At 45.8% G+C, this 121,896-nt stretch overlaps 13 protein-coding genes and 2 long non-coding RNA genes across 21 annotated transcripts in view; 8 read left to right on the top strand and 7 right to left on the bottom strand.

The window, feature by feature from the left end:
* Nucleotides 1–2,325: 2,325 nt before the first annotated feature.
* insc (spindle orientation adaptor protein inscuteable) lies at nucleotides 2,326–17,179 on the bottom strand. Its single transcript, XM_001360942.4, has 4 exons — nucleotides 17,044–17,179; nucleotides 6,152–6,396; nucleotides 4,205–5,992; nucleotides 2,326–3,828 (listed from the first exon to the last, which is right to left on the bottom strand). Exons 2-4 carry the CDS (start codon nucleotides 6,392–6,394, stop codon nucleotides 3,187–3,189), a joined length of 2,673 nt encoding a protein of 890 aa, XP_001360979.3. The 5' UTR covers nucleotides 6,395–6,396; nucleotides 17,044–17,179; the 3' UTR covers nucleotides 2,326–3,186.
* sktl (skittles) lies at nucleotides 8,292–17,183 on the bottom strand. Of its 2 annotated transcripts, none has more exons than XM_015184441.2 (2): nucleotides 17,044–17,183; nucleotides 8,292–11,450 (listed from the first exon to the last, which is right to left on the bottom strand). In XM_015184441.2, the coding sequence occupies exon 2, from the start codon at nucleotides 11,417–11,419 to the stop codon at nucleotides 8,960–8,962; it is 2,460 nt and encodes an 819-aa protein (XP_015039927.1). In that variant the 5' UTR covers nucleotides 11,420–11,450; nucleotides 17,044–17,183; the 3' UTR covers nucleotides 8,292–8,959. The 2 variants fall into 2 exon arrangements, with proteins under 2 accessions (XP_015039927.1, XP_001360978.2); XM_001360941.4 differs by lacking the exon at nucleotides 17,044–17,183 and adding an exon at nucleotides 12,772–13,341.
* Nucleotides 13,388–14,670, top strand: LOC117183521 (uncharacterized). The gene is made up of 2 exons (XR_004468621.1): nucleotides 13,388–13,837; nucleotides 13,911–14,670. It is a non-coding gene; the product is annotated as an uncharacterized lncRNA (long non-coding RNA).
* Nucleotides 17,184–27,576: 10,393 nt separating the features above from the next.
* Nucleotides 27,577–29,498, bottom strand: LOC4804408 (luciferin 4-monooxygenase). Its single transcript, XM_001360940.4, has 4 exons — nucleotides 29,111–29,498; nucleotides 28,805–28,997; nucleotides 28,631–28,753; nucleotides 27,577–28,571 (listed from the first exon to the last, which is right to left on the bottom strand). Exons 1-4 carry the CDS (start codon nucleotides 29,454–29,456, stop codon nucleotides 27,596–27,598), a joined length of 1,638 nt encoding a protein of 545 aa, XP_001360977.2. The 5' UTR covers nucleotides 29,457–29,498; the 3' UTR covers nucleotides 27,577–27,595.
* Nucleotides 29,499–29,796: 298 nt separating this feature from the next.
* On the bottom strand, nucleotides 29,797–31,768 carry LOC4804407 (luciferin 4-monooxygenase). Its single transcript, XM_001360939.4, has 4 exons — nucleotides 31,333–31,768; nucleotides 31,063–31,261; nucleotides 30,879–30,998; nucleotides 29,797–30,817 (listed from the first exon to the last, which is right to left on the bottom strand). The coding sequence occupies exons 1-4, from the start codon at nucleotides 31,673–31,675 to the stop codon at nucleotides 29,842–29,844; spliced, it is 1,638 nt and encodes a 545-aa protein (XP_001360976.2). The 5' UTR covers nucleotides 31,676–31,768; the 3' UTR covers nucleotides 29,797–29,841.
* A 6,427-nt stretch (nucleotides 31,769–38,195) lies between these two features.
* Nucleotides 38,196–39,090, top strand: LOC26533737 (uncharacterized). The gene is made up of 3 exons (XR_001452209.2): nucleotides 38,196–38,423; nucleotides 38,585–38,814; nucleotides 38,889–39,090. It is a non-coding gene; the product is annotated as an uncharacterized lncRNA (long non-coding RNA).
* An 8,036-nt stretch (nucleotides 39,091–47,126) lies between these two features.
* CAH14 (Carbonic anhydrase 14) lies at nucleotides 47,127–48,283 on the top strand. The gene has a single exon (XM_001360936.4). It carries the CDS (start codon nucleotides 47,240–47,242, stop codon nucleotides 48,125–48,127), a length of 888 nt encoding a protein of 295 aa, XP_001360973.2. The 5' UTR covers nucleotides 47,127–47,239; the 3' UTR covers nucleotides 48,128–48,283.
* A 1,608-nt stretch (nucleotides 48,284–49,891) lies between these two features.
* Nucleotides 49,892–50,292, bottom strand: Dso1 (Daisho1). The gene is made up of 2 exons (XM_002138483.3): nucleotides 50,136–50,292; nucleotides 49,892–50,063 (listed from the first exon to the last, which is right to left on the bottom strand). The coding sequence occupies exons 1-2, from the start codon at nucleotides 50,209–50,211 to the stop codon at nucleotides 50,011–50,013; spliced, it is 129 nt and encodes a 42-aa protein (XP_002138519.1). The 5' UTR covers nucleotides 50,212–50,292; the 3' UTR covers nucleotides 49,892–50,010.
* Nucleotides 50,293–51,890: 1,598 nt separating this feature from the next.
* Nucleotides 51,891–52,246, top strand: Dso2 (Daisho2). The gene is made up of 2 exons (XM_015184440.2): nucleotides 51,891–52,049; nucleotides 52,118–52,246. The coding sequence occupies exons 1-2, from the start codon at nucleotides 51,983–51,985 to the stop codon at nucleotides 52,189–52,191; spliced, it is 141 nt and encodes a 46-aa protein (XP_015039926.2). The 5' UTR covers nucleotides 51,891–51,982; the 3' UTR covers nucleotides 52,192–52,246.
* Nucleotides 52,247–52,552: 306 nt separating this feature from the next.
* Nucleotides 52,553–60,916, top strand: Ipk1 (Inositol phosphate kinase 1). Of its 5 annotated transcripts, none has more exons than XM_033377625.1 (11): nucleotides 52,554–52,825; nucleotides 52,931–52,956; nucleotides 53,015–53,762; nucleotides 54,100–54,252; nucleotides 55,164–55,264; nucleotides 57,120–57,422; nucleotides 57,487–57,545; nucleotides 58,617–58,763; nucleotides 59,526–60,096; nucleotides 60,378–60,589; nucleotides 60,659–60,916. In XM_033377625.1, exons 3-11 carry the CDS (start codon nucleotides 53,408–53,410, stop codon nucleotides 60,828–60,830), a joined length of 2,073 nt encoding a protein of 690 aa, XP_033233516.1. In that variant the 5' UTR covers nucleotides 52,554–52,825; nucleotides 52,931–52,956; nucleotides 53,015–53,407; the 3' UTR covers nucleotides 60,831–60,916. The 5 variants fall into 5 exon arrangements, with proteins under 5 accessions (XP_033233517.1, XP_033233516.1, XP_033233515.1 ...); XM_033377624.1 differs by having other exon boundaries at nucleotides 52,554–52,831; XM_015184438.2 differs by having other exon boundaries at nucleotides 52,554–52,863.
* A 137-nt stretch (nucleotides 60,917–61,053) lies between these two features.
* Nucleotides 61,054–63,585, top strand: Cib2 (Calcium and integrin binding family member 2). Of its 2 annotated transcripts, XM_001360937.4 has the most exons (5): nucleotides 61,054–61,714; nucleotides 61,807–61,841; nucleotides 62,064–62,206; nucleotides 62,278–62,400; nucleotides 63,307–63,585. In XM_001360937.4, exons 1-5 carry the CDS (start codon nucleotides 61,664–61,666, stop codon nucleotides 63,522–63,524), a joined length of 570 nt encoding a protein of 189 aa, XP_001360974.2. In that variant the 5' UTR covers nucleotides 61,054–61,663; the 3' UTR covers nucleotides 63,525–63,585. The 2 variants fall into 2 exon arrangements, with proteins under 2 accessions (XP_001360974.2, XP_015039920.1); XM_015184434.2 differs by lacking the exon at nucleotides 61,807–61,841.
* Nucleotides 63,586–64,328: 743 nt separating this feature from the next.
* otp (orthopedia homeobox) lies at nucleotides 64,329–85,442 on the bottom strand. Its single transcript, XM_001360933.4, has 9 exons — nucleotides 84,629–85,442; nucleotides 83,764–84,051; nucleotides 77,751–78,016; nucleotides 77,047–77,202; nucleotides 66,939–67,143; nucleotides 66,712–66,837; nucleotides 65,878–66,044; nucleotides 65,752–65,813; nucleotides 64,329–65,631 (listed from the first exon to the last, which is right to left on the bottom strand). The coding sequence occupies exons 2-9, from the start codon at nucleotides 83,792–83,794 to the stop codon at nucleotides 65,397–65,399; spliced, it is 1,248 nt and encodes a 415-aa protein (XP_001360970.3). The 5' UTR covers nucleotides 83,795–84,051; nucleotides 84,629–85,442; the 3' UTR covers nucleotides 64,329–65,396.
* Nucleotides 85,443–93,899: 8,457 nt separating this feature from the next.
* LOC117183657 (uncharacterized) lies at nucleotides 93,900–95,641 on the bottom strand. The gene is made up of 2 exons (XM_033378287.1): nucleotides 94,231–95,641; nucleotides 93,900–94,153 (listed from the first exon to the last, which is right to left on the bottom strand). Exons 1-2 carry the CDS (start codon nucleotides 95,302–95,304, stop codon nucleotides 94,145–94,147), a joined length of 1,083 nt encoding a protein of 360 aa, XP_033234178.1. The 5' UTR covers nucleotides 95,305–95,641; the 3' UTR covers nucleotides 93,900–94,144.
* A 2,685-nt stretch (nucleotides 95,642–98,326) lies between these two features.
* CAH15 (Carbonic anhydrase 15) lies at nucleotides 98,327–99,691 on the top strand. The gene is made up of 2 exons (XM_001360935.4): nucleotides 98,327–99,450; nucleotides 99,510–99,691. Exon 1 carries the CDS (start codon nucleotides 98,413–98,415, stop codon nucleotides 99,448–99,450), a length of 1,038 nt encoding a protein of 345 aa, XP_001360972.2. The 5' UTR covers nucleotides 98,327–98,412; the 3' UTR covers nucleotides 99,510–99,691.
* A 6,147-nt stretch (nucleotides 99,692–105,838) lies between these two features.
* Rx (Retinal Homeobox) overlaps nucleotides 105,839–121,896 on the top strand; it is a 23,291-nt gene continuing 7,233 nt past the window's right edge. The window contains exons 1-4 of the mRNA XM_001360934.4: nucleotides 105,839–106,555; nucleotides 107,342–107,473; nucleotides 112,223–113,368; nucleotides 113,451–113,617. Coding sequence (XP_001360971.3) covers nucleotides 106,177–106,555; nucleotides 107,342–107,473; nucleotides 112,223–113,368; nucleotides 113,451–113,617 — 1,824 coding nt within the window. The 5' untranslated portion in view covers nucleotides 105,839–106,176. The remainder of the gene's footprint in view (nucleotides 106,556–107,341; nucleotides 107,474–112,222; nucleotides 113,369–113,450; nucleotides 113,618–121,896) is intronic.

Below are 121,896 nucleotides of genomic sequence, written 5' to 3'. Positions count from 1 at the left end.
GGACTTAGAAGACATTCCGACTGAATGATACCCGCTATTCCCACAGTAACAGCAGCAATATTTAGCCAAATAATCACTCCAAAGAGGAGTTGCATATTTTTAAGGTGAGGGAGAATATTTGCCTCTCTTGAGTTACCTCTTTTCGTAATGTTCCCAAAAGTATGCTCCTACATACAGATGCTCCGAACGAATCGAAAACTCTTTCTAATTCCAGTTACATGGATTTGGCCGAGCACATGATGCCCGTGCAGTCTGCGAATACCGGGGAATGGGAATAGAGCGGAGAAAGAACGAGCACATTTCAAAAACATAAACGCACAAAATGTGTCAACCGCAATATGCTCGGTGTGTAAACAGGGCCGGGGTGGAGACGGGGGTGGCTGCCACATGCGGAAATCACTAAAGGCATTTCCTGCACCAGCAACAAATGCTATAAAAATCATGAAGGCGGCGGCGCTTATGCCACAGCTACTCTCCAGCCACAACCCGTCACTCCTGCGGCCGCACACCTACACAAACCCGTACATAGATAAGCCAGCCAGGATAAACGAGCTTTAGACTGGAGCCGAGGTCAATGGGTTGTCCCGTCAGTGGGTGTCGATGTGGATGCCTTAAAAGCCATCGCCAGAGATGATCGCGTGATTTTCATGGAACAACTGACACTCGATGAGGTTCGTCCATTTTAATAACTATATTATCCTTTGACTTGCAAAGGGGGGGAAAATGTATGGTTCTCCAATTGCGCACCTCGAGATTTGGTTGATTTTCTTCTCCCCATTTTCTTTTTTTCGCCACAAATGTCATCCATACTTGTCATAATACAGGCACACACTCACACAGACGGAGGCACCCATCAAATGCCGCAACACTTTGGCTCAGAGGCTCGGGCATGGCATTCCGAATGCCTCAAACAAACCTGACAGCCACACACACACACAGCCTCAAGACTTTTCATGCTTATAGTCGTAGTCGTATGTGTGGAATATTTCCAAAGGAATCCCACCATCACCCCTCGGAAGGCAGAAAGGCTCCCCAGCACATTCGGGACTCAGCCATGCAAAATATGCCAGCATTATAGAACTTCAATCTACTCTAAAGAACTTGTTTATGCCTGCCTCGGATCTCGAATATAGACAGCTATGCTGGGGCTATGTTGGCTATGGAATGGCATGGATTGGAATGGTGGGGTCGGGTCGCCTTTTTGGCATCTGCTGTGGCACACATTTCAGGCTGACTCACTGCTGAATAGTTTCTTGCATCTGCTTAAATCGTTTGCTCGCCTCTCATCCGCCTCTCATCTCTCTCGCACACTAAGACGCAGACCACAAGCTAAGCTCAGATTTGCAGTGTCCGATAATGTTTGCCTGGGTGTATCTGTGGATTTGCATGACAAGATGGTGATCATTGCAGCACTCGTATTTATTTTGTACGAGTATCTTTTCACTTGGAGATTGGAGCTAAGTGCAAATCCCTTGAACCACTGCAGCCAGATGGACAGACAGACAGTATACTTTATATTCAACCAGCGGTAGCTTCTTATACCATTCAACATTTTAGTCAGTATCCTGCGAACCAAACGGTGAAAGTGTAAACTAAGGCAAACTTCAAGTAAACAGAGCACAACAATGGGCTTTTAGGGGACTCTGCAACCGCAAGCCAATCAGTAGAAACCACTTAATACAAGCCTGTAAGACAGTTACCCAAAGATCTACTCTCCCACAATCTTTGTAGGAGTACTGTGCGACTACAAACAATTTTAAAACAATTTCCAGCTTTAAACTTAAACTACAATATTTATAACCCATTCATTATTAAGTCTTTTTATTGCAGTGGGTGGAGGAGTTTCTCCCAACACTATAGCTGCCCAACACTCCACTTTTTTCTTTGAAAATTAAATTCAATTTCCATGTGTTATTACTATTAGTATGTAATCATTTTATTGCTACACTTTTTGTTGTTGGTACAATTAAAATATTAAAAAAAAAAACTACAATTAATTCGAATTTTTTAACTAATAGATAATAATAAAAACATAAATTTATCAGGCTTCCATCATTACTAGTAAATCATAAATATGAAAAATGGGCCACTCTGTAATTTAAAAAAGCATGATATGATACGAGTACTGTAATAAATTATATCAGATTTTACCATAGAGTTATATTTGAACCTCTTAAGGGCATCCTCTTTTCTTAATGAATTGATTAAGACTGGAGTCTCGATTTCATTCCCGGTCAAATCCCCCTGAATATTTATATGCAATTCAGCAAATTGCTTTTCCTGAGAAAAAGCCAGCCCAATTCCAAACGAAACGAAATGAAACGATTTAGTAGCCTTGCAACAATAGCAGTAGTTTCCACTTTAAACGTGTCAAAGGTTTATTCCGTTGATGAAATTACAAAGTAATCAAAGCGTAATAATAGACTTAAACAAAACGCCCCATGCCGGGGCGGTGGTGAGTACAATAATGCAATACAATATTCGTAGATATGTATGTATATCTGGTATTTAAGATACAAAGTTATGCAATAGAATTGCCTTAAGTACAAAACAAATGAATGGTTGGAATTTCTTGACTCATATTCCATAGTATTTGGCACAAAGAATATCTTAGAGTAAATACGTATATAACTAAGGAATTTTTTGGGTTTTTGGTTTTTTAGTTGCCAGCCGTATGGGAGGAGGTTGGTTGGTTGTTTGGGGTGGAGGGAGTGGCCTTAAGGAAATATTTACAATGAGAATTCAAAATGTCAAAGTTCGCATTTGCATTGAATAAAACATAAAACTAAAATCTAGGCATCCACAGAGACAGAGGAATGCACTTTAAGAGCATTTTTGCTTTAAGCTCACAAAAATACCAAAGTGTTGCTCCAGAAACAATTCGGAGAAGAAAAAAAACGAAAACTAAACAAAAATTGTATTTCTATTTATTCTGGCAATCCCCTCTCCCTCTCTCTCTTACTCTGTGCCTCTCCTTGGATCTGCTTGCTTGAGTGGAAATATAAAAATTACTTGGTTTACATCCACAAGTCCACATCCGCGGAGGAGCAAGAGTCCAGAGAGGGGGACCAAACGGGTCACGCAACTTCCTAGACAAAGTAATAACACTTGACGCACGTCTGAGTTTCCTGCTTCTGTCCGAAGGACGTGCCCGGGTCCGGGTACTTCCTCCTCAGGTGGTGAAAACTAGACGAAACTCTCCTGACGTGTTAAATTGAATTTGAGCAGCGACGACGACGACGACAACGACGCCTTCGTTCTGGCACTCGAAGCCGAATTGGAAGTAGAGTTTGCGCTGCAGTTGGAGCTGGAACTGGTCTGTGCCTCGGGCGTCTGATGGCCACTGCTGAAGGTTCCTGTGGCCGTGGCTGAGGTTGAGGCTGGGGCTGTGGCTGTGGCCCCGCTGACCAACAGCAGCTGCTCCTGCTGATGGGCCTTGAGCAAATGTCGCGCCAATTGCGATATATCCCCCGCGTAGCTGCCATCCAACTGACCAGCAGAAGCGGCGGCAGCAGCAGCAGCAGGGGAGGTGAAGGCGGAAGCAGAGGATTTGGGCAGGGCCAGAGATTGACGCAGCAAATCGGGCAGATGCCACTGCTCCAGGAGCTCAGCGCCCAGGGTGGGCGAATCGTGGGCCAGACGCGTCAGAGTGTGCAGAATGGTCTTGATGCTGCGGCGCTGGGCATCGCATTCGGCACGTGATCCGTAGGTCTTGTAGAATTCCGTTTGGTAAACGGACGTGATGAAATTTATGATGGTGCCGTTGGCCAAGTGGCTGTGGCACTTCTTGTTCAGCGACATGTTGTGCAGCATCCCAACGATTTGCTCCTGTGTATAACGATATAAAAAGAAGACGAGAGAGATGTTGATGAGCAAAAAGTAAGCAACTCAAACAGCAAGAAAGTACGGGGCATGGACTGTGAGAATGGGGTGGAGATGGAGATGGAGAGGAGGGCGGCGATGAAAAATCGTGGCCAAGATTGGGGAAAGAAATCGCTTTGCAAATGCACAAATAAATTTTACGAGCCGACTGCCCTCCTCCAGGAAGCTTTCAATAAAATTGCTCAAAAATCGGCAAGGGCTGCAGCAAATCGAACTCCCACTCAGGCTCCGACTCGGCCCACTTGTGGTCCCTCCCGACCCCTCCTCTCGAATGACAAATGGAAAATGGGAAATGGGAAATGGAAAATGTTTTGCTACTTACATAGAGGAACACACTAATGCCGCAACTCTGGTGCTCCAGCGTGGCTATCAGCCGGAAGATGGCCTCGTTGGACATGATGGAGTAGTGGGAGGTGACCTCCATGCGGCTCAGGTTGTTCAAGGCCGCAGCGCACAGGAGCAGGGTCTGGGCGCAGCAGTCGGGCTGGAGCAGGTCCGCCAGTCCGGCCACGAGGGACTCGGCGCAGTCCCTTAGCCCGGGCACCCGGTGCTCGGGTCCGTGCCAGGAGGCCGTGATTTGGGCCAGCAGAGAGACTGCTTCGCGGCGCTCGATGGCGCCACGCTCCCCAGCGGCCTCAACCTGCAAGATATCGCGCAGGATCTCGATGCCGCCGCAGCCGCCGAGTTGGTTGATGGCCTGGGGCGCACAGCAGAGAGTGGCCAATGCACGGAGGGCGAGGGCGCGCACAGAGCTCTGCCTATGGTCCAGCACGATGACGAGCAGGGTGCGCACGGCCTCGTTCTGGACGAAGGCGTCCGAGAGCGAGGCGAAGCCGTCGTAGTCGATGCCCATCAGGGTGGCCACCATGTTGATGTTGGCCCGCAGCAGGAGGTCGCAGCGGCTCTGCTCGATGCTCAGCACCAGGACACGCACCAGCCGCTCGAAGATCAGGCGCAGCGTGATCAGGGTGTGCCGCTTCAGCAGCTGTACATCCTCCAGCAGCGACTCCAGGCTGATGTAGTGCTGCCGCTCCAGCGAATACCTCGCGTCCCGGCTTACCGTGCGGATCTGCTCGAGATGCTGCTCGTAGCGCCGTCGCTCCACCCGCGTCTCGTTGAAGAAGATGGCCCGCCGCTCCAGGGTGCCAACGAAGTCGTCGAGGTGTCCCAACAGCTGTCCAGCTCCGGTCAGAGCCTCGGGCAGGGTGGTGGCCTGCAGGCCACCTAGCACTCGCTCGCTGCGCTCGAAGTGCGCCTGCAGGGCCAGCGATTGCTGCTGCAGCTGACGTACCAGCTTTGACACGGCACTGGTGGTGATGGTGAAGTTCTTGTACGCCTCCTGGGCGATGGACTTGTGCTGGAGGGTGCACATCACCTCCTGGTCCACGTTCCAGCGCTGACCGGCCATCCAGCTCTCCACTGGCGTGGTCTGAGCTCTGTGCCCCTTCTTCGGTTGCTTGCTTCTGGTCTTGGGCGTGCTCGTGCTGGCCGTGAAGCCCACTGAGGGGTGCACGCGCAGGGGGGAGAGCAGGCCAGGGAGCAGAGTCTCCTCCGGGTCGCCGCTGCCACCGAAGGTAACTGTCTCATTGTTGTACGGCGGCGGGGCCTCGCCCAGATACACGGTCTCGTTGTTGTACGGCGGCAGCGGTTCCTTTACATCCTCGTCCTCGCTGGCCGAGAGCTCTTCCGGCTCGGGCTTGGGCTTCCGAGCCAACCGCCTGCGGCGCCGAATGGCCGGACGTGGCGGCGTGCTCGACTCGGTGGCTGTGTGTTTCTCCTCCTCTGCATCGTCGTCCAGCTTCAGGCTGTCCAATTGATCAAACAGGCGACTGCGGCTGGCCTCCAGCTCCCCATCCACGTCGGCGTCCGCCTCTGTGGCCGCCTTGGGCGTCCTCTGTCCACTGGTGAACGAAATGCGGCGCGTAACGCTGATCAACGGCGAGTAGAAGGAGGAGTTTCCCACCCTCCGGACCACAGTGGGCGGCGTGGCCACGGAATGGACGGAGCCGGGCGAAGCCGTGGGCGTTTGCTGTTCATGTTGTGTCTCCTTTTGCAGTTGCTGTTGCAGCAGCAGCTGGTGGGACTCCTCATTGTCCGAGAATCCCGAATCCTGCGAATCCAATCGAATGAGAAAGGTTCCATATTAGCATGGGGAGTAATGGAGAAAGCATTGATATCGAAAGAAGTATCGCTAGAGGGCCGATAAATCGATTTTTATATATGTAACTCGATCGATGCCCTTCGGTTAAATTTCCTTCGAATCACTCACCTGACTGCGCAGACTGCCGGGACTGTCCTGTTTGTGCCACGACGATATCTTAGAGATGTTCTGCTCATCCTCCACCTCCTGGATGCAGGACAGGTTGCCCAGCAGGGACGAGGGCTGTCTGTTGCTATTGCTGGACTGCGAATAGAACCCGCCGCTGGTTAGAGACGAGAGCGATGGCAGCGAAGAGTGCTCCTGGCTGTCGGATCCCCACCAGACCTTGCTGTAGCTCCGCTGGAAGGACATGCCTGCCAAACGGCGAAGAGGAAAAAGAGAAGAGGAGAAATCAGTGATGTTCATCAATTAAATAAATTGGCCTCATTCATTTAATGGAATGGACTTAAATTCATTAAATTTAATGCAATCGCCGCCTCGATTCCTGCGTCGATTTCCAGACTTCACAACTCCAGGGGTCATTCGCCTCCTCCAACACGCAGACAGGACTCTCGCAGTGGGGCAGCGCGCAGGGGAGGGGGGGATGCACACACATGCCTGAGCATTGGCTTAATATCCGTTGCAAAAAAAAATTAAATTTCCGCCCCAAACGATACAAATCATTATTTTAATCAATGGAATGCTCTGCGACCCGAGCAACCCTGCTGCCATTCCAATTTAAATGTATGTATATTTAAGCAATGTTTAAGGCGAGAGCCAAGCCAAAAGTTGAGTCCACATTTTGGCCATCAAAATGACATTTGGCATATGGCCCAGGACGGTCCTCCAGGACTCTCTCGCCCCCCCGCCACCCCTCTGTATATATTATTGTGCAATAATTTCCAAATAATTGATGTGAATGCCCCAAATTGTGGGCATTTATGTAGATTTCGCAGAGCCCCTCCTTTCTCCTAAAATCTGTAAAGCGACACCTGGCGGCGGCTGGTCTCTGGGTAACAGTTGTAACGGTATATGTAAATGAAAATGATTTTTGGGCAGTACTGTACACACAAATATTCTGTTTGTCGGAAAGCGACTGGGAGCTGGGGCTGCCCTCCTCTCCTGCCCTCTCTATTATGCAAATGAAATAAACTAATTATCCTGGAAAACAATTTTCGTGTGACAACGCAGAAAGCAGAGTAGCGTCGAATTTCGAGTTCGGGATTCATTTGTTTATGCTGTTTTGTGCTGCCGTGGTTTTTGCACTTTGCAGCTTACATATTTATTAAAGTTTGTTTATGGCCATAATTACACAGTGCGGCGGGGTCGTCCGAAGCTCCTCCTCCGTGGAGTATTCAACTATTTGCGTTATGCATGAGTGGGCAAGTTGATTTTGCATACCGCTTGCCCCATGCCCTCTCCCACTGCCACCCCTTTCTCAATCTCTCTCTCTCTATTTTTCCTCATCTGATGGAATCGAGCAAATATTGACAAAGTGCTTGTTTCAAACAACAGAACGATACATTTTTTAAACTCTTTACTTTTTACACTCCCCCGACCTCGTCCCCCGTCCCCAGGGTGTGGTTACTGAATTCATTAAACAATTAATTAAAATTATATTCAATTAGTACACAAAATGCATTGAAACTGCAAGAAAAAAAACAGCAGGCAAATATTTGACGGCCAATTCGTTTCGTTTTGGTTGGTTTTAAATGAAATTTAAAAAATTTCTAACCAATTTTTTCAGTCATTTGTATTCCAGCAATTTGGATAATGAGAAGCTAGAGTCTATAGAGTCTATAGACTATCCGATACCATTTACTATATTTTCTCTGACAGAAGATCCTTTCTTCTCCGAAATCTTTTATTTATGACATTTTTCATAATTAACGCATAAAACTGATGGTAAACTCGTTTTGTGAAGAGAAAAAACTGATGCATATCCCTGCTTTTCCGCACATTGCGGGGTACATGAACTAAAAGCCGCGTCCCTGGACCATGGGCTAATTAATGAAGAGCTCTCTCAGCCCCATACCATGGTCAGAGTCCTGTCTGGGATAAATCCCCTCTGCTCGCGGCCAATAAATACTCCACAATTGCCGCTGGCCAAAAGAGGCTTAACAATGCTGCAAGGCGATAAAAATTAACGATACTTAATACCAATATTGAAAACCATTAAGTGATTTATGTCCGGGGCCGTAGTCGGACTCTGTCGCCGCTTTCAGAGCTGTCTCTATGCCGACGAGACGGCCCGGACACACGTTGCACATTCAGTTATGTAAAATATATAGATTTATTCTCGTTAATTATGTATATACACATGAGCATCTCTTAGAATACGTAAACGCACTTTATAATACAGAAACACAAACAGACGTACGCAAACATAGACAACAACTGAGTTTTGGCTACACTTTCCTGTTCCATTTCCTCCGTTTCCTTCGACCCCTTCCAATAATTTCCATTCTTTAAAATTAAACCCCACGCACAACAACAACAAAAAGTCATTGAAAAGATAGAATGGAAAAACGAATTACAAAATTGTCGCAGAAAAATAGAATGAAAGAAAATGCAATAATTATACATTTTAATGGGCAAAAACGGTGAACATTTGTTGTTGCCTCTTCCCCTCCATCTGTCTGTCTGTGTGTGGGCGTGTGGGTGTGGGTTTTGGTGGTGGCGTTACAGGAGGAGAGGGGGCGCGGAGGCAGCCAATTAGGAAGGGCGCCACATAAATTTTAATATCGAATATACGTATTCGTTTTCGTTTAATCAAGATAAACGAGCGCCGAAACACACAATTTTTGCAACAAAGTCAAAAGAGTGGAAGGCACGCGAGCACATCGGTTGCACACACAGATACACACACACACACACACACAAGCAACGGTTGCCTGGATCCCGTTCCCTGTTCGCCCTATAGAAGCCTTCCCGATTCTAGTGCGGCAAATCGTTGAGCACCAGCGTAGACGTGTAGCTGGGCGCCTGGATGAGGGCCGTCTTGGTGGTGGTGCTGGTGGTCATCGTGCCGACCTTGCCATTGGTGTCCGCATGCACTACCTGTCCGCCGGCGTTGGAGAGCTGCCGCTCCTCCACATAGCCCACCGTCGTCACCTGGACACTGGTCTTGGTGAGGCGGTGACTGGTGCGCTGCTGCTGCAACGGCGAGCGCGACCTGGAGACCGTGGACTCGTCGTCGCTATAGTCGCTGGTCATGGCGCTGCCGGTGCGCCCGGAGCTGTCGTACGAGTACTGGGTGTGGTAGGTGCTGCTCGGCTCTCCACCACCGCCACCGCCACTGCCGCCAGAGACGCGTCCCAACTCCGGCTGGTGCTCCTCCCCGTGGTTGTTGTTCGTCTGGCTGCGATTCTGGAGCGTTGTGCTGGAGGCGGCCGTGATGTCCTCCTCGGAGATGTCGTCAAAGGCTGGCGGGGGCGTGGACATGCCCGACATCATGGTGAGGACACCAGGCCGTCCCGATCCACCGGCGGGCGTGCTTTGCGCCGGCGTGCGCGTCTGGGGGGTGCGCAGGAGCTGGCTGGCCGAGGTCTTGCGCTTGGAGGGGGAATGTTTCAGTGGAAACGTGGGCGTCTTCTTGAACACCTGCTTGGCCATGGCGTCCTGGAAGCGCTTGGCGTAGAAGGAGGGCCGGCACACGGACACCGTGTCCCCGTTGTAGAGGATGCTCTTGAAGGTGTGCTCCAGCTTCTTCTCCAGGCGGTATGACTGCAGAATGTCGATTATGCCGATGTACAGGATGAGCCGCTCGTCGTTCTCGGATCGGGCGGGAATGCCGCCGGCCGGCACGTCCTCGTCCTCCTCCAATGTCACGTCCATGTCGGCCGTGATCGACTCCATGGCCGTGGAATGGGCCACCAGGCGCTGGCGGTTCATGCTGCGCGTCCGATTGAGGGCCGCTCCCGAGGTGCCCGGAATGGAGGCGTACGAGGCCACTGCATGCAGCTGGTTCTGGTCCGCCTCGGGGGCGTCGTCGTCCAGGTGGACGTTAGAAGAGGCGGTCTGGGCGGCGCTCTCCTTTCGCTGCAGCTTGGCACGTGCATTCCGAATGCGCTCCTCCCGCTTCTCCTTGGCTGCGATATCCAGGTTGTGGATGCCCACCAGGAGCGAGTAGTCCATGATCTGGAAGCTCTCCAGGACCATGCAGTCGCGCTGGATGGTGCGCATCAGAGCATTGTACTTATCCGTCTCGAGGAAGATGCCGTTCGGGTGGTGCTCGGCAAAGTCAAGGTCCTTGAACGTGGGACTGGCCTTCTGGCGCTCCGCCTTGGAGGCTTTGCGCCGGAACGAGGAGCCCTTCAGGTCGTACTTGCAGTGCATCTTGATGTCCGACGGCAGCAGGTTGTTCATGGCCACCAGGCGCACGTTCTTCGAGTTGTAGTGGAAGCAGTAGAGCCCAAAGAACTTGGGCAGCAGCGTGCGCGGATTCTGGGAGAGATTCATGTAGTAGCCGGGCAGAAGCTTTTGCAGAAACTCGCACTCTTTCTTCTGCACCGTCTTGATGATGAACTCATCGTCGTCCGTGAGGTAGAATATGGACCCGGAGGCTCCCGGGTTGGACAGCTCGACGAGCGGCGAGGCGCACATCGACATGAGGAAGTCGTCGGGCGCGATCCCGAAAAGGTCCCGGAAGTAGCGGAAGGCTATCGGGGCGTACACCTTGAACCGGAAGTCGCTATAGTGGTGCGCCGGCGTGATCGAGGAGCCGTCGGGCGGGAACGAAATGGTCTCCATCTCCCAGAAGTCGTTCATCAGCAGATCACGCTTCGGCTTGCTGGCCAGGCTGCCCACCGTGTGCTGGATTCCCAGCTGGATGGAGCCCATGATCTGCTTCGACTGGATCTTCTTGTAGGTTACCTCCCCGCCCTCGGCCACGCGCCGATGGCCGATCTTCTTCTTGTCCTGCTTCCCGCCCGTGGTCGACGGATTGCGCGACACGCTTGCGTCCAGCGTGGAACTGGCGCTCCGCAGCTTGTTCGCCGGCGTCTGGTTTCCCGCGATGCTCTGCAGCTCCTGCTGCAGCAGGGACGTCGACTCCAGGCCTCCGTGGGCCAAAGCCGCATCCCGGAACAGCTGTCTGGAGGTGCCGGGCAGCACATTTAACAGCGGTGGCGGCGGTGTCGATGTCGGCGTCGGAGTCCTTGGGCTGGCCTGCAGGTCATGGATGGAGTTTCCCAAACTGCTGGTCGCCAAGGCATGATTGGGGGTCAGCAAATGCTTCTGCTCTGCCTCTCCCTCTTCCAATTCCAGCTCCGCTTCTGCTTCGTATTCGGTTTCCATCTTGGGATCCGATTGTGACTCCTCAGGTTGCAGTTGCAGTTCCGGTTTCAGATTCTCGTCGCCTATCGGCCGGAGTTCGAGCTCCACACGGGTATCCATCGTTCTGTCTCTCTTTCTAGTCTCTCTCTTTCTGCATTGCGATTGGAAGCGATTGGGGGAGAGAAGCGGGGGAAGAAAAGAAGAAAAAGAAAAACGGATGTTGCAGTGCTTCTCAAACTGTACAAAAAGCAACAGCGCATTCAATCGCAGCTCTCTCTGTATCTTTCTGTATGATTGAGTGTATGCATGACTGGGAGTGAGTGAATGAAAGTGAGTGATTAAACCAGGCCAACAATAGTCACGTTCGCCCACATTGAACGTTGTTTTGTATAGTTCTGTGCAGCCTGCTCTCCCTCCTACTCCCACTCCCACTCGTTCGAGGAAGTGCAGGCACTTCCAGACGTTCAAGAATTTTTAGCTTATCTTTTGTTTACGCAATGAGCAACAAAAGCAACAGAAACATCAAGGCAAACATTTTCTTTTATCTTTAATTAAAAGCAATTAGCACACAAGGCTGCTAAAACTGTATAGAGTCGCTCCAAAACTGTGCAATACTGGAAATGCATTCCCATCACGGGGTCTTAATTTTTGCGGCCATTGCCAAAACAATAAAACCGATATGCAACTCATAATTTAGACTGTTTGCACATGGGAATTCCGGACACACCGCCCGGCAGACACGTACTAACACGTACAGGCATGGCATGCACACACACTCGGTCGAATAAACAAATCAATGGCAAACGTTTCCTAAAAACACAAACAATTAAGGCAAAAATAAATCCGAATTTTGTTTATTATAGAAAAGTCATTATATTTTCAGTTTGTTTCGGAAAAGTGGAAAATGAAACCATAATACGGCTAGGCAGGGTCGCGTGTTTCAGGGGGGTGGCTCGTGTGCGTTTATTTTTGGTAAATTGTCGCCAACACGGATACAACAGCACCTCCTATATATTTCTTTGCTTTTCATCTTTTTTTGTTCAATAACAACGGAAAGTTTCCCCTCTACATTTATTTAGTGAATGAATTAAAAATACATATCTATATCCTTAGCTATATCTGTATCTGCATGTGTAGGCGTACGCGTATATATATTTGAATGTATGTACATATATCTTTTGCCAAAGCCAGATAAGCCGTATAATTATTAATACCACCGCTGATTGTTGAATTAATAATCGAAAAGTAGCGAAAAACAGTGGCTGTAAACCCGACTGTAACTGAGACTGATCTGTTAACCTTAACAGAGCCTTGAAAGAGCTGTTAGATTTTTGTTGTTGTTTCTGTTGCTTTTTCTCTGATGTTTTTGCTTTTTCGCCTTGGGTCATAGTTTCTTTTGTTTATGAGCTTGCAATTAAAGCGCTTTGCTGTTTCCATTTCTTGCTTTTTCATAAATTAATTATCGTACTTACACAGCAACTGCGCGAGGAAGGGGAAGGGGGTGTGTTGGCAAAAGGTCAGACGAAATCCAGCAGTAAATTCAATTTTAGGCAATGTTTCTCTCTCTCGCTCTCTTTGTGTATCTGCTGATGATCAAGGCGCGTTCTGTTCTCCTCCTTCTCTTGTGTGTTTTGTTGTTGGGGTGGTGGTTCTTCCTGTCCCTCTTGTAGTTGTCTTTCTTGTTGATGTTCCCTTTTCCAGCCGACGTTCACAGACTGCTTTCATTATTTTTACAGCAAACTCAACGAGTTCCCTGTGCGTATGTGTGTGGAGATGAGACTTCTGATGACGTCACGTGCGGCAATCGACAAATTCCTGTTCAGAGCCGCAGCGGCCAGCGCATTTTGGCGTTTTCCACACATACACACACCCGCACCTCAAACACACACGAACGGACACTTCCACAATCGCCGAAAAAACCACGAAAATGGCCAAACACAACGAAAATCAATCAAAAACAAATCTTCACAAATTTCACTGGATCGATCACGATAACGAACTTAGCCCACCTAAGCCCCCTCTATTTAAACAGTTCAGTGGAAGTAGTTACCCGAGGTAAATGGCGGAAAAACTTAACGATTGTAAATTCTTCTTGTAGGTATATGCCATCTTTCCTCTGAACTTAAACAAAAACCACGATATCTTTCACCTGAACTGCGTTAAAATGACTCAAAAAATCCGAGTGGCCGACAATGGGTTAATGTCACTAAGTCTTTCGCGCACTGAGGGACAGTGTGACCGCGCTGTCTGACCATCAGAAATATACCGTCTAATTTTTTAAATATACCGTAAATATACCGATGAAAATCAGATGACTAATTTTTGATATAGTGTTATCAACTAAACATAAAATTTGATCCAATTGATGAATCAATTTTCTGCAAGAAAGTGGAACTAGAACTAGTCGTTCGCGCATTGTGAGTCAACAGCGGGTGTCAGAGCAGTGCAGCTAGATAAGTAGCAGTAGAGCAGGCAGCGCCCTCTAGCATTACACATCAGAACATGTCGAATGTACTGTAAAAAGACACTGGGACAAAGGTAATTTAATTTTGAAAAATTATTGCTCTACGACCAAACGAAACGCGAAAATCTAATTAGAGCCACCTCCTAGCCAGCGGCGGAATAATCCAATTATATTAGAGCCACCACAAAACTGAAGCCCGCTAAGGAACTGACCCTCCGACTGCTCCATGCCGAGTTCTGTTCGCTTTTTGGATTTCTGGATTGGACGCTGGACGCCTCATTAGCACGCCCCGTCCCTGATTAAAAACCGCCCCTTAATCGATATTTATGGCCACCAGCCATGAGTAATTCAAATAGACGACGCTCATTAGAGGCCAAGGCGAGGAGCCAATGGCATTAAAATTGTTTAGCCGGCAATCCGGTTCCAGGGAAAACGCTCATTACAACACGACTCCCAAATTGATTTTAATTGGACGTGTGTTTAATAGTGTAAAAATTGATGTACATTGAGAGCTTAACAGATCGAAGGTGCAGATTATTTCATTTTAAATTCCGTGCCCAAAAATCCATCAATGTGATTGCTTTTCATTAATTAAGAACAAAGAGACAAACAGAATTCATATGCAAATACATACCAAATGAAGATGTTAGCGAACAAGTTTTAGGCTAGGCGAATTTTAATTTTATTCTCCAATTAATATTTTAAGGAGACACGGGGCCAGAGAGAGAGAGAGAGAGAGAGAGGGATGGAACATAATCTATGCAATGCACAGAACAGCACAATGACAGAGACAACAACAGCAGAGACAGCAGACAATCACAATTAACGGAACTTTTCCCCACATGTGACATCTATTCAAATGTCCCCCCACAAAAAAGCGAAGTTAATTCCTCGATACGAAAAGAGGAATAACTCAGAAATCAACAAAGAATGTCCATCAAGAGGCCGAAACGTTGGATACCCTAACCAGATTGATAGTTTTTCTGGATGCCATATAACGAATAATTATGGTCAAACGAAAGTCTGATAAAAGAGTATTAGCCGACAAAAGAGTGTACAAGAGTGGAGAGAAAATCGAATGGAATAATAAACTTAAGCTCTGCCTCGTTGAAAATGTTGTAATCCCTTTCAATAGACCCCTCGTTGAAATATATTCGAAATTGTATCGTAAAGCTGCATTCAGCGAATGGAAAAGTAAACTGCCATTGTTAATAAGAATAATTAAGTTTATACATATGTATGCATATGCATACGAGTATATGAGGGGGAGGATGATTGAATTGCACACTTGTCTGAAGAGGCACTTGTTGGGAATGATGGGGAAGAAGACCTGTCCTTATTTATGGCCACGCGCTTAATTAACCGAAATTTAAAGCCAAACCAGATCGAAATTGAATGGAAAACCGAAGCCAAAGTGTTCATTGATTAATCCTCCATTGGCCTATAATCATTTTAATAGTTTTGACATTTAAATGACAAATTAAAATGAAATAAATGCAAAATAGGCGTAATAAATTTTAATTGCTGTACCAACCCCCCAATACCCGCAGATCAACCCCTTCGCGGTGGCAGCTGTTGCATTGATTATAGTAAAATTATTATTTATTTATTCGTGCATTTTTATTTTGTTATTGTTATTGTTATTGCATAATTAATTGGTGTCGTTCGAGTGGCAGACAATTAAATAATAAATCAGATTTTAAACATTCGTTTAATTATGTAAAAATAGCAGTAGCCGTGGGGTGGGGATGAGTCACAAAAGTGCACAAAAGAATCAGCAAAAAAAATGGATAATTATAGGGGCTACTCTAACCATAAAACAATTGACAAATGCCTGTTAAATAGAACTCTGCCTTTGTTGCACAATCGAGAGGCGAGAACAAAGCTCGGATTGCAATTGCAACAATATCACTCAATCCAAGCCCACCACAACACAACACAACACTCACCCCTCTTCCCTGCCGCCTCTCCACAGTCCACCTGAAAGTTCGCCCCCCGCTTACGGCGGTAGTGGCGGCATTTCGGCCTGACATTTCATTTCATTTCATTTCATTGCTTTTCAATGGAAAATCAATAAAGTAAGCCAAATTAAACATTAATCCCATTCAATTAGACAATCATCATTGCTTTGGCATTTCCCCATCTAACGGTAGCAAAAGCACAAATGCTGTCGACGACACCAATTGTCATTGATATCGATCTGAGTGGAGAGTGGATGAAGTGGATGGTCGTCAACAGGTGACTGACTTTAGACTGGTTTATAGCTGGAACCTCTCTGCGAGAGGGGCGTGTAGTCAGGCCTTAATAACACCTCGGTCTGTGCTTGTGCCTGCTGAATGGAGCAATGCGTGCCCTGGGGCCACTCTAATGTCCAGTATTTAACACTCTAATGGAGCCATCGGCGGCCGCTCAATTGAAACCGCGAAACGGTCGCAAAGTGGTCTCTAATCGAATGCCCGCCTGGTCAGTAAACTGAATTAGATTTAATATAAAGTTGGGAGATTGGATTCGAATAGATAGAGAGATGATTCGTAATTAATACACCTACTAAATGGGTCACTCCTGCTCTGATGTGGCCTGGGAAATGTCTTTGCTGTGAGTCTGACTTACAGCTGCCCCATATCTTTCAAACCCAGTGATATCCACACATATCCGATACCGTTCCCTTACATAACCCAATTAAACTTATCTAAAGCCTTTGCTTACTCACTTCACAGCCGCCCCCCATACACGACCGGAGATCAGTCACCTTCTACACCCCCTCCCCCTACCAATGACTATATCCAGAAATTGTATCCACTACAGGTATCCCACACCCCACAAAGCTCATTCATGACTCATCTGGGGATCTACGTTATGAAGAACATTCCGCGACACAACAAAAACAACGCCAAGATATAATGTGGCGGCTTGTTGGCGACGCTTGGACGCTCCTGAGTCATAAACTAATCCCAGCTCTGATCCGAAAGAACTCCTCTGAAATCTCACAGCAGTGCACAGCGTACAGGAGTCGCACTTAAGTTGTAATCACATTTAACAAACCCATCCTCAAGGCCACCCCAGAGAGCTTTCACTGTAGTTATTAAGGTTATGATGGGGCGTTGATGTATTTAATTACAAGGGGCGTATGCGAAATTGTATTTAATGTACATATGAGTTTATTGATAAGGGCCGATTGGGGTCACTGTGGGGATGGCCATAAACAGTTGTAAATTTTTATGCATGTGTTTTTCTCTGTTTCCGCACATTCCTTATTCGGTTTAATGGCGGTACGACTTACCGTTTCTTGTTATATTTTGATATTCGATAAACAATGTCGGTAATCCCCCGTTAACTCCTGCACCGTTGTTGTCGTCCGTATGCGAGATAGAGAGTAAATTTTATATTTCAAGCACGTGTCATTTGATTAGTTTTGGTCACCAAACACTCGCGTCGATAAGGGCAGGGGGAGTATGTCAGGTGGGGGTTGTCGCTGTCACCGTCACCCACAAGAAGCTTAAATAGTTATACACTGCACAAACGGTAAACAAATAACTTAAATACGAAAACGCGAACGAAAAAGAGAAGAAACGGACAACTCGCGACGATCTCCCAGGCGATCTGGGTTGTTTGAGTGTTCAGAGTCGAATGCGGCGTCTCGAATTCGAATACGGGCGGCTTCGCGCACTCGCAGTCGACATTACCTGGGTGCAGGGTATATTTCGAAAAGGTAAGGCAGTCCAGTTCGTTTCATCCCTATATAGATTGCCGGTATTCCCAAGCTATTGCAATAATACTATCTGCCTAATTATTAGAACATGTACAGCAAGTATACCTGGCGTTTCAATTTTTGTAATTCAAAGTATGGCATATTCCCAAAAAGCGATCGATCACTCCATAGAGCGTTCATACGAGTCCAAATAATGGGACCTCACCTTCTGCAAATACACTTTGGGGTGTACTCACACAATCAGCAGCTGCTGCTCTCTCACTCTCTCTCACCCCTGCTAGCTCTTGTTGTTTGTTTAATCATAACGCATACGTATGTACATACGTTTCGCATAATGCAGCGCATTGTTCGCTTTGTCGCCCCGCCGCTCCCGCTGCTGTTTCGTGTTGTTGTTGCAGTAGTTGGTGGTGGATTTATTTTTGTTTCTGTTTCGGTTTCTTATCACTCTCTCGCTCTTGCTGCCGCTCCCTCGCGACATACTCTCTGAATTTTAACACAGCTGTTTGTAACCGGTAGCATTTCGGAGGTGAGATCTCTCTCGCACTCTCTCACTCTGTCTTTGATTTCGATCTGTCTATCTCTGTTCTAGGCATGCGCAGCTGTCTGAGATTTGGTTCCTTGATTATCTCTTCTTTCTGTTCAGATTGAATGCAAATTTTTAGGGCTAGAGGACCCAGCTTCGAGAGGGTTGTTCTTGGGAGCCCCTTTCGTTGCAACATGGACAAATTACGCAAGCAGAGCGGCTCCGATTGTCCATTTTGGTCGCTGATAAGATTACCACGAATCGCCGAAGGGCCAGGTAAAAGTGTTGTAAGTATTATGGCGACTCATTCGTGATTGATCTGAATCGATAAAACTAATATATGGCCCAGGGCTTTCGTAACAGTCATTTTTTACACCCGCTTCCCCCTCACGAAACAGTTATCGACATCAATTAGGCAATTGAACAATTGGTGCAAATGTTTTTGGAGAAAAGTGGGAGATCGCCCACCTCTGGAAACAATGAAGAGCAGCCCACGTTTTCCGATACTCTAGAAGCGGGTACTACATATAACTTTTTTGAGGGGTTTGCCAGGCAGAAATTATAATATTTTTGAGAATGTAGAGATTGTTTGTGTGATCTGTATACCTTGCTTTTTAATCATGTCGTATACCATTAATATCGGTATGTAAGGGTATCTCCAGCTTCGCCCCAGTCTTCTTGTCTCGTCTTCTGTGTTACACATTGCTTTTAACAATTTCAAGCAATTTTCAAATGTCGAAATTAGTGAAAACAGTTGGGATGTGCCAGAGCGTGTGTCGTGTGGAGCAACTGTAAGCAAATTAAACCCAAAAAAAACTAAAGAGAAGAAGAAACGCTACAAAAAAGTTCAGAGTGCACACGAAAGGAATTTACCCCCATTCCTTGTAAACGTAATTTGTCAGTTCAAAGACCCCACCGACACGAGGACTAGTCCTGGCCGGGCTGCACGGAATCCTACGTGTAAGATGTTTACATGTTTGTCCTGTGACGGCGCTGCATTGACAAATGTGCCGAGTGTGCGGACGTGCGCCCAAAAATACGAGTACTCGTCCTTGCACCATATCCTAGCAGCAGATCCCGAGTCGAGTGCAAGTAACGAGAAATGTAATCAATGTATTTTTGTCACGTTAACCAAATCCACGGGTCTCGGGGCAGCACGAGCAGCCGATGCAGCTGCCTCGCAAACAGTTCCACTTCCTTCGCCAGGACACAGAAAACATAAATTCTGTTTGTCTGTTTGTCCCGTTCTGTAAATTTGCACGGCTACAACAGCAACTACAACTGGAGCTACAGCTGAAGGAGAAGAATGAGTCGAAATCCCAGACGGCACAAAGGATTGTTAGAGGCGCACGGAGAAATGTCACTTCGTTTGGCAGCAATTATCCCCGGAGCCCGAGCGAGTGGAATGAGCAGTGACTGGGACTCGAACCGATTTCTATGCAGCAGCTGCCAGGCCTTGGCGCGAGCTAGTCTGCGATTGCAGCACAGTGCTCACTCGCAAACTGCAGACAGATGCTAGCTGTGATTGGATTGGTGAAAGAGGTTTTTGTCGGCTGAAAGTACATTTTTTTTGAGCAATGCTGCGTAAGCCCCTTTCATTCACATAGCGACGGCCCACTGTACTAATTGCCGTGTGCGAGTTATCGTTCAATTGCTCAATCGCATGCCAGCTCTTTCTAGCGCTCTCCCTCCATCTCTCTTTGGCAGTGATGTGTGCCTTATGCCACGACTTCCTCCTCGCATTCACCCCCCTAAACAACAACAGTCGAAGAAAACTTAAGTGCATTTGTGCCCCTGTGTGTCGCGTCGTCTGCCAGCTGTCTGCACCCCCCGGTGGCTCTGTCTCTGTCCCGCTCCCACCCTCATACGTAATTAAGTCGGGCATTATCGCCGGAGCAAACATTTTCGATATGCAGCGTTGGTAAAATTTATGGGCAAATGCATTTGTTGGCTATTTATAGACCGCACTAATAGTGGGACGCAGAGTTCATAACCTAGCCCATGCATAACTCGCTTTTCCCATAACGGAATGCTATCAAACTTGCACAATGGATAGATTACGATATAGTAAGCAGGCACTGTACGTTTCGGTGTGTTGTGTTGACAAAACGGGCATGTTTGGGTTCTTTAAGTATTAAAATCTAAACCAAATATGTACTGGCTGGTATTGATGAGTAATAAGAGCAAATAAGAAGAACATTTAACTATTTGAGATATGGGGACTGACCCTATCCATATGTAACTCATCGACGGCTTTACATGTAGATAGTCACCAAATCAGCGGAACTGCTAGGTAATATCGCTATTAAAGCTCTATTGGTGGAAGATATATTTCAAGATTTATTTTATCGAAAAAGAGTATGCAAAGCTGATTGGACTTTCGGCCACATATTTGCAGCATGAATTCAAAGAGCTCTTTAAAGACTGTATCTCCCTGACATGAGTCACCCGCTTATTTGCAAGCTCTGAGTGTGCCAGCAGGGGAGAAAGAGAGATCGCACCGTGATTAACTGTCTCTCTGACAGCGCCGATTCACCTTTCGATTTGCCGAGCTGGCTGAAAAACCTAAGAGAGAGAATAAATGTGAAGCAGACATTCGAATCGAAGCGGAAATTCGACTCCTGGCAGGCGCCTCGAATTGCATTTTGCGCTTCCTCAGCTTTTTCTAGCTGCTAGCTGCTCCTCTCCTTATCGCAATCGGCGTCGCTGTCGCTGTCGGCGTCGCGACTGTGTCATCAGAAAGCGATATAAAGAGCATGCCAAAGCAGTAAAGAAAATAATTTAACGACACCCAATGAAATCACAAAAATAGCAAGAAAGAACGGTATCTCCGGGGGCCGAAGTTTTGATACCCTGTGGAATCAATTGTAGAGTAGAGTAAATCTGATAACTTATATCTATCTGTACATACATACATATATAAATTCAACTAACTATGTTATCGTATATTGCTGCGATTTTGTCGGTTGCAAATATAAATATCCTCCGTGGAGCAACTTTTCTGCGTTACCTTTGCGTTACCAACACCTGGTCAAACAAATCATGCCCTACGCAAGGGCATAGTCACAGTAGTAGCAGCAGCACAAGAAAGATAGCAAAACGACAGTGACGCCGGCAGAAGCAGAGGCAGAGTCAGTGGCAGAGCAACAAGTAAAGTTAGATGTTTACCTTGAGTCTGTTGTCCGGGCAGCGGAACCAGCGGCTGGCTGCTCTAAAGTTTCTGTATCTGCGCTGCGCTCTCTTATCAGCGGAGAGTGCATTGACATTGTTGCTGTCGCAGAGAGCTTTTGGAAGTGCAAGAAGCCAGGGCAATGCTGCTTGAGCTTGCTCTGCATTAGCTAATGCAAAACTGGGCAAAAAGAGAGGGAAACCAAAGAGATGAGACAAGACAAGACAAGAGATGAAGGATGTGTCAGTATGTGCTCTGTGTCTCATTCCATTTAATCAGGCTCTTGCCCGCCTGTTGTACTCCTTCGTGCCATCTTCATTTGGTAAGGTCTTCCTTCTTTTCTGCTATCTATCTGCCTTTGAACATATTTTTTTCTGGCTCTCCATCATGCCGTCTCCCTTTAACCAGCCTTGACCAGTGCTCTTTCTGTCTTTCTCTCCTTTTCAAGTGGGCTGGGCCTTAGCTGCTGCTTATTAAGTCATAGCCAAAGCTGAAGGCAAAGTTCAGAGGCACTTGGCGCCCACATAATGCAGCGCGTTTATGTTTGTCTCAAGGGTATGGATGCAGGCGGCCACCACCCCGCAGCTTTTGTTCTGTGCATTGTCATAATTTACTATTTTAGTAGCTTGCGCACACACACATGCGGAAGGAGTGGGGAGAGAGGGAAAGAGAGACAGCCACTCGAGCCCCATTGTTGACTTTTGTTTTAACGCCTTGCATACACACACGCGCACACATGCTCAACCACACGTCCCCACCACTACACGCTTCACTTGACGCACATTGTTGTTTAAACTTGCGCTTGGGAAAAATCATACAATTTATAAGTGTTGAACAACGACAACAATAACAACAGTGATGCTAGCCTATCTGCAAAGCGGCAAGAACAGCAACAAAAATGGCATTAACAACAATGAGGCAATGGCGCCTGCTTTATATTAACAAGCCAAAAAGAAAAGCGTGGAAAATAGAGTGAGACAGAGAGAGATGGTGAGGGGATAGCGGGGGAGAGTCAAAAGAAGAAAATAAAACTGTTGACAATGCCGCAAAACAAGCGAAAAAAACATTGCATAAACTTGGGCGTCCACCCGCACGCAATGGGTGGAAGAGAGATGCAGAGAGACTGGGAGGAAGGAGAAAAATGTGTTTTGGAGTGTGGATTGTGGCTGTGGAATGAGGAGGATTTATGCTGTGGGATATAATGCGACGACAGCTCGCGGAGTAGCGCTTTAAAGAAGGCCGTGCCGCCCAAAAGGAGAACAGAACTCTTTTCAAGGAGGCCGCCCAAGGAGGGGTAAAGATCGGGGAGGGCGCAATAACATATGTTTTGGAGGCATCGTGGATTATGTAACAACTCGCTGCATTTGAACAATGTTTCTTTCAGCCACCGCACCGCACCGACACACCCCACTCCCCCATTGTTGTCGCTTCTGCTGTTAAAGAAAAGAGACATCTAAAAGAGGGAGGGGGTAAGAGGGTGGGGTGTGGTGGTGTGGTGGTGTGCTGCTGCATGTGGCAAAGCCAAAATATTTGAACAATTTGCGCTGCTGCAGATTTCTTTGGTAGCCACAAAAGCGAAGCCAACAGCCTTTCCTTGCCTCTCCCTTTGTCGCATCCTTTGCCATTGCATTCCCTCTCTCTCCTTTTCTAACTCCCCCTTTCTCACTCTGTGTGGCATGGAGACTGCACTCGTTTAGCATCGTTAAGCTTTCCACTTTCCGCTTTTGTGTGCCGGGCCACATTTTTCGTGCTAATATCGTTAAAATGTTATTACAACGTAGTTTTTGCTTTAAACTCGCCCTCTCTCCATCTCCATCTCCATCTTTTTCTCTTTCTCTCTCTCTCTCTCTGGATCGTTCTCTTCCTCTGGGTTGGAAAATTATCGTTAGTTTTGTTGCATGCCCCGTACACAGGCCCTCCGTCCTCCGCAAAAGATATTCTTTCATGTTTCTGGACTGGCTGGGGTTGGGGCTGGATTTTCGCTACATCGTGTAAAATTAATTGAATGTAGCTGCAGACCAGGACCAGCACCAGGACCACGACCAGATGGCCTCTAACGGATGTCGGAGCCGTGTAAGCCAGGCTCTGGCCTGGGCCATATAATTTAGATGCTGCAAGACCGAGAGCTGCTTAAGTGTAGCAGTAGCCGGCAGAGCTTTTGGGCGAGTCCACAAACTGTTTTCTTATAGCCTGGTCCCTGGATTGGGCGTCATGTGGCGTCAATTAGTGCCTGACGATAATGATACCGATTCAACAAAGGAGTGCACGAGAGAAATCAATTTGCTCTGAGCTATTGTAATAAGAGTATTCCAGAAAGTAATTTGGATTTGTTTGAGAGCTCTGGACGATTAAGCGCCAGTAAAAACAGCCCTATATAGCCCTATACCCGCTCCATGGCCCAACTCCTTGAATGCATACATACATATCGCTTATCAGGCACAAGTCAAACTCCACCTGGGCCTATCTTATCGCCAGCCAGCCCCTCTCTGGCATTTTTATGCGATTAAGAACTGTGCCGAGAGACGGCCCCCATTCGTGGTGACAAATATTGATTTATGCTTTGGGCTTTCAACGTCTCTCCACTGTTCCACTGCATCGTGCCACGGGATGCCAACGGGATGGGGGCATATCAAATATTTGCTTAAATAAAGCAAAGGCAAGCTTATTTTTCTCCCAGCAAATGAACTAAGCTTCCCTCATTTGGAAGAGATGGTGTGCCAGTGCTGGGAGAGGGGGTTTGTTTTTCCCTCGTATTGCATAACAAACATGAATATTCTGTGTGAATTTCCTGCTTTTCAACAGCCTTGGACGGGGACAAGGACCAGAACGAGAACCAGGACGAGGATAAATGATTTTTCCATCTACTTGTGCTGCTTCCTCTGCTTCGCAGGCGAAATGTAATGATGGATTCCCTGGCAGACAGAGCCGGGCCTAATCGTGGGCGGTCGTGAGCGTTGGCGTGGGCGTGTGCCTCAGTTGCGTGTCTACAGAAATTATAACCCAGAGAGAGAGAGAGAGCGGGTGCCAAGAGGAGCCAGTCCAGGCTCCTTATTCACGAGACGAGTATAGTATGTATGTATTTCTTCTTATCTGCGATGAAAAGTGAACTATTATTCAGTGGGCCCTGACCGAGACGCGCTCAACTGCGACGACAGCGGCGAAAGCGGCGTGTGGCAAGCACCCTTACTCCTACTCCTACCCCTATCTCTATGCCCCGGCGTCTCTGCGTAGGTGCTGCGAAGCGTGGCCCAGAGGGACGGCTGGCAGGCGTTAGGACACGCGTCCTCTTTCTGGGCCAAGAAAGTTTTCCGGTGGTGGGCTTCCCAGGCTTCCTGTGGCAAGGAAATTACAGTGCTAGCAACAGCTGCGGATGTTCGCGGGGACAGCGCAATGGGATGTCCAAGGACTTTTCAGAGCTACATAGGAATGCGAGTGGCCCCACTGGAAGGAAGGGTATAAAACTCACTCGATTATAACTCACTATTCGACTGGCAATTGAATGGCCTATGGGCCTATAGGTTTATTTGACCACAATTTCTGCTCGGACAGGGCATACAGTGTTCGATTCCCTTTGGCCGTCTCTTGCATTCGATTTCCCTTGGCTTCTTTTGGCTTATCTACTCCCGGATGTAAGACCGCTTTAAATGCCTTTATACTCTTTCGAACCCGAGATGGAGATGCACCTTTTTCCCATTCAGACTCTTATCGAGCTTATCCCAGCCACCCACCCACCGCACACAGCTGGATTCTATTGTGTGGGATTATCTTTTTTGGGGGCCTGCAGCTTGTTCATATCGAATTCGATTCCAATTTTGTGTATTTTTGCCATTTTTTTAGATTTAAAAGCCCACAGTCCTTTGCCATCAATCAAAAGTGCGTGAAATCAAGAACTTATGCCTCATTGCCAGCCAGGACACGCTCGTGCGCATTGAGTAGATAAATCGCATAAAAATACTCAATAAATGCTCCGAGTACTCGGGTGTTAATGTATGCACAGTCCTCCAATGGGAGGTGTGTGGAAAAGGGTGGGGCAGGGACACAGCCACCGCAAGGTGAGAAAATAAAAAGGAACTGACAAACACAGCCATATCCCGGATATAAAGATGACCACTCTGCATAACTCTTTGGGGAGTTGGACAAGCGACGACCACACATCAGATGCACGTGCGGTTCTAGCCAGGCCCAATGCGGCGAGGTGGCAGTTTGAAATGTAAAGAAGGGGGCGGGGGCAGGTGGCATATAAATTGCATGAGCTTGAGGTTGATTTGAATGTGGCCCCAGTGCCAGTGGCAGGATATGTTTATGATGCTCTCATATAGGAAAGTAGATATACTTACTTCTGGACTATTGCGGTTTCTGTTTCAAATGCTAAAGCGTGTCGCAGGCAGCACAATTGTTGCGGTGCAAGTGGCCATCTCCACACTCCCCACCAAAAATAGGGGCAGAATTATGCGAAAGAGGTTCGAGCACTCAAAGAAAACCAGCATCTGTATATCTGTTTGTTCCACACTCTCGAAATTCCTCGACCAATCCCGATAGCAATAATGCTATCATCCAGGTGTGTGTGTGTGTGTCAGTGTGTTCACGTACACAGGGAGTGGGCACTGTTGAAAGTAACGGTCGCAGTAGTTTCCACCACTTTTCAACCCTCTGAGGGCTCTAGGACTCTGAGGGTCTGAGGCGAAATCAACGCACGGCAGATGTGCCACAGCGATCGAGGCAGGACACGCTCTGGGGCGCTGCGGCACAGGACATGCGCCGAGGCATATGCGGGACTATATCGCGCTCTCTCCCTGCCCAGATCCACCCTGAATACAGAAAATTCTTGTTTAATTATGGGCCACAAAAAAAAAAAATACAAAAAATACAAACAGGGCCATGTCCCGAATCGGGTTGGACTGGGCTGGGTTCCTCTCTCCACTCCCGTGGTACAGTTATGAGTATTGTGGAAGTTGCAGGCATTGTTGTCCTTGTTTACATATTATTGCATATGCTGCGGATATCCTTGATGAAACATTAAAGCGTTTGCATAAAGCGTGTCCTTTTTTTTATGAGCCCTGACTTCAGTTTGCGGAAATTCTGGTATTATTGAATAAGGCTTACATTCTGGTCAGCGATTTCAATTTGAATTTAATTTCTCTATAAAACAGCCAGCCAAACGATTTATTTTCACAAATTCCATTGATGCATTCTTCTGCTTCGTCAAATTTTAATTTTTATCCAAAAAGATGTATTCAAAATCCAACACAAAAAAGTATGGATGTAACAAGCGTACTGATGCAGCATCAGAGCCATTTATGCAGTCGATTTTCATTTAAAGTCGAATTTGTAAATGTGTCCCTTGGAATTGACGAATCATGGAGCGAATGCCCAAACTTCGGTTCATACAAAACACTCGAATGGGTATTCATATTCATTCCGTTCTGCATATGGATTAAAGACGGTGATAATAAGACTAGAATGAAGGAACAAAAGATTGGATGAGAGAGAGACAGAGAGAGCGAGGGACATTGACCTCCTTTGCCTTCATCCTGCAACCGGAAATTGTTAAGCAATTGTGTGCCGAGCCTTGAGCTCCTCTCCATTCATTCACTCACTCTGCAGCTCATTCATACTCGTACAGCTAGTCGTTGGTCATGCAAATCCGTGGCACACCAATTTACACCTAGGGTGCAGTTTGCAAAGCCCCTGGATAATCCGCATTAGATGCAAAATGCAGACGGACGGCCACAACCGAACCGATTTCAGACCGGAGCGGACTGGACCATGTGGCGGGGCTCTACTTTACGGCTTAGCCGCCTGTCACCTCCACCCCCGCAGGACGGACAGAACCGACAGGACAGTATGGATAGGTGCGGACGGGGTACAGACAGAGACAGTGGTTCTAACTGATGCTATTACTGCTGCTCCCATTCGAACGGGGATGGCAAAAGGGAAGAGGTTAAAGCAAATTGAATCGTGTTTTGTCGAGCATTTCATTTCGGCATTTGTCAAATGTCGAAAATGTTCCAACTGGAGCCGAAACGAAAGTCCGACCCGACCCAAAACAGCATCCAATAAAATATGTATGTTTTGCCCATCGCCCATTGCCCAATGCCCTCAGCATATTGAAATTTTAATTTTTCAATTCATTTTATGTAGAATATCTGTTCGACTTGCAGGAGGAGCCACAGGAGTGCCACAAATAACAAATTGCTTGTCATTGCGATGGCTCGGATACCGGGTGCACGGGGCAGAAGGGCTACGGTGTCCTCCAAGGGAATTGGCTGCTGCATTTGCAATTTGAATCTCTATTAAAATTCATTGAGTACGAGTACTCGGCATTAGTTAGCCATCAGCTAAGCTTCGGTACTCGCACAGTGGTTCCAAGCTGATTTACGAAGGCTTTCTTCCGCACAGAAAACACAGTGTCAACCGTCTAGGATCAAACTTTATTCAGCCTCGATTCCCAACTGCTGTATCAGACCCAGGACCTTGCGTCGCTGCAACTTATCGTTGGATGTCTTGGGCAGACTCTCGACAAAGAAGACGCCGCCCCTGATGTGATAGGCGCCGCTCAAGTGCCGCTCCACAATGCTCCTTATCTGATCCGCCTTCAGACACTGACCCTCCTTGCTGGCTGTTCGCACCACAGCACAGGCCGTGAGGTTGGTGGCCACCAAATCGGGCGCCCCGAACACACAGGCCTCGCTGACGCCGGGCAGGCGCAGTATGAACTCCTCGATCTGCTCGGGATAGATCTGGAAGTTGTTGTACTTGAAGACATCCGTGTCGCGGGTCTGGATGTACAGGTAACCCTCGCTGTCGAGGTAGCCAATGTCCCCCGTGCGGAACCACTGGCCATCGGGGCTGAGGGTCCGCGCGGTTGCCTCCGGATTGCGATAGTAGCCCTCCCAGTGATAGCGCAGGCGGGCGTATATGATCCCCACCTCGTTGATGCCCAGTGGCATCTTTAGTTTGTCCAGGACGCGCAGCTCCACATTCCGCATGACCTTGCCCTCGCAGCCGAGCGGACCGCCGACGTTCTTGCTCAGTCCTCCCATCTCTGAGAGGCCGTAGCCGATGATGAACCTCTGGTTGCCGATCAGCTCGTACATGCGCCGGGAGACGGCCTTGCAAACCTTCGATCCGGCACCTATCAGCACTCGAATGGACTCGAGCTGGGCTTTCAGCTTCTCAAAGTCGCTGTCGTGCTTGGAGAGCAGTGCGATCTGGTGGGAGGCCAGGAAGAGGAAGGTCACCCGATGTGTGGCCACCAGCTGGAGCAAGTAGTCCACACTATAGGGTCGATTGGTGATGATGCGCCGGCATCCATTCAGCAGCGAAGCCAGCAGGATAATCGTCCCGGATATCCAGTACAAAGGACTAAAGGACAGCAGAATGCTGTCCCTAGTGTAGGTATTGGGACTGAAAGGGCACCAAAGCGTAAGATTTGGGAATTATATGGGGTCAACCCGTCTGCTTACTTCTTGCAGTTGCAGAGCAAACTCCGATGTGAGCGCGTCACTCCCTTGGGCATGCCCGTCGTGCCGGAGGAGCACACAATGAAGGCCGTGTGATCGCCATGGAGCTTGGGACAGGGCACATATCTAGGGAATTCGGTTAAGAGATCAGTGTGAATATTGGATTGTACAACTCACGCTGCTGCTGTGATGGATTCATCCTCGTTGAGCAATTCGCTGACGTCTCGCACTCCCTCCAGCCGTCCATTCAACAGGTAGATGGTGGCAGGAGTGACCAATCTCTGATTGACCGCCTGGATTGTGGGATAGTTCTCCACATCGCAGAATATCAACTTGGGTTCCGTTATGTCATACATGTACTTGACCGTCTCTGAAGATAGAAATACAAGAAAGGGAACACCAATTTCATCATATTTCTTTCAAGTTACGATCATTTTTCACTTGTGAATTTGATTTCAGATCAGTTTCCACTCCCAAACGTACCTTCTGCGAACTCCGGATGCAGTGGATTTATCGGTATTCCTCGGAGCAGGGCCGCTATGACCACGCTGGTCAGATAGGTCGTGTTGTTCGCCGATATACCGATGACATCGCCCCGATACAGGCCCAGCCGCTTGAAGGCCTGGGCTATCCGTGCACTCTGCTGAGCCAGCTGGGCGCCGGTAAGCTCCTCGCCGGTGGGGTCGCAGTGCTGCATCACCTGGTCGGCGTTGATCTGGAGCACGCGCATGATGACCTCGCCCAGGGTCATCTCAGGGCCGTAGAAGTCCTTGCCACGCGGCCCGAACCAAGTGCGCGAGGCGGCGTCGTAGTGCACCTCACAGCTCATATTGCTAACTCGACGGCTAACGATCGTCGATCAACTAAGTGCTTTACTGCGCCTCATTTCGGTTTTATATGCCCCCTCCATGGAACACTAGGAAACAAAAGCCGATAGCTGCTAATTAGTTGGACACGCGGCGCCGTCCCCAAATGTCGTCCACAGATGTCGTTGTCGTGGTTGACACCGGTGTCGTCGCAATTAGATGCTGATTTAGCCGATGAAGCTAATTAAATCCCAGAGGCCAGACGGTCGGTCGGACTGAATGTCATGGAAACTTTTCAATGTCTCAAAACCCTTCTGGAGTGACTCATTTTGTTTACTGTTTCGAGTCCCATCAAAACCAGACTTTTCCTTAGCAGAACTTCAACATTTATTTGCAACAAAATATTCTCTACAGATGGGTGGTGATCTCATTAAGCTCGGCCAGGATTCTTCGGCGCTGTATCTTGAGGTTCTGGGTCTTGGGTAAGCCATCCACAAAGAAGACACCTCCACGTATGTGAAAGGCTTCGCTCAGATGCTGCTCCACAATACCAGTGATGTCCTTGGCAGTCAGTGCTCGACCCAGGTCGTTGTCATCTCGGACCACTGCGCAGGCTATGAGATTGGTGGAAATCTCGTCGGGTACGCCGAAGATTGCCACTTCATGGACCCCCGTCAAGTGGTGGATGACATCTTCGATCTGCTTGGGATAGATGGGGAAGTGGTTGTACTTGAAGACGTCCGTGTCGCGGGTCTGAAAGTGCAGGCATCCATCGTCATCGAAGTAGCCGTGATCTCCAGTCAGCAGCCACTGTCCGTCGGGGGTGACGGCCGCCTGCGTGTCCTGCGGATTGTGATAGTAGCCGCCCCAGCGCTGGCTGAGTCGCACATGGATCTGCCCCGTCTGGTTGGGCCCCAGGGCCTGACCCTGGCCATCCAAAATGCGCACCTGGACGTTTCTTAGTAGCTTGCCCTCGTTGCCAAGCGGACCGCCCACGTTCTTGGAGATGCCTCCGGTCTCCGAGAGGCCGTAGAGTACGGCGAATCTTTCGGCACCCAACAGCTCGTACAGTTGTCGCCAGATCCCCAGGGGCACCTTCGATCCGCTGCAGACAAACGACCGTACCGACTGCAACCGCTCCGCCAGCTCCTCCCTCTGGGGGCTGGGGCTCTTGGCCAGCAGGGCCATCTGGTGGGGAACGGTCAGGACGAAGCTCACCTGATGGCGCTGCACCAGATCGGCGAAGTATTCCACGCTGAAGGGGCGATTGGTGATCACCCGCTTGCAGCCGTTGACCAGCGAGGCGAGCAGGGTGAAAATGCAGCTGATCCAGTAGAGCGGGCTGATGCAGAAGAGCACCGTTTCCGAGGTGAACAGCTGGGGACTGGAGGAACTGGAACATTAGCGGCTGGCTTTTTGAGGATATTTGAGGTTCTGCCACTCACATTTTGGCGCCGTTCAGGAGGCTGCGGTGCGATCGGGTGACGCCCTTGGGTAAACCGGTTACTCCCGAGGAGGTGATGATGAAGGCCGTGTCGTTGCCGCTCAGGTGCGGGCAGGCAAAGCTTTAAGGACACAGAAAAAGGTTTGAAAGTGTTTTTTTGGGTTGATGAATGGGAGACTACCTACAGGGTTTTCTCATCATAGTCTATGGAACCGTCAGCCAGCAGATCCTGAATGTTGCGCACCCCCGGTAGGCTTCCGGTGAGGAGAATGAGCTGCGTCTTGAACTTAAGGCTGTTCTTGACCGCGCTCAAGGTCTCGTAGTTGTCCAGGTCGCAGAAAATGACCTTTGGCTTGGTAATCTCGTACATATAGGCCATGGTCTCTGCAACAGAAGCAGATTAGGGATGGTTATGGGTCCATGTATTCTTCTTTTGATTCTGTGACTCCTCATACCCGAATCGAACTGCGGATGCAGTGGATTGATGGGCGTTCCATTGAGCAGTGCGGCTATAACCACTTCGGTGAGGTAAGTGGTGTTGTTGGCCGATATGCCCACGACATCGCCACGCTGGAGCTTGAGCCGCTGGAAGGCATGTGCCAGGCGACGGCTCTGCGCGAGCAGCTGTCCACCGGTGAGCTCCTCGCCCGTGGGATCGAACACCTGCATCACCTTGTCCGAGTAGAGCCGCAGTATGATCAGAGCCACCTCGCCGAGCGTCATATCCGGACCGTAGTACTCCTTGTCCTTCGCCCCCGACCATATCCTCTCAATGCTGTCGTATCTGGTAGCCGCCATCTCTGTATGGCTGTTTGTACGCTTTATTCTGCTCGCAAATCACAAATCAGAATCGGAATCGTAAAACCAAGCTTCAACTCACTAACTGAGTTCTGCCGAGACCCGCCTGGCCTATATATATGTAGGCGACCTCTGTGGATGCGGTCTGGCAGTGGCAGAACTTGCTGTGAGATCTGCTAATTGCCTACACACGCTCCCCATACTCATACCCTCAGCCATAGCCATGGCTACCGCTGTCAAGATGGTTCTAATAAAGTTTGGCGACAGCCGCTGCCACTGCCAGATTGTCAGGTGTGTGAATGGGCATAACACATGAGCATGAGCCGACACTGACACTATTCTGGATGGGATGGGATAGGATGGGATGACATGGCGAGGTGTACGGCCAATCTCTGCTGCTCCCAAGGGGCTCCCAAGCACAATTTAAGTAAGTGTCTCCCTTGATTTGATTGGGCGGTTTGCCAGGAATGGGGATATTTTGATACAGTACCAAGATGTGAGATACATTCTACATATCATGTGAACAATCTTAGTTCGTTTAATAAGTGGTTTGGATTGCTGATTTGGTAGCAGGACTTTGAAAAGATAAGTTTTATAGATATGAAGAAGTTTTCCTTATTCTTAAAGAGATGAAGTTTCATTAGATGTTTAACGCACTGCGTACCAGTGTGTCAGTTTATCTGGTTCCGGACACGGGTCCGGATCCGGGGCTTCTGCCCACAGCCTGGCAATTGCATAATTTCAACGATTAAGCACGGTTTGAGCTGCTGCCTCTCTGTGGCTACCTCCACGTGCCACACGACTTGGTTCGTGGTTCTTGGTTCTTGATGATTCGGTTCACTTTTTCAAGGGGGACTCGCGCTCCCATATACACGGTATACATGTACATACATATATATGTATGCACTCGTATACGGATATAGAGACAACCGCAGAGAGATAGAGTCGCATCCTTGATGGGCGCACGCTTCATTTGCGTGCTTAGTTAGGAAATCAAGCGTATGGCTCCGGGCGGAGCAGCAGAAAGAGGAAAAGCCGGAGACCCGGAGAGCAGTGGAAACTTAAAATGCAAGGCGCATCCAGCTGCACCAGCTGCCGCCCGGAGTGGTTCAGGTGGATGTGGATATGTGGCAGGGAGGGAGGATGGACGGGTGGCTGTTGCCGTTGCCGTTGCTGTTGCTCTTGCTTTGGCGGAAACTTCGATGCGTAGTCGAGTGAAAAGTTGTTCGACGGGTGTCCTTCGAACAGCTGCAGAGATAGTCCTAGCTGAGTGAGAGCTGCGGATTTGCCTCTCCAAAGTTGATTCATTGATTTCGCTTAAACTTAATTAATTACGCCGTGGGGGGTGGGTGGAAATGTGCAACAACGGAGGAGGGACTTTGGCAAGTAATGGCGGGCAGGACAGTGGCCAGCATCCCAAGTTGATCAGCAGCTAATAAAAGTTTAGACCAACATTTTTATTGCCATTTGATGGCCGAAAGTTTAGACCAAAACCAGGGAAATTTAAGAAACTTCAAATGACGCGAACGCAAGCCTACTTTCAGACCCTTTCCAGACGTGGCCAATGTAATCAGGCTCAACATTATAATTAACCGCAAAATGCAGTCTCGTCGCCCCCAGCCTCCAGCCACCCCACTCCAACCCAACCCCCCACCCCACTGCTATTAAAACTTTTGCGACAAGCAGGCGAAAAAAAAAATAACTTAATTAAAATGATTGACTAAACAGAAAAGTTTGTGCGAAATCATTTTTACTTTTTTATCTTCCTCTCTCTTCCTCGGCCTGCTACTAAAGTAGTCGCTGGGAATACTTTTCCGGAACAATAGTTCTTTCCGGTTGCGTTGCGGTTCGTCCTCGTCCTCCCTCCTATGGCCCTCTATTTGGCCCTCTAGTTCTGGCTCTTTTCCACTTATTTATTGTTTGTGTTTGGCCGCTGGCTGTGAAATATTTCTCTGTAGAAAAAAAACAGAGAAACGAAATGTGAGGGGCAGGCGGATGCTTTCCGAGCTTTACGAGTAGATGCGACAGCATCTTGTTGTTCATCTAACAAATTAACGAACGCCTCGAGTGCTGTTTCCCTGGCTTCCCCTTCCCCTCCCCTCGCTCCCTCGCTCCCTCTCTCTCACAATCTTTCTCTATGTCTATCCGACTCTTTCTCCTGCTCTTCGAAAGAGGCAGAAAACTTTGAAGTGTTAATGAATTGAGCGAAGATGAGAGAGAGAGGAGAGCCTGACGCGGTGGCCACAGCCAGGGCGGTGAGAGACCCAGGGGGGTATATGTCGGGTGGCGGTGTAATGACCGTTGGTCGCTATTTGTGGTTAATTTTCTGGTAATTGAAATTATGATTTAATTTAATTTGCCACAAAAGTGTTGACAGAAAGATACGAATCTGAAACAGGAAAAACTTTGTAACGGAAACAGCGAAAAGCCAAGAGATGGAGAAGTGATAGGCTAGGAAGAGCTACAGGTAGGAGGAGGAAAAGGATAGGGATAAAACCTGGACATATTACATACATATGTATGTATGCATACATTTCCATTCTGGCGTATGACTAAATTTTACAAAATATGCATAGCAAAACTTTAAGCAACAATTGAACGAACGGTGTTCAATATAAAGTCCAAATTGCAGAAAATTCTGCGAATCGGATAGGACTATCTGTGTAACATTGTTGGTGTTCGGAGCAGAACCCAGTCGATTAGCTGCTTGCCAAATAGCACCTAATTCTTGGCCCTCGGCCGCTTATTTTGTGTTACTTATTTCTGTGTCACTCATTTGTTTGTTAAAGCTTTGCGCTTGCTTGCCCTGCTAAACGCCTCTCTGCCAGCTCGCTCTTCGCTATCTCCTCTTTGCGTCTGCCTACCGACGTCGGCCGAGCGAAGCTGCGCTTATCGGAGCGGCAATGTAAAGGGCAGGCAAGCCACACTTGCAATTCATTAAAGAACATATCGTAATTTTATTTCTGCACCGAGTTTTATTTAATTCGAAATAATTAGTCGGCCGATTGGGATAAAAACATTATCTCCACAGTTGGTATTTTTTTATTATTATTATTTATTTGGTATTTTTAAATACAACAACATTTATAGGAGGTAATAGTAAAAGATAACTAATGAAAAAATTAGCTTTTGCTGATTTTAACAGGGTATCACATCAAAGTTAATGAAATTGTATGCCAATTGGTTGTATTGGTTAACTTTCAATAAATTTCGAAATAATGATTCAAAATGACAATGTAATACATTGTGGATAAAGTTCCAATTTAAATTAAATTAAAACTAATTTTTTTTGCGAAAAGTTGAATTGGGTTAGCGATATTTCAATTGATTGCATTCTTTGCTTTGTTGAAGTGCAATTGCATTGCTTTTATGATTTTATGCATGATTACACAACTGATGTCCATAGCTTCTGGAGTTATACTAATTCGACATGATACGAGAACATGACACATTTTGGCCGCTTTAAAGTTTCAGCTGAATCGAATTAGGCGAAATTCATTTCAATTCAAAGTTTCGCATGCTAATCGTTGGAGGCAGGTGAATCCGGGTGGACATGAATAATTCAAATCGGATTAGTTATACGTAAATTTAATAATTCACAGGTCAGAGAGACAGAGGCAAAGGGAGAATGGAGTGGCAGACAGGACGAGTGTGTTTAAGTCGTCATTACAAATCGTTACAACACTAATAATCCGTTCAAATGACTCATTAACAATTAATTAGAGCGCCTTATAGTACAGTTTCTCGAGTGTTTGTACAGACACGAACATAAGTAAGCAAACACTAGCACATATGCATAATGGATGTCCTGGAAAGTAGTGGAGTGGAGTGGAGTGGGGTACGGGATCCCTATTTTACTGCAACCTGAAAACTGCGCGAGTGTGTGTGCGTGTCTGAGAGCGTGCGTGTGTGCCAGCCACAAAACCAATTACATTCTTGATTCGAAAGCATTTTCGCTTTGGGCCCAAATCGAGGCAAGTGCCGTAGAAGCGAGCAGAACAGTTGCAGAGGCACGGGCACGGGCAGGGTCAGGGGCAGAGGCAGGCGCTTGAGGCAGGGCCAGGGCCAGGGCCAGACACTTAACCCCAAGGAAACTAAGGCAACTGTAAGTGGAGCCAAACGGAATGTAAGAGTGTCTGTGTGTTCAGAAAAGCTGGGACTCGTCCCTGATGGCACATAAAAAGCATTTAATTTAAATGTTGCTCAAATGCCTTTCATGCTAATAGCTGTCACAGCTGCAGCTGCTGGTGGGGGCACTTGCTGGGGCTCCACTGTGGATCTTACAGGTTTTCAATGGTGCTCCAGTGTGGCTCCTACGGACTTTGTATGGTGCTCCATTACTGCTCTTAACCAATATCCCTTAATCCCTGCTTGTTTGTTACTTCTGCTGATCCACCTTGTGTTGATTTCCCAAGAAGTAAGATCCCCCAACAGTTGGCTGACTGTTCCACTTCTGTCGTAATATTTATCTGTATATGTATATTCGATTAATCTAATTGATGTTCTTAGCAATTCAAAAGATTATTTTCCGAACGGTTTGGCTGGTTTCACATCTGTGCAGCTCTAGACTCCACGCTCATATTAACTTCTCATACTGCTGCCATTCCTCGCACTCACCACCTGATTCCCCACTGCTGTCGCCACCGTCGCCCACCCTTTGTTCTCATTGCAGCTGTTAACTGCTTCTCTACTTTACTCCACCGCTGCTCGGAAGTGCGCTCCTGCATACGGGAAAACGATCTGCCAGAAAATTGTAATTGGAAAATTCGCCCATATGGACCTAATGTGCCTGACTGGGACTAGGAATGGCACTGGGGGAATGGCGTGGAGAATCGGGAGCGGGGATTTCGGCTATTCCGATTACGGACCCCCAGGCGGCTGTTCACTGGGGACCGTCGCACCTGGCCATAGGCAAAAGCTATTCGTAATTGTCGCCACTCTCCCTGTGGTGTGGGCTCCACTTTCGGCTCCATTGTAGCCAATTAAAGTGTTCATTTTGGCGGATTTCTCTGCTGGGTGGCACTTGGTGATTGGATACCAGCTTGTTTGCCCCATGCGATTGCTCATAATTGCTCATTAAGCCCACAAAAGAGTGAAAGCTAACCGTTGCAAGTTTAATTATGCAGAACCCTTAAACAGCCATTCATCCCGGACAGGCCACCAATCAGGATTACTTGCGAAACTGCAATTGCTTTCGACTATTACCTCAGATGACTCTTCACAGTTGGCCTCCCTTTGCCACTTTTATGCTGAGACTTTCATTCAGAGATTCCTTTGACTCGAAAACACTTTCGAACAAAACAAAACTTCAATTTATACTTTGCGGTCAACTGGTCCCCTTCTCTCCCGTTCGTACTTCCTATCTCTGGGAGGGACATAAAGCATAATAAAAGCAACTGCAGCAACTGCAGGAGACTGGAGGTACAAAAAAAAAATTAATTTTCCGCAAACGAAAGCCTGGGAAATTTATGCTCTGCTTGCATAAACAGAAACAAAAAAAGGAAGGGCAAAAATAAGCAAAAAAAACAAGCAACAATTCAATTCATTGGCTGCACAAGATCTAGACATGGACATAGTCCTGCTCCTACTCCTGCTCCTGCTGGTGGTCCAAGTCCTAGTGCTGGTCGGGGTCTAAACGCACTTCTGACCAGAGGACAGGACAAACTTTCTGCTACTTGCCATGCGAGAGAGGCAGCCCAGGCAAAAAACGGAGCCGAGCTGGAGGTAGGAGGTTGGAGGTCGGAGTGGCTAAAAGCAATTCCTGCGTGCAGCAGAAGACTCTACAGCTAACCGCAAGCATTCAATTCAACTAGAAAATACAACTTTGCCGCTACTCCTTACCCTCTGTGGCTGCTCCTGCTGCGTTTTTATTAGCTCAGATACAATGCAAAAAGCCTCTGACTGCCAGGACCTGTGTATAAATAATGAATACAGAGGAAAGACACCAACAACAGCAGTACTGTGCAGCATTAACAGCCACAGAAAAATGCTAGAAAAGTAATTCTTTGCGAAGAGCAAAGAAATATATATATATGTCCAAAACAAAAAACAAAAAAACAAGCAACCAGGAAGCAGGAATAGCTCCTGCCTCGGGTCGGAGCTTTGCACACCCTGGGGAAACCAATCGAGGACATCACTTTAAGTAACTTGTTCCATGGTAGGGAACTGATTTTCAACTTTGGGCAGAAATCTACCAAATACAGCAAGTGTTTTCTCCTCCACCAACTCTTTTGAGTGTTTCCATATATAATATAGAGACATATATAATCCTAGAGACCTGGGCGATATATGTTGAACAATATACCATTTCTGTATTTAATTACAGGGTAGATAGATGAAAAAACCAACGCGTTTAAAGTTTCGCAAGCAATTGGAGCACAGCGCAAAAGTTTTTACTGCGCGGTCTGTCAGTGGGTTAAGTGCAGAATTGCACCAACACATACACGTGGACTGACTCACAGACACACACACACACACACACACACACACACACACACACACACACACACACACACACACACACACACACACACATACACATAGTTACGGAGCAAATTCGATGCATTGGAATCATCATTAATCAGGCACCGGAAAGGAAATGCGAGAGCGAAAGAGTTCTAAAATTCCGCCCTCTTTGGCATTCATCAGCCCTCACTTCATTGGAGTCCGAATATTCCTGAATATATATTCTGCGGTTTACACAAGTTGAATTGCAAATTCTGCCAAAGATTTCAATAAAATTGCGTTGGTAATTTCAATTTCAAATTTCAACTTTTAATTATTAAAAATTTGTCCAAGCCTGAATTGTACGAGAGAAATGAAAATAACAGAACATTTCCCCACATCTCCCAAAATATGTATACTTTAAAGTACAACCAAATCCTGACCATTAATTAATTCCATTCACAGGAAACTGCCACGTCGCGCCGTCACTCCGGTGTGACCTTGCCAGGGGGCCGTCGGCTGTCCTTGCATCGTGCCGTGTGTGTCCTTGTGCCCGACAACGAGTTATCGCCCGCTCCGCTCCTGCGCACTCACACACTCAAGCAAATCCTTCGAATGTGCACGTGTGTGTGTGAGGAGCAATTTATTTTGCGCTCTGCTGCTTGACGACGAGGACTACGTTCTCTCCTCCTGATGTAATTAGCGAAGTTTACTTTTGTATATTTTTATAATGCTAAAATATTACTCTTACTTTTCCATGCCATTTCAGAGGGTATCGTGGCTTTGAGCAGATGTTTGCCGGGGACAAAGCTCCAGGTTTCCAGAGACTGAAGTATTTGCGATTCATATCTATTTGTGCTTGCTATTAGCTCGGATGGATAACATCAAACCTCGATCACTATATATTTTAGAAATGTGTGGAAGCTGCACTGGATCTGAAAGAGTATCCAAGGAAGTGGTGTCCAAAATGAGATTTTTGATGTTACAAATTGAGAGAGCTTAAAGTTCTTACTTTCGATTTGCGTTTGATTAACGCTTACGCTTCCCACTTGGAGTTATCGCACGGAAGCCGCCCCACCTGCCCCCACGGCTAGATAAATATGCATGCGGCCAGGGCCTGGGCCCACGAGTATCTGTCCCCGGCAGTGAGTGGAAAATTGTATGTCAATTGAATGGCCAGAAATCACTGTTTAAATTTGCATGCATTTGCAAAGGCAATCGAGCCAAAGGACAAACGGAAGCAGGTCAACGGGATAACAACGATAGGGAGTCGAGTCGAGTCCCCTTAGAAGCGGCACCACCAACGGCACCGGGATCGGTACCGGTAAAGGAAACGGCAATGGTTAACGCGCAGTTGCTGCAGTTGCTGCATGCATAAAACATAAGGATAACGAACGGGACACCCATACACCCATACACACCTACCCACCTACCCACATCCACACAGATACAGTTCCAGATAGAGACACTGTCAGGTTGCAGGACCCTGCCAGAGGCGTTTTATAATTAAAATTGCATTCAAATGCAAATGCAAATCTGAATCCGAATGCGAATGCGAATGCGAATGGGAATGCGAAGGTAAGCTACAAAAGCATAAGGAACACGCTCACAGATTAGACAGCTTCCTCGATCCTGGGCCCTTGTTAACGGCTTGGACGGCCTGCTCGTACTCATTCATGAATAAGCGGCGGACTGATCTCTCGGCCGGACCAGGGCTCGTACCAATCCTATTAGCTTTCGGCCCGTCCTGAATGAGCTCTGTTGCAATACAAACACATTAAGACGAAAGGATTTGCACGGACTTTGCCCAATTTACTGCTACGCCGTTCTGGATGAATTTCCTGCACAAGCCAAACACGTTAGCCCGAGTACGGGTGCCCGAGCAGACTTGTATGGCTGGATCGACCTAAGCGCATCCTGTGTGTGCCCTCAGCCTACCTCATTCCACCTGCAGGCTGCATCTCCTATTGTGCTTATGAATTATCGTTTCCTTTTGGTCAGGTCCTGGTCCTTGGAACGCTTGCAATTCAGCCCGTTTCGCTCAAACGTTCCTAACGTTCTTCGTGTGCATAAGTATCTACAGTGAACTCTGGCAGCAAAATGCAAAGAACACCGTATGCCCAACCTTTGCTCAATGGAATTTTCACCGTTTTGAGACGGTACGGTACGCTGGCATCAGGAACTCGCTTCTTCGCTCACCTTTTTCCATTCTTATTTTTTATTGCGAGAAAATCCATGGTTAAGCCGGCTATGCAAAGTATTTCGACAAATTCATTGATGCCGAGCATACACATATTTTTTCGAGTTCATTGCATTTTTGCACCTTTCCGGCTTTTCGTCTTTCCGTCCTTCGGTCCTTCCGTCTGTACCGCTTTCCGACTCGTGTCGCAGCCAGCGGGAGAGATAGATCAACATGTTAACTCTTTGCCAACGCATGCCCCTAGCTTAATGCACACGTGTCCTCCGGTTCAGGGCGTGGCTCAACAGGTAGGAATTGTTGCAGACGCTGCCCGCCGCCCGCCGCCCGCTGCCCGCAGGTCGTGTGTCGTGTGTCGCTTGGCGAAAGGCACGCGCACCGCTTCCACCGTTTCCTGAACCATCCTGAGCTAAGGGCAATGCCACATGCGGGCCCTGACAATGTGCCACACGTGCGATGGCTGGAGAGCAGAGCGGCTCTAATTGAAATGCACCGCGAATGGTCCACAAAATATGTGTGTATGGGATGGGGGCTAACCAAGTGTAAAATGAACTTTTCAGCTGCTTGCCACAAATTGTAGCTGTTGGTAGGAGGTGACGCAACTGCTACTTACAATGCACAAATCATAATACGATTAGAATTGACAAATCCAATTTCGATGACACTCTCATGGCACAACATTAATGAAGTGCAAATATTTTGCTTCGCTCCCGCAGTCCTCGCTCTCCTCGTCTCTGGCCTGGTGTGGCACGTGGCTGGCGTTTCAATATTTGCTGCATGCAAATTTGCAGCCAACTCAATCGAGTGCAACAAATCGCAGCTCAACTGCATATCATACTTTGCATATTAATGCCAACGGCAGACCCAGATCCCAGATCCCAGCGACTCGCGACCAGGTCCAGGCCACCATTGAGCGTGAGCGACCGCCAAGGGCAAATGAAAGCGTGAGAGATGGAGCGGAACGGAGCGGGAAAGGGAAAGGGGAAGGGAACCCAGCGACAAAGGCAAAGCGCTTCAATTCCAGAGTGCAAATGCTGCAAATGAAAGAAAGAAAATTATTTGTTTTCCCTCATTGAGAATCGCGTAGAATCCGAGAAGGAAAAACTGAGAATGCAGGATAAAATGTAAATGAAATTGTGCAGGGAATTGAAATGGTAATGGCAGGACGAATGGTCGTGATGGCAAACTGATTGGCGTAGATTCAAGGAGCGGCACTGCTTTATAAGGATTATTTTCCATACTGCTTTGACAATACACTTAGAAAATATGTAATGCCTTGATAAGTACTGCTTCCTCTCTACGCACTACGGATTAGATTACATTCATCCTCACTTATATACTCGTAAGCAGTTCACATTTTCAAATTATTTACTGCTTGCTTTATAAAATAATTACAATTTTGACTGCCTTCCTGGCCACACAGCCACTTTCCCCATAAATCTTCACTGATCTTAACTGTCTTTTGTGACCCGACGAGTGGTAGCTGGAAACGAGCTCCACTTTCTACTCCAAAATGATGTCAACCATATTTCGGAGATTCCTTGGACTTCCTTTTTTGAGCATTCGCCGTTAACAAGTGCACTCAAATTGAGTGCCTCTCGGCCAACCCGGCTACTCTTTTATGTTTTGACACATTATTTTCACGTTGGCCTTCCTCTTCTATAGGGATGCGACGATGACGATCCACCGCCAGTGTCATGCAGCTGGCAAGGTTGAAAGGCGCATTTAAGACCCATTACCATTAGACGATAGGACACTTTGTCCTGCTCGAAATCTGCCATAAGCCACGCTGGTCCGCCCAGCATCCTTTGGCCAGGACATTTGCATGATTTTTGCACGAGTAATAAACGTGGTGGAGGCGAAAAGATGGAAAAAGGAATGAGAATGGCCAGGAAGAAGTGCCACGGAAGGGCAATGCCAATACTTAATGTCAGTCACGTAGCATGGACACTTTGCGTCCATTGACATGACCAGTACCCTGTTCCCTTGCCTTCTCAGAAACTTTTTGGTAGGAGGAGCCCGAGTCGGAGCAGTCATCGACAAACTGCAGGAGTAGTGTCCGTGTCCGTGTCCGTGCATACTCACACAGTGGTTCTGTTGGATCAGTTAGTTGGCATGCAAAATGCTTTATCCTTGGCACTTGCCGTCATCCACTGAACCTTTCGACTTGCACTTTGTCATTGATTTGGCTTTCACTTTGCTCCAGTCGCTGGCTCACACTTAGTAGAAATAAAAGCAACAAAACGAGCAGGACGCAGGCAGCAGGCAGCAGGAAATGGAATATTAAAGTGGCATAAACATGGTTATCATTCGACTCGCTGTCTCTACTCCCTCCTTTCGTAGTCCGTGTAATTCGATAAGCTTGACTAAAAAATGGCCATGGCTCAAATGAGTCGTCGATACACTTTTAATAGTTTTTACTCCAGCCCCCTGGAGGAATAACTTCTTCCAACTTTTCGTCCCAAAACTTTTGCGCTCCGATAAACAACAACTAATGGCTGGGGGTAGGGGAATGTATAGTTCAGAGGCAAAGCAAAGTGTCGACAGCTTGATGCGACATATAGACAGACCCACACTGAACACAGAGAACCCCAACTTTGGACGGCTCGAATGCATTGTATACAAATGCAGTTTCAATTGGCTCCGGCTCCACTGCGGGAGGTGATGGTCCAAGTTTTGCTTTTCAATTTTGAACTTGAACAAAAGCACACACAGATATGGGAAGAGGGAAGTAAAAGGCCAATGTGCAAAAGTTTCGAATGGCACAAAAGAAAATCTTGGCAAAGTTCTGCAGGGTCCTCACTGCTCCTCTCTCTCTTCGGGGTATTATTAGAAACTGCATTAGATTTCATTTGGGAAAAGCTCTTGCATAAACAATTGCCACCTGCAAAGCGGAAATGCAATCAAATCAACATTCCAACCTGAAAAAACTGGGAAAACTGCTTGCCAATCAAGTGGTTCACACTGCTTGAATAAGTTCGTTTGTCAACTGCTTGCTTATCATCCAAACAAAAAAAAAACGAGAAATTTGTCGCCGTTTCCGGGCACCGGCACTCCACCAAAAGTTTGCAATCAAAAAACTTTCCCGTAAACCCAAATTTTCCGGGTCAAGAAGGATTACCTTACCATCAAATAGACTACCATGTTATTTTATCCCATGCAGCATCCCGTCCTTTCCTAATCCTTTTAATTTTGAACTTTAACTATCTTTGGGAAAAAAAAAGCCCGAGTAGAACCAAACATGGAACGCACTCGGCGCAAAGTTTTTTAATAACAAACCCCGTAGCATGGGCTGCTAGGGCAGGAAGATCCATCGCAGTTAGAGTTAGGGGAATGAATTCCGCTCTAAACTGCACGTACTCGCATAGGGCTTCTCTTCAGACTGGCTGGTCATGGTCATGGAGCCTTTTGCCGTGACTTTTGCTGTCCAAAAAGCCGAAAACTTTTAGCAGCAAACTGTGCCTGAGGCAGCCCCATCTTGGGAGAGATCCAGGCAGCCAGGGCAATGCAAATACAAGTTATAATAATTTCTTTTCAATTTCCAACGAAAAGTAAGCACTCAAGGAGATGACAGTCGGGGGTGGATGGCAGAAGGCCGCAGGTTCGTGGAGAAATGAGATGCATTTCGGATGAAGGAGATTTTGGGCGGGGTGGGGGTATTTGTCATTGGGTCTCATCGCTTCTGTGATTGTGCCGAAATTTGCATAATTCCAAGTAAACAAGCAATTCCAAGCGGCATTGCGCAAACGGAGGAGATTAATAACTCTTTGTATTACAAATTTGATATCATGTGCTCCTTCGCGTCCTATTCTAATAGAAACAAAGTATCTTCCCAAAGCAGAAAGAGGACCCGTGCTAAAATGAATATGATAAAAATTCCATACAAATGAGAAGGAGGTACGGAATAAATGCCACAGACCATCTAAGAGAATTCTAGCAAATGTTGGAATTTATTTTTTAATTTATTGGTTCATTATTAAGAACTGTACTTCCGATATCGCATGGGAACATCGCTGGAGCAGGAAAGGAAAGAATAAAAGTAGCGAACTTTTTGGCACCAACAAATCAGGCTTCACTCCTCGGACAAGTGTCCTTGGGTTTCTTCGTTCGAGTCGCGTTGCAAGTTTTCTGAAAATACATATTTGCACCGGAAAGTGCAACAAAAGTTAGAGCGTGATAAATGCATTATTATGGCCTCACCTCATGGCAGTAATTAGTGTGATATCGCAGGAGAACAGAAGGAGGTTCATTCAGGAGTCTAGCAGGACTCTCTCGCTTCCGTTGTGCGTTTGACATTATTTTAGCTCTGACTCGTAACTACAATGAAATTATGACGGCCAACAAAAACACACAGTTTTAACTTGGAATATTCCCAGCCAATATCCATCTAGTATATTGGTCCTAGTTGAAAGGACGTGCTACGGGCGACAAAGCAGATCTCCGGATACACAGCAGTACAATAGATACAGATACAGGCCAGGAAAATGCCAGGTTCAGCGGATAGCAATCTTCTCCCACCGTCTAACGACTATAGTCGTTGGACCATAGTACATTCAAAGAGGTATCGCCATTGGAAATCAAACAAGAAATCGATCGCATTTGCGAGGGCGAAGTGGAAAGTAGAACCCTTTTGGTTAGGACCAGGAGATTGGGGAGGCCCAGAAGCTACTAGCGGCAACTTTTAACGGCATTCCCATCAGCGTAAGCGAACACAGAAGCCTCAATTTCTCCAAGGGAGTAATCTTCTCCAAGGGATCTCGCCGCGTAGGAGTGGGAGTCATGTTTGAACTGAGGTCACAGAACGACGTGGGACTCCAAGCAATCACAGCTTCAAAGTAATGGAATATACAATTCCCGCAGGAAAGCCATGAGCTAATTTTTGCACCATAATATTGCTAAAACAATACACATTTGCCGTAGCCACTTCCAGCTTTCCATTTATTCCAGCAACCAATCACTAAGTGTTTCAATGAAATCTGTACGTAAGAGTAAAACAAAAAACAAAATGAATATTGTAATGAGCAGCCTACAATGGACTTGAATAAATGTCTATATTGAGTAACCAGAAATATCTGCTCATAAATTTCACATTCGATCTTCAACCGTGATCTCTCGGCGATAATATTTCGTTCAGTCAACAAATTTTAAACAGCCAAAACTGGAAAGTCCTTCTGGTCTAATTTGGCTGGCAGTAGATGATTATTTTATAGACGACAAGCTCAAAATCCCAATGCAATTTCAGTTCTTTGGCTTTAAGCTCCCGTGAGGACGACTTGGCAACTTTTAATGGCCTCACTAATACATTTAAGACTGCACAAACACACGCACACAGCGAGAGAGTGAGTGGAGTGAGAGAGGGGATTTCCGGTAGTGTATACAAATAATTACATGGCAAAATATTTACATTTTGGTTTTGGCTCAGGAATATGCAGAAAATAGGCCAGACTACGACTCCCGAACGGTGGATAGGTGGATGGGTAAGAGTGGTGCGGGGCGGTGCAGAGCGATGCTGGTTGTGCTGGGGCAGCAACTTTTTGGCCACTTCATATTTCATAAAAACATGCATTATGACTATTTTATGAAGCACGCGCCGAGAACTTTGGCATCCAGGATGCAGGACCAGCCACAGACCAGAGCACAACAGACCCAGACCCAGTCCCAGTCCCAGTCCCGGACCCGGACTCGACTCGTTTCTCCTGTGTGCGTTACCCGTTTACGGGGATAGCTATTTATATAAGTTGCTATAGGCACAGCTGTGCATTCGAGTGTGTGTGTGTGTGTGTGTGTGTGCTGCCTCTTGTTGGTCCCATAAAGTCCCATAAACCGACATCGTTGTCCCAGGCCTATCTGCTTTATGGCTCAGCGCTTTCAATGGATCCACCGTGGCCCAAACAAAGGACAAACCCATGAATTCCTGGCCATTGGGGTCGGGTCACAATTTCGTGTGGTCTGGAATGGCTCACTTCGGAGAAACAAAACTTCAAAGCCGGCGAACACACACCCCCATTCGCCCCCAATCACAATCACCCACACAAGCACTCATGGATAGTGGTAAGTGTGACCGTCAATAGCTGACCAAGCTCATGTCTACCTTGTTCGACCCACAATTGGTAATTAATAATTCGATCATTCTCTTATCTCAGGGTCTCCGGGTCCTGGTCTCCGAAACAGAGAACGAGTTGGAGCCCGGGCCCAAGTCAATTGCAACTCGAATGGCGGAAACTTCATTTACATTCCACTTGTGACTCGCCTCAAATTCAACATTGGCATGCTTCACCTGACTCGTCTTGAGTGGCAGCAGCCCCCTCCTTTACCGATCAAAGTCCGGGTCGCCCCGATTAGATTATGCTCATGGCTTATTGCAGAGACCGGACTCTGCCCATTCGAACGCCACGTCTGAACCCTGTTACGGCACTGGGCTCTTGTTGAGCAATTAGTTGATTGTGTGAATCAATGGCTGGAGCCATCTTATTAAGTGGACCAACTGGCTCCTATTTAAATTAACATGTTTGCCCATTCGGTGGCTTTTTGCTGCTGCAGCTGCAGTGAGCCCTGCTTATGAGCCCAGTTTCTGTATGTGTTTGAATGGTAATACCATTGGTAGTTGCTCATTTGGAAGACAGACATATCCTCTGCAAACATTGTAGATATGTACCACTCCTTAGCGATTATATTATTCCCTTTTCTCACAATGAATTGGTGGTACTTTTGATTGCCTGCCTTAGGAAATGGGGTTAGCTTCATTATTCTAAAAACTATGTACATGTTGCCTGCGTCTTACCTGTATCTATGTAATATTTGCTATTCGTGATCATAATTCACTTGCCTTTTAACTTTAAACTTATTCGAAGCATTCTATTTTTTCGAAGCATTATATTTTGTATTTGTGAGATTCTTAAATCGAAAATACCCACTTCATCAGGATGCTATCCCCGATTATCGACTTCTGGCTGCAGTTTATGCAGGGCTTCAACCTGGTGATGGAATATGTGCAACATTCGGCGATCTTGAAGATATTGGTCAGCTGCATTATGTCCCTGGCGTTTCTCAACATCGTGAGAGCGGGCGGCCTCATGATCCGGAAGGTGGCTATGGCCATAGCCCCCAAGAAGCAGCAGCGGAAGCTGGCCCCACAGCCGACGCCCATTAACATTGTGCGGAGCATGGCGCGCAAAATGGAGCTGGGCAGCCTCCTGGACTGGAAACACTACGACGACATGCCCCTGGCCATGCTGCTGGAGAACAACGGCAGCACGGTGATCCTGCGTATCTGCTGCGAGCCATACTTGGTGCCCCAACTGAGCGGGGGCGACCTGCCGGGAGAGTACCACTTCGTGGAGGCGTGCTTCAAGTGGGGCCCGCTGCGCGCCGAGCACTCAATAGACTCGATGAAGTTCTCGCTGGAGATGCAGGTGCTGCACCGCTGCAACCAGGACCACGTCCCCTTCGAGTACGTGACGGTCTCCTATCTGTTTGTTATAATGGGGAATGGGAACGGCCCCCTAACCACGATCACCGAAAACCTTCGGTGCATCGCTCGTCCCGATTCGCAAATGGAACTGCCGGCCTTTGACCTAGCCTCCCTAATGAAGCCCTTCGACAGTAACTTCTACAGCTACGAGGGCACCTACGACAACGGTGCCCAGGTCCTACCCACCAAGTGGCTGATCTGCACCTACATCTTCGCCATCAGCTCGCAGCAAGTGTCCCAGTTCTCTACCCTCTGTGGTCGCGATGGCACCAGCATCCACTGCAACGCACGCAAGGAGCAGCCGCTGGGGAATCGCTCCGTCAATTTCCACATTTATTGACAAGCTTATCTCCTCGTACGAATACAAAATACTCATCGCAATCGTTAATTTTTTTCCCCAGAGGTGTTCCGTGTTTAAAAGATGGAATTTTATTAGTCTTCTACCCTCGAGGGTACGAGTAAATACATAAATACACGTAAATGTCGTTCTCTACTACATAGTTCAATAATTATTTAAGCATGGTTTCATACTTAAAACCTTTCTCCTTTCTCTGGAGGAGTGTATCACGTGCCTAAAGCCTGTGCAATTCAAATCAATTCCAACATCAAACTTGAAAGTTCCATTTTTGCGATGCTTGGAAATGCCTGAGAAGCGGTTGAGCATTTGATACCCTAATTTGCCCGACGTAAGCGTAAGTGCCTCCGTTCCGCCTCTGACCGTGCCTCTTTCTGTGGCTCTGGCAGACATGGAGTATTTGACTGGCTGTCTGCGTACTCCACTGGGGCATCAGAACGTAGTCAAAGTGGAAAAAAAAGGAAAAATGCTGACTGAGCACGAGCTCACCTGGAGAAATTGTTCGCTTTGTTTTCCTGCAGGGCAAAAATCACTGGAATGCCTTGGGGCTGGCAGTGGTAGAGCTGCAGCGACCCGGCCGTAGTAAAAATTGTCTAAATTAATTTTCAATAAACGCCTGCTGGGCAAAAAGGGAATCGAATACTGATTGGCTTAAAAGTTCCGCCAAAATACTCCCTACAGATATTCCCTTTGAAATCAGCCGTCATAGCCAACCGAAACCAACCGAAATGAGCGGAGCACAACGGGACGGACTCTGGAGCCGCTGGCGCAAGTCGGCAAATTCCTCAAACCATCCGGTAGACTGTGGTAGGGACCAGGAAGAAGGCCACCCACTCCTGCCCACCCAATCGGTATTCATTTATTGACTGCCGGTCCAAAACAATGGCTGGGAGGGAGAGCTAGAGCTGCATACTAGCTGGCTCTCGGCTACTTCAAACACGGACAATAGGAAGCTATTGGCTGGGCCCAGCGGTAAATCCAGGAATTCCTCCGGTGGAATATCAAAAGGATTATATTATATTTGGTTGCTACACTTAAGAAATTACTTACCGCCAGCTGCCAGACCTTACCCTTACTCTGCCGCCTTGTCGCCGCTAGACTTTTTGAACTGTTAACCGGACGGAGCGTCGCGCTGCGGCAGCTTCTATTACGATTTATTTCAGGCGTAAAACCAACCAAGGAAATATTTGCGGTAAAAGTTTAAAATAATTGTTGAAGTAACGAACCATATAGTGGCGGGGCAGGGGGTGGGGGGTATGCTGGGTATGGTGTGGCGTGGCGCCACTATGACTCTGACGCCACACACAAAGCGGAACAATGGCAGAAGCTGTGGCCGAAACAGGACGACCGAATAGTTTTCACTTGGAAAATTGTTTAAGGTTTACCCCGTATCTTGTTCCCCGAGAAGCCAGTGTGTAGTGTATGTATAGCTGTTTTCGAATGGCTGCAGCTCCAGTCCCTGCCACAGAGCCGCTGGCTGTTCCGTCAGCAGTTTGCAAGTCAAACAATTAAAACGAGCTTTGAACAATTTCCATTTGGATGCGAATAACAAGTTCTGTGCGAGTACTCGACACATGTCCAGACGGGGTAGCAGGGCAATGTACCGGGTGTAAATATAAGCGACAAAGTCAAGGCAGGTGCGCATCAATCAATCTCTGAAAGGTGATAACAAACAAGCTCTCGTTTCAGTAGAACTAACTATCTCAAAATGTACACTAGCTGCAAAAATGTATCCATGAAAATGCACAATTCCTTTTGACAAGCATATTTATTTTCTCATTTCCTTGGCAATCCGTTTTTATTCATGAAAATCAACTCCGTCGGTCAACACAAACATTTGTAGTCCTTGTACGGTAACTCGGGATGTTCTAGCCGGTGCGAATGTACTGGACATTGTCCGTCTGGACCAGCACAGTTCCAGCTGCAAAAGGATATGCGTATATTTATTTAAATGAAGTTTATTCAAAATTAGTCCTCCCATTCTCCTACTTACGCTTGGGAACGGGCTCCGCGTTGGCCAGGGCGGCGAGCATGGCCAGGAGCAGGGCAGCGGCTTGGAAGAATTTCATATTGATTTTGTTTTGGTTTTCGGTACGACTGTGATACTGATGCCCCACTGACGATCGGCCCGATCTTTTATAGCTCAGCGGGCACCGACTGCAGAGTGTGCTCGTGCTGGTACTGGGAAATTCCCTCCTCCCAGATCGGGGGATTGCACAGGTTCAAAGAGCTGCTTATCTCTTAGGCGTCAGTCAGAGCTTCGCCTTCTGTTTTGTGCAATGCGATTCGTGTTAATCGAGAACCGGACCCGACTGGGTTTTCTACGCATTCTATTACTGCTGACTGTAATCTGAAAACGTACCTATGTACATACATACATGCATTTCTATATATATACTTACGAAAAACTAGTACTGTTTATAAACAGAGAACATTGTAAGGCTGTGAGAGATCTGTTTACAATCACGTTCAGTATTATTATAAACAGAAATGATTTGTATCACGTATAATACATAGTACTATTGTGTGCAACTTGGAGGTGCAATATTTCTCTAGAAATGCTAGTAAAAGTCATTCATTGGAACTCCAATAAAAATTGATTCGAAACCCATATAACTACTATGGCAATAGTAAACAGAAACACACCCATGTTAAAAATAAATATTCGGTTTTTGAATAAAAACATAGTGAAATTAAATATAATTAATTAAATATACACTTTAAAATGAATATATTATATTAAATTTGTGGGAAATGTATTTAATTTAAATATGAAAGCGCGGGCCCTGCCACGTTTCGCTGTGACACAGATTGTGGTTTCACGGATAAGAAATGAGGATGATAACTCAAGTAATAGTTTCGTCGATGGAGAATAATATCACGAGTTTGGAACTGATCTCCTACTATGATAATTGGCACTTCGCCTGAGGCACGGCTGAGATTTTAAAAAATATATAAATATATTTATATACATATGTACATTCTTTCGTAAAAACATTCTCCTGGCAAATACGAACAACTGAAACAAAATTTGAGCGAAATCGGCCGAGATGGGGTTCTATATGCATGAAATCCCATAAATTGTTCACTCCATTTTTATATATAAGCATATTTAGATATGAAATATAGAGCGGATATTTTTTTATATTAATGTAAGTTAAAACCAGGGAGCGCAAATAAGACTTATGAATGCCAATTTTAACTAAATAAATCAATGTGAAGGAAATATGTTACGGTAACATATCCGTTATAATATTTCCACTATCGGGGAAAATATAATGCATAAATATTTAAGTCGAAGTATAAATATTCGGAGCTCAGGCCTTTTTTCTTTGAGTGCAGTTCCCATATCGATTGAACGATCAATAGATAAGATGAAATCGATACTTCCGCATTGCTTTCAAATCTATTTTATAACAAAATGAATGTCCTATTTCGAAAAAAGGTTTATTAAGAAGCGTCGATTATATAATAATATATGAATAATACAGTGTTCACATTATGTATTTTGGATACAAGACTTAAAATGAAATTCGGTGTAATTGGTACCAATAAAAAAAATAGTTGAAATTTGGTAACCTTTTAGATAGATAGATCTAATATACTTTGATCTGTATTGTGTTCCTCCACACATTGGCTGCAATCGCATTATCAGTGCTATGGAGCACCCGATTATGACCCTGGGGAATTTTTATAGTAATGGAATTTCCGAACCGAATCGCATTCCCATCCGCACTCCCAACCCAACCAGTGCATTCGCAATCTCAGCACTGGCGGGTATATAAGAGTCGCGTCTCAGTGTCGGATAATCATTGTAGAACCAGATTGTACAGCTTAAACATGAACTGCCTGAAGATATGCGGCTTTGTATTTGCTCTCATTGCGGCCCTCACGACGGCGGAGGCTGGTAAGTGATCGGAAACGTTTTTCTTAGATGGAATTGATTGCTTATCAATGCACCTTTCGTTCAATTAGCTACCCAAGTGCTGAATGCTGGCGGCCATACCCTCATCCAAACGGACCGTACTCAGTACATACGCAAAAACTAAACGGAACAAATGAAACAACGCAAATAAATAGTACTTAAATATGTGAAACATTTCAGCCCTGTTTTTGAATTGTTAGAAGTGTGCGCCAAGGAAGCGATGGTCACATTTGGTCTTGACGAAAAATACTTTGGTATTTCCTTTCGGTGGTGTGTACACACTGAACATGCAAGATCAACAGCTGCTCCTCTTTTCTTTTCAAAAATTGAAAATTTTGAAAATTTAATGTTCAACGTTATATAAAAATCCAATAATTGCAATTATTTAAATTAAGCCAATCAAGTAGGAAATTGATTCATCACTCTTATAAAATTATGTGGGCATGGCTAAATCTTTTATATAGCTAGTAATATTCAACGGAAGATCAAAGTAGGAATATGTAAAATAGAACTTGAATTCGTCAGTATATTTACGGTATATTTTTAAAATGAGGCGGTATGTTTCGGTATATTTCTGAGGGTCCGACGATAAATCCGCGATCACTCTGTCAACAGCTGTTCGTCCCTTGTGTCTTTTCGAAATTTGCGCTATTTTTATTGAATAAACATTAAACAAAAAACAATCTAACTAAAGCCGATAGCTGGAGATCGAAGTCTGATTTAACTCGAATACCATTGACTGAGGCTGCTAAAGACAGGTGCGGGTGAGTCTTCGAGCAGCTGAAGCCCCGAAAAAGTGAGTGGCGCATTTTTATAGAATTCTAAAGACGTACATATGTATGTAAATTTGGCTTAATTTATAGTGTGAGAAGTAGACCTAGAAGCAACAGTGAGTTCCGAAATGGTCCTTGTCCCCTTTACCTCAGACATATCCATAATTTGATCAGATTAATCGGCTAATCTTTGCCTGCGGGAGGCTAACCACAAATGACTGCCTATGGAATAACAACCAGAGCTGAAATAAACCGCTTAGGGGCCAATTCAATGGTTGTGGCTCTTCTGTTTTAAGCCGGCGACGACTTCTTGGCTGCTGCATCTTATCGCGGCGGTCAATAAATGTGCCCCAAAGGACAAACACAACAGTCACAGCTACAGCTACAGTCAAAGCCACAGTCACAGCCACAGCCACAACAACTAAAGCAGTGGAAAAGCCGCAGAACTCAACCACAACAAGCCACAATCGGCAATCATCAACACTGGGGCGCCACAGACCGAGGAAGAAGAGGGCGCCGGTTGCATTTGGACAACGCCAACGAACCAGAAACACCCGCGCATAAGCCATGACAGCTGTGCCAGCCGCCCCTTCTGCTGCCCCAACAGCGCAGGCACCCGCCAAGCACTGGCATCAGTCAGCTAAGACTCTGAACGCCCTGCTGGACCTGCCCGCGGAGATGGAACTGCGCCAAATTGAGTTGATCTATCGGGCGGAGGGTAATGCAAATTTGGTGCTTGCCTTGCCGCAATTTAAAAAAGTTTTACGTTTGCCAAAAATGATATCCAGCAGACAGCAGCCGCCGCCGCAGCAGCAGCAGCAGAAGCAGGCGGAGGGGGCAGAGGAGACGGAAGAGATTGTGCGGCCGGAAGAGCAGTCCGATCCAACTGCTGGAGCCCGAGCCCGGGCATCAACCGTAAAAGGTTCGTATGTATAGTATGTAAGAATACTTTTTATTGTTGGCTCCACGCTACTCTCACATTTCATTTTTTGTTGGACAGGAAATGGTTGCGTGCAACTTCAAACACCAAGGCAAGCTGCTGCTCCATCTCCTAGGGCCTTCTAGCCAGCCAATTTGTGTATTGTGCTTTGGGTATTGCCCGCTTGGCTGAATCTTCCCTTTCACTCCTTCCATCTGCCCATCTCTCCGGGAATCTCTCTATCTATTGTGCATCTTTTGGCCATTGCATCAAATGTGTTTATTTCATTTATCCACATTTCTCTTGTGTTCTCTCGGGCTCCTCCTCGACGCCCTTTCAGCTGGCGACTTGACAATGCCGGATTTTATGGCTTATATCGGGATAATGTGCCGTCTATTAGGAAATGAGTTTGTCTGCGGAGCGGATATTGTTGCCATACCAAAGGAAGACGATAGATTCTGGATAAACGAGCACATACGCGCCCACAGACCGGGTGAGTACTTTTACAGGCAAGTCGTGATAAATGGAACTAAGAAAGTTGCTAGAGAAATGGTATCGGGCAGTGATTATAGCATGGTCTCCAGCACGGGGCCAACTAAAAGTTGTTTCCACCCTATCAGATGTCAATTCTACAGGAAACTCTAATTTATTTGGAAATATAGCATCTACGTATGTATATTGCCCTTATTATAATGTCATTTTAGAAGCTTAAAGCTTAGAATACTTAAAGAGTATCCACTGTTCTCTGTGTGTGTGTCTGCTGGTGTTTGCTCATTGTGGCAACAATTTTGTATTTGATCAGCTTTCGCTGCAGTGCATCGCATTGGCCTTTGTCGCTGTCCCTGCCTTCGTCCTGGCCGCTGTCCAAAGCCTTTTAGAGCCACTGCAATCAATCATAAACGAACAGTTTAGTGCTCCGTTCTGTCCCCTACCAGACCAGACCAGACCAGACCAGACCGGACCGAACCAGACCTGACTAGTCCCTTTCACTGACGTTTACGATGCACACACACACACACACACAAAGATGGATGCTCCTCTGCTCCAGTTTCGTTTGCCATCTCTGGGGACTGATTAGTAGAGGCCGTCAGTGAGTGTGTGCTGGCCCAATAGTCGTGGCCATATATCAAAATTGGGCTTATGCCTAGCAGCTAGCAACAGGCTACACGTTGCACGCTGCACTAGCCAACAATTTATCATCCGCCGAAGTAGACGGCGGCAGCAACAGCAGCAGCGGCAGTGGCGATGGAGGCACGAGGCAGTCTAACCCAGCGGCGTCTATATATCAATAATCGCCGTAACCGGAGCTTTAGTCGGATGCTGGCGCTTGCACTTTACATTCATTCAGCCGCCGCTTGCCTTCATCTTTCGCTTTATCCATTTTTTTCATCTTTTTCGTTGCAGTTGCGCGTCTGGATAAGGAATTTGTGGGACCATTCGGGCTGCTCCTGCCAGATGTGACCCAATTGCCTGCCACGCTCGACGTTTTACTTGGAAATTTACAGGTGAGTTGCCATCGTAGCTGCTCCCTGATGCTGATGCTGCTGTTCCGCTGTTTGGACGGAGGCGGACATGGAGATGGAGCCCAGCCCAGTCCCGTGTTGCTGCTGTCCAAATAAATTGTACAAGGACAATATTGGCATTTTTGGCCATATGTGCAGGACACGTTAGCTGCCGCCACACCCGCCGCTGCTACCGCCGCTACCGCCGCTGCCGTTGCGGTTACGTTTGCCTTTGTGCCTAGGTATCCCGACCATGCCCGAGCCAGAGCCCACTTTCAGTTACTAAACCATCGGCCATGCCGTGGACCCTGGCCAAGGCACATAAATCAACGGTTCTTTGTTTTGAATTAAAGTGGGCAACAGTGTAAACACTTTGTTGGTGTTACTTGCCATTGGTGTTGTTGTTTCTGTTGCTGGCGGAGAACCTTGCCGGAATGTCCAGGATGTCCACTGCCAATGCCACTAGCTGTTTCGTTTCGATTCGATTCGGTTTGGGGCTGTGTGGTTATAAAAGACGGAAAAATTGCTTTGAAAGTGCCGCCATAGCTGCAAGTTTTATGATGCTCTGCACCCCCAAAAAGCGGCCCGAGAAGGGTAGCTCCGTTGACTCGTTCCCCATATCAGATTGAGTGCTCAACCATAAGCCCGGCGCTTTTTTACTGTCTTTGAGGGTATTCGGCCAGTCGATCTATTTCGTTTTTTTTTGAGCTTTCTCTCTTTTTTTTTTTTGGCTATTTGTGCGCTTTTGCTTTCTCCGCTGGTCGGTCCATATTGAATTTATGGCTTTGGTGCCAAAGCATTGACCGAAATAAAATTGCAAGCAAAGGAAACAAACAACCAGCGAACCAGGAGAAAAAAAATAGAAAACTGTATATACATATAACGTGTGGCCATAACTAACGCCATATTGTTGGCGTACTACAGAGCGGTGGATCCGGATCACCCACGAGCCACGAGCCAGAAAAAAACCAAGGAGCCCGAATAAAAAGACCTCTTAATTGCGGCTTTAAATGTTAATTTTCAATTTCAAGCTGTGAACCGAGAACCGAGAATATCCCATCTGCCACCTGTACTACACAACACTTCATTCCATTCTACGCCCCTCCACTCCACTGTCCTTTACTCCATTCCGTGCCCGGCCCCACGGCTCCATAACTCATCATACAATCAGCGCAACAACTTTTGTTTTATGTCACAATGCCAACAACAACATTAAGAACAGCTACAACAACTCCAGGAGCGGCGATAACCTGACCCATCGTCCTACCTATAGCCCCATTCCCTGCCCATTCCCACTTATTCATGAAGTTTATATACCCTGTACTCGTGCATCCCAGGGAGTGTACTGCATTCGTGTGAATGAATGTAACAGGCTACAAGAATCGGTTATCCTCAGATTGGATCCATCTCAGTCCGTCTGTATTCCTTAGCAAACGCTTGGATCGTGCGGACATTTAAAGACTGCTATGATGCCTAAGCAGATCAAGAATCCACGAGTCTTTTCCGTCAGAAATTTGTTATATAACGTGAATATTACCCATCGAATGTATCTTGACCATACCTTGAATATATCTTTTGAATCTGAGTACCGGATATCGTATAGTCTCAAGGCTCGTCCTTAACCTTCCTACCTTTTTTTTTGTTGGGCTCGAGCTGCGCTTGTCGTTGCATTTTCAAGTCAAAATGGCATCAACGCCGGGGCAAAAGTTGGCGGTACACGGCAGGCATAATATTTCATGGCTGTACATGACGGAACGGGCACGGGCACGGGCTACTTCCCTTTTACTCCATTTACTGCCGGAGCAGCACCAGAGGGCAGCAAAAAAGAGCAAATAAGCCAAGCAATATAATTTTGCAGGCAAAGGGCACAACAGGAGATGGCACAGGAGCAGCAGGAACCGGAGCAGGACCAACAGCAACGGCAAGGGCAGGAACAAGAGGTGTCCATCGTCTGGGCGATACATATGCCATCGAAATAAAACCCAAACAAGGCTGGCACCAGTTGGCAAGTGATGTCAACGATTTATTTGATTTAATGCCAGCCGGAGCAGAGACAATGCCAAAGAGGAGCAGGGGCGAGAAGGATCAGGAGGCAGTAGGAGTTGAGAAGGCGACCCAAGGCAAGTGCAGGTGTCGCTATTGCGGCATGCAGCTTTTAAAGGTGAGTCATCGGAAGTGGAGATAGGAGAGACGCCCTTAGTTTTTCATTCGATTCTTTCCGACAGCTACGCAACGGGAAAATCAAACGATTGGGCGACTACTGTCCTCTAGAGTTATTCTCCGGGTATGTCATCGAATCTCCTGTGGGAAGCAGGGACCCAGGAGCAGGGAACAGCCGCTTCTTTGGCACGAACATTGAGTCATAAATTTCCATCTGCTCCATTTGCGTGTCCTGTCGTGCTTCATAATTCCAACACTTTCGGCTAGTGCCTGCTCCTTCCTGTCTGCTCCACCAAGTTCACTTTTTGTGTGCTCTGTATTCTTTTTCCTTTATTATATGCCAGGACCCTGACTGACCTCGGCCTCGTCCTGGCCTGAGCCAGGTCTGGTCCACTTAAACTGCAATCCCAATCCGAAACCAGTCTCCGCTCCCCTCATTCGTTTATTTGCGGCCCGCTGTTTCAAGTCATGCGTGCATCCGTGCACAAAATTCAATTTGCTTGCGCTTTCATTCCGGTTTACCGCCTGCTACGCCTCCGCTTCCCACTTGCCACTTTCCACACCTCCCCTTCCATTTCTATAGCGAAAGCTTTACCATCCACCATTGCAACCTCCTTTATGGCCCCACGAAAATTGTTGCCGTTCCTTTTGCTCCTCTTTTGTCTGCCAGCATCTTTTATATATCCCATATGTACATACATGCATGCATAAGTTTTAATAGTATTATGCATATGAACAGGCCGGTGCGTGCCGCAACTATAGTGGCAACTCGTGAAACCACAGTTCCTTGTAAAGAGTAAATAATAAATACGAAAGTGCTACCACAGTTAAATTAAACATTCATCTTAGATTGGATACCATTTTACGTACTAGTATATTCGATTTGATTTATTTCGGATAACCGCATAGATAAATCAAGACTCCCATTCAATATCCCTTCATAGTCTATAAATCAACTAACAAAATGCTTAAACTAATAAAATCGTCTATTCATGAATTAATGAAAATGTTGACTCAAGTGTGAGCTCGATTCGTGACGTACATATTTGATGAATTACTTGCTTATAGTCGAAACAAATATGCTTTAGCAAGACTTACTCTTGAATCCTTAGAGTTATGATTCGCACCGTACGCGGATAAACGGCTTTTCATGCTGTGATCTGTTTTCATTGTTTTTCCTCCATATTCTTTTTAGCGCACCCAGTCGTATGCTTGATGCCCTGCATGCACTTCTCGCCTGCCCACAAAATAATTTACGTGTGTTTCAGGACGGCAATTTAATTTATGGCGATCACGCGAATTCGATTTCCTTCGATGAATTGCACTCGCGTGTCTTTCCCGGGTAAGTCAGCCCCATCCTGAGTGATGAGAATGCCAAGGGAAATTGATGGGCAGAGAGAATGACAACTCTCGCATGACAGGCAGAAGAAATGTACGTGTTCCTATACGCCGACAAGTCAAAGGTCACATTTAACACTCATAAAATAAAAGTCTGCTCGAATTGCAAAGATAGGTCTCCTTTGGTGGCTTTCCTCGCATTATCCTTTCAAATTTCCATTCATTTCGACGCAGCATATCTTCTTCTTTTTACTCTTTTACTTTTTATTCTGGATTCTACTTCAATCATTCATTGAAAAATATTTTATCTTTTCATATAATTACATTCTCTTTGGCTTATTCCCTGCCCGTTGACATTAATTTCCATAACAAGAGCTAGCCAGAGAAGGAAAGTCTTCCAAAATTCGGCGAATTCGCAAATATTCAATAAATAATGCAGAAAGCAAAAGCCAAACACAAATTCTCGAGTGCCAAATGCCGAAATTGCCGTTGCCTTACTCCTGGTTGCATTCTCATTCCCCCGACTAGCCTAGCCTCCCAGCTTTTTCTCACTTATTCCCCAAACTTCTATCTTCCTGCCGTTCTCTGTGGCTGCGTCGTCTCAACACCTTTTGGCACAACGTTGACAACGACCACACAAAATGGGAACGGGAATGGGAATGCGCATTGAAAATTCAAACAAACAAAATTGTTCCAATGGCAACGCCAACACGAACGCCATCGCCATCGCCATTGCCATCGCCATAAAATCTCTGAAATTCTCCAGTGAAATTATGGTGCTTATAAAACATTTGCTGGTAGCCTGCCTGCTCAGGGAATACAGCGGTGGGGTGAGTGCAGCGCATAGCTGCGACCGGGACCGCAGTGGCAGCCAGAGTCAAAGCCAGAGTCGCGTTTCAATTGGGGAAATGGAGACAAAAGCTGGAGCTGTTGTAGCTGCTGGAATTGGCGCCGCTAATGTTGCCAGGGCGGAGGATGCCGATGCCGAAAAGTGGCATTCTGACTCTGTCAATGCTGGTCAATCCTCCAGGAGGACAAGAGCAGCTGCTGAAAAACCAACGACCCAAAGGTACACACAGCCAACCCAAATAGAAGTGGAAACAACTGCAGGAGCAGTAAGCCAACAACAGTGCGGCAATGTGTTGGCAGTGGCAACTCAAACGGAAACAAAAACGGAAACGGAAACACAGCCAACTCCGAGTACAAGTCGGAATGAGAACCAGAATCAGAATGAAAATGAGAATCAACGTGAAGAACAAATCAACAAAGCGGAAATATTTCGCTTACCAAAAAATTGTGTGTTGCAAAAAATTTTGAATTTGCAATTGCTGGTAAAGGTAAGCTAGCCCCCGCTCGGTCCCCGTTCAGTGCCCCCTCAGTCCCCGCAGTACGGTAGCCGCTGACTGTCTGCCCCGCCTCTTGTTTATTTTCATAGCCGACCATGGCAGATAGCCGGAGTCTCAGTTGTCTTTTTCTCATGGCTTTTGCCATTTGACAGGCAAGAGGGGCGGCAGGCGAGGCCCGTACTGAAGTGGACTCGAAAAGGCGGCTAAATGGCCCGTGGAGCAAGTGGCAGCCAAGTGGCTTAGCGGAAGGTAACGTTTCTTGGCATTTGCAGCACCACTTCGATTATATGTGGCGAGCCAACTACGCCCGGCACTCGCGGCCCACGTATGACGCGCTCAGAGGACTGCTGGCCCTGCCGGACACCGATGAACTCCAGCCGGAGCAGGCGTACTTGCTGGGAGCCACGGCCTTGGACTGCTCGATTATGTTGACGTTCCAGGAAGTGAAAATCGACTGCGAGTCGGATGGTGGCGCTGACCAGGAGTAAGTATCATCCGCACAGTGGAGCGGTTTCTGGTAATCGTAATACAATTCCCAATCCTTTTGCCGCAGCTCGCGTAGCCTTAGAGCTGAACTGCTGCAGCCGTGGCTCGTCTCCCTGCTGGGTCATCACTTTCTAACGAAGCTCTCTGTGCTGGATTTGGATCCGAAGCCCGATAGTCACTTTCATAAATTCATAGAGCAGACATGTGAAATTGAAAAGTGCTGCCGAGCATTAAATTAATTAATAAAGTTTGCTCACAACTAAAAGCCGCACGCATTGACTGTCGAGCGCACATAACTGTGCTACAGTTTGCCGTGCTACATCAATTTAGTCCTTTTTTTCCGCTGCTTTCCGTGCTCTTTTTAGAAGCTCTGGCCAGGATCTGGGCTTGGGCCGGGACGGGCCGGGCCGGGGCCGCACCTCTAACAACGGTTTTCACCGCAGCTTGACAGCGAAAAAGGCAGCAGCGGCAAACAAACCACGGGATACATGGCACGGCGCCCTGCCACTGGCACTAACAGTGGTGAGAATGAGGGCGGTGCCAGGATGGTTGTACGGGAACATGTGGAATTAAGTAACATCGCAATAGCCGAGGAGTTCAACAATTAGATACCCGTTATTAAGATTTATCCTGCAGTCGCTGAATACTTGCATGAATGAATGAGTTGAATATGGCGGAATCCTACTTATTGGCATTCAGACAATGATAGTCCGTATAAATGATCTGATTGTGACAGTATTTGGTAGTCGGGTAGTAATCGTGCTGCAAGCCTGCTACATACATTTTCGGAATTCAATATACCCTTTTAGAGCTTCGAGAACAGGGTACGAAAATGGAATGCCACGCCGTGAACACTCCTTAATTAATTTCCATGCGAATGCGGGCGCCATAAGCTGGAAAGGCGCCGCAGGATGTGTCCAGAGCGGGGCCACCGGAGCTATGCAAACTTATGGTTTAGGAGGAAGTTGGCGCTGGCCCCCGCCATGGGCCAGTGTCAGTCGGTTTCTGCACTCGGGACTTACCAGTTTGGCCGTCGACGTCTGCACAAACGGCATCGGCGTGGACAAGAGCGATGGGCAACAAAGTTGTGACATTCACCGAGCAGCAATTGGATGACTACCAGGTGGGCAATCCATCAGATGTACTGTTTTGAAAGGGAACGACCTTAATTCTATTTTACATTCATTGCCTTTCTCCTCCCATTTGTTCGGCAAGGATTGCACGTTCTTCACGCGCAAGGAGATCCTGCGGTAGGCCATTTGTATTTTCATAATAAGCTAGAACTATTTTATTTCACATGACCCACACAAAGCACCGCCTGCCATTGTTGGCAGCATCCTATTGTTCAAGAACAACACACAAAAAAAAGGATGATATACACGCACAGACAACAGACTCATGGACACAAAGCCTGCCATCGCATCCAACCCAAAATACCGTGCACCCTTCCACTCACACTTCGTCTGTTACAGCGTCCACAAACGGTTTCGTGAGCTACGCCCGGATTTGGTGCCCCGCCAAATGACTGAGGGTCAGGCCTCGAGTGTCAAGGTTCCCTGCGAGTGCATTGAGAAGATGCCCGAGTTGCGTGAGAATCCCTTTCGCCGTCGCATCTGTGAGTAACAAAGGACCAAAGCATGCATAAGCGGAGCACGCTCCACGCCTAACCAATCTTCCATTTTCCAGGCGAGGCCTTCTCACGCGATGGCCAGGGCAATCTGTCGTTTGAGGACTTTCTGGACGCTCTCTCTGTCTTCAGCGAGCAGGCGCCGAGAGACATTAAAGTTTTCTACGCTTTCAAAATTTATGGTAAGTGTTGGCCTCCTCTTTTCGGGCAATTTGGTTGTGGTGCAGCTCAAGCCATGCCTCAGCTCCAGCTCCAGCTGCAACTCCATCTCCTCCCTCCCTACTTCTGCGATGCGGCTGTGGGTGTGGAAAGGAGAGGAGGGGCTCTTCTGGTGTTGGGCAGCATTTTTCGCCTTTGTTTATGCATTTCCGCAGAGCGTGTTCATTGTTGTTGTTAGTGTTGTAGTGTGTGCCTTTGTGTCTCTGGCATTTACATGGAACGCATGGCCCGCACTCGCGGCACTGTAATTTGTGGCGCGGTGCCAGGCAACAACAGTACGCATACAGTTGTTGTCGCCAGTCCTTGGTGCAGGGCCAAGGTTCAAGGACAGCAATAAATTCTAATAAGCATTTTAATTGAAATTTAAATTAGAATCTCAAAAATGCCACCATAAAAGTAGGAGCAAAACCTTGTGCAAATTGATTGTGCACTTGGCACTCGAAATTAATGGGCGAAAATCCACAGAGAAGGAGAGGCAGGGACGAACCAATCGAATATGTCCAAAGTGTCTTTCAGGTCGAGTGCATGAAACACTTTTTGGGTAAACTTTCAGAGCTCAAGGTAGTCCGGATAGGTAGAGAGATAGTGTGTACTGCACTCCTGCACTTTATTTCAATGTGCATTATTAGATTGACACAAATTGAAACGTGCAGCAAGCGATTACCTATACGAATATGTGGGGGGCTGGTGCTACGTAGGAGGTTGCACAGCAAACTTCGTTTGGCACACATCACTTGACTTTTGTGCAAGAACATGTCAAGTTTTGTAAGACATCCTCCCACCCAATGCCCAATGAGCCACCCTTTCACCCATTCACCCACTCACATCATGTGTGTAAACGTACTTATATGTCTGGCATAACTTTGCAGATTTCGATCAGGACGGCTTCATTGGGCATGCCGACCTCATGTCCTGCCTGACTACAATGACCAGGAACGAGCTCAGTCCGGAGGAGCACCAGCAGATTGCCGACAAGGTAATCGAGGAGGCCGATGTCGATGGCGATGGCAAGCTATCAATTTTGGAGTTCGAGCATGTCATCCTCCGGGCCCCCGACTTCCTCTCCACCTTCCACATCAGAATATAAAATTGCCGCTCGTTTGTACTTGTATTATTAAATTGTTTATGTCTGAGCATATCGCATAAAACTGCCATCAGCGTGATTAAGCTGGGTCCATGGCTGCAGGCTGCAGCTCCGCCCAGTCCAGGTTATGCCCAGGTTCCAACCTGCAGGCAGCAGGCACCAGGCACCATACACCGGGCTCCATGGGCCAATTGTCGTGACAATATGCATGTCAAATGTCATGCGAGCATTATAAAATTTATAAGCCCATGTATGCAGTCGGATCGAATTCTGGTCTGGTCTGGTCTGGTCTACTCTGCTCAGCTCTCTGACCCCAATCAGACAGACTGGAATGACAGACCCCGTGTCATTGCCAATGGACAAATGCCGTTCTGCCCTGTAGCCACACACAGCCAAACCACTCAGCCTGTGTGTGTGTGTGTGGACTGTCAGAGTTTTATCAATTTTGTCAATTTTCAGCTTAAACTTGTTTGGCAGTCGGGCACTGGAGCTTGCCACCCGATCCCATTCAATTATTGTAATTGCATCAGAATGGACAAAGGGAACGAGAACTCTTGCATCTTTCGGGTCAGATTCAGATGAGGTAAGGAAATTGCAGCCAGCCGTTGTACCCATAGCAGAAGATCGTTGGGATAGAACTTTAATTATTTTGAGCAACCTTTGACTACCGTATGATCCTACTGGTTGGACCCAAACCGTCTAAGTATTCAATACTCCCGGTAAAAGGGCCTTGCAAGTGCCGTGTATGTATGTATGTATATGTATTGCATTCCATGTAAATAGTTTTTTAAATGTGTTCTTCTATTATGCAAATCACGTTCAATATTTAATTTAGTTTACTATTTAATAATACGCATAGTTACATACATATTAAATGTTTTTCGTTTTTGTTTAGTTGGATTTAAAGTTAGGCTTATTCGATACAAGAAAGTCTATTACAAGTATGCCATAATCGTATGCACGTATATATAATTTTAATGGTATTTGTATAATTTGTAATTTGTAATTGGTAATCGTAAAATTAATCCGTTAAATTTGTGCACTCTGAAACAGAACAGATTCAGAATCGAGTTGCGTCGCGTCTGCCTGACACAAACAGACGTACGTATTTTCCTATAGTTTGAGTTTTATTTCGTTTTATATTGCATATGTTGGTATCGTATGGTTAGATCAAGTGATAGCAACTGAACGGAACACTGCCAATACACAAAAACAACAACACTTACAAAAGTATAGGTCTACTTACATACACTCCTTCTCCTAGGCATAAGTATGCTTAAATAAGTACGAACTAAGCGGAGAACTTGGAGATGTTCCCTTGCCAAAAATTATTGTGACTCATCGAAGGACCGCTCTCTCTATTCCGCAATTTAATTTTTACAATTTTCGTATACTCCTCATACAGTAAATGTTATATTTAGTCTCTAGATATATATTGTATATGCTGGAATAGTTATAATTTCCGTGAGGATGTGAATGTGCGTGTGCTTATGACTCTATTTTGGAATACATTCATATAGATGGTTTTCTTTTAACAACTTGGGTTCCTCTTAGGTTGCCGCCTTCTCAAGTTTTGTTTCTCGTATACATGGTTTACATTCATTATAGTCTTTTAAGTCTAAAATACACTCTCTTCCCGGGGAATCCGGGTACCTCTCCGGTCATCCTTGGATGAAGAAATCAGAAACGAACAACGAAAACACATAAATTGTACAATATTCTAAACATAGGTTTTGGTTATCTTATAACGCTTCGCTTCCATTCGCTTCCATTGCCAGTGGTTGTCAAATTGTTGGGGTTCGGGCCTTAGAAGTCATGGTTCCCGCAATTGGTAAAACCGTAATCCGAAAAGCTTTCAAAGCTTTTCAACAAATTTCAGTACACCGAATTGTGATGCTCGTAGTTGTTGTGGGCGGCTGCGGCATGGTGCAAGTACGATGGGATAGCCGTGGCGTTAAGCTCCGAGGCTCGCCGCCGCAGCGCTGCAATGCTATGTCCTCGCCACACGTCCTCGTCGGTGGCACCGTCTGTAGGCGACTGCATCGACTGGTGGCAGTGGAGTCCTTCCTGCTGCTGCTGCTGCGATGGAGTCGGCGGAGCCATCTGCGAGATAAGCGGTGAAAGCTTTAGCTGGGGGTTGGAACAAAGCTCTCCAGGGGTTGTAGTTACCTGCTGCTGTTGGTGAGTCTGCTGCTGCTGCTGCTGTTGGTGAGTCTGTTGCTGCTGCTGCTGTTGGTGAGTCTGCTGTTGCTGTTGCTGGTGAGTCTGCTGTTGCTGCTGCTGGTGGAGCGGCTGCAAAGGACAATGTAACTTAACAGTGGTGGGTGTCCCGGCTAGGCACTGGCAAGAAACTCACCATGGACTCGCCGCTCAGCTCGTTCTGACTGGCGTTTGGCTGCGTGGAGATTGGCGGTGGGGTCACCGAGGAGCAACTGTTCATGTTCGGCGGTGTTGTGGCGCTCGGGGAGCCGCTCGGCCCGCAGGCTACCCCGCCCACACTGTGCTGGTACATCATGGAGTCTCCTGGAGGGAGAAAACCCATATTAATGGCTGCCTTTGTCTCTGTGATTGGTGCAAGCAGCGCCCGATTTCAAGTTTTAAATTTTAAATTCAAACAAAAAAGTGTAACAATGAAAACTTTGCTGCTGACAGCCAAAAAACATGTCTCCAAAATTTCAATTAGCACAACTACACGAAAACAAATAAACGAAACAGAAGAGCAAAGAAATGCCTTTGGGTACGGGTGTTCCTGAAAATTAAACGACTGTTCGCTAATTGATCGAACAAATAAGCAGCCCGACCAGCGGTCCATCGATCCAGCGATCCATCGGACCAGGGCATTATAAACCTTATGTGATGCGATATCGTACCACACAATATTTGGGGCTACCGAAAAAAAGTGTTATGAGTTCAAAGAAATTGTGTCGTGCCTGGTCAATTGTCGGGGGAACTGGAACTGGAAATGGATTGTATCGAAAGCTAAGCAAATACATCAGCAGAAGGAAACGAACGACAAAAGCAAAACAGAAATAATACGAGTATTACCAATGAAAAAACCGAAAAAGTGTCAACGCTTGTCTTTTGTTCGCCAGAAAGTCAGATGGAAAATTTCCGGGGCATGTGATAGCTCAGATAATTCTGATATGGAGTGGGGGGAGCAGGGGATTCAGGGGCCTGACGCAACACCTACCCAGAGCATTCAGGCCGTAGTGCTGATAGCTGCCCGCCCCCAGGGCGGAGCCCATGTTAATGCCCGAGTTGAGGCCGCTGTTCAGCGAGGAAGATAGCGGCGACGACTGATTCAGCTGGCCAAAGCCTTTTCCCAATTGCAGCGATTAGTAGGGGATCCACAAGATACGAGATACGGGTTAGTAGAGATAGAAGTGGCGAGGAGCCTGGGCTGACTGATCCACTCACCTGCTGTCATGGGGTTGACCCCCACACTCCAGCGGTCGCCGCCAAACATTCCGGTGCCGCAGAGGCCGTCTCCCATGGCGATATTCGTGATATTAGCCCCGAAGGGCGGGAGTCCGTGCGAGGGAAGCAGGGCTCCCGGGGTGCGGAAGACATTGGTGGTCTTCTTGCGTTTCTTCCACTTGGCGCGTCGGTTCTGGAACCAGACCTGGAAAAGAGCAATGGAGGATGGCATTAGCTATTGAGCTAGTTTTAACCAACCAATACTGGAGTAAGGCTAGATTAGAAATAATAACTGGACCTGCGAACCACCTTACCGATCTAGACTTAAGTCATATTAATCTTTAGCCCAAGCATCTGTAATCCAAGTAGTATGTAGTTTTTTCGATTTCAAGATGGTATTCTTGATGAGCAGATAGTTCCATTGTGTGTGTATGAGTGGCACACACATACCTGTAACTTTGTGCTTCGGCTCCTTGTTAAGCAGCAGCAACCCCACCCCGCATCGCAAAACCCACTCCAAAATCTGCCTCCTACATGGTCTTAATCGAGATCAATTACCGTCGTGACAGTCGAAACATGTCTCGAAACACACACACATGCACACACGCACACATGCGAGTATTGTACAAGCAGATTTACATGCGCATAAATTCCATATGTAAATTCTTCATCCATAGGCAGAGAACAAGGCAATCAGCTATTTGGCGAGCAATCCTCCCAAGCCCAACCCCAACCACAAACCCCACCACAGCCACAGACCCTCTCCAACAGGTACCGCATCTTTGGTCATCGCCAGGACAATGACGGGACTGGCCCTTCGATACGCTTTTGTCTTATGGCCGGAGAGGTCGTAGCCCGTGTCGGATGTGTACTGTGTTCGCTTCAAATTGGCATTTCCATATGCATAAGAACGGAGAACGGAGAACGGAGCCGGGCCACGTAGACATGTTGAGGTTTTGACATTTACAAGGCAGAACACGAACACAAGCACTCCAAGCACACACCCAAGCTCCGGATCGGGGGGACAAAGTGTTGCCTACATCTAGGGGCCAGACCCAGACCGTATGAGAACCTCCGATTGGAATATCTCAACTGTTAACTTTCTGCTTTTCTATAGTGCTTTTTTTGTTTGGTTTGTTGCTGATTTCCACAATCTTTTTGCAGGTGGAAAACGAGAAAACAAAGTCCCAGCGAGTGAATGACTAGTGACATGAAAACGATTTTTCCGCCATCAAGGCATCAGGCCGTTCGCATCCACATCACTCGAAAGTCGGGTTGACAACTTAACCGTTATACACACACCTTTACCCACTCTCATACACATACATACTATATATACATATAAACAGCTATATAGAATTTATAAATCCCAGCATTCGTGGCAAATCTTGAGCTGTCACCGACTGTCGACTGTTTCTGTCTGAGTGCGCCAGACTAATGGCAAAGGAATACCAGGACCAAACAGAGAGCCACACACAGGAAACAGGACAGACAGGGACAGTGGATGTACAGGAAAAAGAGAGAGTGAGATAGTCTGAGTGAGAAAGAAAAATGGCAAGTTTTGCGCAAAGTAACTTTGCTTGTAAGGCCTTCTGATGGTTCTGACTTCAGATGGTCCCTGGGGGGTTTGTCATATGTCGGACAACGGCAGACACCACCGAAGAGAACTCCACTCCACTCCACTCCACTCAACCTCAACCGAATAGAACTGGACTAAGCTAAACAGAAATGAACTATCACAGGTTGGCTGGATGGTACACCAGGGACGCTAATGTGCCACATTGTGGAAGGGATAAAGGGTGGGGGCAAGGGGAACAGGCATGGCAGGGCAGGGGCAGGGGTAGCCAGGGAAGCGGGACTGAAGTCGCTGGGGTGAGGGTGTGTCGGCGACCTTGACTTGTTTATGTTTTTTACGTGTTTATGCCTCGCTCTCTATTCATTAACTTTTAATTTAATAATTTAAGACAATGTCTGACTGTCTGCCCTCCTGCTCACTCTATCTCTCTCTCTCTCTCTCATTCTCTTTATCTCTTTCTGTAGCTACCTCTCTCTCTACCACTTGCTGCCTCTTTCTGCCGCATTGAGTTTGGCAAATTAAATATGCTTGCTGCTTTTATTTTGCTTGCCACTTTCGTGAGTGCCAGAACACACCTACGCAGCAGGACAGAACACGAACGGAAACAAGACAGAGAGGAAGAAGAGGAAACAGCAAAAAGCAAAAGTCATTGCCTTCCGTTGGCCTGGTCTAAGGTTGAGGGCTGGGGGCTGAGATAGCCATTAAATTGGCATAACGTGCATGACGTGCCCGGCACGTAAATAGGCGTTAAAATGTCGGTTAAACAAAACATTTATTTTTTATGCCCAATATCCCTGCCACCACCTATGCTAGAATGTGTGTGTGTGCGTGCGTCTACTTTTATGGGAGGGTGTGTGCGGTGCCAGACACAAAAAAACAACATGCGTTTGTGTGTGTATGTGTGTCTCCGTTTGCATTTGATTTGTTTTCCGCGGCTTGCTCTTTCCCTACCTTTTCCTTCCTAACTTGCTTTTTTTTTGGCTGCGCCCAATTTCAAGCGTGAATCCGAAAATCGGTATAAAAAAGAAAACCGAAAAATGCTCCTTATGTCGCGTTAAATTGTGTGTCTACGGTAATTTTTTAAGCTTCACCCTTATGCATAAATTATCAGCCGCTGAGTGGCCTGACTCCCGCCCCAGGAGCGCATTGCTTCACTGATTTGTGTTTACAGGATACTCCCAGAGCGAAAGGGTATGATGGACGAGTGTAGAAGGTTGCATGAGGCATTCACCTTTAGAGACAACTAAACTATAGGCTAAGCTTTAATTCGGAACAGATATTTCTGTTTTAGATTGTAGGTTGTTTTTTTATGTCCGGTTCCAGAAGAACCCCAGAGAAACACCTCACAAATCAAATAAAATAACATTGGTATACCTGGTTAGATTATGGGACCCTGCTTTCGCTTTGTTTACAGATTATGGTTTGTAGATTATACCCAGCACATGTGCATCCTATACACGAAACTTCTTCGGGATGAAGAAAAATGTTCCCAAAGGTCCCACCAGTTTTAAAACTTACTTAATGAAATACTAAAAAGGTGTTCCATTCTATGTTAAATAGGTATATCATAATTCGCAAGCATGCGGCTTTAACCTCTTTATATCATAAAGCTGCCATAAGAATGATTCGAAAGGGTTTCCCAATCTTCGACTGGATCTTAACTTTTCACTGTTAGAGAATTTATAAAATAAGCAAAATATACTGTAACTAAATTTTAAACATCAAATGAGTTAATAATATAAAAAATAAATAGTCTAGGAAAACCTTTTGCCTAATTGACGCAGTGAACGGATTTTTACCAAGCTCAAGTGTTTTTATTGTTTTTAGTATTCGATCACACTTTCAACCCTCCGTCCGTACCGTACCTCCCGTCTCTAACAACAATCCTTCAACAGTAGGCTGCCCTGCCAGGCAGACACACAAAAAACAGAAGCCGACAAAAAATTTCAGCCATATGTCTCCCACAAAAGCATTTTCATGTTTGGATTTTTAATTTTCACTTCACGACTGATACTGCAGCAGCAACGGAAGCAACAAAACCCAACAAATAAGAAAATACACCACCAGCAAAAAGCCAAACAAAGCGGGGGGAGAGAGAGAGAGAGAGGGAGGGAGGGAGAGGGGCAACTGTTGCAAATAATAAATGAGTCAAGTTCATGAAAAAGCAATTTCTTGCGGCAGGCCGCAGATATTAGCACCCAGATCCGGAAAGACCCGCAGCCGGCAGGGGAGACGACAGACCAAATGAAGGCAGAAGTCAGGAATTAAGTATCGGCTAAATTACATGGCTATACCTAGGATGAGGGTGAGGGCTGGGGAGCTGGAACTGCGGCTGGAAATGGGATAACAAGTGATTTGCTTTGATTTTATGGGCTGGTTGGGTGGATGGTGTTCGCAGTTCCGGGAGGGTGGATAGTAAGGTGTGAAGGGTGGGTGTGAAAGGGCCAAAGGCTTTTTATTATGAACCTGTTTATTGTGTCGCCCTTGCTGTCATCCAGCCCCTGCCAACGTTAGTCCCAGTCCCATGTCATAATGGTCTCTGTCTGTCATAGCGGACTGGCATGGGCACTGGCCCATCCTCGCGGCTTGAGCCTTGTTTATGATATCTGCTCGGTTCGTTATGCAACATTAATTGCACATTATGCTTAATGGCTGATTAAACAGCTGTAAGGATAACGAGGCCAATGGTAGCAACTGCCTCAAAAGAATCCGGTTAGCTTCGAATGGACTACAACTGCAGCCCGCAATTTGCATATGACAGGCAACACAACACGAGTACCGATGACAACATAGAAATGCACTTTGGCACAAAAAGCCGCACTTGAACAGCCAATTTCAAAATTATCAATCAGAGGCACAGAGCCGGATATATGCACATATACCCATGAGAGGGCATCGCATACTCGTGCTCGTTCGGTCCCGCGATAGTGCAGAAAATTGCAATCAAAATTCGATTAGTCTGCAGTGCAAATGTTATTCATCTATTCATCCTGCCAAAGAGATGGGGGACGGAGGACGGACGGAGGGGCTAGTGCAGCTCGATCCCCTCTTAATAAACCGTTGATTGGTAAAAGCCAGAAAGTGCAATAATACTCGTAATTTTCGGCTCGTTTTTATTGACAATTTTTGCTGGATCTGTGGCCTGACAGGAGATTGGATATTGTCTCTTTACAAGTGCAAGTACGAGTGCGAGTATCTCTCGGATGTTGTTGCTGCTGGGCTATAATCAAAAATCAATTGGCCGGGTTATTGCTTTCCTTGGCCCCCTTGTGGCTGCCAGGCAACCGGAGATGAGAAGGCCACTCAAGAGGGGCCCGGTCCCCTGGATATTGTTGGCCTCTGATGTTTGCCTGACTGGGCGGACACCCTTTCTGCCTTCAGCATGTCTTCAACTTCAGTTCAAGCATCTTTTTATTATGATTATTGGTCCTTTCATATCCTTGGCCAGGACGGACTCCGACCTCTGATCCAACTCCCTCTCTGACTGCGGCTCTGAGTGGTTTATGGAAATCGCTTTTCGGCCAATATCTTTTCATTCCTGAGCATATAAAAAATGCGTATAAATTCATAAAATGCCGTCTCCGCGTGGCGTTCCCTCCCTCTATTTACCTCCCTCCCACACACACATACACACGCGCACAAACACACAAATGCGAGTCGATTTATTTTATGTTATCCTTTAAATCCTGCTTTACGAGTCGGCCCCGGGAACACTTGCTTCGAGGCCCAGACCCCACCCCATTCCCAACGCCAGACCCCCACGGAGCAGGGGCCAGTCCGCTGAGACTGGCTCAAAGTCTACTATGCCCGTCTCTCTCTCTCTCTCTCTATCTCGCTCCGCGCTCTCCCTGTAGCCGTCTCTCTTGCTCTCCCTCTCCCTCTCTATTCGTTTCACTTGGAGAAATGTGTCGCACTGTCCTTTGATAGACATCATCAAAGTGGTTCTTTGGGGGGCTATTTGCGGGGGAACAACAGCCAATTCCGGACGAGTCCAACTTTTGATTTATGCAATAGTTTTGAATATTTGATGCATTTCATTTCTTTTGCATTTTGGGGGTTGCCGGGGCAACTGCAGCCCCCACTTTTGAGAGGTTGGAGCGTGGTGTTATGGACCATGCGATGCAACCCCCGAAATTGTTTTTGGTGCATTTGAGGAGCATGCGCAGGTCCAATCCGGCCCCCTCCACTCCTCTTCGCTCTTTCTCAATCTGCCCCTGACTTGCTCTGGTTTTGTCTGCTCTTGGGCTCTTCGGAAAAGTTTTTCAACCTTTTTTCGTGAATGGGTCTGCGTGGGGGTGGTGCTCTTGTCATTCTATCAATGGCAGCCTCAGTTGGAGCAGCTTATCCCGGATAGACTCGCCAACCCCCAGCTCCATGCCAGCGTCGGTCGACTGTGCCCCTGCCCATCGGGCACTTTGGCACGCCATTTTCACACAAACATTTCAATGAAAAGTATCAACGAAATTGCTTTTGGAATTGCTTCATATGCCATAAACAGAATGCGTGCCAGATTTTCTTGATGCTCTTTATGTGCATTTTATAGAGGGACCCCTCGCCTCCAGTCTCTGGGATTTCTGCTGTCTCTGGCTCTTTTTAAAGCTCTCCACTAAACCTACTCCGTCGTCCCCAGGCCCCCTTCTGCCTCACCCTTTCCTCCTGCCGCAGTTGCCACATTTTTCTGTTTGTTGCATATTTTCGTTTTTGGTATTTCAATTAAAGTTTAATTAAAATTTGCGATGCCATGGTTATCCCAGAGACGACCCAGTCGCCTCAGGACCCGCTTCGAGGGCTTTCTCCTTCCATCAGAGTCCTGCCCTTTGAATCCCAACCTCCCCTCCCACTCTTCCACCTTTGCATTTCCATGAGGTTTTAATAAAGATGCTCTGCTCGCTTTTTATGAGAATATCCAGTCTAATTTTAGCAAAAAATTCAGATATGGGATGGGCGTCATAGAAATTCAGCTTATACATATGTACATCTCGCATATTTTCTCCTCTGGCACCATCCCCATCCCCGCCCCCATGATAGTGGCTCCCCCTCTCCAGAGTTCAGTGGGCTATTATTAGAGGGGCATTAAGCGGCTCAGCAAATAAATTAGTTCTGTCTGGAGTCGAGGCAATAATTTATCAATGCTCGCAGTGGGAAGGAAAGTCGTGAAGGACCTCGGACGGCACTGGATTGGCCCGTACGGGACTGGTGTGGCCTCGATGGCCTGGACTGTCACTGGCCCTGCGCTTAAGCCAATCGATATTGCTTATTCCTGCTGAATCATAATAATTCAGGAGAGTTTTTCTGTATATACGTATGTACGGATAACAATTTTCTGCATTCATTTTTGGATAGACAACTGAATTGCATTGAACTACGCTTTTCAGTTCAAATCGACGTGGCAACAAATCCTGTTAAAAAAAAAATAATAATATCAAAGAAAACAATTTTAAAGTGAAAATTGACTTGATTTTTTCCGCTCTGTTCGTTTGTTCTTTATTTGATGTATTGAATATTTAGTGTAAGTCGAACGTTGTGAGACGCAGCTACGGCCGCCACTCTACATTTATACCCGATACTCAGTCAGTATTGCTCATCTCCTCTCTTGCATATGAAGAGTGTTGTAGAGGGAGAAGAAAAAAAGCGGGTGGACGCCTTTTTGTTCCTTCTGGCTATAATTATAATCCCATCTTACCCGGATTCAGAAGTCTGGAAGATATGGTCGTTCTCTAGATTTTGTGTTTTTGGTTTTTTCGTATCTTCAAAATGATGTAGGCCACAGACTTTCGTTCTTTGTGGAAACAATCTTGATTCAGTCTAATATCATAGAAGTCCGAATACAAAACGTTGTTGCTCTAGTTCTCTAAGTCTCTGAGAACTAGGTGTCAATCAAGACGGGCAGGAAGACATGGCTCAATCGACTCGGCAATATATACATACATATACATAATGGGGACGGAAACGATTCCTTCTGGGTGTTTCACACATCCATTTTTATATACCCCTCAACTCATTTTGAGTACCAGGTATAAAAACACAAATTTAGAATACTTAATCAGCTTCAACAATCTGTTAGGGGCAGAACCTATCTTCTTTCTAGCCATTTCAGCTAACCGATCATATAGCGGAAAAGTAGGGAACTAAATTCAGAAAAACTCCCAAGAAAGAGATGTAGGGTCTCTAGAAGAGCTTCCTCAGACAAGATCTTGAGATATCCAGCTGTAAATTTAAGATTAAATCCGTTGCCAAGCGGTTGATTGGCTATAAACCTTATGAACTTTTCAATCCCATCTCCTGCCACTTTCACCTGCAGAGACCTGCGCTGCCTTGGCGCGGTTGCCTGGCAAATTAATCATGTGAGAAATTCATTTAGTGCCCAGACACACACACACACACACACACACACACAAAGGCACGTGCTGGGACGCCGCTCGCCCCACCCACCCACTGTGACCCTGTCGCGTTGCAACAAATTAATAAACAAACCAATAAATGTTAACATTCCAGACAAAGCCATTACAATGCTTTTGACAATCTCTCCGACAATGCCTTTGACAATGCCGAATCATGATAAGTCAATTTTTGCGGGTCATTTCCCATCCAAATTCAGCCTGCCCAGTCCGCCGGCGCCCCGCGCCTCCTGTGGAGATGTCACGTGTGACGAACAGATTGTCCCGGACCCTGACCCGAGGCCACGTCCCGGCCACGTAAATTGTTCAATTGCTGCTGTGAAAACACAAATTAACAATTGCCGGGGAGCCTCCTGCTGGGCCCCGCCCTGGGCTTACGACTGTGTTAATTCCACCCCAACCCTCGGCAGATCCGATTAGGAAGGAAGTAGGAAGAGATGCTCTTCGCTCTGGCTTTTATGTATTTATTAAATTATATTTACCATAAATGGTGCTGTGTGTCTGTCGCTGTGAAGAAACTCCTCTCTTAGCCAGTCGGCCGCTACGTGAGCCTCATAACTTATGCACCTGCCATCCCCTTCACCCTTCACATGTGGAACTTTGACTTGATTTTTGTGGTAATACGGGTAGGAATTTTCCTGGAATTTAGTTGGGAGGAGGCGGCAGGGAGCAGGGATCTGGAGGCTGTCTTTATGCCGTCATTAGCTGCAAATCCTGGTAGATTGATTTAGGGCCAGACGTGTGTGTGCATATCGAATGAGGGTCGGACCTCTTGCAAGTGTGAAAATACCTCCAATGCTCCAAGGAGCCAATAAATGTGTTATTTCAGACTGCCACGGCCAGGGCCAGTGCCAGTCCCACTACCACTGCGACTAACAGCGGGCCAACTTAATTTATATGCTAATTTTATTAAACAACAATCCCGAAACTAATCCAACGGCCTGACATCCTCTAAGCCGCAACGACAACACAAAATCAAACATTAGAACAGCGGGATAGCGGGACAGCGGCTGGAAGGAGAAAATCAGCCAAAGGCCGACGGCAGACGCCTTCAGCCTTCAGCCTTTAGCCACCCCGCCGCCTGCATCATCCACCCTCTCCCTGTGACAGTCACCTGCATTGTCCCTTGGACAGCCGGATGGGGAAGGATGAGCAAGCTGTGGCAGAAGGAGAGGGGGAAAAGCATTAACAGGCAACACTGATACGCAATTATTAAAACAATTTATCAAAGTAGAACACATCCGGCAGGTTCGTACAGGCGGAGGTGGTGGGACAGGATCATCATGAAGGTGTCGCTCGCCCCCGCTGAGTAGGCAACAGTTTCTCACTCATGGCTAATTGTTTTAGCCAGAGCAGTAGCAGTAGCAGAGAAAGAAAATCCTTCTATGGCCAATAAGGCAAAGTTTTTGGCATTTATTTCAACCGCAAAACAATTCTCGCATTGCTTCACTGGCTGGCTGGCGAGAGAAGTAAGAACAACCGGAAACGGAAGCTTAAATACAAATTTAATGAAGCAGTAAATTCGATTGTCCCATAAACAAAGGCCCGAGCGAATGCAAAGGACCCCCGCCTAAAGAAGAGGAGCAGCGGGAGCCGGAGGAGAAGCAGCCACAGAGACAAGGATAATAGCAGCAGCACAGGGGAGCCATGCCAGCCGCAAAAGGATAATGCCCGTTGTGCATGTGTGCGTGAGTGTCTGAGCTTCGCATAAAAACTTTTGCAAGAGAGAAACCAGAGCGAAAGAGGGGCGTTGTGGCGTTGGGTCGGCCGGGAACGCCTGGGTTGGGGCGTGCCTGAATGCCGGACTAAATGTGACTTTATGAGCTTTAATAAAGTATAATTTTGGGCGCTTAAATGGTGTTCGGCGGAGCCTCCCAGCAGCCCAGTGCCTCGTAAACTGCTGCAAGGAAAACGAAGAAAATATCCCCCCAATAATAGGAGAGCCGCAGACCCCTAATCCGCCCTCTTGACTGCTGCGGTTTTGTGCAACACAAGTGAAATGTCATGTCAGCCCCAAAACGAACTAAACCGATTTCGGAGGGAGCTCCATCTGACAGCCGTCGAACCGCAGGACAAAACCACGTAAAGTGTGATGGGGCATGGTCAGGGGCAGGGGCAGGGGCAGGGCACTCACCTGGACACGGGACTCGGTGAGGCCGATGCGCATGGCGATCTCCTCGCGCATAAAAATGTCCGGATAGTGGGTCTTCGAGAAGCACCGCTCCAGCTCGTTTAGTTGGGCCGGGGTGAAGCGCGTGCGGTGTCTCTTCTGTTTGTTTTTGTCCAGGAGCTGTACCGAGAGAAACCAAAAGAGAAAAGAGACGCACACACATGAATGAGATGTATATATGTGTATAATATGTATCTTAAGTACACACTAACTACCAAGGAATGCAATCTACAAGCTACAGTACACTACAGTAGTACAGAACAGTTAAAGTAGGATAGGGTTGGAGTTCTACGGTTCTAAGTATGGAAATCAAGGTACACTTACTTTTGGTTTTTATGTGATTATTATTACGAATATGAATCATGGCACATTTAATAGGTTCATTACACAATTCAGAACACACACATTCACGTTTTTGGAAACAGATTTGCGTTTTGTATCGAATTTCGAATTGAATTGTATTTGATTTTTGTTTTTGTTTTTGTTTTTGTTTTTGGCATAGCAGAGTAGTATTTGAAGGGAAAATAAACATCGAAAAGAACATGGATTATTAAAAAAGTTTGGTATAAACTATATATCTATCACTTTCGCTCTCGTTCTGCTTCTCTCTTTCTCGCTCTCTTTCTCTCTCTCTCTCTCTCTCTCTCTTGCTCAGCTAATTCTCTCACCTGATCCTGTTGCTGCATGTTGGTGTTGCCGCTGCCACCACCTCCGCCTCCGCCGCTGCTGTTGTTGCCGCTGTTGTTCGCGTTGTCGCACAGTCCCCCGGAGATGTGGAGGCGTGACACGCCACCTCCAACTGGCAGTCCAACGCCACCTCCGCCCGAACCGCCGAGATCCGCCAGATTCGGAGCACCGGGCAGCTGTCCGAAGCTGTTAACTCCCGCGTGCAACGCCGTCAGTGCGGCCTTGGGCAGATCACAATCCTTGGGGCCTGCAGCGAAATACAAACATATATGCATACTTTATTAATGATAAGATTTTTTTTGAGTCTCAATAAGAATCGTCTATGCTACATTTATTTTGAAATTTTATTTCGTTTCTGTTAAATTTCAAGTCAAGTTTCGATTTGGATATCGAATTCTTCACATCTACATCTATATTTGTTCTCCATTTGGGCAATTGATCTTTTGTTGCTTCTGGTCTCTGCATTAGATATCTATAACGGTCAAAATGTATCGTATCCCCAATTGAGATTTCGGAATTTTGCAGTGCACAAAATGTTTTGAATTTGTTATAATTTGCTTTCGATAATGTCGAACTTCGTGGTCAATATTTAAATTGTGACCGTGGGTTTAATGAGCGTGGTAATACACTGGATCATGTGGAAACTTATTTTGGGGGCGATGATTCATATGGTCATCGGTGTCGTTGTGGTGATCTGCAGTGCATATTCGTTGGGGGAGTCCGTTCAGCCTCAAAATATGAGTCCAAATCGTGGTGCCCAAGAAATGCGACAGCCCAATGGAATGCTGATCAAAAATCAGGGACTTTCCAAAAGCTTAACATAAGTATTCGAATGATCAATAGCTTACACCGATCCACTGATAGTTCCACTGATTAAACAATCCACAGATGCGTAGGCGTAAGGCGTATCGAAAGGGCAAATTTTATAAACCACTCAGCCACTCAGCCACACAAAATACAAAACACACGGCACTCGATGATGAAAGTTACTTTCGTTGAATTATTGTTGAGATGTTAAATTAAATCTCTTAAAGTCTCTCGGGGGAGGCTAATCGTCTGTCTACGGGTATTAATTAATTTTTTCGGTATCTACGCGGGGCTCTCGTTGGAAGCGGTGAGGTAACGACCTAGAGTATTGCTCGGACCGAACTGCGGCGATCGGATAAATTGAATTTTTCAACAACCTGTCATTCAGGAGGAGAAAAAGATGCCAAAAACAGTCACAAACGAACGGGTGAACCAGAGAGAGAGAGAGAGAGAGAGAGACAAACAACAAACTGAGGTGCGATACACACAGATACAGATACAGCAGCAGGCGCAGATACAGATACGAGACAGTGAACGAGCGGGCGAGCGAGCGAGCGAGTAAGCGAGTGGTAGCCCCTTTTCATTTCCTACCTTTTGGTCTCACTCGACGACGTAACGTATCTGTATTTTGTTTTATTCCCATTTTATTTTTCCGTGTAGCTCATGTCAGTGAGTACCAGCAGCAACGGCAGCAACATACATCCCGAGAGATGGATGCAGAGTTGGCCAGAGTCGGAGGCCGCATCATCTTCATCGTACGCCTGGAATTTTTAACATGTACGTGTGAGAGAGACTCCGACTCGACCCAACTCTTTTTCCCCTTTTTACCTCTTTTCACTTTGATTGTTGCTGTTGCTGTTGCCTTTGCCGCTGCCGCTGCCGTTGCCGTGTTCAACTGTTGCTACAAGTCAAACATTTACTCATCGCCAGTGAACGCGAACTCTTGTCTTGTCCGCAGCCACAGAGTCGCGCACAACCTTTGGGGGGCGAGCCGGGACCTAGGACCGGGCTATAGGCGGGATGTTGTCATGATTGTCATTTGATTATGCCCGAAGTGAAGGTGTAGGCGGCTAGTGGCGGTGTGCAATTTCCAATGAAAGCGAGGCCAAAATGCAAATCCCTCTAAGCTGGAAAAAATCTGTCCGCTTTGACCACTCTCCTCCATGTCGGTTCCCTCCCATCCAGCTCTACTCGCTCCATTGCCCATTGCCGACTTTGATGTTGTCAGTGGCGGAGGTATGGCGGCCCTCAATGATTTTTATTGTTTTCGAACCGAACTTGTTAAAAATTCGGCAACATCAGAGGCAAACGAATCGTAGTCGAGATCCGAGCTCCGAGATCCGAGATCCGAACTGGAATGCAGTCAACAGGTGAACGAGTGCAGCCCAAGACGCCGCATAAAATCATAAATATAAGTGGCAGCAAATAAAAGATATGGACTCGAAGTTCAGCTGCCGGAGCTCCGCTTTAATGGGGTTCTGGTCACAAGCGACATTCCCTGTAAGCCGCTTTTGTTGTTGTCGCTGGAGAAGGCGCTGCTGGGGAAGTGCTAATTTTTACACATACACCCAGTACGGCTACTGTTCATTAGCGATTTTCAGATGGTGACGTCCCCAATCGTGCCCCATCAGCCCCCAAGCCCCACAACGGAAGCAGCATGAACAGCTCTATATTGAAGAGGTGCCCTAGTCGGGTGGAACGTGGACTTTGACACTGCAATTGTAGCACACGATGGGAGCACCTAAAAGAAAGTCTTCGGACATGGCCTCTGTCTGTCAGCTCCCACCCCTAATGGCTGCCATATTTTTAGAGCATTACGCAGTACGCACAGTAAACGGCAGTGCCAGGGCAGCGGGAGCCCAGGGGAAAAGCAAATTCAAACTCTGCTCGTGATTAGTAAATTTAAGGCGCGGTGTTAGGTGCGATATCTCCATCTCCATATGCCTTGTGCCATCCATCCATCTCTCCATCCGAACATTCACGCTCGATGGCCACATCTCAAACATGTATCTGTATCTACGGTATACTCTCAGGGGGGAAACGACACGTCGTTCTGTTGCGCTGATGCTCCAAAGAAGTGCGACTTTTAACATCCAACTGTTCCCGCTTCCTTCTGTTTTCTCAATTCAAATCCACATAGATACACACTCGAGCACATTTGGACAGCGTTTGGGCCACGTTTGGGAGCCATAAAATAGCGCCACTTCTCGAAATCGCACTTCCCTGGCAAGGGGCAGCCATCTCCCCGCCCCTGCCCCATCGTCCAGCCACTCACTCGCTCCGTCACTCTGTCAGCCAGCAGGCTAGTTAGTTAGTTAGTTAGTTGTTTCGACCAACTTTGATTTTTTCACCTCGTCTTTTACAGTTGTAACACATAAATATTAAAAATAAACACACACACACATACGACAAGTGCTGCCCTAACTGTGCATTGAGTATGCAGATCGAGGAGATGTACTCTCCAGTGGCCAGCAGCTAGGTCCATGTCCATTCAGAGCACATATCTTTAAATGCCGTAGGATGTAGGGTCTTTAAGTTGGCCTGTACCCAAAAATATACACCATAGAGATTACGAAACATTACGATTATGAAACTACGCTAAACTAAAGATGTCTACTCCCAATTTTACCTTAGCCTTATCACCTTAGCAACACTCAATGGTAATTCAAATACGTTCGTGCAGATGAAATATTGTATAACATAATATAGATCTGATTACACCCTTAATATATGACAAATACTCACGCAAAATTGCGGTACAGCCTAATAGAACAGCATATTCGAATCAATCATTGGAACGTAGTTATTCAGTTAGCAAACACAGAGGACATTAAATTATAGGGAGCTATAACAATCAAACAAACAAACTTTGAAACACACAGAGACACAGCCCCAGATACAGGTACAGATACAGATATGGATGCACAGATACAATTGCAGATGCTTTTACACCTGGCCTGGAGCGGACATTTTAGTTGGTCTCTGGTCTCTGGTCCAGACGAGGCCAAGCGAAACGAAACGAAATGAAATGAAAACCGCACAAAGCGATTAATTAATTAAAATTGGCAAACATGAATTTATCGCGCAAGCAATTTGCACAATTTGCGCAAATCAGTTTGTCTGTTTTGGGAGCGAGCGCGAAATGCAAATATCTGCCACAAAATGTACGGACGTGGCCGAGGCCGAGGACGAGGACGAGGATAGGCCGGACTGGACCAGGACAGGACGAGCCTATGCACCTCTGTCTCTCCCCCCTAGTCGTCAGTTGCATGTGCAATGTGCATAATTATTGAAATTTGGAAATTGTGCGGTTTTTAGCAGCTGCCTACCAGAGCATAGGCTCCGGCATGGCCCCAGCACCAACACCAACACCAGCACCAGCTCCAACTCCTGCGAAGGCTCAGGCTCAGGTTCAGGCTGCTCCAACAACTAACCGCAACAGGGAACAGAATCCACAGCAACCGCAAAACATTTCAATACAGAATGGATGCCAGGCCTCGCAGTGGCGTGGGCGATCGTGGTTTGGGGGCTTAAGCACATATTTCACTAGCTCCGGCCACCGCAAAAATACCAGCACACAAGGGGCGCCAGAGAGCGCGGGTTACTGGTATTGGGCAAACGAGGGTCCCAGAAAGGGGTTTCCGCGAATTACATTTGCAATCACGAAATTAATTTAATTAATGCGAGAAACACCAAAAACTCCAGCCGAAAATGGAATAAAATGCGATTCAAGTCTCATTCGCGGAGCCAGTGAAAGACAGGCAGTAGAAGGAAAAGTTTTCGCATTTCTTTTGCATGCAAATTGTCTTAATTGTGTGGACCTCCATCGCCATCTCCAACCCCTTTTTCCCCACCAGTGGTGCACAGGCACAGGCACCCAATATGCAAATGCTTTTGAATGCCCTGCAACTGTTGCCAGTCCTCTGTATCCTGAGGCCCCGTTTTGTTGTGCCCAAAAAAGGCTTACGAAATTTATTATGGCAGCCCCTCGCACTGCAGGCGGGATTTTGGGCAGGAGATTCCGCAATGCGAGTCATTGAAATTTATAGTTTTCCAGGAGGCAGAGTGGGGGCTAACTTTAAGACCCATTAAAGAGGATTTTTCTCTGCCATAGCTCAGCATTTTGCGCCCTGGGTAGATGGTTTGACAATCGATTTTCTCGATTGGTCTCAATAAAGCACTTCTTTGCATATTTTTCGCACTTTCCCGGCAACTATTGAAAAACGAGCATACGCATCGTGGCCCAGCGACAACTGGCGTGTGAAAAATGGCAATAAATTAATAAAAGTAATTAATTACAGCGCGCCGAAGGATCCGGGGCCTGAATCGCCTTCCGGCTGGCAATAAAAATTGAATAAAAACGCAAACATAATTCATTCATTCAGAGATTCACCCGCACAATGGACTGCAGTCGGAGGTAGTGGTAGTGCCGTTGCGGTGCTGGTGCAGGTGCAGGCAGGGCAAACAGCAAATTGATTGCCGAAATTGAAAGTGCTTGAACAATTGATCAACAATGTGGCGAAATCAGTTTGTTTGCAGCGTATTAATATGTTTTACAATATAAATATTAATATGTGCTGGCCAGAACGGTTTGATAATTATGTGCGTGCTCCCGCTGCACAAAGTAATTCACAATTTGCGGCATATTTAAAAGAGCAATTATATCAATTAACACACACACCCACACCCACACCCACACCCACCTGGGGAATGCCAATGGGCATGGGAATGGGTATGGCTACGTGGGAATGGGAGTGGGAGTGGGAGAGAGCCTGCCGAGTTAGTTAAATATACAACTTAATTATTGCTAAATGCACGCGACAAGCGCTCAAGCGCCAGCTGGTTAGACGTCTCAATTATAGGCCATTTAGCAGATGAAAATCTGAGATGCCAATCGGAAGATCGGAAGTAACTACAGACCACTCCGATACCCTTACCCACTCCTCATATAGAAAGATACACGCCTGCAGGTGTGCTCAAGAAATTAGTTTAATTATGGCCAAGCGGAGGGGAAGGTATGGAATGGGATGGATTAATACACACGTTATTATATATTAGCGTAATTCACTTGCCGATCTTAATTACATTATTATATACGTACTCCCCCCTCTCTGATCGCCTATGTTCCGTCTGTTCGCCCACAGAGAGGAGCGGAGCGGAAAAACTATAATACAATCGAGTACTTACCCAGCACATTGGCCCCAAGATTGTTCAGCATGTTTGCCGAGAAGTTGCGTATGGATAAAGTCGACAGCTTGTCGCCTTTTGCTGGTAGCCCGCTTGAATAGTGAAGGTCCAATCGTTTCAGTGTTCAATTCCGAATTCAATTTGATTGAATCGGGAATCGTGTTTGGGGCAGAATTCCAGTGAGATGTTCTGCTCGTATACTCGTCTATCACAGTACGTTTATGTTCGTCTTCATCTTCAGTTCGATTCACATTTCAATTTCTTGGTGCTGTTTCCAAATGGGTGTGGCTGGAAGCAAACATAGGTATTAGTATGTAGAGACTGATCTGGGACGGGCACTCCTAATAGAAGCAATCCCATATGTATTTATATCCATATATTTGCTGTGCACCTTAAGTGTAATATACAAAACATAATATAATTGAATCTGTTGACGTATGAGCTTTAAGTTTTGGAATCTATGGTATGACGGATTAACTACCATGATCTACCATTCTCTCAATTTAACTTTAGGAAGAGTCTCGCAATTTTCTGACGAGCACTTACTTACTTACATATTCTTCAGGAAATCAAATAGAAACCCTTTCCACTCGTTCTTCACCTTATCCTTATCCTTGTGCTTAAACCAAATAAATAAGTATTCAGATCTGCAGTATAGATGTCCAGAAAGCCTAATTAATTACTACATCTTTAAAATGGTATGTCATCAGCGCTAAACCGCATCAGATCCCCTTTCCCGTTTTCAGCTTCGATTCGATTCCCTAGAAAACTAAATCCATTTCACTTTCGTTAACCGCAGCAGCTTGTGCAGACCTTCGATTGTTTTTGCATTGACTTTTATTGCTCATTTTGGCCTAAAACTTACCTACGTGGATATCGACCTCCTCCGCCGTCGCCTTCTGCTGCTGCTGCTACTGCCTCTTTATGTGTGTGGCAAGTCGTTGGGTTAGCGGTCAGAGTTCAGTTCATAGTTCGGGGCTGACCAGAACAGACCAGGGTAGACGGCTGAGACGCTCAAATTGCCATAGTAAAATTAATTAAATGCCTTGACCATAAAAAAGCCAAAGAAATTAAATCGAAGTCACTTGGCCGGAAGTTGGAAAGTTTCCTTCGGCACGCACAAACACACAATCGCTAGCTCACTCACTCACAAGCACACACACACACACACATATAGCCATGCACAGGTAAAGCACGCAAGGAAACGGAAGTCGTATCGTTTATTGATGAGTTGTTTGACCAACTGACAGCAGGGAAGGAGGATAGCAGGACACTGTCCAAGAGGGGAACCCCGGGTCTTCCTCCCTGTCTTCGGGTGCGGTCTACTTCTCTTGTTTTTCGGTTTTGTTTTAATTGATTGCGTTAAATGCCGTCAACCTCTTTGATTTTTCGCACATTTTCACTTTTATAAATCGTGTTATTCGGGTCTCAGTAAATCATTGTCGATCTTGGGAAAGTTTATCTTGACTTTAGCGACGGGTTTTGACTTAGGGTTTGAGTGTAGGCTTGAGTTTGGGCTTTGGTTAGCGTGGCGGGACCGAACGTAACGGAGCAGAACGGAAACGACCGCGTAGCGCTGCCAAGGCGGACTCGCTTGCATTTGAGACAAGCGCGAAAAAATCAAAACGAATTGACTCCGGCTCTGATAACGTCGTCGACAGACATCGACGCTGCCCTGCGCACTGGTGTCGAATCAAATCGCCTCCCATCCACCCTCCACGCAGCTCTGGACACCCACCCCCGGGCTCAGATTCACTTGGCGCTACGAGACACTGTTTATCTTTCGCCCCCTCCACGCTGGCGTTATCCGCCTGCGGGGTTATCTCCTGCATTGATTTGCAAAAAAAACACACTAAATAGAAGCCAGAAGCAATCGGTGAGCGAGGGAGAGGGACAGCAACAAGCGCCAGCTGCCATCTTGCTTTCAGCCATCTTCCGCGCCAGAGCGAGATAACCAGCGATAGCTGTGCGCAATGGGCCCCGCCCTCGACTGTGCTCTGGCCAATGGGCGAACGAGCGCGAGTGTTCCGGGATTTCTCCAGTTTTGGCGCCCATTTCGATAGCCCGTCCTTGGGCCTATCGATAACTGATAGATGGTGACCTCCCGTCTCCCGAATGCACCCACAAGCTGTGGGTAGACAACTGGTTGCTTTGGCAACCATCTCCGTCCGGCTCACAGTTATTGCCAAAAGTCCGCTCTTCGGTGGTGGGCAGGTCTCAGATTTTTGTACATTCGTCGCTCCCTGAATTGCCTCCGCAGCATCTCTGCCACGTGTCAACTTCACCTGTTGTCGTTTATTAGTTTCTGTTTCCGCCCGGTCTGTATTTTCCCCGTGTTTGCTTGGAATATAAATGCGGGGGTTGCGGGTGGTAGGTCCCCTGAACTTTCAGCGGAATTTTGATAATATTTTGCATGCTGCACAAATGTTGAATTAGCCAGACAACGGAATGCCGACCAAAATGAGAACTTGTCATGGTAACCGCACGGTTCAAAGGATCTCCTCCACTCATTTCGCTCCCCTCTCTCTCTCTCTCTCTCTCTATTTCTGTCTCTCTATCTCGCCACTTGTCCCCTGGATGGTTCGTCTACAGTTTTCTCTTCGCCTTTCCATTCATTCATTTTATTATATTCCATTGGCCTCGTACCCCTTATGGCAGGAGCGTTAATTAAAAACTCAAAGGACCAAATGAAAGCCACGAAAAGAATGCACAAAAACAAATCAGTTGTAGAGATGCGGAAAGGAGTCACACATTCGTTTATGTTTATTTTCATATATGAACGTATATATATTCCTAACGCCACAGTATTTCTACTTTATGTTATTGCGCTAGTCCCGAGGAGTTTACATAGTTGTGGGCTTTGAAACAAAATGCTTTACTTATACTATCATTTTTGTTGTGAATATTATTTGCATTATTAATGCTTTTATCAATATAATTTTTATTGGACTCGTTGTCGACTTTTTCATTCAGATGCTCTCTGACTATTCCAGCCACATGAGTCACAATTATACATATAAAATTTAATAAGGAGAACCGGACGTTCTATACTTTAATCTTGCAGAGACCAATTTAATAATAAACAAAGTTTTTGCAACGCTCAACAATGAAACATATACAATGCCATAATTTATTTATATATTTGATACTTGAAGTCTTTATTAGTATTAATAACCGATAACTTACTGCTCAATCAAATTGATTTGGAAGCAGACATGTAGGAGCACTAGAGGGTATAACTTACATAGGATCGATCGGTCCAAAATCCGAGCAGTCGCTAGAGTTTACGAACAATGGATGCGCAAGGGTATCTACTCTTTCGGCTCTCGAAGCTACCCATCCCTAGCCTTATTATATGTATCCGTTTTGCTAGTCGAATGAAAAATAAATAAATTGAATTGAAAATGCTTGGTTCTGATGAACTGCTGCTTATATTCTAATGGGTCAAAACCCTATTAGCTCAGACGTGAATTATCGTTGCATACTGTAAATTAGACACAATCTGGAACACATTCCTTTGTGAATTAATTAGGTTTGAAGAGATTAATCCCAAATTTAGTGCGTCTGAATTGTGATAAAGCTTATGCGCTGTTCTTGTTAAATGCATTGCAGTTTATAATTTAATTGTGTCATCTAAGTACGATACGAATACTCTTATGATACATGATAAATATATGTATGTTTGACTAAAACTTTGAATTAAATTTATGCCAAGTCTCCAATCAAATTTCACCCGGTATCTAATATGGAGGTTTTCCTCTATGTAGTCAACTCTTAGGCCATAAAAATGTCCCCCAATTTTTGGTTAGTGTATTATAAAGCAAACAAGAGAAACAAATCGTGATAACATCTCAATACAGTGTTGGCTCGCTTATTAGAGCTTCTACAACGAATTTCGATTCTTTTACTTTTTGCCATTACGAAAAAAAACAAATAAACAACGTTTGAGCGTGTTAATTAAACAAAAGCGCTTTTGGAATGAAATAAACAGCACAACAGCAGCATCAACAAAAGCCACAAGAATAAATTTCGGGGGTAGAGAACTATTGAATTTCACAACATTTGCCGAGGCTAATCATTGGGAGGAGCTGTCGATTGGGGTTCAATTTTGAATGCTGGGCATGAGCATGTCGTAAATCACTTTGACAAAAGCCAGCGAGAACCGGCTAGTGACTGTGACTAGGACAGCTGCGAAATCCTTGAGATTCTTGCTCCGGCATACCAAAAGCCTTGTCGCAAAATCGCCAGCTCAAATGCAAAGGATTCGGCTTTGGCTGCTCTTTTGGCATGCACGAAACGAAGCATTTTTTGGCAATCGTTTAAGCCCGCCCAAAGTGAGGAGAGTGGGCTGACTGGTAGCTGGCGACGGGCGGCGGGTGGCGTGCGGAGGACCAACAAGTACGTGCATCCAAACAGATTTCCAGTTAGCAGCTCACAACAATTCGCTTTTAAGCCAGCGCATAAATCAACCTCAGAAGATATCCTATCCCCAAAAATACACGAGCAGCGAAGTAGGAATACAATTTGAGGGGTAAAAAGTTGGTTTTTTTTCCGTGCCGCGGCATTTTATTGAAAGGATAATCGATGGCAGCGACTGACTGCTGGCAGCGGCGCATTAAAGGATTTGACTATGAGGCTACTTTAAAACTCAACTCAAGAAGATGTCGTCGAACTGAGCGATTGCGGTCGATTTAATTGAATGATGAATTGCGCCGGACACTGGGGAGGGAGACGGCGTTGGCACGGGTTGAAGGAACATCTTCAGTCGTCACGACGTACAAAGGATGCCGGGAAGGGGTCCCTAGGACAGTAGAAGGCAGTAGCAGCTTCCAACGACAAAGATGAATACGCATAATCAGTCAAAATTTATGACAAGCTCGAACCGAAAAGCCAGCTTAAGCTTATTTAATTGGCCCAGGTCCAGTGGCCCCGAAAGAGTCCCTCAGGACACGCCTAATTAGCATTGGGGTACACATAGGATGATAGCCATTTTTTGTCGGCCGATGTTTCCATCTCCATCTCCGACTCCGAATGCGACTCTGACGGATGGCTCCACTGGAAAACTCAGTGGTAATTTGTCTAGGCCGAAACGGGCTCCTTGTCCCTCCGCTGCTCAAAGTTCAGGCATCCCGTCCTGCGTTTTGCTCGATTTGTTCAGCAAGGAGGCGCCCAGCACACAAAAAATGCGCAAAAAGGGGAACACAGCTTAGTGCAGTTTCGTGTAACGCATTACTCTTGCTTAACATATTCCCGGCTGTTTGACTTTTCCTTTCTTTTGTTTTGGATCTTGGATATTGATTATGGTTGTTCCGCGAAGTTGGATTTGTAAAATTGTACTTGTAAAATTTGTAAGAAGTGTTTGTTATATTATAAAAAAGTGGTTTTTGTACGTTAAAATTACAAACTTTTGATTCTAAGCTGTTTCCTACCGTTTAACCCCTAACGGGCTATCTTTCGGTTTCGGTATAAATTAGCCACGCTTCAAACCATTGTAATTGATTTTTATTAGTCCTTAACAGATTTATCTCAAATTTAAATTGAATTGTGATAAAGCTTCTAAGCTTTTCCTTTGTTCGTTCAGTGTGTAATTCAATCTGACAAACATTTATTTTTTAAATATTACAATGAATTACAAATATTGTTATATTACAATAAATAAATGGTTTTTGCATGTTTGAATATAGATTTGTTATTGTTCCTACTACTTAATTACTAGCGTTTAAACTTTCGGCCTGGGCATAATTTAGCCTAGCTTCAAACCGTAATGATGTTTATCTAATACAAAAAGTTGAAAAAAGCTCTTCGCGCTATAACTAACTTCCGGTTTCGATTTGCCATTCGAAAAAAAACGAGGTGTATGAAACTGATGGACGTGGTATCGCTACTGACGTGTAGATGGCGCTTCTTCGAAATTTTTGTGTAGAGTGCATGTAAAATGTATATGGTACATTTTATGTTTTATTTTTACATTTGGTTCAGATCCATTTATTGGTTCCAGAGAATTATTGAACCAGAACTTGCCAACGCGGAATATTCAAAATTTAGATTAAAATTTTAGAGACGATCAAAAATTACACTGTAGATCACATCCTCAAGCTAAGAATTTATAATATATCCGCAAGATCTATTTTAAAAATAAAAAAAATCTACACCATGGCTATTCCGGAATATATATTGAGGAGAAGTTGAAGTTTTCCGAAATGCTGCCTCTTGGTTGTTACATAAATCTACCGGAATCGTATATACCCTTATACTCTTTGAGTACCAGCAATTAGAACGAAAGAAGAAGAACAATCTTTAGAAAAATATTGCCAACATACGGTTGATTTTTTCCTATCGAAAAGAATCTTATTAATCAATTGGTTTAAAGTTTCCCGTATCAGATCAAATTTTGTTGTAATTATTGGCGCAGAAAGTACACGGATGTTTCGTACTTTTTATGATTTTATTTTACTTAATTCTTTACCAACCACTCTGTCCTGTTGATACCGCAAAAGTGCTCATTGAATCCAGCTCCGATCTCTGGTTCTATTCCGATCTAGTTCTCGCATAGTTCTAGTTCGCAGAACTAGAACTATCGGATGATTATTCATATCGATACTTATTCGGATACTTACGATATTTCGTACAACGTTAATAGTAAATACAATTGTAGATTAACACTAATAATTATAAGCTAGCAGCAAGGTAAATACAAATGTAGGGTTATAATACTAAAACAACCTAACAGCTCGGCCATCCTGACAATTAGATCGCCCTCGATCGTAAATATGTAATTAAGAGTAATTTTAATTATATGTGTATATATATATTTTGTTAACTATTTAAGTAGGGGTCACTTTCACACTGATTACGCCAATCTGCCCATTTCCTTAATCGGCATGCCTCTATAATGCCCTCATACGGGATTTGGCTTATTTGGCAGTTTTCAATGTCATTTAACACATATCTGTCGTTCGGCAATACCTTCTTGATGATGTACGGACCCCTGTACTTCGGAACAAATTTTTTATTTGTACCTATTGTGGTGTCAATGTTTCTCATTACAACGAAATCGCCTTCCAAGAACTCAATATGATTTTTGTGATTCCTTTCAAAATACTCTTCACTCTTCTGCTGACAATGCTCGATTTTATCCAAAGATTTCTTACGTACTGATTCTAAATCGCTTTGAGTTCGGTCTTGTTTATCATCTAAGTATTCTGTTAACGCGTCAATATTACAACCCCTCTGTTGGACTCCGAATAACAACACTGAAGGCAATTCTTTCGTGGTCGAATGGACTGAGTTATTAATTGCATATTCAGCCTTTATTAAAAGTTTGCTCCAATCTTCGTGATTTATTGGCTCAGTTATTTTGGCGAGCATAGCTTTCATAGTTCTGTTAACCCGTTCTACCTGACCATTCGCTTGGGGTGAAGCAGTTGCCACTTTCACGTGCTCTATATTATTTTCTAACAAAAATTTACTAAATTCTAATGATGTAAAACACGTTCCTCTATCGCTAATAATTCTACGTGGACGACTATAAAATTGAAAATACTTTGAAAAACATGTGTTGACTTCTTTAGTGCTTGTCGTATTTACAGAAAACAATTTTACAAATTTCGTAAAGGCGTCAATGATAACTAATACATGCTTCTTCTTTGATATAACAGCGGGAAGTGGTCCAAAATGGTCTACGTGTAAGGTGTCGAATGGGATTGGTCGCTTAGGAATATTGTGAAGTGTTCGATTGTTCGCATGTGTGGGGACTGAAAACATGATACAATTTAAACAATTTCCTATAAACAAATCGATTTTAGATCTCATATTCGGGAACCAATAATGTCTTAAGATTTCTTTCATACATTTCTCAGTTCCTAAGTGACATAAGTTTTCGTGAACTCTTCTGATTATTTGCGTTTCCATTTCAGCTGGGACATAAAACAGCTCTACGTCGTTCTCACCTATTTTATAAACAATTCCATCGCTCAATGAAAATTTCTTAACAGGTCCATGCTCCAATTGTTCTTTTAATTTTCCTATATGGTTGTCCCTGTTTTGTGTTATCTGAAGCTGAAGATTAATGTCGTCACACTCAATCACGGAAACTATTCGGTCTTTGTTATCACTTTCATGAATTGTCACTATTGGTTCATATTCAAAATCTTGATTAAGCGCTGAAGGATATCTACTTAAGGTGTCCACATGGGACATATATTTTCCACTACGATGTTTTAAAGTGTAATTATAATTTGCTAGCTCTATGGCCCATCTGGCGATATTTGAATGAAGACGTCCCTTTCCTAAACATAAAACTACTGAGTTACAATCTGTTATAATTCTAAACGGAATCCCTTCTAAATAAATTCGAAATTTCCTCAATGAATAGATCACAGCTAACGTTTCCAGCTTGAAACTTTCGTATCTTGCCTCTAGTTTTGTCGCTCTCTGTGAAAAATATGCTGTTGGGTGAAACTTATTGTCATCTTGTTTCTGCAACAAAATTCCACCAAAACCTTCACTACTTGCATCACAATGCAATTCTGTTTCTCGATTTGGATTATACAGAGCTAATACTGGTGACGAAATCAGTTTTTCTCGAAGATATTCAAAAATTTGTATGCATTTGTCTTGAAGCTCAAACTTAGTTCCAGGTTTTGTAAGTTCTTGTAATGGTTTTGCTATTCTTGAGTAAGCAGGAATGAAACGCCTAAAATAAGAGAATAATCCCAAAACCTTTTGCATTTCATGGCGATCTTTTGGCAATGGCAGATGCTTAATGGTTGCTGTGTGTTCACAGTTTGGGCTTATTCCCTTACCAGAAAGGGTATATCCCAAGAACTCAATACTTTCATAACCAAATTGACATTTACTAACCTTAATTTCTAGTCGATATTCTGCGAGAATTCTTAAAACTCTACCTACTGTTATAAGATGTTCGTTCAACGACTTGGAACCTATAGCGATATCGTCCATGTAAACTACTACATTACCTTCGCGAATTAATGGTTGTAAAATGAAATTAATAAATCTCATAAATACTGCTGGTGCATTCATAAGCCCAAAAGGCATTCTTGTGTATTCATATTGTCCGCTAGGTATGACAAATGCTGTATACTGCACTGAACTTTCTGCTACTTTTACTTGGTGATAACTGTGTTTCAAATCTAAAAGTGTAAAAATTGTGTTCCCTTCTAATCTCTCTAAGCAGTCGTCTATTAGTGGCAATGGATATCCATCACGAATGCAAATCTTATTAAGCTGTTTGTAATCTACACACATTCTTTTTTCCCCTGATTTTTTCTTAACTAATACTATTGCAGAGCTGTAAGGCGATTTACTTTCTCTTATGAAGCCTTTTTTCAATAGTTCATCTATTTGGGTATCTACTTCTTTCTTCTCCTGATATGAAAGTCTTCTCGGAACAGTGCGTACAGGTTCTTCTGATTTAAGTTTGAGGTTCATTTCATAGTTATGTTGAATTGCTGGAATGTTAGTTAAGTCTGAATAGTTAAGTTTTATCAATTCCATGAATTTACTACGTTCTTTATCAGTTCGCTTTGGGTCGATATTATAGCTGTCCTCTTCTTTTGTTATTTCAATACTATATATATACGGTATATCTAAGTTGGTTCTTTCTAATGATTCACTTGCCATATGCTTTTGCTCGTTATCTTTCAATAAAAGGTCAATGTTATTACAATTCAATTGGACACTAATCTTATTCTCATAATTTTCATCCTTCAATAATCCATTATTATTGATATCTGATAACATCATCTCACTGTCTCTATTTGTCAATACTACATTTTCAATTTGGTCGCTCTCAATGTTCACTAATACTCTATTTTCATCTAAGTCACTGTTCACTAATATTCTATTTTCATCTAAGTCACTGTTCACTAATACTCTATTTTCATCTAAGTCACTGTTCACTAATACTCTATTTTCATCTAAGTCACTGTTCACTAATACTCTATTTTCATCTAAGTCACTGTTCACTAATACTCTATTTTCATCTAAGTCACTGTTCACTAATACTCTATTTTCATCTAAGCCACTGTTCACTAATACTCTATTTTCATCTAAGTCATTGTTCACTAATACTCTATTTTCATCTAAGTCACTGTTCACTAATACTCTATTTTCAATTTCATTTTCAAAAATTAATTTTATTCCATAATTTTCAAGGAAACTGCGCCCCAGAAGGACATTATACGAAATATAGTTGTTTGGTACAACGAAAAATATTAGTTCTTTTTCAATGTTATGAAAAACTAAATTGACAATTATTTTTCCAAAAATGCTTATTCTCGAACCGTTAACTCCAAAATACTCTGTCGGTCTTAGTACACCATCAAAATTTTCATAAGGTATCGCCGAGCGCTGCATCAAATTAATAGCGCTACCGGTGTCCAACATGCCAGAAAGAAATTTAATTTGATACCTGCGTTTTATATCAGTGTAAAAATATACCCCTACCTGATTAACAATAGGAACAAAAATATTGTTCTCCTCTCTGTCGTCCATCGGCGGGTTGCTGGCTGTACCCACGGATCGCTGGGCTGACATAGGCTTCTGTTGGCAATCCTTCACCTGGTGCTGCATGGATCCACACTGGAAACACGATCCCTTCTCCCGCTTAGGTGCGGGACACGATGAAGCATAATGGCCATGTGCTGAACAATTATAGCAGCGCGCCTGGCTCCGGTCATTTCCGGAAGCAGTCATCCCAGTGCGCCTAAAATTCGTCTGGGTACTCTTCCTCAAAGCCTCGTATTGTCGAGCTAGCTCCTTAAGTTTTCCGATGGTCGACGCTGAATACAATAAGGCGATACTGGAAGATCGATCACGAAAACCATCAATGATGAACTGCACTGTCAATTTCTCTTCGATGTCGGCACGCATAGCAATTTCTTCCATGCGAAGAATATATCCCATTACGGAGTTTTTCTCCGGGTTGAAAAAGGTTTCCTTCAACAGGAGTACCACGTCGGCAGTTGAATTGCTGCGGCCAAAAGTTTTTAGGAAGTTTCCTTTAAACTCGTCGTAAGTCCTTGATTTGTCGACACGCATGAACAAGTCCGCCTCTGTTCCCGCCTTCATCAACATGCGCACACAACGAAGCTTAAAATTGCTGCTTTCGTTCACGCCTCCGCAAATCCGTTCAAAATTCAAGACCCATTCAGAGGCTTCATCATTTTCACTGGCAGAAAAAGGGGCAATCAGTTGCTTGACCATTCGGATGTCATCGGTCACATGGTTGTCCATTACCATTAAGGCAGCCAGTTTCTTCTTTTTCTCAGCAACCCTTATTGCGGCGTCAAGTAATTCTTCTTCTTTCATATCGTCGATCTGCTCATTTTCAGACACTTTCTCCTCCGATTCAATATCCGATTTATTCACCAGACTTTCAGAAACTTCATCCATTCCACCACTTATGGCAAGCTTGCGAAGTTGCCTTAGTGTTGCGCTGGCTGGAAAAATGATCTCTTTCTCCAGCAACCACTCTACAATTTTTTCTTTGTCAATGTTTGCCATGGTTTCCTCAGCCATTTATAAAATGTGGAAAATACTCGTTGTCGGGGATGCCAGTAGACAAATACTTATGTAGGCAGATTCTTTAAAGGGCTACTATCCCACTTCTGAAGTTATTGGCGCAGAAAGTACACGGATGTTTCGTACTTTTTATGATTTTATTTTACTTAATTCTTTACCAACCACTCTGTCCTGTTGATACCGCAAAAGTGCTCATTGAATCCAGCTCCGATCTCTGGTTCTATTCCGATCTAGTTCTCGCATAGTTCTAGTTCGCAGAACTAGAACTATCGGATGATTATTCATATCGATACTTATTCGGATACTTACGATATTTCGTACAACGTTAATAGTAAATACAATTGTAGATTAACACTAATAATTATAAGCTAGCAGCAAGGTAAATACAAATGTAGGGTTATAATACTAAAACAACCTAACATAATAATTCTGTCACCTGATGGCAAAAAAGCTATTATTTTCTCCGCTAAAAATGTCCCGACCTGTGCGTGGCATACAATAATTTCCTGTTATAGTTCTAAATAATAGGGAAGGGATGAAATAACATTTTTGAATATCACTGGCACGCGTTCCTACAAGTAGTGTCCCCATGCTCTAAAATTTTCGTCTACAAGAACATTCCACAAAGCACCAATTCTATAATTGATCTGCCAATGACGAAGTATGCCAATTAGGATGAATTAGGGCATTCTATTAGTCATGCACGTTCCAAAGCAAAAGCAATAAATGGATCTGAAACAGTGTTACATTAGTTGATAGATAGATCGATCGCGAACTCAATTAGTTGATGAGTGATCCCAATCTCTGGCTGGGCCCACAACAATCATCCCCCGACCACTTCCCACCCCTGTGGTTCCTGTAGGCGTACTTGTTTCCCCAACTCCAACTCCAGCACTCCTCCTATATGCCAATGATACCATTATTTAAAGCATCGGACAGAGGGAAACCTCTTGTTTCCATTGAGAGAGCAACAAAGACGCAAGGGAAATGCACACTATGGCTCGAAATGAATGTCTTTCGCTTTCAGGAGAGGACAAGGACAAGAACACGGTGCGGTACGGCACGGCAAGTAGCAAACATTGCAAACAAGTAAGCAAAAAACGTACACGCCCTAAGCTGCTAATGAGGGACAACTGTAACTGTAGGCTGTGAAAACACTCACACAAAGGCGACAGTCCTCATGAAAGGACGCATGCTGCGATACGGATCGGGATCGGAATAGGGATCGAGATCACATTCGCTAGCAGCTGAGAGAGCCAAACACAGAGATAGAAAGAGAGAGAGAGAGAGAGAGAGAGAGTCCAAAGGATACAGTAGTAACATAGCCGCAAAACGATCTTGGGAGAAGGCTCTGTGGTTAAGGAAGAGCTACCTACTCCTACCACAGCACTCTCGTTGTTCATTTAACAATCGCACACAGCCGATAATCTGGCCCCATGACAAATATTCTGTAAAATCCAGAACCAAACAGACAACCACCCGACGGAAAGACAGACAGACAGACAGACAGACAAAGGCATAAGCGGATTGGGCCAACAAAGTTGAGTGGCCTCAATACCTCAGCCTGATCCTTCGCCTGTGTCCGTGTTTGATGTCCTGCGGCGCATATTAGCATTATCAGCTGTGTGTCGCCAGAGAGAAGCGGCGTAAATCCCACTAGAGAACGTTATCGGAGCCTAGTAATTGTGTCTCGTCCTGGCCGGCATTCTAATAATGTGTGAAAATTTACGCCGAACCAAGAGCCCCCGCTGTGCCTAGCAGAGAGACTAGACAGGACTTTCTTCTCTGTTTTGTAATCGGTGTAAATGTGGTTAAGTGATTTAAGGGGATATTATCGAGCACAGGCACAGCAGCACGAAGCGGACAAATCAATCAGATTCGAAATGACAAATTTCGTTTGTATTGCCCCAGAGGGAGAGGCTCCCTCTTTCTCTCTGGCCCAATCCTCGCGTCGCTTTAACACGGTTTCCCCCAAAACGGAAACGGAAATTTCTTTCGCATGTTTGCGACTGCCGCAATCGAATCGCCTTCATTTGTTTTGCATGGTGAGAGTTAAGTGACTTTCTACAGATATAAACTCGTACTCGTACTCGTACTCGTCCTCGAACTTGTATGTATTCAAGGTATTCTGTTGGCTTGGAACTGATTCTGATACCAACATCAACCCCTCTCTATCCGAATCTGAAGCCTCAATTAACACTGAGCGACCATAAAAATGCAGTCATTCGGTCAAAAATGAAAACAAATGCCTCCGGGCATGCCCGTACTTCTTCAAATATGATTATGATTGTTATTCCGTTATTTTTGCACCCTCCGGACTGGTCCGCGCCTAACGATGTTAGTGTTTCCGTTTCTGCCACATGCTAACCCATCAATTTGCGTGCAACTCGCATGCCCTGGGACTGGGAAAGAGGGACTATTTGTAACATTTGGCAGACGTCAACGCCCTGCTCAAGTGCAGGAAAATGAAATCAAATCAAAGCCAAACGATTTGATCAGAAAAATGTCATAATTGAATCGCAGTGGGAGCGGCAACCCACTGGCTGTGGGCGTGGCAGGCTCTTGATGACTTTATGGTAATCAGAGATGGCCGAGATGGTCTCGGATTTCAGCAGACCGTGCCGGTCTCCTCGTAGGCCAGTTTCCTTCCATTGCTGGCTAGAGAGCTGCACATAATTTCCGCTCCCGGTGCTCATTTCGACCATTTTGTGTATACAAAACTAATTATTTTCCCAAAAATGCAACAGAGAAGGGTTGCAGGAGAACACGGTACCGGTACTGCCCCGATTAGGCAGTCGGGAGACAGGATATTTGTGCAAGCAATTTCCGCTGCCGAAGAGCGTTTTGTGCGTAATTAATTTATGCAAAATACAAATGCAAATAAATTGCAAATGTTTTCGCACGAAATTGTTGTCCGCGGCAAAATTGTTTTCCAAAATAATTAACTTTTCAGCGGGTTTAATTAGACATTTTCTCAATTTTTCCGCTCGCCCCAAGCCGTCACAAGTATGCCGACACTATTCCGTCAAAAGATTAGGCAGAAGCTTTGAGAAGGAGCTCAATATTTTCATTTCACCTGTGTCGACTCCACCTCACCCGATCAAAATGCTGGACACACTCTGGGATATCTTCTACAGTATCGTGGAAACGAATGCCTTCAAGATATTCCTCAGCATGTTCATGACCACACTGATCATGTTCCGTGTAGGCCCGTTCGCGTGTCTGTCTTTCCTGTTTGAGGGGAATGCTCAAAGAGGAGCAGTTGCAGTTCCGGCCAACCGACCAAGTCCGGCCAGCAGATCAAGACCGCCTGCTGGTGTAGGGCCCAGTAGGGCCAGAGGAGAATCAAGGCCGGGCAGCGACTGCGTGGCGTCTGGGCAGCCCAACACTTTCGACTATGGAGCTATTCGAGGACCCCACAGCTGGAATGTCCCTACCAACAATCAGAGCCCCGTCAACATCAACCAACCCTGCATGGAGAACAGCTACTTCGAAACGCCACTGCAGTGGACAAACGGGAATGTTCTGCCCGATGGCATCCGTCTGGAGAATAACGGCCATACCGTGGTGCTTCGCGCCTCCTATCCGGGCTGTGTGCCCTCGATAGACGGCGGGGATCTGCTGGGGCGCTTCGAGTTTCGAGAGATCAGCTTCCGCTGGAGCTGGTCGAGCAATATGGGTTCCGAGCACACAGTCGACAACCGCCACTATCCGTTGGAGATGCAGTGCCTCCACACGGCTGCACAGACCGAGGGCTGTATATCCAGCCAAAGTATCGTGATGATCTCCTACATGTTCGAAGTGGGCGAGGACAATCCATACCTGGAAGTGCTCATCCAGCATCTCGTGACTATTAAGAAGGCGGGCCGCTCAGTAGAGGTTCCCCCGTTCCCAATCAGCTACCTCGTGACGCCATTCTACACACAGTTCTTCAGCTACCAAGGGTCACTCACGGAGCCACCCTGCCACCGTGGGGTCGAGTGGCTCATCAATCCGGATCCTCTGGCCATCAGTGAGCGTCAGTTGAACGAGTTCCGTCAGCTGCGAAGCTACCATGGCGCCCGTATTGGATCCAACGCTCGACCCGTGCAGCCACTCGGTGATCGTGCGGTCTTCTACAATCACTACCGTAGGCGGCGATAGGTAAGTGTCTGGACAAAATGTATATGAAATAATAATCGATTGAAAACCACTCTCTTTAGAAAAGAAACTTATCTCAACTTAAAAACAAAACATGATATGGAACAGGAATGAATGGTATCTACTCATACAATAGGGATGGTATCTTTTCGCAAGTCTGCCAACTGGAAGCGAATTTAAAATGAAATCTACCATCCTATCCTTTCTTGACAACTCAGGCAGAGAATACATATTTTATATACAAGATTATCGTATCCGCAATTAGACAAAATCTGCGGTTTTCAGTCAATCTACTGGTCACACCGTTCCCTTATTAACGAATGAAAAAGAAAATAGATATTTTTTATACAAATATCAAATGAGAAATATTTGAGTTGTTCAAAACGAAACAATCCATACTCTTTATAGTGTATACTACACATTCAATCTGCACAGAAAGCCCTCTCCATTTGGCAGGGCTTCATTAGCTTCCAAGCAGGGACTAATTGGACTTGGGCAATCTTCCGCACAATTTCATGAGGTTAGTCGTTTGTTGGGCAAATAGTTTGCCTATATACTAATCCACTAATTAGACGTTCAAAGAGCATTAGCATTAGCCGAGGACGGTCCCCGGGTTGCGTCAGTGTCCGGGCCCGCTTCCTATGCGCCTCAGCGCCGCAGGATATGCCTCTCTTACATATGTATGTGCTTCTTGTTTGTTTGGTTGTATCTGCATCTGTATATGTATCTGTATGTGCGTGCATCTGTTTCAGTGTGTGCTTGTGTGTGTCTGCGTCTGTAATTTCGTTAGTGCAACGGAAACTGTTGCGGACATATTTGCCCTGGCCTGGGACTGGGATTGGGTTTTAGGTTTGGGCCTTGGACCTCCTGTGGCCACGCACCCTCATCTTCCGCTCTCCATCCGTATCCGTCCATCCCAGTCACCCTGCGGGCGGGGTATTCGTATTCGCTTTCCCCTCTGTTACAGCTGCTTCTGCGGCTCGGCTCGGCAATCAGAGTTCCAGTTTCCAGGCTTATAATTATCTGTTGGCGCCTAACCATAGATGGACATTCTCGACTATGGTATGGTCAGTGCAGGCCGTTGCCCTGTAATTAGTTTTTATTTCAGTGTTGGGGGAAGTAGTACCCCCTGCGTCGTACCACTTCTCTTCGTCTCTCCTCTCTCAATGGACACGTCCAATTCGATTGGACCTGGACATCGACTTGTTTAATCAATGGCAGACCAAGTGAATTTCAATGCAATTGCGTTTGCTGCAAATCAACGCTAATGAAATTATTCAAACAAGTTTCGATGATGTTGTTGTCTCTCTCACTCTCTCTCTGTCTCTCTTGCTTTGCCTCTGTCAATATTAGTGCGGCGCGGCCATTCGCAATTTGCGTGTTTTGAAAACTTAATTGAATTGCAATTCCCACAAATAAAGCTTAATTTTTCGGCCACGCTTTTCGTTTTTGGCTGCATCCACAGCCACATCCACAATCCATCGGAAAACGTCTATTTTTTGGCCAAAAACTACAACTTTTGTCCGAGAAATGCAATTAAATATATAATTCCATTTATTAATGCTTGATATGCAAATTGCCGGCACACAAAATGTTCAATTAAAATGAAAATGTTTGTTAGAAAATTAATGCAATTTTCCCCAGAATAGCAATACACAAGTATGTGTTTGTATAATGGGAAATTATGCGAAAAGAAAACTCTAAAATGAAAATAGTATGCATTTAGTTAATGGGTAAACCTATTTTTAATACACAAATCGGCAAAAGAGCTATCCGAAAATAGTTGAGCACAATCATTGGCGTATTCCAATTAAAAATAGTTTTCAAAAAAAAAGAAGGCATTAAAGATTCAAAAACTGCATAGTCAACGGAGAACTATTCGATGTGATTCATCCAAACTGATTTGCGACAATGTCACACCAGAGCACAACCATAAAGTCTCAGAAATACCGAGAAACGGCTGTCTTTGTGGCCTAATCGAAGCAGTCGCTGCAATACAAACATATCAATCAACATATTTAATTGAATGCAATTAGAATGAGGCATACTGGCTGCCAAAATCCAACTCCTCCAGTAGCTGAATCATGGGAGGCAGCTCCAATCCAGGCCCAGACCCAGCGACAGCCCCAGCCCCAGCCCTACTCCCAATCCCCAGCTCTAATCGCTCTCTTGTGCCCCAAGCGAGCACGTAGTTTCTGCTTCACTGAAAATGGCAAGAAAATGAAATTAGACGAATAGAATGACGATGTAAGTGCCATGAAAAGACGTTAAGATGCTCTAAGCCAAGACGACGAACACGACGGTGACAGAGACGGCAAAAGAGGGAATGAGAGAGAGTAAAGGGCCAGGGCCGGCTCCTTCTGCTGCTGAGAAAATTGAGGCAAATTGCATTTAAGTGTTGCCGTTTTCATTTAGCCGCATGAATATGTATGTATGTTGGCGGAGCTGGGGCAGGTCTTGCTGAACTTGCTTCCTTGGCTGTTGCTTTTGTGGCATGCAAAATTGAATGAATAATTGAGAAAACGAGCGCATGATGGCATTAGTGTGTGATTGTATGTGTGTGAGTGTATCTCTGTGCATAAGAGTGTATGTGCAGCTAATGATTTTTAATTGCTTTTATTAAGGCCTTTGTGTCCTGGCGGATGACGAGGTGCAGCGACTGGGATGGCATGTCCATGTCATTTCCGGTCCTGCATCAAAAATCCCTGTTCAATGTTAATTGTTAATCATTAAATATTGTTCGCAAAATCAATATGGCGGTGGTCGATTAATCAACGCCATTTTGTAATTATCGCTCTGCAATATTTAATTTAATTAACTCTTCGGAAAAGTATAAACCTGAAGCTGCAGCTGCAACTCTTCTTCCACTCTACTTTCTCGGTCCCCGACCGTTTCTTTGAATGAATAAAAATATATTTAATTGCAAATGGTTATAGCTACGTAACCACACCAAAAGCAATCAAATAAATCATATTAAATATGTAATAAATATAAAAAAGGTCCGACAAAATGTCGCCTGAAAAGAGTAGAGAAGGAAGAGGCGGGAACGCACATGAAATTAATTTGAATGGAAAACTCGGCCCTGTTTCCATGTCTCCCTCTCCCACTCTCTGATGTGTGTCCTGTCTCTGTCGCTCAGCCCTTTGGCTCACTTCCTTTTCCAATTAAACGCCACCATTTTCCATTAACGAATTTGCATGCATGTATGTATGGACCTTAACGTGCTTGTGTGTGTGTGTGTAAAACACACACGAGCAAGCGACTGTCTTCCCCATCACTCTGTCCCTTACACACACACACACACACGCGCCCATGTCTGTATTTCTATAATAAAATTAAATTAGAAGACCAGAAAATTAAATCATCAAAGCTTGACGTCTGCCGGCAGCGGCGGCTGCTGCTGTTGCCTCCTGTCCATGTGAGTGCCACACACCAGCACACATACTCATACAAAAAATGTACACACACACACACACATACACATACGTGTAGACCAATTTGCAAAAGCGACAGTTACGAGTTCATTAATATTTCTTCTTTTTTTTTAGCTCTCACTCTCCAGTTCTCTCTCTCGTTCCAACTTTTCCCTGCCAGTCCAGCCTTGTATTCTGCGGTTTTTGGCCCGGCACCACCTCCTCTCTCCCTCACTCTTCCATCTCTCGCTCTCCCTATCTCTTCCTCACTCGCTCTCGCGCGCTCTCTCTCTCCGACTGTTGCTATCGCTTTTGCGTCGGCCATGGTGTGAGCAGCATCATAAATTAAATTCTTCATCAACTCAAACTCGTTAAGCGCCAATAAAGTGACAGAGAGTTATTTTCATCACTTTTTCAATGGTCTACCACAAGGCAGGCATTTGTGTGAGTGTCTGAATGAGCGTGAGACTGTGTGTGTGTGTGTGAGATACTCAATGCGCCGAAGCGCTCAGAGAGCGACTGTTTAGGCCACGCCTCCAGCACCAGACAGAGAGAGAGAGTGAACAAAACTGTCTGGGATAAAGGGAGGAAGAGGCTAGAGTAAGGTTACTCAATAAACTGGTTCCCCTCCTGCTGCAAGAACAACCTTTTCTGAAACATTCACGCATGCGCATAACGATTTCGATCCGTCCTGTATGATAAGCAGGAGCCGCGGCTAAGTGCCGTCCGGACACATCTGTCATGTCAATGTCGGCCGAGAGATGCTATCCGAAACCCACTAGCTTTTTAGATCACACAATTCCACGAGTATATTTGTATGTATGCCAGCCAATGCTGCGTATCCTTCATTGGGAGACCAAGACTCTCGGAAGTCCTCTCTCAGTCTCCGAGCCTGCTCAAAGATGCCATCTTAACTGTTTAACGATAAAAGCAAACTAATTAAATACAGCGAAGGGAGGAGAGCTTGCCACATAATAAAGCAAATTAAAAGCAAATTAATTTAAAACAAAAAAAATGCTGAGAAAAGCAGCATGAAGTGGTGTGGAGAAGAGTTAACGTTTGCGGATGTGGCGTAAATGAAAATGACGCAAGGCAACGACGCGTCGTCATGACACAGACACATACAGGCAGAGGCAAAGGCACAAATAGATACCCACACACCATAACAGCTAGCGACTGTATCCACATCCACACAGACCAGACAGAGATACGAGTGCACGAGATTACTCCGCGCCATGCCCCAGAAACAGCCTGGCCCTCTATCGCTCCACTTCAATTAAGCAGCGCGCCAACATGGCAGCCTCTCACAGATACGCACGCACACACAGGCAGAGAGTGGCAGAGGCAGAGGCAGAGTCAGAGTCAGAGAGAGAGAGCGAGCGATATACACCCACAACTGCCGCACACACATTGGCAGGACGTAATTACGTTTGGCAAGCTCGTTATGCGTAAGAATAAACGCACATTAAGAGCTCATTAGTTGGCACAAATCGAATCGTGGCGCCAAAGGAGGGCCACAGCTGAATGGGAGTGGGAATCGTACTGGAGACTGGGGACTAGAACTGAAGATGAGTGGGCCAGGTATGAGGTATGGGTCTGTGGCGGATGACTGGCCGACTGGGATGAACGGCAGGTGTCTGGCTATCTGGCATTTTCATTTAACGTGTAATGGAAGACAGCATAAACGAGCCACGTTCTCCTTGGGCCCCAGAGAGAGCTCGAAAGAAAATTGCAGGGTGGCTGAAAAACCACAACTCATGACAACAGGTAATCTGGAGGTTGGCAGTGATAGGGTTGTGGTAATGGTATTGGCAATGCTTAATGGCTGACTGAACTGGCTGGCTACTGGCTGACTATTACCCGGCTGACATTCAAGTGTCAGCGTTTTAACATTTCAGAGGAATACTTAATCAGACCAGGAAAACTTTGCAAATTGTTTTGCCAACAAGTTGAACTTTCTCTGCAATGACAAAACTTGAAATTGCGAGTTCAGTATCCACTACGCCATGACCTCAAATATTACTTTATTATAAAATTTTTAATAATTTGGAATAATAGTTAAACTGGCTTATAAAAATATATGTTTTCGCTTTACTTTAGTTTAGAAACTTGCTCGAAATCATTTCTTGAAATCATTTTGTACAAGATCGTATTGGGTGTCTCCGAATATATCATTCTTATGAATATAACGATCATATTCATTCTTTTATGCCTAATAATGTAATATAAAAACATATTTATACCCCAAGTTGAAGTCCGAAAGACCTTTCTATCACTTAAGTTTCTTTGTTTAAGTTTTTATTAAATTTGTCACGTTTTACGCTGTCTTAAGTCCTTCCCATACGCTCTCAATTCTCTGGGCTGCTAACGTCTCCGCGAAGGCTTTTAAGTCCATTTCCTTGACAAATGCGCCTTTCCACAATCAGTTGCAAATTTGTTACAATAGCAGGATATTAACGAAATCCACTTATGTATCCGTTTTAGGTTTCATGCTCCACAGCACAGGATAGAGATAGCAGATATATATATATATATATATATATATATGTGATATATGTATCTGTAGAGAGAGAGTAGCTAGGCCTGAACCACAATTGTTAGAGATGGTCCAGATACAGTTGTAGTCAAAAAATCTGTAAAGGAAAATGGGGCCAAAGTCATAATTCCATAGTGGAAGTGCAGCGCCGTAAGAGGAGAGGGCTCCTGTACGGGGAGGGCGGTGGGCAGTAAGTGCAGTTAGTTTATTTTATTACGCAGCAGAAAAGCAAACCACTTGGCAGAGCCAAAGAACCAAAGAACCAAAGGACCCATTGTTTCACTCCGGCCCGTGCCCGACACCTTGATTCCGACAACCCCGAGCCCGGAGTCCTGCGCACCTCTCTCATGCCCAGCGCTCTCTCTCTCCCTTTCTCTCAGTCTCTCTGCGAGGTAAGCTCCGCCCTTATAGATGTGACGTGGGTATGCGTACCCATATATAGAGGTGGGGAAGTCAACCGGTTTCCAATTCGATTTGTGAACCCGGACCAGACCGTAAGCGAGCGACAGTCGCTGCGGCTTGTTTATTGCCAACTCTGCCTTGGCCCGGTGCGCAACGGTTTCGGTAGCGAGTCGGAACAATATAAATGGCTCTTGGTTTGGTTTCTTCTTGGTTCTTGAAAGTGACGGAAAATGTTTGACAATTAGCGAAAGTATAGTGAAAGAAAATCGAATTTGAAAGAGAAATAAATACAATTTGTGCGTGAATTTAGACTGTGATTTGCCATATCATTGAAGTAAGAGTGAAGAAAAGGAAGGAAATACGAGTTCGAAACTAGAAATGGATATCAAAGCGTCTACACCGCCAGCCGCCACCGTCCTCGAGACTGCAATCCCACCGCTCGGCTCACCCTCCATGGAGGCCAAGGCCCACAAGGTGGCAGCGGGTGGAGGAGCCGGCACCCCAGCATCGGCGGCCGCGTCAACAGCAACTACCACGGCCACATTCCAGCACATCTTCGAGCAGCTGGTGCAGCAGAGCGGCGGCAGCCCCAAACTGGCGCCCAAGCAGCTCGAGCACCTTCGACACCTGCTGGGCAACGTGCGGGACGCCAAGAACCTGCAATTTCTCGTCGAGAAGTTCAAGAACTTCGAGCAGTTCCACGAGCACTACGCCGGACAGCTGGCATCGAACAACAACACTGTGATCTCTGCGGAAGGTGAGCATGGAGCTTCTGTGGCAGCACGGCAGCACGGCAGCACAGCAGCAGAGCCGACGGCAAAGGGAAAACTGTTACGAAGGTTTTCCTTTTAGCCGGAAAGCGTTTGAAATTGCTTGATTACAGATTTAATTAACACAAATTGCCGCCGGACACGGACTCGGACACGGACATGCCAGGACAATTTCTCTCACTCTCTCTACTGCTTCATGTGTGTATGCGTGTTCACAGAAATGTTTTTTGCATTTACATGCACAGGGGAAAATTTGAGACAGAAATTATAAGCTAATTGCAGGACGCGGCAATTAGAGGGATTTTCCATTTTCATTTCCCCCGCCTAGATTACCCTTCGCTCTTCGAAGCGCTGTACATTCGCCGTTCTTTAAGCACAGTTTGTTTTAATTTCGTTAAAAATGCATAAAACCATCAGGAAATCAGAATATCAGAATATCAGGCAACATGTTGCCTACTTTCCAGCATGCAGATGCAGGCGTGACAACTGGTCATTAGGGGAGGATGCAGGGGGGGATCAGGCTGCAATTACTGCTTTTACCTCGTTAAAATCGCAAATAAAGTTGTGTCCATGTGTCCTTGTGTGGCCCTATGTGTGTGTGGCCGGACTAAATTTTAATACTTTGGAAATTGCTGACAAATTTGCATAGAGTCCCCCGACGAGAAGTTGTCGTGCGCCTAATTGACTTTGGCAAACTGTTGGCAAACAGGCTTTTAATTTTCCTGCTCTCCCGCTCTCACTCTCACACACACTCTACCTTTACTTTTCTGCAGATAGCAACGACTTGCTGAAGGACAATGCAAGGAAATTCGGGCCTGGCGGACAAACGCTGACACCACGCCACACAATCGACGCCATTCTGGGCCTGAAGAACCGCAATGGCAAAGCGGAAGCGGACGGCGATGGTAAGCCAACAAGCGTCATAAATCAAAATACCAATTCTGCGCAGAGCTTGATCCACTAGAATCATTTTGGCATTTGTCGGGCCCACTGGGTGCCGTCATGAAAGGCAAATCGATTTCAATTACCAGCTCACAGTCCGTCGGAATCAAGAAACACAATCGCAAAATTATATTAGCAATTCTTTTTGCCTTGAATAGAGCAGGGGCTGGGGCTCCTGGGCAGGTCTTAGGGGGTGGCTAAGCGGGTAACTGGCGTCGGGGCTTGCACTTTGGCAACGCCTCAAGATGCACGACAGCTGATAAGCAATCAGTCAGCGGTAATCGTTCATATAACCACCAACAGAGAGGGGGGGACAGAACTACCACATTCGAGTATTCCGACGATGCGCTACCCAGTATTCAGATCTATATATTTAATTATTATAAAATATAAATTATAAAAAATGTTAACTAAACATAAACTTGATGGATATTCATATTTGAGAAGCAGAATATTTAGATGCATACTCTTCTATGTTCTTGCTTTAGCTATTATTGATCTGGATCTGGATCCTCAGCTAGAATAGAAATCGTCTTCCGAGTGCTAACCTTTCCTTTTTCTTGTAACACACTTTTTGAATGTGGAATAATATACTTTTCGCATTCAGGGTACTATATGAACTGAAACGAAAAGAGCGGAAATCATAGATGGGATTACAATCCTTTTCCTTTGGTTTTTGTTTAAGTTTGTTGCCTTCTTTGAGGCCAATTTAAACTTTTTTTAGCTCAGTCTCGGGTGGAATGGCGAATTTTTTGAAGGCTTTTTAACTGGATTATAGTGTAGATTTGCGGTGCCAGCTGGTGATGGCGCCTCCTCCGCTCGCGGGTGCCACAAATATTCTCCTGCACGTCATTTATAATTCATTTCCCGTTCTGTTTTGATTGCCGGCAACCGATTGTCGCCCGAGCACGCCCACTACCGCGACTTGCGAAAAATGGGTGGGCATTGATATTTCCGCGATTATGAATCGCCTTAGCTCTGAGCCCTTGGATGATCCCAGCAGCGAGGTGACAACTAAAGGAGTTTCCAACTGTTGGAGTGTAGATCGGAGTTGAAAACCCGCTGATGTAGGCTAGATCGTAGTTTAGTGGGCTTTTAAGTAAGAAATGTGCTGAGATATACATCCCCTTTGTTATAAAGTACATAAGAATGCTAATTAAATTATAGTTTTTTAATTTCTTACCATTTATTTATTAAGAATCCAACAAAAAATATTAAGATAATTATGAAAACTGAATGAAAAATGGAAAGAGTTAATATATAATTTATTTATAATTTAATTAATAATTTATAATTTATAAGAAATAGTTTTCCTTTCGCGCCTCTTGATCACTAAATTTTCATTTGCAAACTCTTCTAAGACCAATGGCAGAAATAGATATGGTCCTTCTTCTCCAGTTGTATACTTTATTTCCCCTTCCCAACAACTATCATCACACCGAATGATTCGCAAGGCACTTAGAAACAATTTCATATTCAATTAATTCAATTAAATTGTTTGCGTTCGCATAAACCTCCAAACAGACAACAACAAGTTATCGAGACTTGTTAACCGCACGGACAGTCGACATTCTCAATACCCTCTGATCGGAAAATTCATAGAATAACCCTGATTACCAGTTACAAGTACAGGGTATTACAAGAGTAATAGCAGAACAAAATGGCGCTGGCTAGAAACGGCAGGAGCACAGGTTAAATGGCCGCAAATTAATTAGAAGCAAGCAAATTAAAGGTGGGTTAAGCAGAGGAGTGCGTGGGAGCGGGTGGTCGGAGGGGAGAGTGAAGTGCTACGGAGGAATGGGGCAGTAGGGGAGACGCAGGCAGTGGCCCAACCAACTGGTCTCGCATTTAAGCCATAATTAAACTGGCGGCCAGACACAAGCCATCAAAAAGCATTTAAATTGACAGCTGGCGGCAGTGGCTTCGGCTGTGGCGGTGGCGGTGGCGTTGGCGTTCCAAAATATCAAGATAGAGATACAGCGAGAGTAAGCGACAGAGAGAGAGAGAGAGAGAGAGACAGAGAGAAGGAGAGAAGGTGGGAGAAGAAGCACTCATTAAAAGCGCAGGAGGCACAAGTGCATTAGGACCTGATGTGTAAGCTGCATACGTTGGTCCGCATCATCAAGATCAAGATAACCAGAAAGAGATAGGGGGAAAAAGACAGAAAGAGAAAGACGTAGTGGGATCTGAAGCAATTGAATTGATCCCAAGCCGCGATCCATCTACACGAGATCTGTTAAGCAGTTGACGCGGCATTAAATTGAGCATTAAGTCATCTTAATGATTTTAATGCGTGTCTGTGTCCGAGTCTCTGTCCGTATCCCTGTCCGTATTCCTGTCCGTGGCCGAAGCGTGGCCGTGCGTCGGCGTCGTCTTATTAGCCGCTTTTGTGCATGCCATGTACATGCCCCTGCCACAACAACCACTTTACTTTTGTAGCACTTGTGATTGACAGTTTTGTTTATGGCTTGTTTTGCTTTTTGATATGAACTCGATATTGGATCTCTTGCGCCTCTTGCGGCTCTTGCGCCGGAAGATGTCGAACCGAAATGTGCATTTCCTTTCAGGGCCTCTACCTGTTTGGGCCATGACTTTTCGAAATGCTGTATGCTGGGCTTTGTTGTTTGTGGCTAATAACATATCAATTAGGCCGCCTAATGGCCAAGTATTTTGCCACAATGGGAATCTGTCAAATCATCATTAGGGATAGACAGTGAAAGGGAGAGGGCAAGGGAATCGGAATGGGAAAAAATGGGAATGGGGCTAAAGAAGTGACGCGATTAACGTCAATTTGTCCCTCAGTCTGGTCGGGATTCGTCGGAAACGGATCAGAACAAATTAGAGCAGAACGAGGCTGGCTCTCTTCGATGTAACTTTTATCGCAGTCTAGCATCTCCCTTCCCCCAGTAGCAAAACCTTTTAGCCTCTGATAATCGAATATTTACTGCTAATAAGAGTTGAAAACTCCCAAAAAACCAACGCACAAAATTCGGCTGTCAAATTTCCAGCTGCCAACTTTAATTGCCAAAGCAGCTAATGGAGAGCGTACGGAAATCATTTCTTAATTGAAGTGTCGATCAGTTGGCTGTGCTGTTCGTCTAGGACTGAATGAATACCCAGCTTGGGCAACGAACTTCGCTCGATCGAATCGATGAGTGAATGGCACATGAGCGTTGTTTAGGCGGTTTGTTCAGTACAGCATTCGGTAGCATCATTGCTTCATTATTTATGAATAAGGCTTGTAGTTAAAGCCAGTTATGTATGGATAAATTTGAGAGCTATATCATGTCAAGGCACTATCTAAACTTTTGTAGGGAAACATTTCGGAAGTTCATGCTGCGCCCTTTCAATATATTCATCACATCATTCACACTCTTTCCAATTGCTCCTGAGTATACCACTCTCCTCTCCCCTGAATCACTCTTGGGCACAGAAACTTTTGTCTTAACCTCTTTTTTCGCTGCTCACGCAATTAACTCACGCACTCCGTGTGGCCCCGCTCGGTGGTGCCGGCTACTGTCTCTCACCTTGCCTCATGTGGTTTCCATTCGCTGGCGCATATACCTGGTACCCGATTCTGGTTCGTGTCGAGTTGGGAGTCTTTTGTGCTACTTCATTTGCAGAGGCTTTCGGAATGTTTTGTTGTTAATTTCATTAGCACCACAGTGGCTCAGAAAAGTCGCATGCTGGGCGTGTAAATGTCGATTGATTGGTGAAAATATTCGGAGAGGTTAATGCGGGGCATTTACAATTTGAAGTTAATTGGCCAAGACGTTGACCCAATTAATCGAATTGGGGAAGAGTATCGGCTATGGCTGTGAAGCCCATAATTACATTAGACAATCGTTTGGGCGAACGCTCTCGGACCGACTTACATACATCAAAAAGCAATTAAACAAAAGACCATCAGATAATTACAGATATTTCTGGGCCTGCGACTTCAAAACTCGGGGTTTGACGGAATAATTGGATTTCTTTCTATTCTCCTGCTCCGGCTCCGGCTCCGACTCCATCTCCGCCTCGAAAGCCAATTTAGCATAGAAATTGAATTTGGTTACACCAAAATCCAGCCCACAAACTGCACAAAAGTCACTGCAAACAAGAGCCCCCCGAAAACCCCACCCGCTCCGCTCTACAAGCCCACATTGCCGCCTGGCACTGGAGCGGCGACAACTAATGACTTCCTTGCATGTCACGTGATATGCCCGACCGCCAGTTGGAACGCCCATTAGGGACCAAATACCATACCTCCTCATCTAAGCCAGTTCCCCCTAAGAGCCATACCCTGCTCCTTCTATTTATGTGTGCCTCTCAGCCTTTGGTTTTCTCGGAATTTTTATTGCCTCACATTGTAAATACGAGGCGGCTAATTGAAAGCCGTTTATTAGTGGGTGGGCGGACAACAGGTCTAACAGGTCCAAAGGCCGACACCGAAGGCTCACCCACCAACAACCACCAAATTAAATAACACGTTGTTATTAGCCGGGCTGGCGGGCTCTTAGCCACCCGTCTAACACACGGCTTTATGACTTGTCTGCCTCATTGAACATACTAATTAAAATCGAATCAGGTGACTGAGCAGGTGAGGGGAGGCGGCAGCCACGACTAGAGTATGATCTAACAAACGAAATAGTCCTGGGAAAAGAGTGAAAAAGTCGTGAATATAATACTAGATAAATCTGACCCATACACATTTCCTCCTTGCCTTCCAGGAGACATGGACCCCGCAATGGGCGATGAGGATGCCACCGATCTGCGCTGCGGTATGACGCTGACGCAGCTGCGAAATATGGATCAGCACATGGCAAGCATGCTGCAGCAGCACGCCAAGAACGGAGGAGTCTTACCCTACGGCACACCAACTCCTCCCGGTGGCGGCCAGCAGCAGCAGCCGCACCATGGCGGGCAGATGCCAGGCCCGCCGCCCCAGCCACAGGCACATCCACATCCACAGGCTGGCCACCACCACCAGCCCCACCATGCCCCGTTCGGCTATCATAATGCCTTCGGTTTCGGGCAGAGTCATGGGTATGGGCAGCAGGAGGACGCGGCTGGCAATTACCTCAGCTCCATGCACCAAATGGTCGAGGCCAATCAATTGCAGATCGCTCCTCAGCCTCCGCCGGCGGCCCCACCGCCACCTCCGCCCAATTCCTATGGCAGCCACCAGCAGCATTTGGCAGCACTGGCTGCGCATGCGCAGGAGCAGCACCAGCACCAGCAGCAACAGCAGCAGCATGGAAAGTATGCCAAGTCATCGCCCACGACAGTAACTGCGGCGGCGGCTCCTCCTGGAGGCTACTTTCTGGATGACCAGACGGCGCCTGGAACTGCTGCTGCCGCGCAGTCGCATACACAGATGACCAGAGGCGGCGACTACGACGAGCGTTCAATGTCCTCCAGCAGCGAGATGGAGGAGGACGAGGATGATGCGGCAAAGATGCAGCTCGACGGTGACCAAGGCAACATCGATGTGACCACGCCGCCCACACCCGGCGACCGAGCCCTAGCCAGCAAGCGCAAGTACTGTGATGAGAACGAGACGAAATTAGCCAACGGCCAGCAGCAGCAGTCACAGTTGGCCAATTACGCCATCCGAGCTCGGAACCTGGACGAGGTGCAACAGCAGCAACAGCAGCAGCAACAGTCCCACCAGCAGCAGCATCCGCAGCAGCAACAGCAGCAGAACTTTCAGCACGAGTACCGGAGCAGTGGCAACAGTGCAGCCGAACATGGCGATCGTCTAGCTGGGGACACTGAGAGCCTGGTCAACGGTAGCTGCGCCTCCAGTGAGGATCTCAACCAGACCAACAGCAGCGAGCAGGGCGAGAAAATCACATCCGGCAGCGATGATGAGGGTGGGTGCACCAAACTCTACTCTAGTCCCATGTCCCATGTCCTGCTCTGAACTTATCATATTTTTAAACTGACCCCCTCCAGGCCAGGACGACAACTGTGCCAAGAAAAAACACCGTCGGAACCGAACCACCTTCACCACCTACCAGCTGCACGAGCTGGAGCGGGCCTTCGAGAAGTCGCACTACCCCGATGTCTACTCGCGCGAGGAGCTGGCCATGAAGGTGAACCTGCCCGAAGTGCGTGTCCAGGTAAGCTATCTCCGATCCCTCCTACCACCGATGCAGGTTCCTCTGTCTCGTCCTCTGCCTTATTCTATGCACTGCTCTGTTCTGCTCTGCTAATTGTGCAATCAACGTGTCTGTGTCTATCTGGAGCCGCAGACGGAGCCAGGCTCCGGAAATTAAATAATTTCCGTTTGCAATTTATTTTAACGAAATTAAGCTGTGCCAGCTATTCAGACCTTCCATCCTCATCTAGGAAAGGTGCTAAAAAAAAGTTTATATCTTTTTGCGATTTGACAAGGATTTATAGCTGGGTGGCAGGTGGGCGAACCGGTTTGGAGGGTATATTGTGATAGCTAGCGATTCTTCCCGACTTTACTCGTTTTCCCCAGTTATCGGTTAATATTAATTGAAGAGATACATAGTACAAAAATCAATCAGAGCTTATTTTCGAACCATTTCGTACAATCATTTTCAATTCAAACTTGATTAGTTTTCACAGCCGCCATATCATCAATTACATCCACTGTATAACTGAACCCGAAAACCCATTTGATTCATAGGACGATTCATTTAAAATTTTCAATGCCTATTGTCCCTCTGGGGATCCCTTACTGTGTAGTAATATTTGTCAAACTTTGGGCATAACTTTCCTCCAAATGTCTAGAACAATTTATGTCTCAATTGCGAAATGACAACGCTAAAAGAGTTTCAAGTTGGTCGGTGGCCCATTCAATAAGTTTTCCTTTCTTTGGCGGAGAGAATTATGCATTTTATGTGACTGTGCGCCTTTTATGCGCCCCGTGGCAGTGGCTGTGGCTGTGTCAGTGGCAATGTCTGAGGCAGTGTGGCAGGATGCCATGCCATGTCTGGCAGCCATTCGTTTCGGGTGGCAAATTGTGACGTGAACGGGCAGGGCGCCTCGTAAATTCCATTCACGGCGGTGTAGCATAAAATACGCTTTACCAGAAACTATCGACGTGCCGGAGTGGGTGCCTTGGCTGCCTTGGCGGGAAGAGCTCTGGGAAGGGCTCTGCTTTGAGGCTGCTCCAAGTTCTGGAGTGGACCAGGCGATTGGCATAGTTTTCCAGGCAGCGGCGACGTAAGGAGTAAGCTTCCTCCCTCCCCGGAAAATGTACGGGACATATCAAATTTCATGATTTCGTTTCGTTTCCTTAGCCGACAAATCATTTTTATTGACTAAACATTATCGTGCCACAGCCAGAGCGAGAGCCAGAGCCAGAGTTGGCGACACTGTCGTCGTTGTCGTCGCAGTCGTAGTCGTAGTCGTCTCCAACACAACCCAGGACATAAATAAATAAACAAAAAGCAACAAAAATCGTATATATTTATAGGTAAACGAGTATCTATAGCCCAACTGTATAAACGAAATACAAAAGTAATGAAGCGAAATCGCATAAAAATTTCTCCTTACACCGGGTCCGGGGTCGGCCCTCATGTGTCACTTTGTCAAATTGACACGAATTCAAATTATGCCAGCAGGACCCGAAACGGGCCCAAGTTTCGAGCAGGAGCCGGAGTGGGAGCAGGATTTGGAGGGAGCTTTCGAGGACCCCACACCATCCACCCAGGGAGCCAGGGATCCAGGGACCGAGGGCGGAACGGAACCCTTTGACTCGTTTTTTCGATTTAGTGGGGTGCACATACCCTTAACATATACATTCCATACCCTTTCCACACCACACCCAATACCCTCCCCCTTTCTGTGTGTAATCGTATTTGCGGTTAGTTTGCATGAAGTTCTAGTTATCGTTTTCTCCTTTTTCCTCCTTTTTATACCCGATACTCAAAATGAGTATTGGGGTATATTAGATTTGTGATGAAAGTAGATGTGTGTAACGTCCAGAAGGAATCGTTTCCGACCCCATAAAGTATATATATTCTTGATCAGCATCAATAGCCGAGTCGATTGAGCCATGTCTGTCTGTCCGTCTGTCCGTCCGTCCGTCTGTCCGTCTGTCCGTCCGTCCGTCTGTCCGTCTGTCCGTCTGTCCGTCTGTCCGTCCCCTTCAGCGCCTAATGCTCAAAGACTATAAGAGCTAGAGCAACGATGTTTTGGATCCAGACTTCTGTGATATGTCACTGCTCCAAAAATATTTCAAGACTTTGCCCCGCCCACTTCCGCCCCCACAAAGGGCGAAAATCTGTGGCATCCACAATTTTGACGATACCAGAAAACTAAAAACGCAGAATCGTAGAAGATGACTATATCTTCAAGAGTGCAAAATCTGAACCAAATCGTATAATTATTATAGCCAGAATCACGAAAACAATTTCACTCTTTCTCGCTCTGTCTCACTCTAACACACAGGTTTCATGGTCGGTTTTGCCAATTACAAAATATGAGTTCAAGGATCTCAGAACCCATAAAAGCTAGAGCAACCAAATTTGGTATCCACACTCCTGTGATATCGGACCTTGACCGTTTCCTGTCCAAATTTCGCCACACCCCCTTCCGCCCCCGCACAGGACGAAAATCTGGGGCAACCACAAATCTCAGAGACTATTAAGGCTAGAGTAACCAAATTTGGTACACACACTCCTTTAAGATGTCACTATAAAACGTATATCTCAGAATTTCGCCCCACCCCCATCCGCCCCCACAAAGGACGAAAATCTGTTGCATCCACAATATTGCAGATTCGAGAAAACTAAAAACGCAGAATCATAGATAATGACCATATCTATTAGATTGCTGAATCTGGATCAGATCAGATCATTTTTATAGCCAAAAGGAACAAATCAATTTGCAGTGGCTACGCAGCGCCCGACGTCACGCTTAGACTGATTTTCTGTCTCTCTCGCACACACTCTTTGTCGTGTCGCTTAATATTAGCGCCATCTGCCGGAGGAGAGCCATACTGACTTAGTATCGGGTATAACTGTAGAGTTGCGGTGACCGCAGCAACTCACAACGTTCCCCCTCGTTTTTGCTGGGAAATTGCTTGGTGTGCAACTCGTTGAAGGTGGAAATTTGTTTTGATTAAGTTTCCACACACATACACAGTCGTACTCCCTCGTAGGCTGGAAAAAAGGAAATTGTAACCACAGTTGACAGAGTTGTTTCTTTCCAAAACGCAGTCAGCCATCCACCAAATACAATTTCTCGTTTAGACGAGTTCATTTTGGGGCTCGTTTTAGATTTTTTTCTTTATTCCGTTTTCTGCTGCTGTCATTGCATTGTAATAGATTTGCTAAATGTTTGTTTAAAAAGTTTGATTGGATTTTGCATTTGTGTCGGAATATTCTCTGTGGCTTCTTTGATTGTTGTTTAAATGGCAATATTCCTATTCGCATTCGTTGGGAGACAGGACAAGGACGAAAAGGGCCAGAGCCCAGATATCGAATGGGAATTGTGTCATTTTGTGGTTTGTCCCAGGACAAAGACGACAGCAATTACGTAGTCCAGAGTAGAGCATAGGGATTATCTGCGATGGTAACCAAAACAAAACGCGTTAAGCCAGCAAATTAAATGGCAGATTAACGCCCAAGAACAGCGCCTCAGCCAGACAATCATTAACACTTGCCAAAGTCGGGCCCAATCGCGCTTCCTTCCCCTGAGAGCTCGGGCATATGGCCGGCTCTCGCTGGATGACAATTACTTTTATTTGGATTACACGCTGTCAGGGCTGAGTGCGCTTTGAGGGTTGTCTGCCGCTCAGTGAAGGGTTAAAGCCGGCAGTCGACTCAATCACACGCCGCATTGGGCCGGGGGGCTAAAACAGTTTAATTAAAACTTAATGCGGCATGCCCGAGCAGAGCGAATCGAGATATCCCAGGAAGATACATATGTATGTATGTTTATCTATATGCATATGTATATGCACTAGTAAGATCTGGGTCTGCATGTCTTGGTTTAGTTAACCGAACAAACATGACTATTGCCATGTGCAACGACAATTTTTATTGGGTTTATTAGCAGCAAAAACAGACGGAGGCAGCAGAGCTTGTGTCAATTATTTTGCATAGTCAAATGATTAAATATCGTAAACCTGTCAAAATACCCTTCAATGCCAGGAGGCGAATCATATGAGTAATCCTGTGTAATAGTTTATTTATCTGCATACGAGAATATTGCCCATACAACATGGGTGACGTGACAGAGGCAGTGGCAGTTCCCTGCCTGGGGGCGGGGCTACTCTGTGGATGTGCATAAACAGCAAACAAATAAAAATGTCATTTCACTAACAAATAAAATAGATTTTTATTGCATTCCAGTATTTGCCCTCGCCTGTCTCCTCCTTTGGTTTTAGTTTGAATTCGGATTTCCCTCCTCGACATTTCCCCATTTTTATGCTCATTTCGTTCTGGTTTCTGCTTCGATTATTTTTTATTGAATATTTACTTCAACTTTGGCATTCGTTCCCTCGCATGACCGTTTTATCGACGTACCGTACCCACGTACCCACTCTCCCGCCCTCCATTTGCTTCCACGCTTTCGTTTTCACATGTCATAATAATAATGCATATTAGGTTCATTTGTTTGGCCCCCAGCCCCATCTGCACTGACAGCCCAGCCACCAGGCCCCACCCCCTACCAAGCCCCATGAAATCCTATACAAATCTAATAATGAAAATGATCGCAAGCTGCCATCATCGTGGAATCGGGGCAAACTACTTGTCGTATTGAATATCTTGTCGGGACTATCAAATAAGCAAGTCGGACAAATGGGTAAACTCTGAATACCTAAGTGGCTGGTGCTGGTCCTGGTCCTGGCCATAGTCCCACTGGGAAATGGTGGGGGAAAATGCGGCACAAAGCTTTGCAACTTGTTTAACGTATTGTCGGAGAGGACTGCCCCTTAGGGCCTTCTGTCTCCTTGGGGCAGGGCAGCATTCAATAGCCGTTTATTAGGCACTTGCCCTGATTTGCCAGTATGACCAGTCCGCGGTAATTTCTTGTACAATTTCCTTTATTTTCGAGTGCTATGCGATGAAATATGCAGCAGACTCAACCGACAGCTGCCCTCAAGTGTCGGGGGCAGCTATGATGGTGTGGCCAGGGCGTTCAGAGGGTGGGTGTGGGCCAAACAATTAACACATTATGCCACCTTTGCATAACAACAACTACTACAACAACAGGGACAGCAACAAAGGGGAGTGGAATAAAAAGAAAGCCAGGGAAAACAAAGCCACCGCAAGGGTAAATAAATGTCAGGTCACAAAGGCAGACTTACATGTAGGGGACATATTTATACGTATTTTTATGAGGATTACACATCTGCCGTTCATAAAATGTGTACTTTTATCAACTGTCAAGTGAAACAAAAGACGAACAGGAGCAAACTTCAAAACACTGAAATGAAACGCCTAATTATCGGTTGGGTTCCCCTACAAATTCTTTATGCAAATACATCTAGACGCTAGGGAGGGTGTCGAGCTGTAAAATTGTATTAGTTGGAAAATGTTCGGAACATTTTTGAAATTTGTTTGTTAATATTTAATTAAAATTATATATATTTCAAAAATATAAAATTTATATGCGTACAATACTACGTACAATAATTGCCAGAAATACTTTGAAGTATTGAACATTTATCTATAATAGACTTGATAATAATTCCTTAGCTTGTCAGTCTGATCCAGTTAGATGAGCTCAGGAGAAGCAAAGCTTCTTCTGCCAGGTGGAAATCTTTTGGCGGTGGATAAAGACAACCGGCTAAGGCTGAGGCTGGTCTCGACAGAAGTTCGCCGCTTTCAATTAGCCCTCATTAGAGCCTCGACTCACAAAGGAGAAGAATGCCGCCTGCGATCGGGACACTCCCACGCGGAATCCGTGTCGCACTTAATTAAACTTGAAAGCCACGAAGAGAAGTTGGAAAGGAGATAGCAAAAGAGAGAGAATGGAAAGATGGAGATGAGTAGGAGAATGACGACGCAATTGCCGCGCGACTCAAAGGAATTCCAGCGGACGGCTACTGGGACGGAGATGCCAACGGATCTGGCAAGGACAACATTGTCGGCATCGGCATCGGCATCGTTTGTGTTTATTTGCAATGGCATCCAATTTCAGTCTTTTATGCGACTTATTGAGTTTGCCCTGCTCTGCTCGATGCCATCGTTTGTCCTGGCCCTGGCTCTGGCTCTGCCAAAGGGTGTTCTGGCTCTGTATGTGCGTTTGGGTTTGTGTGTGAGCCCGGGGGCAATTTTAAAGCCAGCCGCCTCTCGACTGTGCCTAGACCGCCTTTTATCTGCTGCTCAAGTTTACATAGCGCATCCTCGCCAGGACTCTTCTCTCATAGACCACGTGTGTGCACCATTTAAGCTGCGAAACGTGTCTTTTTTGTCCCTGTTTGCCCAATTTCTACCTCCACCATGGATGCGCTTTTTAGCACTAATAAACTCTCTATAGCAGAAGAGGCAGGCGGCAGGAGTCGGACACGTGGCAAGGATTTCTTTTAGGAGCTGCCACTAAAGATCAGTTCCTTCCTTGCCCTTCACATTCGACGTTCAGGACTCGTCTCCAATTCACCGTAACCTGTCAACACATTTCAATATAAATGCATAAATCAAATGGAATGAAATTATAAATCATAGGCCCCCGCCTCCCAGTCCCATTCACCCTCGTTCGGGTTGCTGTTGCAACCCCTGGCCCGGCCGAATGGAGTGACAGACAGGCAAACAAACATAACCTCACTTGACATCGGGGGTTCACACAACGGATGAAAGACATCAATCCCCCTACCTCGGCGCGCGCGCCCAATATGTTTGGCTTAGAGCGAAGCAAAATATGAACAAATGTAATCAAGCGAAGACAATTACAATTACAATGAAATTATTTCCCATTTTGGCATCGCTTTTTTTATGGTAAATTACTTTTGGCAAAATCCCTGGAATCCTTCGATGCTGGCGGTTCCTGAGAAAACGGCCAGGGCAGCGGCAGCTGCTTCCACCGGGAAGAAAACCTCCAAGTGTCAAGTGGGGGTAGTGTTCGAGGTTGTTGTTACACCCCTCGCCGCGCAGATTGTTGCTTATGAATATTATTCAATTTGATCGCCTAAATGCTTTGTAATGAGCTGCACATCTGTTCATGTTTTTTCTGCTTCTGCCGGAGTCAAAAGTGGCAAAGGATGAAGGACCTATCCAGCGGTGCGGGTGTTTTCGGGCATTATAGTATTATTGCATTATAGCTTTGTCCCGGGTCGGATGTCGAGGATGAATTCAATTAGGCGGCAACATTTTGATGACTTTGATTCGGAATTGTGTAATCTGCGTTCAAGTTAACTCGTTTCGTTTGCCCTGTCCTCTCCATCAGAGATACTCGTATCTCGAATCTTGCAGTCGACTCACCCATCTGCATCTCTCGAGTGCTCTCTGCTCTCTGCTGTCGGTTTAAATGGGCACTGGGCTTAAGTTGTCAAATTAGCAGTCACAATACTCGTACCATTTCAATACTAATTCCGATACAAAGTCAATCAAAGTTCAACCCAAAGAGACCCGAGACAGGTAAATGGGTGGGGGACATGGACATGTGAGCGATACCCGAAATTGACTTAATCAGCTTTACATAAATGCTTATTTTGACAACACTGAGGGAGGGGGAATGCGGAGCAGATCCGATCCCCACACACGCTAACTATGCGGGGCCCAAGCGGCTTATTATAATTTTAGACATCATATTTATGAGACCCAGGGCCCGGGACCCGGGGCCCGAAAGGAGCTCCAGTTGGGCCTCGCTTTTCCGCTCTTAATTAATTCCCGCTGCCTGCTAATTGGTTTTATGCGTTTCTTCCACAAACTCCTATTGCGGCCGCATAAATCACAAAACACTTAAACAATTTTCCGTGCTCCGACCGGGTTGATTATGTGCTAATTAATCACCTAAACAAGTTCTGCTCCGGCTCGCAGGTGGAATAACAATATTATTTTCGAAAGCACGCAAAATATAATTAAGTTATCAGGCACAACTATGGAACCTGGCCCAATTTATATTTGTCACAGAAATATGTTATACCCTCCCAAGGGGAATGATGTGCTTTGCCATCGGAGCATGGAGGCATGACCAGCCTTTAGAACAATTTTTTCTCCTTGCCATTCTCTAGTACCTTATTTTTAAAGAAATTTAGGCTCAAAGATATGAATGCAGGCTGTCAAGATATGGCCACTGCTAGATGTGATATCCGTTCTAAGCCTTTTCTGCTGCTGAACTAAATTGTACCGAACTTCGAACATTGCAGGTTAAATTGAACTTTAATTGAATCTAATTAGTATGTACAGCATGTAACTGTCATACGGACGAACGATTTGTAAGAGTAACTGAGCCTTCGGTTCCCCGGGAAAGTCCT

The sequence above is a fragment of the Drosophila pseudoobscura genome, chromosome 3 (genome assembly GCF_009870125.1).
Source record: "Drosophila pseudoobscura strain MV-25-SWS-2005 chromosome 3, UCI_Dpse_MV25, whole genome shotgun sequence".
Taxonomy (NCBI): Eukaryota; Metazoa; Arthropoda; class Insecta; order Diptera; family Drosophilidae; genus Drosophila; species Drosophila pseudoobscura.
This window is presented reverse-complemented; position numbering and strand designations above follow the sequence as displayed.

What these genes read in the sequence shown, in the direction of transcription:
- insc (XM_001360942.4), bottom strand. Translation starts at nt 6,394, where the DNA reads ATGTCCTTCCAGCGGAGCTACAGCAAGGTCTGGTGGGGATCCGACAGC. An exon ending in CCGGCAGTCTGCGCAGTCAG is followed by an intron (nt 5,993 to 6,151) that starts GTGAGTGATTCG and finishes TTGGATTCGCAG; the next exon opens with GATTCGGGATTCTCGGACAA. An exon ending in GCATTAGTGTGTTCCTCTAT is followed by an intron (nt 3,829 to 4,204) that starts GTAAGTAGCAAA and finishes CGTTATACACAG; the next exon opens with GAGCAAATCGTTGGGATGCT.
- sktl (XM_015184441.2), bottom strand. Translation starts at nt 11,419, where the DNA reads ATGGATACCCGTGTGGAGCTCGAACTCCGGCCGATAGGCGACGAGAAT.
- LOC4804408 (XM_001360940.4), bottom strand. Translation starts at nt 29,456, where the DNA reads ATGAGCTGTGAGGTGCACTACGACGCCGCCTCGCGCACTTGGTTCGGG. An exon ending in GCATCCGGAGTTCGCAGAAG is followed by an intron (nt 28,998 to 29,110) that starts GTACGTTTGGGA and finishes TTCTATCTTCAG; the next exon opens with AGACGGTCAAGTACATGTAT. An exon ending in GAATCCATCACAGCAGCAGC is followed by an intron (nt 28,754 to 28,804) that starts GTGAGTTGTACA and finishes CGAATTCCCTAG; the next exon opens with ATATGTGCCCTGTCCCAAGC.
- LOC4804407 (XM_001360939.4), bottom strand. Translation starts at nt 31,675, where the DNA reads ATGGCGGCTACCAGATACGACAGCATTGAGAGGATATGGTCGGGGGCG. An exon ending in GCATCCGCAGTTCGATTCGG is followed by an intron (nt 31,262 to 31,332) that starts GTATGAGGAGTC and finishes CTTCTGTTGCAG; the next exon opens with AGACCATGGCCTATATGTAC. An exon ending in GACTATGATGAGAAAACCCT is followed by an intron (nt 30,999 to 31,062) that starts GTAGGTAGTCTC and finishes GTGTCCTTAAAG; the next exon opens with CTTTGCCTGCCCGCACCTGA.
- CAH14 (XM_001360936.4), top strand. Translation starts at nt 47,240, where the DNA reads ATGCTATCCCCGATTATCGACTTCTGGCTGCAGTTTATGCAGGGCTTC.
- Dso1 (XM_002138483.3), bottom strand. Translation starts at nt 50,211, where the DNA reads ATGAAATTCTTCCAAGCCGCTGCCCTGCTCCTGGCCATGCTCGCCGCC. An exon ending in CGCGGAGCCCGTTCCCAAGC is followed by an intron (nt 50,064 to 50,135) that starts GTAAGTAGGAGA and finishes ATCCTTTTGCAG; the next exon opens with CTGGAACTGTGCTGGTCCAG.
- Dso2 (XM_015184440.2), top strand. Translation starts at nt 51,983, where the DNA reads ATGAACTGCCTGAAGATATGCGGCTTTGTATTTGCTCTCATTGCGGCC. An exon ending in CCTCACGACGGCGGAGGCTG is followed by an intron (nt 52,050 to 52,117) that starts GTAAGTGATCGG and finishes TCGTTCAATTAG; the next exon opens with CTACCCAAGTGCTGAATGCT.
- Ipk1 (XM_033377625.1), top strand. Translation starts at nt 53,408, where the DNA reads ATGACAGCTGTGCCAGCCGCCCCTTCTGCTGCCCCAACAGCGCAGGCA. An exon ending in TTTTACTTGGAAATTTACAG is followed by an intron (nt 55,265 to 57,119) that starts GTGAGTTGCCAT and finishes ATAATTTTGCAG; the next exon opens with GCAAAGGGCACAACAGGAGA. An exon ending in GCGGCATGCAGCTTTTAAAG is followed by an intron (nt 57,423 to 57,486) that starts GTGAGTCATCGG and finishes TCTTTCCGACAG; the next exon opens with CTACGCAACGGGAAAATCAA.
- Cib2 (XM_001360937.4), top strand. Translation starts at nt 61,664, where the DNA reads ATGGGCAACAAAGTTGTGACATTCACCGAGCAGCAATTGGATGACTAC. An exon ending in ACGCGCAAGGAGATCCTGCG is followed by an intron (nt 61,842 to 62,063) that starts GTAGGCCATTTG and finishes CGTCTGTTACAG; the next exon opens with CGTCCACAAACGGTTTCGTG. An exon ending in TCCCTTTCGCCGTCGCATCT is followed by an intron (nt 62,207 to 62,277) that starts GTGAGTAACAAA and finishes TCCATTTTCCAG; the next exon opens with GCGAGGCCTTCTCACGCGAT.
- otp (XM_001360933.4), bottom strand. Translation starts at nt 83,794, where the DNA reads ATGCTGAACAATCTTGGGGCCAATGTGCTGG. An exon ending in TCTTGGGGCCAATGTGCTGG is followed by an intron (nt 78,017 to 83,763) that starts GTAAGTACTCGA and finishes ATTTCGCTGCAG; the next exon opens with GCCCCAAGGATTGTGATCTG. An exon ending in TCACCGAGTCCCGTGTCCAG is followed by an intron (nt 67,144 to 77,046) that starts GTGAGTGCCCTG and finishes GCTCTTTTCCAG; the next exon opens with GTCTGGTTCCAGAACCGACG.
- LOC117183657 (XM_033378287.1), bottom strand. Translation starts at nt 95,304, where the DNA reads ATGGCTGAGGAAACCATGGCAAACATTGACAAAGAAAAAATTGTAGAG.
- CAH15 (XM_001360935.4), top strand. Translation starts at nt 98,413, where the DNA reads ATGCTGGACACACTCTGGGATATCTTCTACAGTATCGTGGAAACGAAT.